Raw genomic sequence first — 114,935 nt, forward strand, 5'->3', positions numbered from 1 at the left:
AAATGTCACTGCAATTACAATCATCGCTTCATACGCTAAATGTTTCCCCATATTATCCCATTGCGTTAGTGCATCACTTCCCTTGTGGTTCACACCACTGCTGCCAAAACAGTAAGATAGGTGCAAGCTTAGTGTATGCCGGACATCAGGCTCACTAAACTAATTTCACTAAACAGCGCCTCTTGTACTAGGAGACACTCATCAGTAAAAGCAATTAGTATAGTGCCCCAATTTCAAACTGCTTTGACTTGGTCATAATCAGACTGTTTTTTAGGGATCTTACTTATTGAATGAATATCTACTAGCTCATCTTAACATAACTTAACAGAATGCACTGGCACCCATAAATTAGGTTTAAACTCATCATTGTGTTTTAAACAGCCCAGATGTCATGCTTCCTTACGATAGCCGCATCTGTCAAGTAGCAACATTGATTCTATAAATTGAGTTCCTTGCTCTTCCAATGGACCTCCACTGGATGTAGGCTCCATGACATCACTGTCCATTTCTTCCTTTTGTAAACTCTGCAGAGTCAAAGGGTCTATGTAGTCTAGGGAGTTTGAGTGTGTGTGTGTGTATGACAGAGAGAGAGAGAGAGAGAGAGAGAGAGAGAGAGAGAGAGAGAGAGAGAGAGAGCTCTGTCTATCTGTGACCAACTTTGTGTCATTATACATGTCAAGTGTGTATGTATGGCAGATGTGTATATTCATGTGTGTGGTTGACATGCAGTCATCTGATCCATTTACCAAAGCATCAAAAAGGTGCCATTTGACATTTGGCAGGAGTTGCAAAGCCCCTTACAATCCGGGAATGTGCAATTGGCAAAAGCGCAAAAGAATAAATGTGTACAAATAAGTAAAATGTGAGCATATTATGTTTACATACAAGATTAAAACACTTGTACTTGAAAACACAATGTATTTGACATCATCACTGTAAGGCAAACAAACCGTATGATGTCAGGCATGCACACACAAACACACACACAAAGGAAGAAGCAAGAATTTGGACAGAGAACAGTTACCTGTGTGTGGGCCGTAAAGCTTGTAGAAGAAGGACAGACAGAAGCTTTTAGTGGTGGCAGGCTGAGAAAATGAGAGCAGCCGGCCGGACAGTCCACGAAGAGATGGAGTCCACATCTCCACCACCATACTAGAGCCTGGAGAGAGAGATGGAGAGGGAAAGAGAGAGAGAGAGAGAGAGAGAGAGAGAGAGAGAGGGAGAGAGAGAGAGAGAGGGAGAGAGAGAGAGAGAGTGAGATAGGGAAGAAAAGATTTGATAATGACTGAATATTCACTGCCACCACTACCACCCACACCCCATTAGCAAAACTGATATCCAACAATAAATGACAAAGCTACCTGATTATTTCTATATTGTCCTGAATTAAGGTTGTACCTACTCTGAGGTTCTAAGAACACCGGATGCAAGAATTTACAAAAATGTACCAGTGCCAATTCCCTTACCAACAGAAATGGTGTGGTCCATCCCTGTTAGACGTTTCCAGTCATAGTTGTCAGTTTGATCCTGGTACCAGCTACACAGATCCACCTCGAAGTTACACCACAGGCCTGTGGAGAGAAGAGTGTCAGACACACAGTGTCACAGTGTTACTAGCCCAAAGGGTTGAGTGGCTGTTTCCATGCTGAGGGTGAGACAACATCAGGCCCAAATCAGAACCTCACCCGAGGGAGTGGAGGGGATGTTGTCGGCATGACAGCTGAGAAAGCGGACATCTTTCACTACAATATGGGAGTCGTTGCTAAGCTGTTTGGCACGAGCTGAGAACTCAAGCTAAAAAGAGAGAGAGGGAGAAATACTAAAAATACAATAGAGAGATATGATAAATTAATCAGTGAATCAACAAAGAGAAATATAGAGAGACATGTGTAGTAATGTGCAGTAATGTGCAATACTTAGAGAGAGGGGGGAGTGTTTAAAGCAATGTTCAAGGAAAAAAACAGACTCAAACATTCTGAGCCATACTGGTTGTGCAGGTCCATACCTGGAAGCGATGACTGCGAGCCCCGATGTAGACTTCCTGGATCCTCCAGTCCTCAGTGCTCCCACTGAACTCCCACAACCTGGGCTGGGGGCCCAGCACACTGTCCACTACACTCAGAAAGAGATCACCTACAGCAGGACAGAACATACGCGCGCACACACACACACACACACACACACAGACAAATCATGCAAGTCCGATGTGCACACATAAATACACACAAAAACCAACAAGCATACACACAAATAAGTCCATACAAGATGGAGCAAGGGAAATTATGAGCATGCCGAATCAGGCCATAAATAGTTTAATAATGATAAAGCCGGAAAAGGACATAATTTGTAGACCTCTCACACACACATACTTCTATGAGTGTATGAATGTGTGTGTGCGTGTGTGTGTGTGTTTCGAGTAAGGTTGCATACCAATGTGTGGGTTTTTGCCTGTGAGGCGGTAGGAGAAGGAGAGGGAGCAGGAGGGGCCGGAGGGCCCCAGAAGAGGAGTACGTGTCTGGGCTTCACTCAGCTGCTGACCAGGGGCTTCTACAACTGACAAGTACCTCTCTAAACACACACACACACACACACACACACACACACACACACACACACACACACATAAGTGCACACACGCACGCACACACAGACATAAGCACACACACGCACAAAACATCCAGCACTTTATATTTACTAGTTCCTGTATATGTTATGACCTCTGACACAGTGAACCATGACCTCCTCCTCTCTACGCTGTCTGAACTCAGTTGTTTTCAATTGTACCTCCGTGGATATTCATTCAGTGTGTCATGGCAGACACACACACACACACACACACACACACACCACACACACACACACACACACACACACACACATACACACACACACACACCATTCAATCAGGGACATGTGTCAACATCTCACCAACTCTCCTATGGTGTACCTCAGATATTGGTACTTTTTCTATTAACACCACTTCCTTAGGTGAGATCTTCTGTTTCCATGGGTTCTCCTAACAGTTATGCGGATGACACTCAACTGTACACACTCTCCCCCAGGATGACTCCACAATATCGGCTCAAATTTCTGCCCATCTATTTCAGCTTGGATGATGGATTGTCACTGTCAGCGGCACACTTAATAATTGTTGAGAAGAACTCATTCATAATGAGTGAAAAAAACGTTTTATTTTGTGTCCCAGTATTTTATTAATTACAGCTACCTGCACATGCGCAATGGCTTCGTGGTAAGAAAATGCGTTTCTCCAAAGCGTTGTTGTCACCGTGGTTCAAGGGTTCACTCAAGATGAAAGTCTCATCATACAATTTTTAATTATTATTCAGAGTTGGTACGTGTTCAGGTAGGTAGGGAGAGGGTCAATCTAGTCAAACTAATGCAATGAAAATGCTTCTAATGACTAGTCACGCAGTCGTTCCAACCAACCAACCTTGCGACCATGTTTGCGATTGATCGGTGTGACTACGCTTTTGAGAAATACCAAATCGCTGAACGATGGTTGTAACAGCCAAGATTCATTTTTAGAAATGAAAGCTCGGTTCATCTTCATTGACCCCAACTAAATATGCACAAAACTTGGGAGTTACATTTGATGACTTAATGACAACTTAATTTCTCTGACCATGCAGCAGGCCCTGGTTATGTCAAAACTACACAATTGCAATGCAATTTTAACAGGCCTGCCTGCAGGTGTAGTGAGACTGTTGCAGATGATTCAGAATGCGGTGCCACATTTGGTCTTTGATCAACCAAAGAGGACACATGTAACTCCTCTGCTGGTCACCCTTCACTGGCTCCCTGTAGCTGCCAGAATTCAATTCAAATCTCTCCCTCTGGCCTATAGGACAGCCACTGGATTGACACCTGCCAATTTACATGCTATGATTCAACTTTATTCCCCCTCTCGACCACTTCACTCCTCTGATGAGCGTTTGTTGTCTTTGCCTTCTCGCAACAGCAAGAGATCGCAGTCAAGACTCTTTGTTCGTGGTACCTCCTAATGCTGTCCGTTTAATCATTACAAAATGATTAAAAACTTGTCGTTTTTAGTTATTATCTGTTTAATTAGTTAATTTGCCTGAAGCCAACTCAATAATCATAGTTTTAGTGTTTGGCATTGTTGTTGATGATGATAAAGATGATAATAATATTAATATTATTCATTGGTACATAATATTGTGTATTGGATTATTTTTCATTTGGCTTATTTGTATTACTGCTGTTTCTTTTGTATGTTTTTATTTAATGAAATATTTTTGTAAGTTGCTTTGGACAAACGTATCTGCTGAATGTTATAACCATAGCCATATATTGCAGCTGTATCTAGAATGTGAAGACTACACAGGGGAAGTATTGCAAGAAGTTATTAGGCCCAGTTCACCTCCAGTGTCATTGGCTAGCTTCCAGCCCTGACTGCCGATGCTGGTGTCTGTCCAACCAGAGCTGCCCTGGGCATAGGAGAAGTCCCCTGTGGACCACACACACACACACACACACACACACACACACACACACACACACACACACACACACACACACACACACACACACACACACACAATCATCATCATGTAACTTGCAACAATCGTGCAAGTCTGACATGCACACATAAATACACACACAAAACAACAAGCACACACACAAATATGTCCACACAAGATGGAGCAAGGGAAAAGATCAGCATGCAGAATCAGGCCATACATAGTTTAATAATAATAAAGCCAGAAAAGGACATAATGTGTAGACCTCTCACACAGGCGTACTTCTATGGGTGTATGTGTATGAACACACACACACACACACACACACACACACACACACACACACACACACACACACACACACACACACACACACACACACACACATATGTAGAATATATACATATGTATACACAGTTTATTCAAACCAGGGTCCAAGTACAACACTACAATAAAAAATAAGCATACACAGATCAACAGACAAACACACACACACACACACACACACACACACACACACACACACACACACACACACACACACACACACACACACACACACACACACACACACACACACACAGACACACACACACACACACACACACACACACTAACCACACTGTGCTTCATCCTCCTTTCCTTGACAGTCTGGGTGAAAGTCACAGAACTGCTCAAGTTTATCTGTGCAGGGATGTGGTGGGGGTTCCGGCCAGGATGGTATAGGGGCTGTACCTGTAATAATAGCAAACACACAATTAATGATTGTGTTGTACACACACTTATCAGTTCATGACATACACATACACCTAACACTTAATATGGAGATACAGTATCAGTTATTGATTTTTTCAGTGTTCAGGGATTACAGGGGCATTTTTTTACCTACAGTAGGAGGCACTTGTAAAGGAAACAGTCACTAGTCTGAAGAGAAATGTTGTCAATAGAGTCATATTATGCATTCAACTAGGCATATAATAATGATAAAGTCCTACAGGTAGACTCACATTCTTTTTCTATAAATTAGACATATGAAGTATGCATGAAAGACATACAAAATCTACTCTATGTGCCTGAAAGCCAAATTGCACAAAATCCACTTAGTTTTCCCAATCCAGTAACAATTGGCTCATATCCATTTAGGTCTCACAGGCAAACAGAGATTTGTCCTGCCAGGGTGGCCTAAATTGGGTCAAAGCAACCTGAATTGGGCTGCCGTTTCCTTGGTTTTCCGCGTGTTTCCCCTAGTTTTTCAGCCTGCTCCAAACATTTCGGCAACATCAAATGAAGCAACTTAAAAGAACATTGTTTGCAAAAAGACCTATTGGCATTGGAAGCCTAGTTAATTTGCATTAGGAGTTTATCATCTTAAATGGTATATATGGCTAGAGTTGGAGATGCTGTTGGTTCAGACCCAGTACACCACTGAATCCGGAGTATTTTCCATGTGCTTCGTTGTTGGAATAAAGAGTGATTGCTGCATCAACCATGAGAAACATCCTTTTTGCTGGGTATTGAATCCATTTCAAACCTTGGCATCGTAGGGTACTTGCTCTACCGGTTGAGTTACAGGAGTCAACATCAAACACTTCCCAGCACTTTCTATAGGTGTGGGAGCCCTGCAGTCAGGCCAATGCACAGGCATGGAGGAGGGAGGGGTGTGAGCAGAGCACTCACCATTTGACCTGCGGCAGCCAGGCGACAGCATGATGTTGTCTATGGCGATGCCCCCATATTCCCGGTCTCGAATGGCACCTGTAAACAGGATCTAAAGGATGTGAAAAACAACAACACAAATAGGTTAGAGGGTAACAAGGGCAGCAGTATGTTCCTCAGAGAGCTTATTCGAATTAACTCTAATAATTAATTCTAATTAATCGAGTTTGGAGTTTCAACTGTTGAGAAAATCTCCTGCGGCTTTAAGCACATCAGGTGGCATTGAGTTTCTGATAATGGGTTTAAGTGTTTTAGTGTTTACGCAGAAAAAAAAAAAACATGGCTCTGTAAATGGGAAAGAAACATAGTGGATTGGACCGAGCCAAAAACAATCCCAGCTTCAGGAGCACAGGAGGGAGGGGTGTAATTTAATTGGCTGTTGAACACAAATATCAACAACCTTTCCTGAAACCAAACCCAAATCGCGGACTGCATCTTTAACAGAGCTGTGTTCCCAGCATGCTTTGCTCCCAAGTACTTACCTGAAAGGTGCTGTTGATGACTAAGTCCACTTCAGCACGGACCCACAGGTCTCCCAGCGAACCCCCGCGCTCCCATACCGGGTAGATCTTCTCCCCTGCAACGAGCACCGACAGACCCCCACAGCGCGGGCCAAACTGATGTGTGTACATCACCATCTATACACCCCCAACACACACATACACACAGACACACATACAGTAACAGATCCTGTAGAAGAAATACACACATTCAGGCGGAATACATTTTGTGTTTTGCCAGACTCATGCACTGGGCATGCACAAGACCCACACACAAAATCAGATGCACACGCAGACTCATACACACACGTACACATACACACGCACGTGCACACACAAACACACACACACACACACACAGACATACACATACATGCACACATACACACGCATGTGCACACACACACACGCACACACAGACACACACACACACACACACCACAGAAACACACACACATACGCACGCACATGCACACACACGCATTTGAACACACACACACACACACACACACATACACACACCACAGAAACACGCACACGCACACTTTTGTATCATGATTCATTATCTATTCTCATAACATATACAATATGTAAAACAACATATAAAAAAAGTCACATCTACTGACTGCCCACCTTGCAGGGGTGTGTGCTATTGGTTGGTTCAAGCAGAGGACTTTGAAACGATGACCAGTCTGATTTTAGTGTGGTCCAATCATCAGGCTTTGTCAGGTAGAGGAAATGACCTGAGGGGAGGAAAAAAGGTTGGACCCGATAGTAATGATGTCAGATATTAATAAACTATCACAGCATTGACTGAACACCACTTATAGTTTGGAATAGACCCTCCATCTATAAATTACTCATTTTCAGTTACATATCAAAGGGCCTGCGCAGAGAAGGTCAGGTCGAGAGAGAACGCATGAGGTTCTTCACACCTGAGGCCTTGTTGGTGGAGTGATCTCGCCCTGGCCCCCTCAAAGGATCCGAGAGGGAGATGTTTGCCTGACCCAGAACTTTCCATTTGAGAGGCGAGGGGGTTCTCAGGTCCCAGCCACATAGATCCGCCTCAAAGTCGCAGAACCAGTAGCCGTCTGCCCAAGGTTGAGAACCACACAGCAGTGCAAAAAGCACATTGAGGGAGAGAGAAGAGATAGGATACGAGATCTTAAAGGACATATTAGAGACATACATGCAGTGTCACAGATAATTTTATTGAATTTCATACAGAATTATGAATTTTCAAGTGAATCTATTTTTTCTGCAATTTTGTGCTGTTTTTCAGTATTACAGGGGGAGTCACTGTTTCTTCAGGATATGCTAATTCAGATTTTATGGACTGCTATGCTTACTAACTCCCTACCTAAAGGACATCCTAGGCATCTTTTTGAGACTCTGCCCCACTCACCGCACTTCGCCTCATCTGACCCGTCGCCACAGTCATCTGTTCCGTCGCACTTCTGCCGCCCCTCCACACAGCCACCCCTCGCGCACTCAAACCACCCCTGCAGACAGCCTGCACCTGCGCCTGCACCTGCGCCTGCCCCAGAGAGGGGAGACAGGGACAGAGCAGGACAGACAGATGGAATGGAAGGAGACCAAGTGATGAACAGATGAACAGACTTCTCAAAGGCAGGGTTACACATGGGTGAGATTAGAGGAAATTATTTTTGTGGTAAAGAAGAAAAAAAAAGGAAAGGTAAACTAAATTGACAGCATGCATGAATGATTGTATGAATGGATGGATGGATGGTTGATGGATGAACGAATGAATGAACGGTTCAATAGAAAGTTAAACCCCTTCTTATCTCCAGGGCTCTTACTCGGCAGAGCACAGTCCCAGAACTCCAGCTGGTCTACGGCCACATCTCCACGGAGTCCCTGGCTCCGAGCGGAGTGCAGCTGGACCTGGAAGGGGGTGTGTGTGCGGCCCAGGAACACAGTGGCCTCCCTCCACCCACGGATGCTGGTGCTCTCAGGCCTCCACACCACGGCCTGCTGGCTATCTGTCCCCAAAATAGATGCCCACAGTGGGGAACCCTCAAAGTCTGTGTGGCCTGATAGAGAGATGGAGGTAAGAGGTAGACTGATTAATCTGTCTGTCTGTCTGTCTGTCTGTCTGTCTGTCTGTCTGTCTGTCTGTCTGTCTGTCAGCAATTCAGTCAGTCAGTCAGTTGATCTGTTCGTTTTCTGTTCTTTTGCTTTTCCCCTCTTGCTCTGTAAATATAAATATACTATACTGTACACTACTATACTAGACTATATGCTAATATGTCCAGTAATCAGTATTTCTTTATACTCCAATCACCTTTCCCTGCTTTCCAAGTATCAAGTAATCCTTTTCCCTTATACTTCTCTCATAATGTAACCTGACAACTTGTCATATATCAACAGAGGATGGATGAAGGTTCTATGTGAGTAACAAGCGTCTTGCTCATTTATTGCTTTCATTCAACCTAATGAAATGAAGAGAAAAGATCTCTCAAAACCCTTGACTGTTGCTTCAGGGCTGCCTCTTCTGATTTGTTGTTGTAGACTACTAAAACTTTTTATCCAAAGCCTGAAATTAGTAATTAGTAATTAGTAATGACAACTGAAATTGTGGTGCTGTGGTGTGTGGTATCTACTTTTCGGCTAAGTATTTAGGGTAACACAGCGCAACCTTTAACAACTTTTGTCCAGCTAGCTTGTTTTGTTCTAACACCATCTCTGCTCCATCAGTGGCGGTGCTTCACCTGAGTCCCATATGAAGTAGTGGATGAGCAGACGGCACGTGGCTGAAGACTGCTGCATCGTGGGAGACTTCAGCAGGGCAGTGTGACTGCTGTCACTGTTTACAGACGTCACGCCCATAAACCAGCCTGGGAACCATATGAAAAGCATCACACTGTTCATAACCCGCGCATGCAGCCTAAAAAGACATAGTCTATGAAATAACTGCCCCAGAGAATACAGTGAAATAAATCAGCAATGTTCTTAAAAGGCAACAGCAAACATGCATGCGCACACACACACACACACACACACACACGCACACACACGCACACACACACACACACACACACACACACACACACACACACACAGTGGCATACCTGAATCAGTGCCAGTGGTGTAGTCGCAGGAGGGGCCACTGTCAGGGAGCGTGGTCCCTCTCTGCCTCCTCTCCCACCTGTGCAGCTCTTGAGTGGAGCCTTCTGTCCAGCCACAAACATCTGGGTGCTCAAAATCACACACAAACTCTGGACCACTGTAGCCTGACAAGACACACACACACACACACACACACACACACACACACACACACACACACACACACACACACACACACACACACACACACACACACACACACACACACTCAATGAACACATTTAAGATATATACACATACTGTATGCAACACATATATGCCCAGATTCAAACTCATAAGATACAAAATATGTACACACAAACAAATAAAAGCTGTAAGGCTGGAGAAAGATTGGTGAAGTTTGTGACAAATTTGTTACAAACGAGGACACAATGTCCATTGTGCATTTCTGTGGGGCCTTTCAGAGTTCCCTGATAAAGCACATCACAATGAAAAGTATTTGTAGCATTCATTACTGACCACAAAACCTGATAAAAGGTGTAGAGCACTCACATATTTAGTATTTAGTTAGTTTTGTATTAACTGAACTCCCCTATCTTTTTCAGATGCTATGTCAGCAGACGTCATCCACACACTCAATCAGAGTATGCAGTAAAGCAATCGGTCTGATTTTTGAGCAGCCCAACTCACAATTACATTTAGTGTGACCGCAACTCGTCTTGGGACAAAAATGTATCTTTTTCAGCTCAGGAACAAGGCGTGGTCTCTTACCACAGTCCAGTTCATCACTACAGTCGCTGCAGTCACAGACAAAGTCACACTTCTGTTCCGGCGGTACCTCACACGTCTGTCTCTCCAAGCCCAGAGCTACAGAGGATTGGAGAGCGGACATCAGAGCACATATACATTTGGCATATAGAAAGATGAAACTAGGTGTCTTTATGATCCTTTAAACATGAAAAACCCAGTACAGGTTGCACTTGACATATCAAAAGATATTTGACAAATTAAACAAAAAGAGTGTCTCTTGAAATCAAAATCATCAAGAAAAGAAAGAAGTCTTGTGGTTTTAATAGGTTCATCAACAGTCAAATGTCTGTCTCATAAGGGGCACAACCAATCTTGCCAGCTAAAACACACACTTTCTGTGGTATCTTTGCCTTCGGAAATGAGGACACATAAGAGGTCAAAGGTATCATTGTTCACAGATCAGGCCAGATTGGGAAATGACGTGAAGCCAAAGGTCTCTGTTTGATGCATGAGAGAAACTCATCACGTCACATATGGCTAATGATCTCACACATTTTCTCTGCTGTGTAAACAAGTTTGAGTATGGATTCCAGTGGATTCCAGTTTTCATTCAGTTATTATATGTAGATAATATGCTTTTAGGAGGATTTATTTACACTGTCACTTTGTAGGGTAGAGGACAGCCTTTTACTGTTGAAACATTTGAGATATTTGACTGTCTTGTTTATACATTGTACCAGATATGAAAACATACAACTTTTGCACAAACAGAACCAACTAATGGGTTATTCTAAAAATTATATCATAAGAGTCAGAAGTAGTCTTTTTAAGTGCAAAGCAGACTTCCCAATGGTTCTATTGATGGGAGATTAGAAATAAATGGAGTAAGCTATCTAAGGACAGAAGTTCATGGGAAAAAAAACAAACCATCATTACATCAACCAGAGAGGTAACCACCCATTCTTTCAGGCAGTATACCATTCCATTTGTGTACAGATCCCTGAATATGTTCACTTTGTCCACGTCTGGACGGGTGTGAGATCCACCTTTCACAATGAAAGCTCTTACTTATTCAACAACTTTCAAGGACAAAATGGTAACATTGTAGACACTTCGGTACATATAACTGTATCTGACAGCATATACACGTATTCAATGTACACGTTTAGAAAAACATTTTTATTTAGGCTCTTTTTGAAAACACAGCTCTGACTTACTTATCTTTACACCCAGGAGAAGAAGAAGCAGAAGCCATGTCCTACTCAAGAATCCCATGACTCCCTCCTTCACCTAAAAAACTGTTGGTTTGCAGAAGAGCTACGCCACTAGGGAAAGTCGAGCCACAGTAACGCCACATGTGCTTCATCTGAGCCACTGCCTGCGCATGGAACTCACTCCTTCCTCCTTAGAGATAACAGCTGTACTTTATTTCCACACACACACAGACACACAGAGTTGTGACTGTGGCCAGGAGTCATAAACCACAGACACACACACCGCGTGTGTAACAAGGTGGGGTAGTGTTGACCCAACAGAAATTTTACTTGGCTTGGAGATTGGCATGTGTTGCTCAAGAATATCCCATCTTCTACACCCACATGGGCCCGAAGTCTATTTTCATCAGGCCATTCCTGGCACGTACTATGTCATAAGAAGTGGGGATGGGCAGTGGTGTTGGGGGTAGAGTTCATTTTAGGAAAACATAAAGTGATGTGCGAGTTTGGATGCCAACTCTTATAAAACCAGAAAGATAACTCTGAGGTTTCCTAACTCTGCATAACTTACCTATACTGTATATCTCTGCAATTAATTATGCCTTTTTACTGTCAGATATTTGCACTGTCCTTACATATTTAAGTGCCAGACCCTTACGTTTCTGATAGCAATCTCTACAGTGCCATCTGAGCGCTATTAAGGTGAGCGCTATCAAGGTTGAGATTGCTCAGACTTTGACATGTTCCTCTGAATCAAAGCTAAAAGGCTATAGCAAGGCTGACAAAAGCAAAAATGGCTGATTAGAAGGCAAAATCTTTTCCATCACATAAAGTGTTGTCACTTGAAAGCTGTCTGATTGGCACTCTCAAAGTTCTTCAGGGTAAAAATATGACATTGTAAACCCTTAAACAACTTTTCCAGTACACTGCTGTCCAGTGTGTTTGCAAATGCCATTTTTTTTCGATCTTAAAGCAGCAATAAGGAGTTCTGTTCCAAAACTAGCAAGCTAAGTACTTAAAAGGCATGCAAAAACCTTGCAGACACCACCAACAGCCCAGCTGACACTGATAGAAGCTTGCCAACACACTAACTGGTGTCTTTTGGCAGTATAACTGGCAAGGTCATGCTGTGAAAGCTTTTCTTCCATTTTTGCAGGGTATACCAGCCCAGTACACAGAACTGCAGAGGGCATATCCTGGATGGCTAGTGGGAAAGACACAGGTATTTGTCTGTCCTTCGTATGACCATATGCTATCCAAATGAATTTGAGGATGGTACCAAAACTAGTTGCCTATAAAACCATACCTCAAAAAGTGTCAAATTGTTGCATAGTACTACTTTAAGATTTACTCAACGTTTCTCAACATTTCTTTTATGACTAAGACAGAAGAAATGTACTGGGAATAATAATATTATCCAAATGCTTAAACAATTGATTTATTTTTCAAGTTTTAACATCTGTACTTTAATACAGAACCTTGCCTTACCAATTAGTGGCCTTCAAATACACCTAGTCAACTTATGCATCAAAAAGCACTTACGAAATAAAACGAACACATGAGTGAAAAAACACATTAGTCTGTAATTTTAGCACAGTGGCATCCAGGCATGATTCATGAGGTTCAGTGACAACTTAGTATATTCTGACTGAACTTATTTGGGTGATGGACATGGTTCCATTAAATATTTTAGTCCAGAAGCTATGAACTATTTTAAGCATGAACATGTACAAAACCAGGTGATGCGCTGTATATTCCATAAGTAGATATTTCAACTTGGCCGATTTCCACTTTCTTCCACTGGATTCGCCACACTGGCAATGTCAATTATGTTATTTGTTGGAGGTCAAAGAAGAATCAGAGTCTTGAGGAATGCCGGCCATCTAGGAGTGTATCCATCAATATCCCCCATCTGCCCACGTCACCTCATAGTCTGGGTAACGGGCCTGCAGCTTCTCTGTGGAGACTGAGTGGTTTGCTTTGCCAAACCCCTGCAAATGGACAAGAGACTGCATGGGTGAAAAATAAACAACACAAACTGAGAATGTACACATGCTTCCCTGCTTCCTGCCTTATTTCTGCACAGGCAACATTTTGCATACAGCAGAAAAGTGAAAATGATCAGTGAACATTCTAACAACCACTAGCTATACTACAAACATTTGATAATTCAAACAAAAAGGCTTTATTAAATCAGTGGAGGCAAATGTGCTTCAAGAGCAGTCGTTTCGTATCTTACCATTGAGTATCCATAAACATGAATTTTCTTGGCCTGGCTATCGTGTTTGATTCGGCCTCCTCCAAGACACTCACAGTCCACACCACCTGCTTTTTCTAAATCCCCCGACACTTTGTCATATATGTCCGCTGATGAGAAACAGATTAAATGTATTGCATATATAAATGAAAACTTTTGAGGTGATTAATGGACTGACATCTTCAAGTCACGCACATGTTTATGCAACGCCAAATTCTGCACGTTTCCACAAGGCACGTTGAAACATGAATGTAACGTAATTAAAACGCCATGGCAGTCAACGTGTGTGTTTCTAGTTAATTGCGTCGACAGCCTTTGTTATTTATTGTAAGTAGTCCCAAAGTGTATTAAATTACCCTGCAAGCCACAGGCAGGGCTAAGCACGTCAGTTAATTTGGTTAACAAGAACACGGCATGCTGCCACCCGGTCTCTCGAACACTCAAGACTTCAAACTTCCATTCATTCCACCACCTCCTTACCGTGGTATTCGGCCCATGCGTAGCCTCGCACAATATCTTTACTGGAGTCGTCATCTTCTGTACTGTTTACTCGAATAAGCACGTACTTAAACACACCATTTGGGTCAATATCTGCATCGGGAATACTGGCAAGCTTTGCAGAAGCCATTTTTGCAATAGCAAAAAAAGTAGCTAATGTTTACATTTTTTTCCCGTCGGTGTCTGCAGTGTAACCTAACTTGATTGTTAGCAGACTGGTGTATGACAGCTCCATACCCAATCAGAGAGCGTTTCAAAACTGGAAATACACATTCATTTCCGGGTCGGAAGTGTGGCGTCACAGAGATGTTCTAAAATAAAAGGGCATTTGTGTGGTCACCAAAATTGTTAACTTTAATTACGCAGACAGTATCTTGGTAATTAATTTGAAAGACATCATTGTGCTCTTTTCCAGACCTATTAGACTGGTGTCAATGCCTATTTTGTAATCTGTGAAACCTGCATTAACAGTCTATGTTGGCCTATTTTTAAGTCAGTAGGAAGAATAGGTCCATTGTATTTATACCTATGCGAGGCTATTGGGACATAAAAACCCCCACTATACTTCAAAAAGTCCTTTGTTAATGACTGTGAGGTGAGGTGAATTTTACTTGAAAGACAGGCACAGCCGCCAACTTATTGTTTGAAAACAGTGTTGTTGAAAGCAGTGCACTTGCCTAAAAAAATATATAAACAGCGCATGGATGATTACAAAATTACATCTGTCCATTGCTAAGTATAGGCTACTGTAGATCAGATCAATGTTATCACATGTCACAGACTAGATATGACCACAATTTGTGTTAACAACTACAATTTGCTATCCGTGCCCGAATGTAATCCCTTTTGAAAAATGTGGCTACTTGTGTAATTAAGGTAGTTTTAAAGAACACCAACATAAATGCTCAAAATTCCATGATATTGTTTGTTTAGATGTAAGCACACACTTTATAAGAGGTTTTAAGTAGTCTATATTCAAAATGTTCTCATCAAGTTGAGTGTCACAATATCTTTCCATTGGACATAATGCAATTTTGCCAATCCTTTTTTTATTTAGCAGAGTGTTGTCTATGTCACAATGACCTGCCTTTGAGCACAATGCATTTGGTCTCCTATGATCGACTGCTAATCTAAGTAGTGGTGTAGTCAATGATGAGATTACTCACTAATAAACACATTTGTGTACATATGTAGGATGATTTGAAGATATTCAACCCCACTTTTATTAAAACACAATCCTTTGTTTTATTAGTATAGTGTGGTGTTTGTCACAATGTCTTCCTATTGAACACAATTCAATTTCACCTGTTTAGTTTAGCAATGTTTCCTTTTTTAAAACAAAATTATAAATTTGTGAGATGAGTTCGTCCTTATTTAGTCCATTTGTTATCATGGTTATGCAATTGATATATCTGGTGTTTCTAGAAAACTAAAGCTGATTGTTGACTTTTATTTAAGTACATATTTGTCTTAATGTGGCCAGAAGTTGAGCCAGGTAATATATGCTCACAAACGCTGCAATGTAACCAGCCTGAGACTTTCCCTCAGTCTTGTTTTGCGCCTTGTTCATTTCATTGCCCACTGGCAAGTAGGCTAGTAGTTTAGCAAGATTTCCCCTCAGATTAATAGAATATGGGGAAGGTGAAAATGTGACATTGCAGGCCTACCTACCTACGTATTAATGTTCACCTCAACTGTCCTCAAGAGACAGTGTAACTAGTTTTCACCAGAAGACAAATAGGCAATAATTTTTAGCTTTTCACATTTTCTTTTAGAAACAATGCCATAGGAATTTCAGTCCTCCTAAACTAGTTTCAAGCCAATCAGTATACTCGGGGGCAATCACCTAAATTGAATCTGCTGAAGGTCAGATTTTAAGTTTACGATGTCAAGACCACTTCTACGTGCCGTTTAGTGGAGAAAGCATGACATTGAATGTGGCAATGTGCTGGTGAGTTAGTACAATGTTTAAAAGAGACATCATGTCATCTAGGGTCTGCCTGGAAGTCAGTGATCTGTTCTAAATAATGTGACTGTGTCATTCTGAAATCCAAAGTGTAAGTCTCATTTAAATCCACTGAAAAAACGTGTAAAACATTATTACAGAACATGTTATAATCAGGTGAAAAAGTAAAGTAGGCATATCAGTGACCCAATCTTCCAGTATCTAATACAGGGCCCATTTAAATTCAGATTCTAAAAAGATTTTGGCTCTCAAGTTTAACTAATACTTATATGATGGATTTTGAATTCTGAAACACACAGTATCCCTCTCAAATTACTCATGTACTTTTAAGGTCTAACATTTAACAGAGAAAACTCGTACAAAACAAGTAATGGAAAACACAGATTTAATAAGCAAATTAAATAAAAGTTATCATTGGTTAAACATTGGTTTACAATGCACATAAGTTGTTTTCAAGTTGTTTGCCTGGAAAGACTGTTAAGCATGTTTGGAAATTGAAACTTAAACACTCGAAAGCAAGTATGAAGTAATAATGGAGTAGCTTGACATCCATCCATCAACCTATCACAGAATGGGTTTCAACATTGTACCCATACTCTGTAAGCCTCTAATACTCTATATACAGATTTCACTCAGTCATCAGCAAACGTCAACTGCCTCAATAAGAGCCATGGTACCTAACTAAGTCCATAACCAAGAAAAGAGAATTTAACTTGTTTGTAATTACAGCTGCCATTGGACCAATACAACACTTGAAAGAAATAAGAAAACACTCCTCTCTCAGGAGTCACGGTGCATTCCCATACAAATACTTCTGGAATGAATCAGTAACATCAGAGGTCTAGTCCCAAGGCCAGCCACCAGCCTACACCTCCTCTGCTGGGCTCTAGGGATCACCCCTGGCTCCCTTCTGCTGTCGGTAGGAGTGGTGGACCAAAAGCCCCAGGGCAGCGACAAGCAGCAGCGTGGAGAGAACGATTAAGAAGACCCAGATATTAGGGAGCAGGGCTTTCCTCAGTGAGAGGCTCTCGGCTGGCACCAGGTTGCTTAGAATTAGCATGTAGCCTAGAGCCCAGCCCACAGAGGTATCTCCTGCCTGGGAGGGGAAAAAAAGTTTTATATGTTAAAAACTCAAACAAACAAATATACAGAGGTGTAGGGGTGTAAACAATGGTGTGGTGCGGTGGGAGTATATTCTGTTCAATTTAATACTGCAAAGGAAAGTGAGTACAACCTTAATTACACACACACACAATATTAGTTACAGAAACAAATTTAGTTTCTGTAACAAATAATTTCAAACTGGCTACAAAGAAACGACAGTCATTCAGTTTATTCAAATGTCTCCAATGGCTTTCACAATGTACCCAAGGTAAAAATAAATAAATATATATATATATATATATATATATTTGAATAAAGCTCTGCCTATCACCTTTAACATACACACACACACACACCTTTTTTTGGAAGTCAATTTTTGTGAAGGACTCTTCATCGAAAGCATAGGCTTTGAGCAGGAGCTCGTTGATGAACACAGAGGCAGCACAGTAATCTTGCAGGCGTGATCCTTCTTTTTGAGCTTTCCTAAACATCTGAGATAACACAATGGCATAAAAAAATGAAGATACACCATAGTATACACTCTTAATGTCCTGACACACCAGAATAGCCATATCTAAAGTGCTGTTGTCCTCATATGCCCAAGTTTTTTTGCTAGGACTAGCAAAATACTGAAGGCAAAAACAAAACTGATCTTATATTGGTCGTGTGACTGTAGTAATCGGTAAAGTCTTGGAAACTGCTGTAAAAACAGTAATGTTGACTGATATTTTGGCAGTTAGACACACACTGGCATGTCTACTCACCTCCACACACTCTATACTACAAACACACGCGCCCCCCACTCCCCTCCACACACACACTAGAATCAGCCGTTACCTCATTGAAGCTCATCTTACAGAGAGCTCCGGTTGCTTCCTCCAGTTTAGCCGGAGTGTTCACAGCTACCCCAGTGATGTGTTCCAAGAATGCATGCACATAGAAGAAAGCTGAGAATGCCTGAGAGGGAAGGCAGACATGTTATTTATTGATATTGAAAAATCATACTGGTATTACATAAAATGAGACAAGTCTCAAATGGTCATTGTCAACATTGTCGTTCTCAAATTGATTACCCTCAAACTTCATACTTTTAGTGTCATTGGAGGCTGGTCTGCCTGCTCCGATTTGCCACACCCTATCAAACCTCACCATGAAGTTGCCACTGACGTTGGGCTGGAAGACCTGATCGAAGGAACACTTGGAAAAGGAACAGTTCTGGAAGTCGAAGATCTCAGACATGTTGCCCCGACAGAAGGCATATTCGCCGGTGCCCTTCAGTGTAACAGTTGCCTCTGGGTCGTAGGGTGTGGGTCTCAAGGAGGTTGTGCAGGGAGAGTCAAACACACTTCGCAGGGTTACGTTCACCACAAGGCCTTCTGGATAACAGGGGTGGGACACAGTAGGTCCAGAGCTCTGAGACTATGAGTAACAGAACATGGGGAATATAAGGGAGAAGAAGAGCGAAGATTCGTCATCCTTTCAGATAAAATGTCAGTGGCCATAGTAACTATCTCCAAGGTGAGGTGATACAACTAAGTCCTTGAAACATGAGGGTGAATTGGCATAGATTTAGCAGTTTAATCAAAGTCAGGTTCACGTCCCAGTAAGTGTACTCCTTAATTTGACAGAAGGTCATCTCTTTGTCATCGTCAGACAACCGGTCATCTCTCTCACCTTCAAAATTTGAGCCAGGAGCTTGAGCAGCATCTGGTCCCGGCCATAGCAGAGGAAGCTGTGGGTGTACAGCGTGTAGTTTTGCCCATAGAGCCGCAGTGCCATCTGTTCCTCTGGGTTCTCTGCATGATCCTGGTTCACAAATGTGATCTGGGTGGAGGCCCCTCCAAAATCCAGTGCCCCGACTGTTGGCTTTCCTGGTCTCAGCCAGCGGCCTATGAATCCATACTGTAGAATTGGATTGGAATTGGAGTGAAGGTACCTATAGGTTTATTCCGTTCAATTCAATTTCATCAAAACACAGTTGTAGAAAGTAATGTCTGAATTCCAAAGATAAATGTCACGCTACTAAAGTGAGTACTCCATATGTGTGACTTCATGGGCAAGTAAAGGCCCTCACACAGCCCTAAAAAGTCTGCTGTTGACCTTTTATTTAGTTTTCATCAAAACAAGAGTCAACTTCACCATTGTCCTCATTTCAGAATGACTCACAGATTGTGAAAAAGGTTATATTAGCCATAAATGCATCTAATGTGTCCTCTCTGTCTCCCAGATCATTGGATGACTAACATTGCATACTAACATAATGAGTATTAAGTGCATGGTTCCTGAATATTATCTAAAACAACTTCTGCCTTTGCTCTCATACTTTGTTTTCATTCTCTCTTTCTGACTGCTGTGACCAGATTCAGGTGATAAAATCTGATTCAGGCTAACACATGTTACTCTATCAAAAAAAGTTACTTCATATTGTCCCCATAACCCCTAAACGTTCACATAGTCCCCATAGAGAAACCCCTAAACGTTCACATAGTCCCCATAAAGAAACCCCTAAACATACTATTTGTGTTCTTGCTTCATACAGTCTCCATAGAGAAACCCTTAAATGTACTATTTGTGTTCTTGCTTCATATAGTCCCCATAGAGAAACCCTTAAACATACTATTTGTGTTCTTGCTTCATACAGTCTCCATAGAGAAACCCCTAAACGTACTATTTGTGTTCTTGCAGCACAACTGGTGGAGGAAGTTGCTAATAACACAAAGGTCATGGATCAATCTCAGAAGGGAGAATGAATAATGAACTATGCACCCCATTTTTACTGAAAGACTTTGCCACTGCTAATTCTGTTAACTTTTCCTCACAATCTCCAGAGCTCAGTATACCTTAATGAAGTTCTCCAGCAGGTAGTTCACAGTTACCCAGCCATATGCGCCCTCTTTCTGCCCGCTAATAATCGCTGCCCCCTTAAAGTTGAAGGGATAGCTCTTGATCTTCTCACCAACCTCCTTAAGAACACTTGCACACCGTTTAGGGTCGGAGATACTGCAGAAGAAAAAGAGAATGAAGGACAATATGATGAGGATGAGTAGGCTATCTGAGAGGCACAAACATTTGTGCACCTTTACCAAACCAAACAAACAAAACAAACCTTAAATAGATGAATAGCAGTGTGAGTAATGTGAAGGTACGTTCCTCAAAGATCAGGTGGTGTTGCTAGATTTGTGTATACAGTATGTGACTGTAAGTGTATGAAATACAAGTGTTTCTTTGTCTGTGTGTATGTGTTCGCGAGAAGGAGGGTGTGGTAGTGTTAGGTAGAATCCTTGGCCTATTTTCACTCATGTATTGGGCTGTTTCAGCCTGTTCTGTCAGGTTAGGGAAGCCCTGATCTCATCATAGTTCTGGGAAACAATATAAGCAAAACAAGCAAGACACACACACACACACACACATACACACACACACACACACACACTTTAAGAGCCTCATCCCAGCTGTTGCACCCAGGTAGATAGGTGTGAGCTGATGACGTGCTTTAGGGATTTCCATTGTGGCATTCTTGAGACAGTCTTCCAGACTGAGAGCAGCAGCTCCTGGTTTGCCTGCATAGCTGGAGATTCCCCCTCCTGAATTAGAACAGAACACATAAAAACTGAGAAAACATACAAGAAAAGAGTGAGCTTCTTTACAACAGCCAAAGTATTCATAGACAACTCTACAAACTTTAGTTTTGCCTGGGGAAAGTGTAGCAATTTAATATATCAGTATCCACAGAACTGCTACAGTCAGAAAGACATGCCTTGGTAAGATCCTCTTATCGGCACAAACAGACCTGTATTTCAGAAAGGCACATGCATGTCGACTTCGCCATCATGTTCACACCAGTCCTGCTGAGGTCTGTGGTTTCTAAATGAACCGTGGGACAGTTACTTTCGGTCTGCACAGGAAATGATCCTGTGTGTTTGGAGGATGTTGGTCAAGGTGTAGGTGACTGCTGCAGGCGGAAGTTAAAGGTGAACAGCCTTTGTGGAAACTCAGGCAGGACTCCAAAACTGTAAATCATGAGTCACCCAAAGAGACAAGACAGGGCAACTCATGCATGTGGTTGCATGGCATGGTTGTGTGGCAGCCTCTGAGACCTGATCATAGGGGTTTAGATCATTCTTTACCAGCACATTTATTGCTATAGTACAAATTACTTGGGCTGTGCCGTCATTGCAGTTACAACTGACATGATCACAAAGTACTTATCCAAACTGAGGCAAGAAGAAAAACAACCTCATCCTGAATGGGTTTGTGGCTGTTTTGTGGATGTAAAATATATCTATATATACAGTATATACAGTATATATCAGCACAGCATGATGCTGCACCATCATACATACAGTACCATAGCCACTGCGCGTGTGTGTCTTTTTGTTGCTTATACAGTCTTGTATAGAGACATTACTTTGTGTGTAAGGGACTGCTTAATGGTTTGGGGGTTTGGGGGGTTGGGGGAGCTACTAACCTTTCACATGATACTCGCTGTGCTGGCTGACGACGCCTGTGTCGTTCAGTTTGTCCGCTGGCCACTTGTAGATGTACATGGACGTGTGGGAGGATCCCGCATCCAACACAATCCCATACTGAGGCAGGGTGAAAGAGAAAGACAAATACAGAGAGGTGAGAGAAGGTTGACGAGGAGGGAGGGAAGGAGATTCACATGATACAACCAATGTGTGTGTGCGTGTGTGTGTGTGTGTTTGCTCTCGTCTTTCTCTATCCTGTTGTTACACTAGTTACAGGGCTCAAACAAATACTGTAAGTCAGAGGACTACGTAGAAATAAAGTGTACTGTTTTTTTTTTTTTTTTAACTGTAAATTAGAAGTACATTTCTAGCACACTATTGTATTTTTGTGCTAAATTCAAGTGCATATTACAAATGCACTTATTACAAGTACATGTCTACCTCAGCAGTACTTCGGTGTACTTAATATAAGTTAACTAATATGCACTAATACTTCAATTGATGTTTAGTGTAGTAAGTTTAAGTATACCACCCCCAAAATACACAGAAGTGTTGTATTAGTGCATTACATAATAGTGTGCTTTGAATGCTTTAAATACAAGTTCAAGTTTGATGGATTTTCATGTATTATCATATATTATGAATTATCATATATTATGTAGTATGTGTATTGTTTCATGTATTATCAATTATCAAGTTCAATTTCACTTGATTAAAAAACAAAAAAAACAGGTACATTTCTACCTCAGTAGTACTTCTGTGCACGTAAATTGATATTTGTAAATTGATATTAGTATACTATCCCAGAAATATACAGAAGTGTTTTATTAGTAACTTAATTGTGTGTTTTGAAAACAGCCTACAATTTTTGCAGATTCTCAAAACAGCCAGAGCATCCCATGATGCAACGTGGTGATTCCCATCTTTTAAAAATGTAAAAAAAATATGACGGACAACAGCAGTGGTTTTTGGCAACAGCAGCAGCAACGACTATAAATGTAAGTATCTGAAGCATGTTATATGTTATCACTGAAATGTGTACAGACATCTTTGATACATGTTTGTTATAATTGTGTGTGGTTCATTTGTAACACAGTTTAAACAAAGTACATTTGTTGACATAAGTTGAAACAACGTACATTTGAAAAAAGTACAGATTTAGTCAAAAAAGATGTACTTAAGTATATTTCAGTGTTTTTCTTCATGGTGTCTCAAAACAGTACAGTTAAGTACACTTAGTTGTATTTAAGTTTATCTTTAGTGGCACTAATGATATCATCAGTATACTAAGTACATAATTAGTATTGGAAAATACCACACTTTTAGTACATTCATCATGAGTGCATGCAAGTATACTAAGTTTACTTAAATTGTACTTCACTTTTTGTTTTACATGCGTATACAACTTGACAGACATGGTCCCATAACTCTTCAATAAGTCTCTCGTCCCAAATACCCACAGGGCAAACAGCCATGACTCTTCAACACTGTCATCAAGGCACATAGTGTTTGGCCTCAATCATATTCAATCATTCTAGATGAATGAGTCTGCAAGATCCTTCGTGCTTCATACAATTCATTCCCTGATCATGCCTATTCATTTGTAATAGAGGCATGTATAATAACATCTAATAGTAGTGGTAGTTGCAGTAGTAGAAAATGAACTTAAAGTTATTTTGGTAAGATTAGTGGTGGTCTTTTGTCTATGATCATTAACATTTTGTCTAGACAAGCTGCATCCTTATTGGCTGTAGTTGCAAATGCAACAAGTAATTTATATTTGCATGTGGCCTACAGTTAGAGAGCGTGGTTCAAAGGAACACAGCACCTACTGTACATCTAAAAAAACGTCAACATAAATGTGGCTATGCTTCTGAGTATTTTGGGGATGTTGTGTGGGTAGACATGTGGGACCGACAAGTGGATTTTGCAAGACCTACTTTGAGCAACTGGCCATCAAACCGAAAGATAAATGACAGATACATTTAGGTAATGTTAAGATTCGCCCAAGTACAAGTACAATGCTCCAGTTTGGCATGGATGAAGTTATATAAACATAAACTAATTACTAAATAGTACATACATAAATAATCAATAAAAACAGTTTCTGTATACTAATTTTGTAGTTCTTCTCATTCTTTGTCCAGTCTGATCCTTCTCTTCTGCATGTTGTTCCCCTGTTGTCTCCTCCTTTGCCTGTATGAACTGTTTGTGTCATACTGAAATAGAATTCACTACACTCATAGACACAAACGTGCTACATGCTGCTCACTAGAGAGCTTCATTCTTTCAGTTTTCTATTCACAGCATCTCAATTGCCCAACTGTTTAACTCATCTCTCTCTTTTCTCAGTAATTCTTTTGAACTCTTGCACACTTATCTTTCACATATTTGCAGTTGACTGTAGTATGCAAATAGCTCTAGGTCAGTAAGGTGTTCAATGCTAGGTGAGAGTTTCAGCGCAGGTGTGGCAACGTTTAAGGGGATTTACACACTATGCATGCTCTTCACACGCTGCAGACACACCGTGAGACCAGTTGTGATTATGGCTTAACGGTGGCTTGTTGCAGCATGCTGGCACAAACCATTGAGTTGAGAAAATGGCCTTTCCAGATCACAGGATGTTCTTCTAGTGCAAAAAAGTAAACCACATGCACACCACAAACAGTTACACCACCATGCTGTCCAAATGACTTGCATCAAGGTGCACAGTTGCACAGTCATGATTAAGAGTCACACCATAACAAAGAACATTTAAAGTACACATTTATGCACACACACATACTTTCATTCATGAGCTGAACATGTACTTGTTCTACATGTGCTTCACTTTCACTTGATATTATTGACTCAACGTCCTCATCTTTGAATGCGTCTCTTCCTCTCTCCATACACACCAATACATGCATACTGCACAAGAACAGAGAGCAATACCAAGGGAGGGGAAGTAATGCGAATCTATTAATTACTTCTGAGCTTTAAGTAGTTTATGAGAACCAATGTCTCTGAATGGGATTATGCCTGATTTTCAGTTTTCAGCATTAAGGACAGGATTATAGAAAAGCCAACATTTTTTTTTGTTTGTTTGTTTTAGTACAGACTGCTTCTTAGTGCACGCTATATAATAACTAACAAGCAGCACAATGACTTCTTAAATATTTTGGGACGACATTTCCTATCATGTGGCTTGATATAGCCTACCAGTCATGTTGAAAAAGTATCCATTGTGATTAGAAATTAATGTAAGGCATTAACATAATGAACTGTAGGAAATAAGTGGTCTCTGTCAGTCGGTCAGCTTCATTGCAATGCAGGAATACTTTGTCTAATTGCAACTACCCGCAAAACAAAAACGGGTCGCAAACGTCAACGCATTATCCACCCTCAACGGATCTGGCTGTCTCAAAAGCACCGTTAAGTCTAGCCAAATTAATAGTTAGGGATATTACATTTCCTAAATGATTTATGGAAAGGGGTCTGGTGTAGTTCCAAAATAAAACTTGTCCTTCAGATAAACATTTAGTCAGAACAGGCGACAAAACCAAAGACAAGGAGGGTTGAGTTAGGGAGGGGGTCGGGGGACCACACCAGATGGGTTACATGATATATTTTTAGCGTGCCAGTTAAGTCCACTTTCATGATATCAGCCTAAATTAATGTTGACAGATCACCGGATCTTAAACGTAAACTTTGGCTTTAACCAATAGTGCCAGCTGCACCAGTGGTGATTTGGTCAGTTTGAAATGTGAGGCTTTTAGAAGCTGAGTAACTTACCATGTCAGGTGGAGGTGCATAAATATCCCTGGACGAAATGGTGAGCAAAAGAATAGTCACAATTCCCAAGAGCAAAAGCGTCAACGGGACGAATATTTGAGAACTTCGGATTTCCATCCCCTCGAAGTGAAATGAATAGCAATCAGAGCAGTCTCTCGAGTGCTGCGTGACTTTCACTGGTAAATACACGCGACAAGTGAGATCGCATTACAGCGAGGGAACTCTGACAGTCGACTGTGACAAACATCTGCATCACACTTTACACTTTCGCGAAGTTGAGATGACGAACATACTGACGAATGTTCTGCTGATGGGACGAGTGCTTTGTATCCATTACATTTATGAATGCAATTAGGCAGTTGGCACCTACGTGAATGTAAGAAGCCAGTCCAGTTGAGAACGGAGTAGAATTGCGCTCCTGGGCTACCGTACCCGTGGTGGGAAAAATGTTCCCGTGAAAAGGAGAGGTCTGAGTGGGGCGTTTAATACGTCCCGCCGTACAAAGACACCAACCAACTTGTTATAAATCAGGTACATATGTATTTAAAGGACCTAATCACTCACATCACAAGTGTCAAAGTTGTCTAACTGACGCTGACTACTTGATATAATATGCGCGTTCAGTTTCTCATAAATGAATCCCTAAACATTTGCATGACTGTTAAGATGTGACGGTACTTAATTTGCATCTCACGTTCTAACTGTTCTCATCCAGGCTACATCAAATACCATTAAGACGTATCAATGTACTTAATAGCCCCGCTGGCAGATATGTGCAGCAATATATCTCATTTTGATAATATTAGGCTGAATGGTTTGTGTATCATGGGGTCATTAGGATAAAACTTAAAATGACAAGTTCAAGACTTGCACTCTGCAAGACCTAAAAGTGCACCTCTCCCTGTTTAGATAGTTGTTTGGGTCTATGTTGTAAAAGTACTTAATCGTCTTTTATTTAAACACATGTAGCTCAGATAGATTTATGCTTGTGATGAAATGTGTGGGCCCTGTGTTAATACAGTTTTTTACGATTGGATAAACACTAAAATCAAAAGTATTACACAATTATCTAACCTTACACTCAAGGAGCAAAACATCGGCTCAGATTTGCACCACTATATGCACAATGTCAGCTCACACATTTTGCAAAACAATACACACAGTGATTTTCAAAACACTAAACACACTTGTATACATTAGACACATATATCAAGATGTCACGTCCTTGCAATTCCAAAACACTGACTGTCAAATTACCACACCTACGAGCCATTAGTTAAACAAAGCCATCAAGTGTGTAAACACATGATTGCTTAATTGTAGACACACCAAACAGGTTTATGCACTATAGAAATTGTTAGATTATACTATTTCTACGTGTTAGTTTACAGAGAATCAAGTGAAAGACCGCCACACGGAGCAATACGTTTGAGTTGAGTTGAGTTTACTGAGTTTCAAGAGATGTACAAATACAGTCTTAGGTGAGTTCACAAAGAGCTCTGTCACCCACGACTGGAGAATGCATTCTGACATCATTGTACACAGATCCTCCTTTTAACCTTTAGTCGCCACAATGTTGCTTAAGCATGGATCCCCTGAGGAGCTGTAACTAACTAACTCCTTAACAATGGGGTCTCAGTGTGAGAAGTCCAATTCTCACAGTTCAACTATTAATCTTATCTCGTACATGTCCCGTGGTGATCTTTCTGCCCTAAAAAGTTGTAGTTTACGGCCACTGTCACTGCTGGCCCGTGCTGGCCCTGTCAATGTCACACCAGCAGCGACACCTCAGGGTAATAGGCCTCTTTCCTTAGCACGGTGAAATTAGTTATTAATCTGTTTACTGTTTTGAGCTAAATTGCTTGACATGAACTTCAACTGAACTGCTTGTTGATGACTAAACATAGGTGACATCAATAAACTTGATTTTCTCTTACAAAATGCAGCAGGTGAGTTCACCTGTCTTCAACCAAAATGGAAAAAGTCAGAAGAAGTAGAGTGAGGGTGCGAGGGGGAATCCACGGAGGAGGAGAAGGTGGAAGAGGCGGAGGCGGAGGCGGAGGCCATGCCATAGGCCCAGGTCGAGGTGGAGATAGAGGAAGACCTGAAGCAGGAGGAAAACGAGCTCAAAGAAGAACAGGACCAAATTTATCAAATTAATTTGAAAGGAGGAAGGGGGCCCATATTCACGCGAGAACAAGAGAGAGAGATCATAAACATGGTTTTGGCCAATAATGCTATCAGGCTCAGAGAAATTCAAGCCAACATTATCGGTGACCATGCCATTTTCAATAATGTCCATCAGGTCTCTCAGTCAACACTTGCAAGCATCCTGAAAAGACATCAGGTTCAAATGAAACAACTTCTATCTGTACTGTATTTTCAGTTTTTTTTTTACTGTAATTGTAACCTGTACTGGATACAGAATTGTACGTTTGTCTGATATCTGCTGAGCTTACAGTGTTATGCACACTACTGTTATGCATGAAAAGTGGGACATGTTTTGTTGTGATTCTCCATGTTGACATGTTGACTGATTTGGGTATATGGAGAGAAAGAAATTATATTTTCATCAGTCTGCAGCATTGGTCTTGTGTAGTGTTTGGTGAATGTATTGTATATTTGCAATAACTCCGTGTACTTCACTTACACTACTCTAATCACTGAGAAGTAGAATTGCTAAAAGTGTTTTAAGTTTGCAACAGCAGTGTGTAATTGGTACAAACAGAATTAAGTCATATGCAACGTGTGTGTTTCAAATGGTAATAAAATATGGTTTTGATATTGGTGTATGGAGTGTTTCATTTAGCAAAATATCTGAGGTGTTTTGCTAATTGGGTGTGTGGTTGTGCTAATTGTGTGTAGTGTTTTGAAAAACAAAACAAAACCATCAAAATCGTGCTTAAACAATCGAGAAAAACTGTAACTCCAAAACTGTTGCCATGCTGTACCTGGCCTAGCTCCTGCTCAGCAATACAGTGGCCCCCATGCACACGGATCTGGGGAGTGTTGACTAATGAACTGAACTATGTCACAGCCTAATATTGGCTTTGGGTTGCAGTATACACATACACACCTTGTTGGTAAGTTTTGCTCAGCCATAGAAGAGGGTGCCTGTGTCCCTATGGAACCAGATGACTCAGTCTAGGCCTCCCTATAGATTTGACAAGACTATATATTCAATGCTGCGGACATCTAAATGTCAGAATATCAAAATTAGATGAAGAAAGAAAGGACTGTTGCTCGTTCTGATTATCCAGCATATCTTGGAAATAAAAGCACAGCATGCTTGTATTGTAACACATTTAACTGCTTTGGCAGACTAACCAGTTTTCAGGAACAAGCTTCCCTTCTTCTGGATATCTGGACCGCACAGTTTCTTTTTGAGATGTTACTGCCTTTCAAAAGGTCCCCCACTACACAGGCTTGGAACTGAAGGAAGGGTTGCTCCTGATGATTTAGTTTTTAGGGAATTGTGCTCGTCAAGCTGCAGTAGTAGCAAAGTAGATGTGAATAATATCTTATCAATATTTTAAAGGTTTCATACAATATTAGACATAGTTCAGTTCATTAGTCAACACTTCCCAGATCTGTATGCATTGTGGCCCACTGTATTGCTGAGCAGGTGCTAGGCCAGGTACAGCGTGGCAACTTGGTCGTAATGTTTTCAGGAGTTTGTATCTGTTAATCTATGCGTGCGTGCGTGCGTGCGTGCGTGCGTGCGTGCGTGCGTGCGTACTGTGATCTGTGACTCTAGTTAGACAGAGTTGTTGTTTGAGCTAGATGGTGACCTTGTTTCCCTCCGTGCTTTAAGTGCCTCCTTGATCTCCTTGGCCCAAGGGCAAAAGGGGAATTATTGAAGATCCAGTTCCCTTTTAATGCATATGCAGCTTGAATTCAAAACAGATGCCAAAAGGACACTCTATACATCCCTATAGGACCCACAGCTCTTCAGCTCACGTGATCAAGACACAGTCCTGGAGCGGGATGGTGGTCTTGTTAAATTTGTCCGGAACTCATTCCTGAGATAATAATTGCAATCGGTTGCTGGACGGAGAGCACATGTGTATGTTGCATGTTTGCACAAACAAAGATGTAGGGAAAGAAATATACATACGATATTGCCTGCCAGCTCAACCCCATTCAAAAGCACAATCTAGATGTGAAAAGGTGCCCCAAAAAAAGGTATCAACCTTTTCTCCAACCTGTTCCATTCCATTCACTTGTAGAACTGGGCAAGTTCATATAGCTTGAAGATTGGTGCTGCCTCCTCACCTTGCCTGGTCTCTTCTATGTAAAGGACCAGCTCAGCAAACACAATGTCGGAGACTGATGCTGCATTTCCCTGACCATTATCATCAAGACCTTCTAGGTCGGTCTTTCTGACACAATTATAGAGACCTACTAGGCCCTTGATGTGATACTTTGCTTCGATAGCCACCATGTCCCCAGCACTAAGTTGCTACAGTAGTTCTGTGTCTTCAAGTATGGTTGCACAAGTGCGCACCCGTTGGTCCAATTGAAACGTTGCAGCTTCAGGTTGTCTGCAGAGGAAGCAGGTGTCTCATTTCAGAAGTACTAGGTGACTTGGACCTTGTGCGCTTGTATTCTGTCTGTTGGTCATGTCTTCCACTGCCTGTTCCCAGTTTTTGCTTTTGCGCTCTTTGCAGCTAAGTTATATTGTACTTCAGCCTGCATGTTTTATGGTATTAAGCTTTGTTCGCAATCATGGCTGCTTCAATACAGTGGCCCTCATCCAGTCTTTCAAGGGGAGTGTTGAAGGGAGCTGTCCAAATTCATTGAACTGAATCAAATGCTCTGCAAGTGAACTGTATCCACTTCCCTTGTCTGTTCGCTTGGACGGCAAAGGACATGTCAATGCCTCTGCCTTGTCTTCTTGGCATATAATAGAGAGCTTCAAGTCAGTCTTGGCTGTGCAAGAAGATGATGATCCTTGACCATCAAGATGCACAAGTTTGAAGTTCTTTGACATTTTCTACGACATTTTCTCTGCAATTCTAAAGTTCTAAATTCAAATTCTCCATCTTAAAAAAAATTGGATTTGACACTGAGATTATCCTTATCAGACTAATCTACAAACTTTTTTGAAATTCAAATTTTATACCAATCATGGCTGCCATCTTGAAACATGTATCATTCAAATTGCACTTCCCAGGAACTATGTATGGTAGATAAATTACTCTAATTAGGTCCTAAATATCATTAAATATCCATCCCTGATAAGAAAACGGTTGCCACTGGCGGCCATCTTTAAAAATGGCTTAAATGGGCGCCATATTGAAAATTCATGTTGGCTCCATATCCACATCTTTTTGGAATACCTTCGACTCAAAGCATCTGAATGTCTATATCTGGGACGTGAGGATGATGGATACTGACATCCTTCCCTTTTTTCCTGCATATTTTCAGGACTGCCTTAAAAACAGTACAAGTACAGAGCAATATACAAACATAAAAAAAAACATTAGAGAACAGATCAAATAAAAACAAAAAGGGCAGTAATAGAAATAAGCCTAATGAAAAATAAGAAACAATGTTAGGTACCAATAATTATTGTTATTATTATTAATATTATTAATAATAATAATAATAATAATAACAATAATACCAAAAATATGACTATAGAGTAGGCCTCGGGCAAATTAACTAATTAGACAGATGATAACTTTAAAAGTTTTGAAGCACTTTTTAAATGTACTGTTACTGGAACGGACAGCACTAATTAGGTAATTCCACCACCAAGGTACCACAAACAAAAACAGTTTTGATTGCAATCTCTTGCTGCTGAGAGAAGGCAAAGACAACAAACGCTCATCAGTCAGATCAGGAGTGAAGAGGTCGAGAGGGGGAATAAAGCTCAATCATACATTTAAATTGGCAGGTGCCAATCCAGTGGCTGACCTATAGGGATTAAGGGGGGGATTTAAGGAAGTGAAGGATTTAAACCTAATTCTAGCAGCTACAGGGAGCCAGTGAAAGGGTGACCAACAGAGGTGTGCCGACACATTCCGAATCATCTGCAACGTCTCACTACACATGCAGGCATGCTTGTCAAAACTGCATGTCAATAGTATTGTTTAGACATAACCAGGGCCTGCACAATAAGTTGTGACAGCAAGATGTACATAAAGAATGCAAATGGTTGCTCAGATACTGGTAATGGGCCAACCCACTAGCTCGTCTTACCCCAGCCTCCCCTGGGCCTACTTGTATTTCCGTTCATGCCGAAATGTCAGAGGGTTACAGACCATTACATCTACCTCTTCGAAAATGACATCGTCAGATTTCTTGTCTGAATAGTGGTACACATCTCCACCTTGTGGTGAATTACTCAACACCTTTACCAATAAACAACGTTATTATTCACACAAAATGAAACAAAACAGATAACAAAAATATAGCCTATCTATATCTATTATAGCCTAGAATAGACGCGATGGCTGTAGTAAAACGTATTATGAAGTCACAAATTTACATGGAACGTTTCTAGAACAAATAAGAAGCAATTTAAATGATTTCCCGCAAGAGAAACGGGTTATTTATCATCCCGAATGATACTCCTCTTCGTCCAGATTGTCCCTCAGTTTTTCACTTCAAATTTTAGGCACGTAGGGGTCGTCATTACGGGAACAGGTGCGCAAGACCATTACACATTTGTAGTTCAAAAGTAGCAGCAAGACCATGACACCCAAAGCCAAAGAGACAAGGACGGCCACCAGCAAACGTCTTCGTGAGCACAGGTGAGATGCGCTGCAACGCATTCCTTGCTCGTCAGGACCCAATCCTACATTTACTTCGGACTCCCTACATCCCCCTTGGTGCCAAATGAATGATTTCACCAAGGAACCGGCGTGGCAGATATGGCTCTTAAGAAAAGGCTCACTGGTGTCCATTCCTCAGTCTTAAGAAGGACTGTTTAATTAGCTGAGCGGTGAGACAAAAAAACACACACACACTTAATGCTTGGAACATCTTTTGGCACTGTAATACTGACTGAAATTGTTATTTATTTTAAAGTGAAATAAGCTGAAATGCGACTTACATGTCAACCAAATGTCAAAGACGGTTGCACGACAAAGAGTGGAGGCGTTTGAAGTGAGTTCAGACCTACGGTGTTTCTTAGCCAATTGTGATGTCACGCTATTCCGACGCGGTTTAACCAGGTTAGCTAGTTATAGTGTTGGGGCGTCATTTTCATGCATCTTGCATATTTTGTTGTTTAGCAGTAGTATGAAGCGCTCTAAGAATCAAACACTCACATTAGTTCTTAACCGACTCAGTTGATGTGCAAACAAACCCTACTAAATTGAAATTGTCGGTTCATGTAGGCCAATTTATGCTCATTATTTGTACGATATAGCCTATATTTTGGCTGTGAATAAATATTGTGGTGAGCTAACCCAGAAGAATCGAGGCAGACTCAGAGATCTCAGGTTTAAAGGCAAGTCCCGTTTCCCATACACGGCACAATCCTGGGAAATGCCACTTTATTAGTGTAACTCCAGTGCCCCATACACCACAAGACCCTGGGAGTGCCAAAAAACACACACCGAATAGGAAGACAGCAGGAGCCCAGGACTGTCAGTGGTGGTACGGCAGATTTTAGCCTGTCGGATGTCATTTCATAGATCTCAATACTGAGAAAAACTCTTGTAAAAAGGGGGTGCAGTCACACTGGACAAGAAGTAGATTGTCCTCCATCAGATCCTCAATACATTAGCTGTTGTTTTAGGTTCCTGATTACACACACTGCTTTGACCTCAAGATAAAAACAAAACCTCAAGATAAAAACCTTTTGACCGCAAGATAAAAACAAAACCTCAAGATAAAACCCTCAAAACCTCCACCACCCCAAAGTCCTCACACACACGGTGCAGCAGGAACCGAGCCATCCACAGGTGATCTCCCATCGCTATCCCCCTCACGTGGACCCACCTGGAACTCCCGCTGCAGGGCAAGAGGCAGTGGCTAGAAGCATTTTACACCTAGGATTGTTTTCCACCTGTAACACCCCTGAACTTGAGGCGGATCTTGGAGGACAGAAGATGGAATGTGAAAGATCTGGTTACCTATTAAACCAGCTTGGCCTGTTCCAATCTCATCTTTCAAATATGTCTCACTCTTTGCGGACAGGTGTCTGAAATTTAACGTGTCTTTTAAACTGCTTGTCAAGCTGTGGATTATGAAACATCAATGTCACACTACAACACAAAGACTGTATTTGTGACCTGATTGCTTTTCAGGTCAAACATAGAAAGGTTTGCACTGCACTGAAGTTAAGCTACACATTCACTCCCACTCCCTAACCCTGGGAGTAAGGTGAGGTGAAGCATTAAGGTGTCATAATTTTCAGACCTTGTCTCTGGTGCCAGCTTATTGAGATTCACCTCACCTTCAGTTGGACTTGGCAGTTTAAATATTGTCAGCTGAGGCCCTGTGAATGTACAAACTACATTTTGCATTTAGCATTTTCTAGTTCACACTGGGGGTGTATCTGCTGTCTTTGCAATGACTAAGTGATCTACCTGTGACGGCATGACTGTAGCTGGCATTAGTGCCGCAGACTTTTGCACCACCTTGTCTGCAGTGTCTTAGGCCACGTTTACACAGAGCCTGGATTGCCTAAATCCGGATTCATTTTTGGATCCGGTACCTTTTTTTTTATCGCGTATACACGGAGCCGGAGTGGTTGAATCTGCTGTAAAAACGTCATGGAGCATGTGCATAAAGTGACAGAAGACAGAAGTCGAGATCCAACTAGCTCAGGGGTGGCTAACCAGTCTCTCTCACACACACTCACTCAAACACACACATACACTCCAACTAACTCACTCACAGAAAAAAAAACTGTGTACATAACTGTGTCTCTATTACGATTTTAATGTCAGATATCCTCTGTTCAACGGTGTGCCGTGACAGACTGCTTTAATCCGTCATTGTCAGGGTTGAGGATAGCAACGACATCACGTACACAAAACTTCACAGCCCACCTGAGCACTGAAGGTCTGCCCCCCAGAGCCAACAGCTCCCCATGCGGGAATCGAACCCATGACCTGCTTGCTGTGAGGCGGCAGTGCAAGCACCTGAGCCACCGTGCCACAACATGAGCCTATGTTGATCAGTTCACCGTTGACTTTTTTTATTTTTATAAATATACCTGGGCCCGTAGACATATTTATGTCAATCTAAATAGTCTGAATAGCCAAGTCGCATTGCCAAAAATATTGATGTAGACCCATATTCAGCGAAGAAATTACACTGACAAGTGCTATAGGCGGAATATGTGCGCGGGGGGAGGGGGCGTGGTGGTGGCGGTTAGTGATCTACCCTGATAATTTCACATATTGAAGTGTTATAGGCAGAATATGTGCGCGGGGGGAGGGACCGTGGCGGCGACGGTTACAAACATGAAAAAGAAGGGTACGGGACTGTAAAATGTTTTGGCAATCACTGGCAGTGGGCCGCGGATTACTTTCTAGTCAGAATGGTGGTCCCTGGGACAAAACCAGTTGAAAACCCCTGACTTATAACACTGTAGTCTTGTATATTCATTTTAAAGGCCAAGTAAGTTTTGTAACAATGTTAAATTATTTGAAAAATACTTTATGAATCTTATTGTAATTTTTTTGCTCAATTTAAGTAGGTACAGGCTGAAGGATATCATGAATCCTTGTTTGTTTAAGATGAAAGATGAATTTGTTATTAACGATTAAGTTTCAAAACGGTAATTTCTTACCAGAACACAACATGAGGATTAAACCTTTATCACCGAGTCGACAAATAAAGGTACTACATGCCAAAGACGTCCCTTTCTCTAGTGAATGGTACAGGGTCAAGGATTCAAGGCATCATCAACATATATCATAGGCAACGTAAATAAATAGTCGTGATCAATTTTTTGAAAAGCCATGATAATAACATGAATCTTACCCTAGGTTTATATTCATGAAATATTCAGTTGAAATCAGGAATCAGAAATTGGTACAGCATTTTCTTAGTAATCTATCGAACATTCTTCATTCCTTTTTCTGATGGTTTCCTGGCTTATCAGTCTGATGAGCTGAGGTCACAGTTCTGACAGCTTTTCTACTCACCATTAATTGGCAATGTTAATATGTTACATACATATGATAGGTTACATACCACAAGTGCCCTAAAAAGTTGCACTAAAATAGTCAATTGCAAAAAGGTATGTGTCAGTATGAGGTGTCAAATATAACTGTCATTCCAGGCCTGAGTTCTATCAGGGTGATTGAAACAAAAAATGTCTTTGCAGGTTCACCAGCTACATAATTAAATGATGCAAATGTTTTGTATGAATGAATTTATTATATGAATGAATGACAACTCAAGATGTTTTGTAATTCGAGATAATACCCACAATTGTTACCGTAGTGTCATTTGTATGGGAAAATTACCAATTTAAATTTGCATACAATGATCTTTGGGTTTTTCTCAGCTCTATAATCAACAACAAAAATCTCCAACTATTGACCAATCTGGAGATAATTATCCCTGCCCTCTCAGTTAGTGTCCATGTACAGCAAACTCGTAGACAGGATGGTTTGCAAGAAATGTTTAACATCGCTTACAGCAGTTCTAAGGTGCTTGAGAACACAAAAAAAGGTATTAAAAAAAGGTTTGTATACCTTCTGATAAAAACAATTTAGTTATTCGAAACGCTCCTATTTTTCACTTCATGACATCAGTTAATACTGTAGATGCAGTACATCCAGAACAAACTAAAGGAATTCACTGTGACATGGAGATCTCTACATCATAAAAATTACAGTGACAAAAAAGTGAGGTAAATCGCTTTTTAATTCGGCACATATAAATAGATTTTATTTACAATTGTATTGTTACAAACCATATGTGTTCCATTAGAAGATCTGTCTTATCCAAACTACCAAGTAAATCATTTTTTTGTTTGATCTATGTGTTTTTTTTTTCTTCAATAAACAAACAATCCCTTTGCCAGGGTGTATTGCATGGCATGTGGTAGCTTTTGTGAATGCATGTAGCATCTTAACATACTGCCAGCTCCTCAGCACTGACATTCTCCTCAATAGCATGACCAAGTTAACTACTATGTACAGTGCATTCAGAATACATGTGTTTTGACAACAGGGTGAAAAGTGGAACACTGTGTATTAATTCATCACGTGCATCATCATTACATATCCACAAACCATAGAAAACTTTCTCAAAACACTCATGCATAGGCCTGTATGAGGAAAAAAATGGCCAAAAACAATAGAAATACTAACACAAATTCATAGATGTAATGACAAATCAAATGTCTGTCCTGTATGTATACAACTAATCATTGGGTCGCTCAAGGACAACACATCTGAAATGATGAAAAACATCCAAAGCTTCAAAGTAATAAATAGCAAATAAAAATAACAACTAAACCATTTCCATGGTTCAGACGGGTATCTTTCATTGGAATTTTTCATTCATGTGACATGAAGATTAAATATACTGAACTAATTGCATAAAATGTATGCACATGTATGTCTATACAGATATCTTTTTGGAGTCACGTGTGGGGATGGTATAGAAAAAGACTTCCCATTAAAGTGCTGAATTGCAAATTGCACATCTTTTTTAGGGGGGGGGGGGGGGGCTTGGGGGTAATCTGTGTGCGTCTAATCTGTGTGTTCTGACAAAGCAGGGGATTTTCTCCGTCTCAGTCTTCGGGAAACGGCCTGTTTCAACACCAAACCAAAGTGGACCGGCAAAATTATTTTAAAGAAGGCAACAGTCTCCAGAATTATCTCTCCGAAAGATGGAGACACTCTCTTGGTAGAGTTCATGCAAAAGCCAGTACAAGGGCAGATCACCCCTGGGGATGACTGCACATGCTTAGGGTTTCACATGAAGGACCAAGAGCTGGTTGGATGCTAAACCTGGCCCTTTGATGCACCCCAGAAGAAAGTGAGGCTGAGGAATACTATGCAGAAGATCACAGGCAGAGAGAGAGGGTATCATTTCAGACAGCAAAGCACACAGGGACTTAACGTATATGAGAGAGAGAGTATGTAGATGTGGCTATGAAGTATTGGAAGTCTACTATTAAACTGGCAGTAAAATAAAAAAAAGAGAAATGTATAGTGATGTATGTCGCCATGCAAACACTGTGACACATCACCAGGTCCTGCCTAACCATCCCCTTTGTTGAAATCTGCAAGCTAGCTCAGTTTGTTTTTGATGGGGGGCAAAATCAAGGTCCTAACTGGGGGACCATGCGTTCTGTGCAAGTCTGTGCGGTGCAAAAACATCCCAATAAGCTATGAAGAGTCTTTGCTAGTTTCTAACTAGCTGTTCAAAATATCAGGTATTGTCAACAAAGAATGCACACAAATTAATTTCGCACCATGGAAGTGTTTACATGCAGTCCTATCTGCTATAATTGATTGATTACATATTAAGATAGCAATTCTGTATGTGATAGAATTAAAACTCGCCTAGCTCTAAATAAATGCAAATATGTTTGAATTGTTAAAATGAAGATAGATTAATCTGAGAAACAATATTGTCTGCAAAAAATACAATAAATACTACACATAAAATAATACAGATTATACTGTCTTGGAGAAATAAGAACAATAATGGCTACAATATGGATTTGATATGTACAATGCTGTAAGTCTGATATTAATCAACTGTATATTAACATAACCTATTAGACTAATTTAATTGATTGTACATATTAAGAAAAAGTAAAAGAGGAAAAATATCTACAGACTAAATAAACTGTGATTGAAAGTGCACTGTGTTAACGATTCCAACATGTTTTTGTGTATGTGTTCATGTTTGTGTGTGTGCATGTATGTAAATATGTGTGTCTTTGATCAGGCTCTAATCTATCCGGACTTAGAGGCCTAGTGCAATGTCAAGCGTTTTTTCTGACAGCTTTAGTGTTCTGATGAGACATTCATCCCCTGCAGGGGATGTATCTTCTCTCGGCTCCACTGGAAAGTCCCGGGGGGACGTCAGACATGGGGGCTGAGGTTTCGGGTCAATGTTCAAGTCGTGATGGATCCATGAGACGACAAGGGGGAGTTGGGGGTGGGTCCTCATCTCACCCCTTTCCACTTCCTGTCGCTCTCGCTCTCGCTCTCTCTCTCGCTCTCTCTCTCTCTCTGTCGGTTCGGAGTGGAGGTCTCCTCCCTCTCCTCTCTCTCTGTCTTTCACTCTCGATCTTACACCACCGTGCTCACAGACGGGTCGGACAGGTTGAGCTGCCCAGTGATGTCTGTGGGTGGGTACTGCTGCGAACAAGGAAAATAGAGAAGGGAGGAGAAAAACAAAAGAAGATGCTGTCAGTTCACCAGCTATGCAAGGTAACCACTGGACACATAATTGAACAAACAACTTAAAGGGCCCTTCAAATCCCACCAAAGGTAGCGCCAGTTGGAAAACATCTGCTCAAATGCTGAGTCTTGAAACAAGGACTTTTTTTAGTGCATAGTTGGGCAATCATAATCCAATTAGTCGTGTAGTGATCATGATTATAAAAAGAACATGTTGCCATGCAACCTCGTGTGCAATGTGATGGATATCTGCCTTTTTAATCCTGTGGGATTCTAAAATTTCTGCCCACATTTGATGGCAATACCTGAGGGGGACAGCAGGACCACAGGCAGGAAGGGAAAAGTGAAGTCCATTGTGTAAAGCAAATTCGAGCCTTAAAGGTTTATCGACCAGTCATTATAACTGATAGATTGATGTAATCACAAGTAATCGACAGAGAGTTGCACGTAGCGTAAATGTTACTGACATATTAATTAAGTTCGATCCTAAGCTTTACAAATGGAGTCCTTCTTTCTGTTCCTGAAGCAACCTGCTCTGAAGGGCTACAGTAAATTCTCACTCGAGGATCTCTGCATTGCTGGGCCTCCCTAAAACCCAGATGCATGCAGAGAATCTGTTCACTGGGTGAGTATCTCAGAAAGTGCTTTGAGAAATTCAACTGACGCAGTGAGCCATAAAATTGGATACCAGTTATGGCAGCGACCACATGTTACAATAGTAAGGGTACTTCCTCCACAGTAAAACACATCGTTTGGAAGGTGACTCATTTCTCATCTATTGTAAATGTGGTACAACACCTGTAAGCACTTTATCACAACAGGTTTTTGTGAGGCTGACCAAAAGTGCAGAATGGTATTACCACCTTGCTACTACTGGCACTCTATATTAGTGGTGTGCGTTTCAAATGTTTCCAGCATGTTGTAAATGTTAATCAAAGTCACTGAAGTGATATTATTTCTCAACGGACTTTGATTAGTGAGTCTATGGTGAAACATATGCTGGAAGCGTTTTACCTGTAACTAAAGAAATTATCCACACTTAAATGACCTGTTAAAACAGATCTTACTTCCTTCACAAAAATCCAAAATATAATTTCTAATGAAATTAATTTCAATTCTTAGAGGGATTCTCTTTTAAGAAGCAAGAACTACTTAGAATAGCGGAGATATTTTTTTTCTATTGCATGTATTTTTTTGCAGATTGCATAATTGTTTTTGTTCTGTGTTTGAATCGGTGATGGATTCTCCATCAGGGCAAAGCATCGGCCACAGGACAAGCTTACACACTGCATTCGCTTTTTTTATCTTTTAAAAAAGGGAAACTTATGATGCAACTGCTACACTGAGCATTGTGTTCAGTGCCATTCCGATATTGCTGAGAAACTACTTCTCAGGCGCGTTCGTCAGCAATACTGGCTGGCACCAAAATGCTCGTCTCGCAGCACTGTGGAGTTGCATCATCATCCGAATGCTTTCAATACCGCTGTCAATAAAAGGGCTCATTATCACTGCGGAGGTTCGCAGTTAGCATTCCCAATCATTGCCCACAGCGCCCCCTGCCGAGAGACAGTGGATCAGCAAGAGAAGACACAACACTTCGACTACCACTACCACCATCACACATCGTTTCTACTACTGTTACTAATGACCAACCACAATCAACTACTTCTACGAACAGAGAAAAAAAAAATTGGCATGCTTTCAGAAGAGGAGAGGAGCTGTGTGGCATGTGAGTGGAGGGGGTAGGGACACTGACACTCAACAAATCCATAGATATCCATTTATATAGGAAATAAACAACATTGATATCAAAAGAAAAACGATGGGTCGAAAAAAAAGTATGGCTGCAATAGGGGTTAGTGCGTTTGTTGCTGTTGTTGTTGTTGTTGTTGTCGTTTGTCTTCTGTCTTTTGTCACCTGGTTTGGACGCCTCCTCTCACCGTAGTTTGATTTGGGTTTTGTCTCCCTCTACCTCCCTCCCACCCTGCATCCACAAATCTCCCACACTCATACAACTGACTCCTGCACATGGCTGGAGGCTCACACACCTGTGTCACATCAGGGAAGAAATAACAAAAAGATGTCTACACAGAACTTAACAACCAAAGAGAGGAATCGAAATCATGGAGTCCACACCGACACCTCTGTGTTTTCAGAACCAACGCCAGTGAGAAAAGAAAGAGAATTAATGAAATTAAAATAAAAAATACTGCTGGGTACTCAGCAACAGCTAAGCATGCTTTCCTAATGGCAACTGGTAATTAGGTTAGTTATGTAAAACCAGGCTGGGCCAGCTATGTATGGTTGCAGAAGAAACAAAGGGCTCCAAAAGTGTGGTATTTCTTTGTATAATATTATTATATAATATATTGTTATATATATATTATAATATATTTTTGTGTATAAAACAGAAATGATGCTCCATATCTTAATGTACATGATGACCATATATGCATATGCTACATTTGGAGGCCTTTTATTCTTTGGCAACAAAGAAGAAATTTGACTAAAATAAGTACTGAACAATATGGCCAAAATATAACGTATAAGTTCCATTTGGGTCCCAGCGAACCGATTTGCACCTGACACCGTGGGATCCTGAAATAATCAGTAAGATGTCAAATAAAAGAACAAGAGAAACTAACAATTATGATGTTGGATCCTCAAAATAGATTACTCCTAATTTCATCACATGCAAAATAATAAAATAAAAAATGCTATTTTGAATAGTAGAGCACTGGAAATGCTGGTCTCCTGTTAAAACAAGGAGGTTAGTTTTACCAGGTATGTTGATTTCTATCTTGGATAATGTCAGGGACGGTACGTGGAAGTCAGGCAGAATGCCACAACATCGAAGCATGCATTTCGAGACAACAAATGCACCACAAAACTAAATGCAAGATTCGAGTGACATAAACACTAGTTAATATGTACCAGGATCAAGCAGATTCAAGAGAACAAGAAACACAAAACATATCATGACAAAAATACGAAAACAAACCACAACACAAAGATCACTTCTCAGCACTGGGGCAAACAGCAGCCCAAACATCCATTGGCTGCCCCTTCCTCAAAAAAGAAATAAAGAAAAGAAAAGAAGAGAAGAAAAGAAAGGAAATATCCCTGAAAAACAGAAACTGTAGTTCATGTGTTCATCCCCTGTCCTACTCCACAAACCCTCCAGTATCCCAGAATCCCCCACCTGAATCCTGGTGGACCTGTCGAACCCTGAGTCCTAACCCTCCTGCCTGCCTGTCTAGGATCCTCTTGGGGGCGTGTCCTGACAGATGGTGTCTGAATGGCGAAACGATGGCTGACTGACAGACACGTGGCCATGGCAACAGTCGCCATGTGTGATGCGTGAGGGACAACGCCCCAGTGGAGATGGGACAGGAAGAGAAGACGAGGGATAGAGAGAAAGAGCGAGTGAAAGAAAGAGGAGAAGGATGAAGAGAAAACGGAGACAGAGGGAGATAGGTAGAGTGGTAGAGAAGAAGAGGGGAAGGTTCTGTTTTGTCTTCTCCTTACCGTATCTTTGGAGGCCCTACGTCTCTTGATGCTGGAAGCCAGGGACGTACTGATGGACCTAAAAGAGGCTTTCTCTTTGGGCTCGGGCTCTGCTCTACCACTTTGTCTATCCTAAAATAAATATATGTAGAGGAATTATTCATGTTCTAGGGCTGTGCCACAAGGCTAGTGTCAGTCCACCTACACACTTCTGACACCGCCCCCCCCCCCCCCCCCACTCGCCCAACTCCACCCACCATCAGCCCCATCACACCGCACCATCCGTCCCCATTCCCCATCCACTGCATTAATGCGTAAGAGCGCACATACAATCACTGTTGTCTCTGTCATCTCACAGAGGTGACCTGGCAGATGGGGACCATACCATGACTGAGGCCCATCTCTGGAATGACGCTTTATTGCGGACCATTCCATTGGGATGATTCCATTCAACAGATGAAAGATACTATCTGATTCTATCTGATGTATGGGACACTGGATGTCTCCAATATACTTAGAGATGGGAGGAGAGGGGCTTGTTTATCAGAGAGGTACATTTGTCAATTGATGGATGTGTGTTTGGGCTCTGAACACCCAATCACTACCAGCATCCTCATTATCAAAAGCAAACCTTGCCCTAGATCAACACAAAGACAAAATAAACAAAGATTCACTTCAACCAGTGGGAAGACCTCCTCTTAACTGTCCTAGATATTTATCTGCAACTATGGCACTTTCCACTCAACAGTAAAAAACATGCTCCGGGCGATTTGGTCTATTTCGACCCCTCTCTCCCTTCAAGCGTAACAGTGCCCCACGGCTACTCTCAGACCTCTCCTTATGACGCGCATGAAACAAACCAAGACTGAGTGTGTTTGTGTGAAATAAAGGTCATATTAAGGTATCCTTACATCCTGTGTCTCTACAGAGGAAGAGGGCTGCATTGGGGGGAAAAAAGAAAAATAAATGAATATTCATCTTATTTACTATAAGATCGTTATACTCTAAGATTCAGAAGCGAAAGCTGAAGGAACGGAAAGAAAATAGTAGTAATAAAAAGGAAAGCAGCTTGCCGCAGAAATGACAACATCAAAAGCCAAGCACTTATAATATATAAACCACATTGGAAGATATAAAAAGCATGAATGAAAAACTGCAAGACAAATAATCAGAGTAATATCAAAATGGAGAACTATATAAGCCCCCTTTATTCGTTATACCACTAGTGGGGTATAACAGAAATTCACCTCACACACTTGACACAGAGCACTAGACTGGAATTACATTTACGGTTAGCTTTTTGTAGGGTACAGGTTTGTTTAGCAGTTCATAATCAATACCTTATGTCAGTCAAGGATACAAATTTACAAAATGTGTTATTTATAGCTGATGTGTGGTCTTATTTGCTTTTTAGAACTAAGCTGATTATAACTGACATTATGGGTGACTAAATAACTATATACAGTATATAATAATATACTGTATATATAATATAATATAATAACTAAATAATAATGTATACCTGAAAGGATGTATGTGTACCTAAAAGTTGTAAATTAAACTGTATATGTAACAGCTAACAACTAGCTAACAGTGTGGTGTGAATTTCTGATGAGCACATGCAGCAAAAGGGGGGAATGAATAGAAGTGAAAATGAACATTGTGTGAACTTTGACCCCAGGCCAGCACTGGACCAGCAGGACATCCCCTTACGTCAGGTCACATGATCAGTGATCTCATCCCAATCAATCCACGTCCTGAGTGTTTTTTGGGGTGGCAAAGCACAATCTTGATGGTGGCAAATTATATTACTACAGACCACAGTAGTGGGGCAGACACACCACTCTACTGCACTCATGGGTCTGTGCGTAAATTATAACCCATGAGAGAAAGACATGTATGGTAAGTAAAAAAAGAGAGAAATAAAAGGAATATCTGTAGAAAAAAGAAATGTTCATGAAAAAAAAACTGAGTAAACTGATCTGTACGTACCTCTAACTTAGTCCTGTTACTCTGCTCGTAAACTGACTTTCACATTTGCTTTTTATTGGAAAGATGAATGTCATTGTATCTGAGAGTTCCTAATCCTGTGGGTATTTTCAGATGTCATGTACGCATCTGCTGATTTGATTAATGTGTAACCCTGACCAATGGCGAAGTGCTGCATCAGCACAGTCTCGGCTCTGCCACGCATGCTAGACCAATAGGAAGCTGCACACTGTGACACAAGTACACTGGTTGACATCCATTAGAACTCTGGGCTTTGGTTCCAATCCTCAAAATTAGCTTCCTTATTTTCTTTCCTCTTTCGTCTACCTCTGTCCTTCCTTCATCTTAGCAAAATGATGAGTCATAATGTGGGTGTGATCCATTCAGCTGGTACAGATACAGCTACTATGTAGCTCAAGTTGTTTAAAGGAAGAAGGAACCACAGGAAACTAATTAGTACACTCAGAGAATTTGGACAATCCCCTTATAAGTGTGTATCTTAGTTATGATAGCTTACTTATGCACTTAAGTGTGCATCTTAGTCATGATAGCTTAGTTATGATGTATCCCAGAGCTGGGAGCCCTTAATAGGTGCATCAGAGGAGTTACTGAGGACTTGGAAAAGCCTCTCGTATCACCAGTTAATGACAGTGTAAAAGGAAAGTTCAAAATGTCCAAACATTTCACACCTTTTCTTTTCTGTGCAAGTCACATAAGGCGTGCTGGTAAGGTGTGCTGAAGCCCTTTGGACTCTTTCAGTTCAGAAATATCATTACTTCATTGTTTAATTTCTCGTTTCTCCACTTCCACCCCTTCAGGTGGTACACTTCTGAATAACTGCAGCTCAGGACAAGACGCTAGTTATACGCGAGGGCGCTAGTGAGACAGGGGACAACAACGGCCGAGAAACACACATGCACGTTGAGACCTCTCCACAGTAAAGCAAAGCAGACATGGCCTGGGTGGTGCTTAAATGTGTAGAGGTTAGAGTCGGGTTATTCAGAAGTGTACCCAGTTCTGGAATTACCATTAGCGCTCAATTCAAGGTGCACATGTGCAAACGAGCCCACTTTTGCACAAGTGTACCGACAAATATATACACATACAAAGACACTGACGCAAGCAGTCAAAGAGATGCTGTAGACTGACTGGGGAATTCCCAGAGACACATAGAGACCATGCAAACTGCTGATCTGCTCGCTACATTGCATCCCAGCTATAGACGCATCTGCAATTTGTATCCACACTGTGTCTTCCCGTAATGGCATACGAAATAGGGATTTGTTAAACTACCTCAGAAGCATGCAATGTCACACAGGTCAGCAGTTTGTGTGCGTTCGTCCTCTCAGGTTATGAGGCCACATGCATTTGTCAGTTGGTGTGTCACTATGGTGTGTCTGTCTACACATAGATAATATACACAAAGAGAGACAGAGAGAGACAGAGAGTATGTGCTGGACTGGAGGCAGCAGACAGACAGACAGACGCCTTCCAGTGGAGACCTCTCTCGCTCGGCCCAGAGACAGCCGAGAGACTGTGATCGCCTTACCTGCCGTGGGCCCCATTGCCTGCTCAACAATGGCAGTGGGGGAGCCCCTTTTGTCAAACGTGCACAAAAGATCCAGCGTGAGGCTGCTTGACTCCTGCCCCCCCCCCCCCCCCCCCTCCCCACCCCACCCCCAACTGGTATCACAGTCTCAAAGTAAACGCAACTTGGCTTGCTTCCTCTTAGACCTCCACCCCCCTACCTCCTGCCTCCACCATCCCTGCATCCTCCATCCCCTTCTCTCTCCTGCTGCTTCAGAGAAAAGGAGTGAGAGAGGCCAAAAATAGCACCGGGATGGAGAGGAGGGGAGAGACCTCCAATTCCTCCCCCTGCTGGAGCGATTGGAGACGGGGGGCAGATAAAGCAAGGGTCGCCGGGCACATACATCAGCGGTGGCTATAACGTCTTTCTTCTCTTTTCTTTTTACATGCTTAATGAGCCAGAAGCCATGTCTGTTTTTAATGGATTTTCTGTGAAATATAGATAGGCTTTCGTAATGTTGCCAGTGTGTTTGAAATACCTCCTTTGTCTGGTTTTCTATTTTTAACTCGTCTCTGATGGCAGGCTGTCAGGCTACCTGAGGCGCAAGTGGGATGTGAGCTAAAGCTGTAACTACATGGGGCCGAGGTTTATTCACTTCGCTCCAAAGAATCTGACTGATCAAGGCAAACTGCAGTCTCTGGATTACAACTGATAGAAGCCTACACTTAATATTGCTGTCACTTCCTCTCTGTCATATATGTCAATGTCTGTGATCATGTTTGTTTGACATGTATCTCAAGGTTTTTCAGAATGATGTGTGAAGAAATAATTTGGCTAATTAGTTCTGTAAACTGACATTAAACTTGATTTAAATTTCAGGTCACCCACTTCATAACAATTAGGGTGACACCAACTGTACTCCATGTTATATGTATATGGTGCTAACTATGTTTCATTCAATGATTGTCTGTTTCGCCTCATAGTTCAAAATGAGAATAACAAAAACAAAATGAATAGCAATGAATTTGAAGAAGCAATTTTGGTTATGATGGTTTCATGAGCTATTTACTTTTAGAATAGCTTCATTAATTTCATATTGAACCCTTTGCTCTCTAGGTGATATGGCAACGGGATAGCTTAGCTTAGCTTGCTTTTTTGTTTTACATACTAAAGATGGCGTTGCAGCTCCCCCCAAAACTTGACTTCCAGAAGGTTCCTTGTCCTGTTGGGACAGACAAGAGACAGAGCTCCAGTTCTCAATTACTGCAGGATTTGGACTGGACTGGACTGGTACCTAAATAATTCCGAGGCTGCCTCAGGCTTTTGCAACTGCCACTGTTTTGGTCTGTCAGAACAGAGCAGCCATGCCCACCCTACTGTTTCCAGAACTGGTCATGCCCCAGTGGGGATTCAGAAAGCAGGGATACTCCCTGGGCGACTCTCTCCACACTGGGCTGGCCAGCGGTGGTTGAACCAAACAGCAGAACTTTGAGGATACCCGGACCTCAGGAAGGGACAGGAAGAAAAAGGAAGCGGAGAGGCCCTGCTAGAGCGGTCGCAGTCTAGAGAGCCAACTCCAAGGGGGTGAGAGGGAGAGCGCCCTACCTGCAGGTTCTTCCTCCACACATTGACGGCCGTGAAGGCCAGCTGCATCTGCTTCCTGCGGGCGTCTTTGTGGCGCTTGTAAGCGATCTCTATGAAGATGAGGAAGATCCCCGCCGCAATGCCACCAGCCACCAACATGAATACGCCTGGATGAGAGAGAAGGAGGTGACACCGTCAAAACAAGGACAAACGACACATATACACCCCGACGTGGCATGGCACACAAACACACACATACCGAGAAAAACAACTGGTAGTTTGCGCCACCCGGGCACTGGAGCGTCTTTATCGATTGCCACATTCACAATCCAAAACGGTTGTTAAGCCATGCAAGTTTGGCATATTTTCGCACTGACATGAAAATACGACTCGAAGTAGATCACGAGAAAGTTACAACATCCACGGCGACAAAAAAAAATCAACCACAGCAAAAGGGAAAAGGGGAAAAAGGAATTGGACAAAAAAAGGCTACAGTACCTTACCACTGCAGTTTTTGTCCAATCTCTTTTAGATTACTTTGTCTCGCGAGAGGAGGACCATACCTGCCATATTCTCAAAGGTGAGTGTGGCTGGTGCATTGCTCCGAGAGTCACACTCCTGGTATCTCACCCAGGTTTTATCTAGGTCTTCCATGAAGCCATTTTCATGGGAACTGTAGGGGGTGGGGGGATGAGGGGAGAAGAGTCAGAAGTTACTTTCAAGGTCCAGAAGGCATTGTGGAGTAGCCATGAGATGCTCTTTCACTCCGACCAAAGTCACTAAACACACACGACATCCACCAGATGATACACTTAGGGACACACACACACAAATGCTCAAAAAACATTCAGAGGCAGACAGAGTGGGATGGGAGAGGAGAGGGAGGAAGGGGGGGGGTGCAAAGAGAGAGAAAGAGAGAGAGAGAGAGATGATGAGTGAGAGAGAGAGAGATGAGGAAGAGGGGTGAGGGAAAAGGAAGAAAAGAAAACAACAGAGAAACAAAAAAATGGAATTCAACAGTGGGTATTTGCGGAGTGTACTTTTTTGCAGCTTCGGCTGGGACAGACCTGAGGATTGCCAGGGACACATTCTGTTTCCAAGGGCTGTCCTTGCGCATGCCTATGCCAAAGCCCGAACGGAAAAACAGCTCTCCCGTGGTCACCAGGTCGCACTTCTGCGAGGCTTCAAACTCCAGCACCGCAGAGTCCCAGATGAAAGCATGCAGCTTGCTGTGGGGCAGGGGGAGGGGGTGGGGGGTTTGGAGGGAATGGGAGGAGGAGGAGGAGGGGGAGTTACGATGCAACAGTACAGTGAGTAACAAGGAAATAGAAGAAGAAGACACACTTACGGCCTCGCGGCTTACCCCCGCTCCCACCCTGTCACCGCAGCCTTTGGGTTGGCACGCCGATGATGTTGTTGTTGTTTGTGTGTATGTGCATGTGTGTGTGTGCTACCCAATTTGGGGTCCGCCTCCACCGTCTCAATAGGTTTTTTTTTATCAATTTAATTTCAATTTCAAATGAAAGAAATCTTTTGAAAAATCCAATGTTGGACGAGGAAGGGCATATCGCCTATGTGTCGTCCCCCATTGGATTCCATCCAATTGCTGTTTCTTTTTCTGCTCTGTTATTGTCATTCAGCTGGGACTGAAAACCTTGAAAATCTGGTAATCGCCCCAGCTTTGACATTTGTACTAAATTTCGGGTTAGTATGAGTGAGACATAGGTAGGCCTCTCCTGGGCTTGAGTCGTGAGCCTGGATTGTAGGTTAGCGAGCAGTAAGTGCTGCCGCTGCACCCTGCGATCCTAGGGAGGCACAGGACCCTCGACTGACCGACTGACCGGGCCGGGCGGTGCGGCCAGACTGCCACGGTCGACCCAGCGGTGACTCACTTGTCCCGCACAGCCTGGATGGCTTCGGCGGCGCTCTCATAGTTGTGCTTCTCCATGTGGCGGTACATGGTGCTAAGCTCCACCTGCCGCCGAAAGTAGATGTCCACCGAGCTCTGTTTCACTGTGGCGTAGATGAATTTGTCCGACGGGTTCCTCAGCTGCGGTTCGGTATTGTTTTGGATGGTGTTTGTATTAACGGATCGGGGGGGAAAAACAGCAAGAAACAATTATTTAGGATTCACAACTATGGTTAGCTCTTAGCAGATGACGAATGATATGATTATGATTAAGTCCATCCTATTCTATAGATAGTATTATAAGTATAGTATATATAGAAAGTACTGATTGTAGTAGTATTATCATATTATATAGAGTATATGAAAAACATATTATACACCATTCCAATGCCTTGCATAATTAAGAAGGCATAGTCTGATCTGAGTCAGATATGTGACTGAAAGTAGGTAGATAGGTAGATGTAGCATTGACTAAAGCGCCAGGAAGCTAAGTGAAGCGATGACACTTTCATCCTCCTGCACACATCACTGATAAGGAGCTGCGCCCAGAGCACCGCATGCTGCTCACTTTTCAAGATCACATTTGCTTATTGTCCTGATTGTGCTAACGAGGAGGGCTACTGTGCTGCTGACAGTGCAGATGACTAAGTGGATAACGGGGCGACGCGGCTGGGAGTGCGCACCCTTGGGTCATTGATGCCGGTGATGCGCTCCTCAGGCCGATCCAGCACTAGGAAGGCAGCCAGGTTGGCTGTGTACGATGCCACAATGATCATGGCAAAGCCTGCCCACACCATGCCCAGGATTCGCGCGGAGAAGCTGCGGGGAGCACCTGGGCAGACAAGAGTGGCACACTGAGAAGCATGCGGATGCCCAGGCAAACCTCAGCCAACACACCTGAGCACATTAAAGGGGGGGTACCCGACTGAAAAGGACATTTAAACTGTTATCTGTGACATATGGGCTCTCTAAGCTCTTGTAAAGTGCTCTGTCTTCAAACATGTCTGTACCCTGTGACTAACACAACTATAAAAATATGTACCTTTCTGAGTAAACATGACATTTGGGGAGGTGGTATTCTCAACAGCAAAACACAGACAAGATCATTATCGGGTAAACAGTCTTTACTGCCGTGCCATTTCTGTCTGGCTACCTTCTCCAATCCCAGAATTCAGTAGTACTCCCCAGGAGAACCACATGGCTGATGATAACGTAAGGGCATCTTCTTCTTCCTCTTCACTATTTACTTTAAACCTTCCGAATGGGCTGAAGGGGGATTGGGGTTAAAAGAACACAGGTAACATCATGTGAGGACAACTCTAATAACATGACTCAAGAAAAATGATACACTAACAACTAGACAAGAGATTGTCAGACGCCAAGCATCATGACCTTTGACCCTCCAAACAGAGAGGGAGGAGGAGAACGACACAGATGAAGAGGCAGAAGTCAAAAGCGAGTGCGCGGCGCGCGAGAGAGAGGGACAGAGAGAGGGGGACGAAAGAGAATAAAAGACAGATATATGTGCAAGGTGAAGAGGAAATAAACTGAATGGCCTCACAGAATGCAGTCTACCAACCACCCTCATTTCCACGGCGACAGTGACAATGATGCATGGCCACCTCTGGTCCTGAGGCTTAGCAAAAACAAAGACATTTTTCACCCCCCCCTAAGCACACACACACACACTCTCTCACACACACACACACACACACACACACACACACACACACACACACACACACACACACACACACACACACACACATACACATGTGCACACACTTATAAACACTCACTCACTCACTCACACTCACGCACTCACAAACACACATACACAAACACATTCAGACCCATACAAGCATACACACACACACACACACAGACAGACAAACACACTCTCTCTCTCACACACACACACACACACACACATACATCCACACACATAATGTTCCCCTTGTACCTGAACCGGTCTAGTAGGTAAAGCATCACCGCCACCACATGCACCGATAGACCCACCAACAGCCACAGTGTGCTCTGAAAGGGCTGCATGAACGAGTCCAGCGTACTTCGAGGGATTTCCTGCAACACACAGAACACAAAGTCAGGCCTCCGCCCACGCATGGCGCCCCCTACTGGACACACACAGAGGATAGTTCATGGATGGAGGGCAAGTGGAAGGAGTTTAGTAAGCTGATCTGGCTGTAAAGAGCATGTTGGGACAGTGGCAAGGGCTATTCAGAATCGTGTTTATTGGCCAAGTAAGTTTACACATACAAGGAATTTGACTCCGGGTTTAGTGGCTCTCAATGTTCTTAAAAAAATATACAACACAACAGCAAAACGGTCTTAAGAAATATACACAGGGAGGAATGACTATATACAGGTGAAACCGTTTCTGTGAACTGTAAACAAATAGTGCAAAGAAGTGAAGAGTTCAAGGAGTGCAGAGATAAATATTAAATGGTAAAAAGAAACCAACTATTCAGTCTGATTTCATCACACACACACATCATCAGATACAGGTTTTTTGGCGAGGTCGAATATTGAAGCTTTCTATGGCTGAACATTGCCAAAGACTTTCAAAGGTTTTACACTACACTACAATTATACAATTATACATGCTGTTATTATTGACATGACAGTTCAAGTTTAATTATATCTTTCTTTAACAGTATTCCTTCTAAAATTCTAGATGTTTTAGTTTAATCCAATATAATACGGAAAAAATTCCATCCTTTCAGACAAACCACATTCAAATGATGGATCACTATCTCTTTTTGGCTCCTATCTCTTTAAGACATGTATAACAAAGACACACAGAGAGAAAGATGAATTAAGAGAGAATATCTGATACCTTTTTGACAAGGATGGTGAGGCCCTGGTATTTAAATGGCTTGGAGAACTCTATATACTGGGCTCGTTCATTGTTTATTGTGAGCGGAGCAACAATCATGTCCGCCAGACCACCCAGAAGCTCACCCATCATTCCATTCCACTCTTTCTTGTTGCTGTTGTTGACCTACACACAAAGACAAGTTTTATAGTCACAGACCAAACGCTACACTTGGCCTGACAGGGGTCTTTTATTCTGGGGAGCTATCAGAAAGGGAAATTAAAACCTTTCAGGTCAAAAAGACCTCCCATTAGGCTACCATGACAAGAGAAGGATTTTACTTTTTTATTATTATTATTGATGTTCTGTCATTAACGGATGACTTATTGTAGTAATTCATGTAATAAAGATGTTGGCTAAGATGTCCATGTAGGGAATGTCAAGTGCTATATACATGTATTTCCTGAGCCTTCAGCAAAACTCTTTTTAGTTCCTCTACACTCAAACAAGCACAAACGGAATGAATGCGCTTTTCACAGTACGGGCTCTAGGTATAAAGAAAAGCTGCATGCAGCCCGTCTTGCTTGTTTGGAAGATCTCAGGGATCTCGGCGGGTCGGCGTACACTTGGAGCTCACCCCCAAGCCACTCCGGGATGGATGGATGGAGCAAATCTCTTTTTCATTTCCTTTCCACACCATGGCTGGAGCATTGATCACTATTTCCCCATGGCTCTCAAGGTTTTAAAAAACGCCATGCCTATGTGCTAGGAGTGTCCTCTCTCAAAGATGGAGTTGCACTTCAATACAGCAGGCAGTTAGCAGCTACCATCAGAGGTAATTGATTTTGAGCAGCGTTTCAAAGTTGAAAGCAAACAGCTGTCATGATATTCCAGAACAATCTATACTAAAAGCTCATGGCAGATATTAGAGAGTCAAGACTACCAGTATGTTTACAAATTGTCAAATACGATTTTCCTCATCCACTCAACATCAACCATGGAAATGTATTTTCATTGCTTAACAGTCTTGTCAAAAATGTTTAAATCCTTTATACCCTGTCCTTCCTGGTGACTCACCCTCTCCTGTGTTCCAAATTTACCATCTGCTACTAGGTGCACCTCATAGGTAAAGTTCATGGTCATTGCCAGCTTAATCAGAAGGTCAACGCAGAAACCATAGCAACACTGAGGTACAATTGGGCGTCCTATAATAAAACCAGAGAAGGATAGCAGTTAACATCAGCCCTAAGGTTAAATCTGGAATGGTAAAATGATTGGATGAACACACACACACACACACACACACACACACACACACACACACACACACACACACACACACACACACACACACACAAACACACACATACACACACACACAACCACATACCCAGTCGTGCAGATAGGTTTAAGCAGGAACACACGCTTTATAAATAGAGGCAATTGTTTTTCTCAAATTCACATTCTGCCTCTGGGGGGCAAATTGAGAAATAAATCTTGTCTCTATCTTTAAGGTACAACCCACACAGTTCACACAAGCACTTACCTTTCCTTATCACACGCACACAAACACACACACACACACACACACACATACACACAACCACACATTTGTTCTACAAATACTTAACATGATTAAATAGACACACGCACACACACGCACACACATACACGCGCACACACATACACACGCACACATACCTATACAAACCTATGATGTATAGCAAACACAGCAAAGCAAATGAGCACACGGTTTGCAAGAGAGCAACCAAAATATCACTCAAACACACTCTCTCTCTCCATCGTACACACACACACACACACACACACACAACTCCCCTGATGAAAAGTCCCAGATGCACCCATGTACATACAACATGCGCACCACCACCACCACGACACACACACACACACACACACACACACACACACACTAACACACAGCACATGGCACACGCTGTTGCATGCATACATATATAAATACCTACTGCATATATATGTATGCATCTCCAGTTGGAATGGCGGGCGTAGTAAAAGCACAGTGATATCATAAACGTCCCTGTTATGTTACCTGGGATGGTCTCATTCGGCCCAGTGCAGATCACCTTTTTTATTAAGACTCCATTAGGTGTATACTCTTCGTCGCATGTTCCCTCCAGAGAGGTGGGTTTTACATACACAAAAGGCTCCTGGTGGATAGTAACTATCTGCTCGGAGAGAGAGGGAGAGACAGAGAGAGTGAGAGAGAGAGCAGAGGGACAGAGATAAAGAGGAGAAGAGGAAGAGAGAGAGAGAGGGAGAGACAGAGAGAGGAGAGGCAGAGAGAGGGAGGGAGAGAGCAGAGGGACAGAGATAAAGAGGGAGAGAGGAGAGGAAGAGAGAGAGAGAGGGGATAGGGATAGAGAAAAAGAGTGAAGGAGACTGACATCAATTGTTTGCACAGAGGCAGTTCAATTTAAATTGACCTTCAGGCATCAACTCTGCACTCTGCTGCATACACAGTACATGATGGATGCTCCTCACAGCAAGGTCTGTGTACGGCTACAGTTCAGTAAAGAATATGAAGCATCAGAAGTGCTGGCTACTGTTCTGCTTCATGCAAGCTAGGACAGGAATGTGAATTACGTTAGATGAAGTGATTAGGTATTTGTGAAATGTTGTTCCCTTGTAGCTGTATCATTATCGCCACCCAACATGACCTACAACCCCATCAGCAGCGGAAGGCTGCAAAGATGACACTACAGTCCACAGATGTCACTTAACTGTGATATATTTCTGAGATTATGCTGTAATATTGTGGTCATGTTACTTATTGTTGACACAGGATCTCATCAAACCATCAAAAGCAAAGGGTCACAGTGCATACCATTCCAAACGTACAGTGTGGTCAATCGTTTTGTGGTGTATTCAATTAAATTAAATTCAATGACACGCCAACCGGGATTGTATCTTGGATTATTCCAAATAAATGCATGAATTTTTGTAATCGTGACTAAATGGTGGTAAGAGCCCACAGTAAAATGCTATAGCTACCTTTAGTCGAGTTGACATTTGAAAACCCCTGGGTGTGTCTGTCTGTCCTCCGGGCCATATGATCTTCCTCTGCTTGTTCAACACCACCTAAAGACCCAGGAGAACCATATTAGCTTCAATTAGCAAAAAGTTAACAAACTTCTCTAATCTATGCAGGCAATTTATTCAGCATTAAATGTCAGATTTGAGAATGAACAGCTGGAACAGCTATTTGAAATGCTTTTACAATAGAGCGTATTTGCGAATCTCCTGTTACTGCTTACCTGTGTTCCATTGTAAATGCCAACTTGAATAAGTCTGCTTTTCTGGTAGTTGAGGATACTGTAGTGAGCAAACTTCCGGTCTCCATCATCATTAAACTCCACACGTCCTGTGAGGCCTTCTGGGTATTTTGATGACATCAGCACCCTGACAGAAAATAATTGCCCAATATCTGTAATCCGTTTGTGTGTGTGTGTGTGTTTGTGAGGACATAACTGACTGAGACTAATGAATATCCTTCACCTATTAGCCACAGCCATACACCTGGGTTATAAATCACTCGCAACTAGAAGTGCACACAGTCACTCTATCTATCTCTGTCTCCCTTACACACACGCGCGCGCACACACAAACACACAGATAGAGTAACAGATATTTAGTGGCACGGTGGCTCAGGTGCTTGCACTGCCGCCTCACAACAAGAAGGTCATGGGTTTCGATTCCTGCATGGGGCGCTGTTGGCTCTGGGGGGCAGGTCCTCCCCAGACCTTCAGTGCTCAGGTGGGCTATCTCCCGGGCATTTCTGTGTGGCGTTTGCATGTTCTCCCCGTGTTCACAAGGGGTTTCCTCCACTAAGAACCCCAACAGAAAATCATGCAAACAGAACACATGTCCATCCCTGACCAAAGATGGACAGTTCACTTGACTTGGTCCCCGGACGCTTACAAGCTGCCCACTGCTCCTGGGGGGTCCTGGAGGAGGGACAGTCCAGGATGGGAAAAGGCAGAAGATAAATTCACTGTGACCTCAGGCCTGCGTGTGTGTGTGTGTCCTGTGTCGCCTCCATATATTCACGTGTGTGTTCCAGTGTGTCGTGTGTGCCAATAAAACCAGACAAATTATTATTATATAGTAGTGCTGACAGTTTAACGCGTTATTAACGGCGTTAATGCAAACCCAAATTAACGCTGTTAATTTTTTTATCGCGAGATTAACGCAATTTTTTTTTTTTTTTTTTTAGATTAACATTCTTTTTGGCCTCGCAAACTGTGTAGTAGGCTAACGTTACGGTTTGAATGAATGGTGAGCGCGATACAGCGAAATGGATGATAAAAAGCTTCTGAATGGAAAGTTTACTTTTAAAAGTTGTGTTGTGCAAAAGAAGCGAGCTTCGCTGTTGTCTGAAAATGTCAACAGGCAGCTGGCTGAAAGCAAAGAAGTAGTAGGCTTACCTTTTATTGGTAACCTAACTGTTACGGTTCAATGTTTCTGAAATAAGAGGCCTGACTGCTATGTTCCCAGCAAACTTGAAAAAAGGGAATATTAAGTCATGGTTTAACTGCACTATAGGCTGAGTCCTTGTTTACCTGAAATGTGCACTTTATAATTTTATTTTGTACCGCCCTGTTTGGCAATATTGGTTTTCAATAAAATAAAACATTTGCATAAAGCAAGCCAATCAACTTTTCCATGTCGATAAGGGCATTAAAGTAAAAAATAAAATGATGGAAAAAATAAATAAACGAAGGGACATTTAGAATAGATAAAAATTTGCGATTAATCGCGATTAATTTTGAGTTAACTATGACATAAATGCGATTAATCGCGATTAAATACTTTAATCGTTTGACAGCACTATTATATAGTATACGGCCTATGAGCCATGCGGTGTACAGGGTTTAAAAATAGCTTTACTCCACCATGGATAGCCTGTGATAGACGTGTTCATGTGTGCTCATAATAAGGCTGACATTTCACCGTGCTCGTGGCCTGACCTTTTGAAGAGTGGCCCTGTCTTCCAGATGTTGGTGTTGCCCACACATCCCCGCGGGGGTTCCGTGATGTTCTCCTTCTCGAACAGCTCCTGGATGGACTGTGCTACCACAGCAACTGCATCGTTGATGTGTGCCGACTCATTCTTCCCGTTGATCAGCTGCAGGCCAATGAGACCTGCCATACGCCCACACCAGAAAACAAGCAAATTACCCACGATTCCTCTGGGCTGACCATCAGGCACCCCTTTGCAATGACATGGGGGGAAGTGTTAAGAAAAAAACTCATAGGGTCTCTTGTAAAACCATTACAGGACAAAGGGGTAGACCTCCATTTTGTGATTTGGTGAGTCTTTTTATAGGTTGTTTTTCAAATTCACACGGAATTGGAAAGACAACCAGATGAAAGCTCGCTAGACCATCAGAGAAAGGTCATGTTTGCAATCGATTTTGTCCAGAATAGCTACCACGGACCCTTGAGGTTGGATTTAATCACAGGAACAGATATATCTGGAGGGTGTACACCTCACAGTGCATCAGTGAAAGACCAACACACATTTATCTATGAAATATATCTGAAGCGATACATACTTCATATTTAAATCCAACTTCAGCTGAGTTTTTTATTGCAAATGGCCCCAGCAGTGTCTCAATATGTAAACACCAACATTTTCATATTATCAAATAAAATCTGCACAGTGAACAGTTAGATACCATAGGTGCTCAAACAAGGATGTGACTGGAGACTCGGAATGAGGGTTTTTTGAAGTGACTGGGTGCTTGGGAGAGACAGTGACCACAAAAGTGCAGACTTAACACAGACTCGTGTAGTATCCGAGGACAGAGAAAGGACAGTTATAGCTTACCACAGAACTTCAAAGAAGAGGACTGACAAAGACCCTTCATAAATTCATGAGAGCCACTCTATTAATATTTCATACACATACAGTTATGTACTCAAAGCTCACACTGACAGATCTCCCCGTGCATATGTTTTGAATTGAAATAAAACATATGCAAGGTTATTTCAACCAGCAAGGACGCTGAGTCAAAGAACGGTTCTTTGAAAACCTCACACACACAAAACACACTACATCACACAACACTCTGTCAGAGCTTCTACAGCGTCTTCAACGGTGGCTCGTTTAAAACCTTTAAACATATCCAATGTTTAAACGTTTAAACGCTTAACACATACAACAGACATCCACTCACGCCATGTGGACTAATGCTCTCTGCCATGATGTCTCTCAGTGTGATGCTGACAATGAAGTGACATCAGAAAAAGGCCCAGCATTTGTGTTTTTTTTTTTTTTTTTCTCTCCAGGCTTATTTTTCTGATGTCAGCCGTAGTCGCCGAGGACTGCTCGAGAGGGATGGCTATACGTACCGTCTGGCGCTTCGCTTAGTGCTTTACCGGACATCTCTCGCTCTCCCACCAACCAAACGTAGCCAGAGCCCGTCATGTTCAGAAAGCGAGCAGCTTTGTATACTGAGGCGGCTTCCTCTTCGCTGGAGGCAGACAGACACGTATTTCATAAGTGGAACAAGTCTGGAGTCATTTGGGAAGTGCTATTGTGATTTTATGTCTGTGTGACAGCTCTGCTACACCTATCCATTGATTCTGTCCTCACAAGACCGACACAACAAAGAATATACGTTATAGTCCTCACTAGACATGCATGTGTGTGTGTGTGTTTAAAGTCAGTGTGATGCTATGTGTTTTATAGGGGGCACCATAGAATGAGTGTGTGTGGACCTTAGAAAGAGTGATCCATTTCATAGGTGTCAGGTAAGTGTGTGAAAAGTGACGTGATTTACTGGGTCCCCATAAAGCCTCAGAGGCAGTGCAGTGTCTTATGGTCCCCACAAACCATGGTCCTCACCTGGCTGACAGGATGATGACACGTGCCTCCAGTTCTTTGGCCTCCAGCAGCAGAGCAGTTAAGTTAGTCTCCTGGCTGAATTGGAGGACTTTCTCTGCCTGTGATTGGGGCACAGAATCAGTCAAGCAGGTCTACTTACCTACCACCTCAGAACCGAGACCTCTGAACCACTTTTGCTTGGTTTGTTTGTTTTTTTTTTTTTTTTTTGGTGTTGAAAAAGGGGAGAGAGGAAAAAATGGGACAGAGTTCCAAGGGAATCAGTTCAACGGAAAACCAAAAAACAAAAACGAAAAAAAAACCTAAAAGCTTTAGAGGGGAGAGAGAAAAAAAAAATCTGCAATTTACTTCTTGTTTGCATGCAAACTGAAGGTTGTCAAGGCTCCAGAGAAGGACGTGCAAGTTAGAGGCCGGGAGTCAAAATAAGACCGATGCAATCGGAAAGGAAAACCAGGTGAAAGGGGTGCTGAGAGAGGAGGAAGTGAGGGGCATTTCCCCAAACTAAAAAAAAATCAGGAAGTGCTACAAAAAAAAAGGGGGGGGGGGGGGGGGGGGAGGCGGTAGTATCTGGGAAAATACTGGATCCTAACACTACCGGATCTCCAGAAGGCTTGCAAACTTTTTTGTTCTCTGGGGTGAGCTGGAGGACATGCATTCCTTCATCAAAGGAACAAAAAAAAATGATAATGACCAAAGCGGAGTGTAGCTTCCTTTTTTTTTTTCTTTTGAAACCGAAATCATAATCATCGTTCAAAACCAATCCATTCTTCATTGAAATCATAAGAGTTGGGAAGAAACGAGAGAGAGAGAGAAAAAAAAAAACGTGCTACCAAGATTAGGGCAGTGAGAAGGGGCAGTTGTGGGTTGGCCAGTGACTGGTTGGGGGCTGGATTCTAGTTGCTACTTTTACAAAGTTGGTGGGCGGCGTGCGATGGTGACCATGCAAATATACCTTTGGTCCTCGCTTGTTGTCATAGGACAGTTGGTCGAGGTTTTCATAGTTCCTTTTTTTATTCTGATGAGTAATGTGCACAGAGAAAATATGCAGACACAGAAGAGTATTATAAACAGTTGAAATGAAGAGCAGCAAAGCATCCAACAAAATCTCCCATTGTTCTGTGCTAAATTGGAATTCCTAACGTTGGGGCTTGCAAAAGACATCAACGACTGCCACAGGTCTGCAGATACCATTTGATATGATGCCACTTCTGAGTTATGATGCTGTTCCAGTTGAGTGAATTCGGTATCGATCACGTTAATTGTCTCTGGGGGGGGGGGGGGAGGACAGGCCTGGGATCTTTATGAAACTGCGTTTGTGTCCCCTGCAGAATGGCACTGTGCAGATAAGGTGGAAGGGAAGCGAAAAGTATCTCAAGGTGAAAGGCTCTTGAGCAGTGCGTTTGTCATTTGTGATGACAGTAATAAAATATCAAAGGGAAATTGATTAAGGAGGCCTTGGTTCAACCGTAGCTTTATCAATACGGCGCATGTTGGACGCTGGATACGCAGAGATGAATCGACAAAGTAATGGCCTGTCACAAGTCGGCAGACTGCCAAGAATGTGCGCATGGTGGTACAAGTGTGTGTCTGTATGTGTATAGGTGTATTTGTGGTTGTGTGTCTGTGTGTGTGTGTGTGTGTTTGTGTATGTGTATGCGTATGTAGTGTGCTTGTGTGTGTGTGTGTGTATATGTGTATGTGTATGTGTATGTGTATGTGTATGTGTATGTGTATGGTTATGTGTATGCATATGTAGTGTGCTTGTGTGTGTGTGTGTGTGTGTGTGTGTGTGTGTGTGTGTGTGTGTATGTGTGTATGTTTATGTGTGTGTATGTGTATGTGTATGTAGTGTGCTTGTGTGTGTGTGTGTGTGTGTGTGTGTGTGTGTGTGTGTGTTTGTGTGTGTGTGTGTATGTGTATGTGTATGTGTATGTGTATGTGTATGTGTATATGTATGTGCATGTGTATATATTGTGCTTGTGTGTGTGTGTGTGTATGTAGTGTGCTTGTGTGCGTGTGTGCGTGTGTGTGTGTGTGTGTGTATGTGTATGTGTATGTGTATATAGTGTGCTTGTGTGTGTGTGTATGTGTGTGTGTCTGTGTCTGTGTCTGTATTCAATGTGTATGTAGTGTGTGTGTGTGTGTGTGTGTGTGTGTGTGTGTGTGTGTGTGTGTGTGTGTGTGTGTGTGTGCACGTGTGTGCCTACAACACAGGCTCCAGTGCGAGTGTGCTATGATGCTAAGTGCCTCCTGCGGCACCATCTTGTCCCATCCTGAGGCAGCTGAGTTTTGACGTCATGGCCTCGGGGGAATCTCAAAGTCGCAGAGTGACCATTTTGTGGAGGGGATAAATCATATTGTCCGCTCTGCTCCCAGAGACATGAACTACTCCCTCACTCAATCACCTCCATCCCTGACATGGCAGACACTGCCGTCTGTGGCTACATTTTCTGAAAATGCCGTGCATACGGCTGTGGTGGGCTGATATGACGACTGCCAGAGGCTCTTAGATTCTGCCCTGCGCTGCATTACAAAACAGTTTATTTTTTTGGGGAGGGGGAGGGGTGCTGTCAGGAAACATGAGCGCCCTTCAGTTGTAACAACATCGGACGATAGCTAGGCCCTGTTTTCAGGGAAATCTGAAAATAGCAGATTTAATCTGAAAATTTCAGTTTCTCTCTCATTTTATGCTGCCACGTTTACAATTTAAAAAATCAACGAAACACTTCAACATCATAATCACAGATTAGTGCAATGAGAATGTAAAATATACTAATTTTGCCTGAAATTAATATTAATCTGCTTCTTTTGACCTCATTATAGATGGCTTTGCTTTGCTAATCTGACTTTCTGAATGACCTAACTTCCCGAAATTATTCTGATTAGAATAATTTAGCAGAGCTGCACTTCATTTTCCCTCAGTTCAGTTATGTATTCCAACAATTTCCTGAAGGTGCAAGCAGCTATTCAACTCGACATCTCATGTAAACACTGAAATCTATATTAAGGCTGTGCGCTGTGCTAACCCATTGGTGTCAGCCTGGATGAAGCACTTTTGGGGCTCCCTTATAATTTAAAGAGATGCAAAGAGTGCAGCCAGCAGACAGGATTGAACAGCATCCCATGAAGAGGACTAGAGTCCCAGAAGAAAAGGAGGGCTTGCACGTACAGAGCTCATACATCCCTGAATAAATCATGTCGCACAACTCTTCTGCATCCATGCAAAACGCAGTTTATGCAGATTTCAGCACTAAATGTGACTTCCACAACCTGTACAAGAACTGAATGGAAAAGGCAATCTTTCAAGCCCACGGAAGCTCAGAGCAAAGTACAGAATGTCTGTGACTGTTTCTGTTTCTGGGTAAAAGCCCCAGGGCCCACATATGGTGTTAAAATGTGTGCCTTCATTTTCTTGTGATTTGCTTGGGATAAAATAAACTGTCAGATAACTCATGCAGTTAGAGTGCACTACAAAATGAACCCCTGAACATGTAAACATCTGTGTACTCTTTCCTGGCGTCTAGTAGAAAGATGTTTTCCCTAAAAAAAACCTTTGTGGGAATATAGAAGGTCACTGTTTATATAAACATATGCAGTGTTTTCACCACTCCCTTACATAATATGTGAATCACCCATCTAATCTGGGGCTGATCTTGCTGCATCAGTGGCAGGGGTAGGAGGATAAAATCTGGGGGCAAACCTTTCTTGACTGACAGACAGTGACTCATCCGAGCAAAATGGCACAAAGCCTTACACAACACGCAGTGAACTCGGTCATAAAAACCTGATTTGGGGAGCTCTTGCATGAAGAACAAAAGTGGAGTAGAACTGGGATGTTTTCATAGTCCTGTTTCTCTTTTCAGACGTCACTGTACACCTTATCCTGGCCACATGCATACATCCTATACACTTGGCTCCTGAAATAGCATGATTTATTTTTCATTCACAGATCACTGGACAGTGAACCGATAAAAACACTATGTGACCACCCCCTTCATACAAGATATCAAATGGCAAGATGCCCCAGAAATGAAAAAAAAAAAAAAAAATGGCTCTTTTTATACTCTGATTCAGTGCAGCATCTTGCATCTAGGCAGAGAGTGCTGCTTCTGAAAGCGGCTCTTCATATTTCATGAGTTGGCCCTTCATCTATGCTTCACATCTCAACCAGGCCAGGCTCCATCTGAAAACATCTCTGGGGAGAGGAGCAACGTCTTTGAATGAAACCCAATACGTCATCCTATTAATGACATAAATAACCATCAGAGTTGGAGGAGGGCGGGGGGGCAGACTGTAATTAACGACAGCCCTCACTTGTGCGTCTTGATTAAACTTATTCTAACCAATCCTGGGGGAGCTGGGAGCTGACATGATGTCAGATAACCTCAAGTCATGACTGTCAGCTCGGCGCTGAGGCAAAACATCCCCCCCCCCCCCCCCCCAACAACACATACACACACCCTGCTCACACACATCCTGCTCACACACATACACACTCTACTCTCGACAGCTACTCCACATGAGAAACAGCAGCTGTTTGATACAGAATTTAGTTTGCTATATAAGTTGCGATTAATTGATTCACTCTATATTTTGCTATGACATGACACTGGAAATATGCGGTCCATAAACTAACTCGCCTTCAATGCCATATAGATGTGTAAGAAAGATTGAGGTGTTTTTTAAACTGTTTTGGGAGTCATTGATGGTTTGCAGAGCCCCAGGTTAAGTAACTCTTTCTTTCTGCTCCCATAGTGGAAAGACACAGGAGAATTTGACTATGGCAGAAAGCAATGTGAAATGGGTAAAAATGTACAGACTCTTGTCAGATTACGACCACATTAGACGCTGTTGATGCCTCTAGCATTAGAGGGTTAGCCAACAGTTACAAAACGATGATAGAGAGAGAGAGAATAGGAGAAGAAGAAGAAGAAGAAGAAAGATGTGGCCACACAACAGAAAAGAAAATAACTACGTAACAGAGAAGACCTTTGAGATAGTTACATCAACACACACGCGAACACAGGCGCATGCGCCCACACACACATATTCAGCCCATCGCTAGCTATGTCTCACCTTGGTCTCACGCTCCTCGAGCAGAGTCTCTAGCCTCTTCTGGGCAGCTCGGCCCTCATGGTCATCGCTGACGATCAGGATGATGTGATTCCAGTGGAACTCGCGCATCATGTCAAACCAAACGTGAGCTTGATGGGAATAGGGAGGTACAGTTCGCAAGAATGACAGATGGATGCTCTGATGAGAGAAACGGTGACAGAGAGACCGAAAGAGAGAGAGAGAGAGAGAGAGAGAGAAGGAAAAAGGTGATTAGAGACAAAAGCAGTAATTTTCTGGTAAAGTAGAGAATAGCAAGGGCTCCCAGAGAGACGTGCCCAATAGAATCGTACTCAGTAGAGGGCATTTTCTATTTCACAAACAAAGATGTCCTTGGAGAGGGCTGATTTCTACTTGAAACTCTCAAACAGACTTCTTTGAATTTCAGGTCTATCCATTCCTCTCCACTTCTGTGCTTCAATTTGCTTCTGTCCTTCAGTTATCCGCTGTCTCCTTCTTTCATCTCTCCATTATTTGGTACCTTAATAATCCCTACTTTCAATCCAACCAAGCCTTTCTAGTGAGTAATAATGTTTTTCTATTCATTTTTTGCTCTTTTGCTAATTCCCAGCCCATTACCTCCCGTTTCTCTCAAATCCCCTTTATTCTCTTTTCTTCAGCATTCCTTTTTTTCCCCCCTCTCCTCTCCCTCCCCCGCTCTCCTCTGTGACTCACCTTGTCGGAGTAGATGGACATGCGAGTGGTGAGGCCCACCACGGGGATGCGGTAGAAGCCGGCCGTGTAGGAGACGGGCGTCGGGGTGAGGTGGTCATTGGACTGTGGAGGATGACTCACCAGGATGGCGTACACCTGTGGACACCGGTTAGACAGACGTAAACACCTTCCGACAAGACCTCTGTTGAGCCACCGTGTCGGCACAGGGCCAAGGCCCCCTCAAGCTAGGACTGACGCAGACAAATGAGAAGGCTTCAGCAGCCAACTAGTCAATATTGGCCACCCGCCGAGCATAGACTGACAGAAGCGCTAGCTTTCGACGGTGCGCTGTTTTCCAAGATTTATTTTTTAGCTTTTTTGCCTTTAATCGATAGAGCAGTGAAGAGTGGGACAGGAAATGAGAGGGAGAAGAGGTGGAGAGTGGACAGGAGAAATGACATCGGGCCAGATTCGAACCCGTGTCCTCCATGGGCGTCAAGCTTGAACGTGGTCGGGGCTTCTACTTGCGCTACAGTGCCCCCCGGTATGCTGTTTTCTGTTACAATAGACCAAATCTTTGTTAATAGAGGCAAACTGACAAATAACTAGCCATCATGCCAACAAACAAGATTAAAACCACTGAAGAACATAGTTGCCAATTGCATTGGGCTTCTTCTACATTCGGTTACAGATGGTGAATATGCACCGATGGGCCAACATTTAGGAAACCAGGGCAAATCTTGACAAAGGCTCTCTGTAAACAGTAGAGACTGAAAATCGATCTCAATCATAGAACAAAGTTGAAAAACAAGCACCAAAAAATTGTGTGGGGGTGGGATACACTGGCATGGTGTGGAGCCATGATGGCATTGTAAGCAAGCCGGGCCGTATGGTTGGGCCTCAAACACAGTTCCTCATCCAGGGAGAGCTTACGGGCATCCACCATCTGCCATGAAGAAGCCATCCCAACACACACAGTACGGCAAACCCACTGCTGAGCCAAGAGATACCACCGCACGCACCACTCTTGAGTCTCAACACTGGTATCTCTCTCTCTCTCTCTCTCTCTCTCTCTCTCACACACACACACACACACACACACACACAAAATGGGAGATATGACCATGAGTAACTACTACTATCCACCACTCTAAGGCCATGGTCTGCTGACAGCTTTAAGTAATAGGTGATGTGATGGATGAATGGGGCAAGAGAGAGGGAGAGGAAGAGATAGAGAGAGAGAGAGAGAGAAAAGAGAGAGAGAATTGTTCCTCTCAGCACTTTCTAAATGAGATCACTGCTGTAAGGAACGCTTAAAATGTAGCACTTAATTTGATTTGGTAGAGGCAGGCTTCTAATGAAGGCTTCTAATGAAGGAATGCTTTGAACAGATCCTGCAAGAGGAGCTCCCTACATATATGCACTCTCATGTTTCCCTGGCTAAATAGAACCAGAGACAGTGACTCATATACATATTGAAAAATGTGTCAGCAAAGCATCTAGTCCATTAAAATTTAGTTCAGTACAAAAGTGTACGGCTCAGCCCCGCTGTCTTGTCTCATTGTGTTACACAACCTGACGACAGAATTGCTGTAAGGAATAATATCAGGTTGGGATGTTGTTGTCACCTACATAGCATTTTAGTTGCAGCCTATCTCAGCCTCTATTCCCCTAACTCACTCCAACCTCTCGACATTCCTACCACTGCAGATGCGGCCATATTGGCCTCTTTTTTTTTGGCGCCGCAATACAGTATGGCACGGGCTGTGGAGGTAGCAACTGCGGCGTAAAGCTGTAATTGCGAGTGCGTCAATCACTTCACAGTTAGCTTGCTCCTCGCGCTCCATCGAGTCAACAGCTGCTCGCAAAGGAGTATGGCTGTGTGGCATGTGGCAACCCGCCTCAAGCCTCCTGCTCCGTATGGAACTATTTTCACTGATTCTTTTCAGTCCTCTAAACTGTATCTTCATGGTCTTACTCACAATGCAATTGTTATGTCAGACATTACTTAAGCACATCATTAGTTGTGGAAATGTTCTTTCAACCCCATCTCAGTTGCTCATACTTAATTTCGGATTTGCCTTATTTGCAGGGAACTATCATTTACTGACTTGCTGTTAGTCCAGTAAAACAAAGCATTTCTCGGTTTATTGTGAGTACCTCATCATCGAAATGGTAATTTGGGACAAATGCGTCTCGTCATAGTCTTTGTAAGAGGCGTAAACTATATTGCCTTAAAAAATAGACACGGCTGTTTAACGGCCTCTCACTCACACACACTTGAAGATGTGTGTGCCTGTGTGTTTCTTTTTTTCATTGGCGCTTCTGGAATCGCACCGACCTCAACTGCCCTTCTCTCCCCCACAGCAGCATTCGAACGACACGCGTAATGAATCTCATCACACTGTCGTAGTTATTTCACCCCCAACTGATATCACCTTCTCACTGTTACACCACGCTACGTTACGCATGAGTGAGGACATTGTTTTAACGCTTTCAGGACGGTAACTAGGATACCACATTAGCCTATCACACCAACTAATTGACTATTACTTTTCAGTGTCACCATCTGTTTCGTCAAGAATGGGGAGTTGGCGTTTATAAGAACACATCAGTGAAAAAAATCTTGAATGTTACTCAAACCGACACTGGTCACATTCTCACCTGGCTTGATATGAGGTCCTCACAGACGGAAAGCGCCATTTGAATCGCATTGGGTTTGTGGGTGACAGAGATTGCAGTCAGCTTGAATTTGTCCCTGCCCCAGACCTGGTTAGCTTGCGTGACCGCATCCTTGAACACCTGCTCATACCGTTTTTGGCTGAGCACGGCTCCGATGTTCACAATCTTTGGTTCGCAGCCGCCCCGCACACAGGAGCACGAGAAGAAAACGGCTAGCAGAAACAGACGCATTGTGTGAGCGAGCAGCGCGCAGAGTGCACCCCGGTTGCTTCGCCCACTACTGTCGGTGGGTATATGGGAATAGCCTTTAGAAGGCACGGTTTATCCTACATAAACCGCAATTGCAAGCCCCCCATATGCTCGCACAAGAACGAAAAAACAAAAATAGAAAACGTGAATACAGTTACATACAATTAAGCTATTCCGTTTGCGGTGGAATGTGCATGGTCCTGCACGTCAAACCACTGCCTATGCGCAAACTGGCTGCATCTTCGCACTCTTTCAACATCCTGATAGTCTCTGTCGTTAGTTTCCTCCTGCATATCCCTTCTTTAGTTGCTCAGACAAGTTACATGCTATTTCAAGTCAGTGTCTTCGCATGGTATGCGCCTCTGGCCGGCGGTATAGCCCGCTTCTCTGTCCGCTGGCTGAATGTGTATGCTCGGCAGAGAGGTGATCACATTTACTGATGCGGTGCTCCGGGCTCAGCTGCTGTCCTTGGTGCTGACAGCTGTGCCCGCGCCAGCAAATGCGCGTAACCGTGTTCATACCACCCCTCAACTCCTCCTCCGTTTTTAACGTTGGCGTTCGCCTGGAATGCTCATTATATTCAGTAAATGAAGCATATTATTGCAAAAAGGGCGAGTATCGTCCTATTCAGATGCAAAATCAGGGAGGTCCAATGTCTTCAGCATCAAGGACTGATTTGCCAACTGGGTTGGGGAGTAGTTACATGTAACAGAGTTAGGTAAATGTAATTGTAATCTGTTATAGTTTGAGAAAACAGATGTAATGAAATTACAAAATGTTGGTAATTACAAAGGGATTGCATCAGAACATATTCTTTTCAGTAAAAAGCTATAATGCTCATATGAAGAATTTAACATTCATACATGCAGCTACTCTTGTTCTATAAAATCATAAGCATTTTAAAATCAAACTGAAGAACGCTTTACATTAAATTACATGATGCAACCAATTAGATGAACTCAGTATTTGGCACTGGCAATATGATGTAAAATGTCCTTAAACATGGACTAGACGAAACCAATGAGTGATTTATTTTCTACCCCACAGCATTGCCAAAAAACATCAACATGGACATACTGTTCCTGAGCCTTGGAAGCTAGTGTAAATCCAGTGCTTAGTTTTTCTCTCTCTCTTTCTTTCTCTCTCTCTCTCTCTCTCTGTGTGACTAAGACAGAGAGACATTTTACTTCTTTATTTATATTTATGAGCAAAACGAAGGACGAATTGTTTGATAACCGGTAGTACAGTATATAGGCCTCTACTTACTGACTCTACGTTTCTACACACACACACACACACACACATACAGGCAAAGGCTAAACACCTTCAGTCCGCTGTTGCCGCCACTGGTGCGAAGCGTCTCCACATCCTCAAGGCAGATCAATTATGCAACCACGTCATCCATATTTAAACCTTCTCAATCATGCACAAACTTGCAAGTCCTTACTCCAGTGAATGTCCTCTCTCCAGACTGACAAACGAAGTTATATAGAGTAAAAGAATAGAGCGGAAAATGCTTGAATAATTTCGCAGCGCTTCCTTTTAAAGCATTTGCTCATGCCTTGTTGAACATTCCTTGGGAAAACGGAGTTTTCATGTATTTAGATGTTGACAGTATAGGCGATATATGAATGTATCCATAGAAACGTACTTTGAGGTAACTGATGACTGAGGTAAGAGTCAAAGTTTAACATATAAATAAGTAAAGGGCAAAAAAATCAGTGGCGGTGGCAAAAAAGCAGTGGTTACCAAGGAAACAAGCATCTCTCCCGTGAGTGTGAGGTTGCTGAGAATTCCGAATCTGTGGCTACCGGCGACAAGGAATATTAATACGATAATTTGACATTCCTCTTGACGTGTGAAATGCCTCCGTTAAAGGTAGCGCATATCAGCTGCCAAAATAAACACCCATCCAGGCAGTAAAACAACCGTAGCTCAGAGTGACAGCGCCAGAGTGTGGGTTATGCCACCCACACAACCCCTCACAAACACACACACGTACACACACACACGCGAACTCTCGTCCTCTCTCACAAAACTAGTTTATTATGAAAGAACCTTTGGATCCTATGGATTCAATCTAATCCTGTTGAAACGTGTGTGGGCATTCCATGCGCAACGTGCAATCGCAAATATTGGTATTATACACATCTATGCTAATCAATATCCGATGAATATTTCATTTAGCGGGAAATAATCATAACACCCCTGCCAAGGGCTCTCATGGGCGCGCGAGTATGTGAATGTCATGAAGAACACGATGACATCGAAATGAAAGAGGATTTGGGAAATTAGGTCACAATTGATCTACAGCATGTTAAATTATAAATGAGCCCCCGCATGAAATAGGCCATATTTTCAGGACAGAGATATGGTTCACTAAAGGAAACGATGCGTTTTCATACATTATTTCCGTGATGGGTCTGCTAACATTTCTTTCTTGACGTAAGCGCTTTCTAAATTTAGTAATGTTTTGGTTTTTGGTCTTTAAATTAAACGTTTATCCAGAACCACATTTATACAACAGTGGTCACTACGTGGAATTTAGTGACTGGTTGTGATTTTCACACAGATCAGATTGCAAACCCGCAGTTAAAGTGTCACAAAGAACTGTCACAGAGGCAATTCAAACTGAGCTGGGTTGTGCTTTTGAGCTGGGAGTCTAGGTTGGGATCATCGCTGAGTCCAGGAGTGCTCTCTCACGGCTCATATAAATTGTTGTGTATAAGTGGAGCCCTGCTTGCTGTGTGAAGCACACAAAGGGCTGGCCACACTACAAGGTTCTTGTTGGCTTGATTTGTGTTCGGTTCAACTGCACCACGCCTCCCCAAACACTCCACACATCAATACATCTGGGGTTGCCGGCAATGCAGCCATTATATAACACAATCCCTGGCCAAGAAGAGACACTGTATCACAACAAAACACTTCAAGTGTAAAAATGGTGAAAACATGCAAAGAGAAGCCAAAAACAGTGAATAATGGGAGAGAGTAGTATTGAATGTTGTTGAAACATATGGGAGCGATCAGACAGTTAACACAAACAGACAGACAGACACACACACACACACCCGCACACACACACACACACACACACACACACACACACACACACACACACACACACACACACACACACACTCACAGTAGGTCAAAGATACACACTATACATATACACCCCCTAAGGGCAATGACTATTGACCTACACTACAGCCCAGCGTATCACACAACTATTGGCATGACAGAGTGAAAGAGTTAAGCCTAATAGAGGTGGTCTGAAACTGAGATCTGGACGTTATTTGTAACACTTGCCTTGCAGTCAAGCACACAAGAGCAAACTACGCACTGCACAACATATTTTGCATTATTTGCCAGTTTAGAAGCCTCCTAGTAGTAGTGTATGTCTAAAATAATATGTGTCTGATTGCGGGGGAGGGGGAGTTATTGCATGCAACATAAGTGATAAAGGCATGGATGAGAGCCTTTCCCATGGCTGCATGTGGGCTGATGTCTCTCATGTAGTGTGCGAAGTGAACATGCATTATTGATGGTCTGATCCTTACATCCCATCAGAATATCCGTCCTCACCACTAACACAGTCAGTGATTCGCATGCCATGTTACAGTCCAGCAGCAAACATCCCTGTTTATCATTAGTCACCAGAAAGAGAGATAATCACTTGAACAGCAAAAATAATTTAAAAAAAACATGCATTTATACAGTTCTCTTTTTGTGGGGTGAAATGAAGCCTGGGGTCTGAGGATGTTGGTTTCGTGCGGCCAACTCAAAGCTGGGAGAGAGAGAGGGAACTGTTCAGTGCCTAAACAAGGCCAATTGACTCAGAGGGCATCGGCTTCAAATGTTTTTTTTTTTGTTTTTTGCAGCAGCAGCACAAGAGCGCGTCATCCACACAGAAATAGCTGGATCATTTCTTAAGGTTGCTCTGGATATTTATAAAGCTGCAACAACTCCGCTTTGAACTAGGCCACAGAGAAAACTGAGCAGAAAAAATGAGCAGCAGAGATCTGAGGATCTGGAAACTGGTGCACTGAGAGGGGAATACATAAGAGTGGCACAATACCGGCAGCTGCCAAAGCTGCTCAAGTGTTTTGCTGTATGCTGCAAAATATGGTGGGCTATTTAATGGGCTCTTGACCTAACACAGCCATATCTAGATGTTTTTCATTTGATGTGACATGACAGTGTTAGACTGAAGACATGAACAAATGTAAAAGGAATGGCCGTGCAGTAATATGAATAAGACAGATGAGCAACTAGGAGTATTTAACCTCAGTCTGGCTCACTTTGGAATGGATAAAGGTTTATTTAGAGACCTTAGACATTCATCCTTATATAATAAATTCTAGTCTTTCGTTTTAATGATAATGACTGTCTCGCACCAGTCTGTCTGTGGAGTGTCCTAATTAACTCCCCAAACGCATAATTAGAACCACTTTCTGTTTTCATCTGCATTTGTCGTTGTTTTGACGTGGCATGCAGAACATGACGGAAACCGGCCTCTATCTGCCAACAAGTGTAACGAGAAGCACGAGTGTAACGACCGGGAGAAAGACCAGCAGGAGAAGGCACAGCTCGGCTGTGCCCAGTGCCAGGAGCAGTGCCATGTAGCAGCAGTGGCAGCGCCGCGAGCGGCCCAAGGCCCGCGACAGCCAGCGAGGCCGCCGGAAGCATCCGCACACCACCTCTGACTCGGCGCGGGCACGCAGGTGCCATTCTAAAGCGGTGCAGAATCTGGAGCTGGACGGCGGTGACGATGATGAGCCAAGGAAGGGGTCGGTGAGGTCCACGGCCGCCATGACGGCTCCGTGGGACATAGTCTCCTCCTGCATGCGCCGGATCTCCCAGCGGAGGAGCGGAGTCCTCTGGCGACAGAGCGGGCACTGGACTCGGCTCGGGTCGGCTGCGCGCTGCACCATCTTGGATAGGCAGTCTTCACATAACGTGTGGTCGCAGTTGAGCAAAGCTGCCCGGTGTTTGGCCGTAGACCTGTACAACTCATTGCAGACTGGACACTCATCTGTCTGGACATCGTCACCATCACAACTGCCCACCCAATTCTCTTCTCCAGACATGCCTGAGACAAGATATACGGGACTCTGATGGACCTCATCTGTCAGCTTAATTGATGACTCCACCGGTTCAGCGTCCTCTGTCGAGATGTGGCACCCAGAAAGTAGGCTAGCCGTGACTAAGCACTGCAGTGACTGGGAGCTTGCGTCTGGGTGCCCCAGTTTGACCGTCAAAAGAGGACACTCTCTGGAGCCCATTCCTTGCCACAAGCTTCTCTGATCGGAGGTGTCCTCTTTGGGCCTGCTATCCAGGTCAGGGTGACTTGCACCAGAGGACGCCTGCGATGCTTTGCAGTATGTTTGGCGCTCAGGTAGGGGTGGGTGGACAGTCTGACAGACCTCAGAGGCAGGAGACTCGGCCGCAGAGGCACCAGCCGCCCCCCGGTCTGGCTCACTGCCTCCCCGCTCACCTGTGTCAAGGTCACTCCTGTCGCTCATTTCCTGTCTCCGGTTTGAAACACTGCCGCCGCCTCCAAAAAAGAATTATCACCTCCTCAGGAGATTTCCGCTGAACCGCTGGCCCTCCCGCCGAGTAATATTCTGGACACTTTGCACAAGCGCCTGGGCAAAGTGCATGTTTTAATTAAAACGTGTCCCAAACTTAATGAAGCAGGCAAGCTGGCGGGGGTGCCTGTGCCTTTTGCTTATCAGGCGGAAGGAGGAGCCTCGCTCATTAAAAGCCTTCCCCTGGCTCAGTGCTACTCTCAGTGATAAGGTGTGATAAGCCCTTAGGCCCGCGGCTGAGAGGAGTTGGCAGCTCGCACTAACAACATTATAATCATACTGGCACTTGCTACAACAGCATACTGGCACTTGCAACAACAGCAGTTGTGGTAGTGGTTGTTAGAAACGACACAGGGATACTTGATAAAGGATTTTTATTCAGAAATGTACAGAAATAATACAGATTTCATCTAGAGTACAGAATAAATTGTGAGGCGATTGTTTTAATGATAACAACATTGGTATGTTATCTCTAGGCTTTCCGGTTACAAAAATAATCTGTATTAATAACAGGCTTTCGGAGAAATGTTACATACTGCTATGAGTGCAGCATAAATTATGTGGACTTGTGTTGAACAAGCTCTTCCCATTGCACCATCGAGCACAATTACCTACTACAGCATGCATGCTGTTAAAGAGAATCTGAGCAGTCATGCTCTGTGGGCCGGTGCGCTCTGGCTGCTTCAGTAGAGACGCATGTATATCGGGCTGCTTCAGTAGAGACGCATGTATATCGGAAATGCATTTGCCTTTGAGTTACAGAAAACATGTCATTGAAAGTCTTACAGCATTGATTTGTACAGCATCTTACAGCATCACACAGTCTTCCCATTCACAAAAACTTTTCATTCAATAAATATCAGACATACAGTCAAAAGTTACAAAAATCAAGACACAACCTCGATTACATAAACCTCATGTCAACCAAGCTGCATTCATCATATTTTTTCCCCCATCAACTATAATGTAGTGTTTCAACAGATTATTTGTAATACACATGTAGGTGTGTTTTAAACATCTCTGACCCATCCACTGTCATATTACCATATATGTGTTTACAAGTAACATTGCAACTAAGCAGCCAACATCGGATGACTGAATTTTACATAAATAACAATGGCACCCTTTTCTGGCCAAAAGATGATGGGCAAACTCCGGAAAATGTACATTTCATTAACACTTTCTGATAATGTATGGGACACAGGAATCTCTAACAAGCTCCAACGATAGTATTACATGTTCACAGCATTTTGACGAACTTCATGGCTATCTCCTATATGTAGGCTGATACCAGCAGGTTAGACTGTCCAAAGTGAAACACATTCAGCAACATCAGAAGGTCAATGCATGACATGACTGAGGTCATTTCAAAGACAGACTTACAATTGAGATGACAAAACAACATTTTCAAAAATTTCCAAACAGTAAATAGTCGTTTGAATTACTTCTAACCAGCGTACAACATCATACCAAAGTGAAAGTGCCATTTGGGGATTGCTACGGATGCTGGACAGGCTAAGGAATTTCACCCCCTTTTCTTCAACCCACTTGGTTATATTCATCGGCATGGAGCCCGTGCAATGAAGTGAATTATGTTAGCCTATTAGCCCAGCCTGCTACAAAGGCTGAGGCTGACAAACTGTGTAGGCTGAAGACAAATAACAGGCGATCTAGGTCTTAGAAGAAGCTACAAGAGATTTGGAAGCCTTAGTCGTCATAGAAATACAGAAGCATTGAAACCCAAGAGACCTTTTTGTTATGCGAATCTCTGTCATTTAACATTAATATTCCATGAACCCAAAGCAGATTTGCTTTAATTATTGATTTATTCTTGTATATGTAACATTCACTTAATCAATGTATTTCAAAAATGAATTTTGTAAGTGCTCAGTAGATTCTGGTGATCATTCTGTTAATCTTCAGACATAACCTGAGTTTGTCATCATAAGTGCAATTATTTTTCCCCATAAGACTTTAGTTTAGTAGTATCTGTTTACAAAAACAGCAATGAACAAAAACTAACATAATCTTGGATTCGCTGTCACTAGTTTATTATAATGCTTTCTAACTGTTACAGTTACATGTACTGATTGAAAGCCTTTATGTTCATATTGTCAAAGATTAATGTTGTTGTATATGAAGGATGTGGCTACTTACTGTATATCATAGGAAAGTCGGATTTGAAAAAAGAAAACACATATAAATTATTCATCTACTGTACGTGTAAGTCTAATTTATATATTCCTAAATGTATATGGATACCAGAGGCTGTCTTCTTGACCAGCAAAGTACCTCAAAATGCTTCATAGCGAAATTAAATGCAGGTGCCCACTGCAGTGCCTGATTAGCCGACCACTATCAGGTTTCAGTGTGGCTAATGCAATCCGCTATCAGCCGCCTCATAAACTCCAGATAAGTGCCATGTCCCCAGAGGCTGGACAACAAACACAACACATGACTGCTGCTCCGCAGGACACACACACTTGATGTTGTTACAGAAAGCGGGGCTCTGGACGTGCAAGGTGCAAGGTGCGGGGTGTGGGGTGCGGGGTGAGGGGTCCGGGTGGAGGGAGGGCTCGACGGTGTCATGTTTTAAGGCTTATCTGTGTCCGTTTCATGCCAGTGCCTCTCACAGACCTGGGATGAGGTGTGGCATCGCGGGACTGGAGTGACACGGAGTCCGTCGTCACGGGTCACCGAGCGCGCTGAGAGTGACAGCAACATCGTACATATACACACAGTTCAACTTGAAACAACTTCTATCTCTCTCTCACATACACTCACACTTTCTGCTGAATCAGCTTGTGAGGTCAGTGTCAGTTTTGTGCAATGAGTCCTTCAGGCTTGCGAGAAGGTTGAGGTAAATCTTGGCATTCGGATGTCTTCTGCTGGCATTAAAGCTGTTCTATATTCTCGGGCTGATTCATGACATCCGTTTCTTTGGGATGGCTTTCGAGTTTGAACACGTAGCGCAGTGCTTGGAGGGAGCCTGACCTGACGCGTCCTTGCTTTAAACAGGCCAATATGCTATCACAGTCCATTGAATCTTAGGCCTCTCAGGCACTTCGACAAGGACCGTCCTCAAAGCTTCCTCAAGCCCCCTTCCCTAAACCCCATTGCTTGGTATCAAATATGGGAGATGCTTGGTACTAGGAGTGCAACGGTGTGCAAAATGACCCCATGAATTTGGTATACCAATGCAGTATGCAAAGAAAAAGGAATGCCTTTATTCTGGTATTAATTTTCTACCATTTGATTTTTTGGTTACATTCTTGTGTATATGAATACAGGAAAATCAATCATTACATTTATTTTAGATTTGCTTATTAAAGCATACTGTCATTAGCATACCGTTAAACTCCTAGTCAGCACCCCTTCCTACCTCATCTTCTCTTAGGATAACCAGTCGTCCTCTTCTGAAGTATTTCATTTAGCTTCAGTCATTAAAAGTGTCTTTTAAAATAGTACATCCAAACAGCATCTTGATCCAGTGGGATGTAAATCCATTGGATTGCTAGATGACACACCTAAGGAAGCAGAGGGAACACAACAGTAGCTTTAGTTTGGAGACTCGTCTCAGTGGAAGAGTTTGTAATAAGGTTTAATTACTGCAGCAAATACACAAGTGTGTTGGCTTCATTACTTTTGATTCTGGTGTAATCCCCAACGCACCTATTCACAAGATCCACGGATAATTAGCCATTCGTTTTAATGGCTTTAGTGTTGGGTGAGGCAGAATAAATGTAGGTTTAGAATAGCTGTCTTAGAATAGCGATCTCTCCCACTATGTCGGGCTCTTTATGCTCCCTCCTGATGAAAGGGGATTTCACTCTCACTCTCACTCTCACACTCACTCCTTTCATTACCATTCATTTAGCCTTCTTTCAGGTGCCATTCATCTCTTTCTCTTGGGCACTAGCTCTGCCTCTGTCTGACAGTATGACAGTATATATATCTATAGACACAGAATGGGGAAGTAGAATTTCCTGTGTCATCAACAAGAAATAGAACCTTTGAGAAACAGAACTTTCGGGTCCTAGTCCTGCAGCACTTGTGGGAATGTAATTGATACTTTCCCCCACGTAGCAGATGAGGGATATCTGTTCAAAATCTCCTGTCTCCTGTAAAGTATATTTGCACAGTGTACTGTTTTCGTCATGGGTCCTGATGAATGCTAGTATTAATCTGGATGGAATAATGGACCCATAGCTAAATAGCTAATTAGCTAGATGGCTAATTAGCTAGCTAGCGAGATAGATATGTAGATAGATACCTCCAGAGTGTGTTCAAAAGTCCATTGTGTCGTGCTGGTAGCGTAGTCTGGGGCTGTTCTCGCTGTAGAACTGGCTGAACCATCGGCGGTGCTTCTGAATGGCCGAGTCCTCTTTCACCAGCATGGGTTTGGAGATGTACTTCTTATTGTTCCAGATCATCACGTCTCGCTCAAACTGCCAGACACAGCACAGTGGATGAGCTTCAAAGGATACATCCCCCATCGGCACTCCCATTCCCCTCCAGTAAATTAAAAGTTTTATTCTGCTATTGTTTTCTTCAAACAAAGGTGCTGCCTTTACTGAAAGGTATTTCAACCTGTAACCTCAACTCTCAAAAAAGCAAAACCTGTTAGCATTCATAGCTTGCAATTCAAAGGGGTTGTGTCAGGAATGGCTGTGCTGGTACTGCAAACTGTTTCTAAAGAAACATACTGCATACGTGGCCCTATGAGGCGTTTTATAATGGATGTTCTGACCTGAGGGGTTTTTGTCAACACAAGATGAGATTTCTGCCTAAGGCTTTTGGGAACTCTCAAGGCTTGACTGTGGATTCTCTAGCTTCCTCTTCAGCATCATTTTTCAGTTCTGCAGTCTGTATGTCCCTTTGAATGTATGTAGCCAGCAGTGTTTCGTTTGACACTTTATAAAGGAGGTGGTGTCAAAGGACAGGGCAGTTTGAACATGTCAGATATGAATGACCTGACCTGACCTGACCTGAGAGGTGGTTTTCTACATTTCTGTAGCCACTGTGAGCCTTTTTGTGAGTGTGTGTATGTTCAGTTTGTCAGTCAAGTGTGTGTGTGTGTGTGTGTGTGTGTGTGTGTGTGTGTTTGTGTGTGTGTGTGTGTGTTTGTGTTTCACTCTTTCTCTTTCTCTCTGTGTCTGTGTGTGTGTGTGTGTGTGCATGTGTGTGTGTGTGTGTGTCTTACCTGGATGCATTCAGCTCGTAAGATGAATTTGGGGACCAGAGGGGGGATGCTGCTCTGGTAGAAGATGGTGTGGGACACACACTGGAGAAGAGGCTCCACTGGGGTCACGCAGTGCATGATGACCCCGTGACCCAGGAAACTGTGGTCAAAGAGCAGGAACACAATGCCTGGGCCCACCTGAAAGTACAAACCCACCACACACACACACACACACACACACACACACACACACACACACACACACACACACACACACACACAAATGTGCCCACACAAGCACACACACAGAAAAAAAGACATGAAGCACACACACACAACAAGAAACAAGAGGCAACTAAATGGAAAATATGTGGTGATAAAGAGCGAGGTGCCTTTAGGCCACATTTGTTCACACGGAGATGAAAGTGGCTGAGCAAGATTGTTCTAGAAAAGGTACAAGAGAAAACGCCCAGCACTACTACTAGGCATTTTTGCATTGAGAAAATGCACTATATTGTTTATCTGCTTAGATGCTGACCAAGACAAATCTAATAAAAAGGAAAACAGAGTTATGTCGCTCAGTTGAGACATTTTGTGCACTTTTACACATTTTTTTACATTTTGACAGACATGCTTTTCTTCTTTTCACAGGCTTGAACTGGTATTTCAACATGAGGCCCTCCTGTTAATGTCCCACCCACACAAACACACAGATATCATCAGTTAACAGTTTTTATTCTATTTCTTTCTATTCTATTCTAACCAGTTTTTACAGCGATATACCTGATTATTAGGTCTGAACTACATTAGAATTTGAGCTCATTCTAAGTGCAGACATTTGGGTAAGATCCCAACATTAAAGCCTGCTCTCTCGTGAGCTTCCTCAGCTGTGAAGTCTCATATGCCAGAGAGTTGGCAGTGCCCGGAGGTCTTCAGCTGGACCCTTCCCAGAATACCAGAGGGAGACGCTGGCATCGCCATAGAGAGAGAAGCTGATGTTGGAAGGGGTCTTGGTCACTAAGTCTCAGCACAACAGTGGGAAAGCCAGCAAAAGCACAATATATGTGACAGGGCTGAAACCACCTCAGAAGATGGATGGGAATGCTGTGCTGCCGTTGGCCCGTAAACAGTTCAGTCAGGACAGGACTTAAAAGAATTGTTTATGGTTAGTACATGGCAGTAGATTTGTTCTTGGCAAGCACAGCTGCTGTAATGACAGACAAGTTAGAGACATGCTAATGTAGCACAGATGAGAAACGATGGCCAAGGAGCGCTACGCTTCCAGCAGATTCCCATGCGCCCAGCAGCACCATGAGGTGTTTATGAAGGAGGAGGATGTGTTTTCTTGCTCAGCCAAGGCTGTTGATGACCAAGGAGAAACGCTTGAATAATAAGAACAGAGGAGATACAGAACCAAGGAGTTTCTATATTCCTAGTTAAACTATGATTGCATTTTATATGACTAAAATTACAATAAGACAAGGTGAAATCAGCCTCCATAGTGCGGTATATGTGACAGCACCAACAACACTAAGCTGATGGATTTAAACATTTGGCTGCGGTGAAGCCATCAACCCGTTAGTCAGGTCAGCCGTCAGAAAAGTCTAAAAGTATTGTTGATGATTAGTAAACGTTTAATCTTAGCCATAGATCTGTAGATTTGCTTTAAGAAATATCTGCTGCTGTTGCTGCAGCAAGACACATGCTGCGGCACAGAGAACACATTCTAGAACCAAGAACACCAGCGCACTTAAATCAGCCCCCGACAGGTGAAACTAGGGAGGAGGGGGTGGAAGGGACAAAATGACCATGCCACTAGCGCTCCCATGACTCAGCTGGTAACAGGCTAAGTATGTCTGAGTCTTGTCAGTATGAGACTGGTGACTGGTTTGCCAGCACATCCTATAGGGTGAACTAATTAGCTTAGACCATATGCATCTGCCTAGTCCTCTGTCTGAACCTCCTGTATCTGATAATTTATTGTCATAACAGAGATCATTCCGGGTAAGGATATATATATACAGTATAACTATGTTGACTTTGTTGGAGTGATCAGAACTGCATTCATTTCTAAGGGATTTGTGAAATGTTCTGGTTGTGCTAACTGGATTTGGCCTGATGGTGCTGATCCCGTGTTCAGTTCAGTGTAAAGAGGAGATGGCTTTATATAGCAACGGCTGATTATTGCAGTGCTAGACCTCAGATTACATTGAAACTCCACAGGCAATATGTGCACCAAATCAGACTGAGACACATTTTCCGATGGAAAACACTAGATTTATATAATTAAGGGTAATGAGTCAGAGTTACTATTTATAAACCATGAAAAATATCTGATTTCAAGGACTAATCGCATCTCGCTGAGCAACAGCAATGAAAGAAACTGCAGTAATTCTCAGTGACCGCCAGTAACCTGTGAAATCCACTGAACAGCAGCTCACTGTCTCCCCCTGGGTGTTGAATACATTATGGCCTCACATCAACAAGGTCGAACTATTTTAACTTTAACTTTATTTTTATTAGAAAGTCACATTAGTTTAACGTATGCTCTTTCAAAGTAAAACTGCTCAGTGAAAACATGGAATCTATGCAGAAGTGACCATAGTTACCATAGTAACTGACTGCTGGAGAAGCTAATATAAGAATCGTAATTTATCAAGTGGGCAATCGAGTGGCATTTCTTTTTTTGTTCTACAGAAAAAATTAGGTGTTAAGAAAAATAACTTTCCTAGACCACATAGGTCAAACCATCAAACCCTGTGGAGTCTTTCTCATAGGTCAGCGTTCTTCAAAAATGGAGGAACATCTAAAATAGCAGCATGTGGAAGGGGGTCCTTCTTCATGAGGAGTTGGCCAAATGGAAAGCACTGAGCGATAAGCAGCTCATACATGGTCTACAGGAAGTGAAGTATGGAGCATAAATAATTCTGGTATTCTGGCAGAGTGCAGTGATGTGAAGTGTGAAGTACAACAGTAAAGTGCAGTGAAGTAGAAATAACCGTGGACACAAAATAATGGCCAGAAATATTATTCAAAAAAAAGGATGTTCATGCATCAACCAAATGTATCCATTTTCATTTGGGATTTGGTTCGGAAAGTGTGTGTGTGTATGTGTAGGCTATGTGTGTGGGTATGCATTTTGACTATTATTACAGAGGCAATGTGGATGCATATGGATGGGTATTGTTGCTTGTTGTTGTTGTTGTTGTTGTTGCTGTTGTCTTTGTCATACCTGTCTTGCCACCACATCCAGGTCGAGCAGTGGCCAGCGGCGTCCGAACACAGTGAGCGCGTGCTTCACCAGCATCTGAGAGCAGTGCTTATTGGGCTCCGTCTCGGGCTTCCACTCGACCTGAGGGAGACACAAGCCACACCGTTCCTCCAGTGCTGCACTGCGCTGGTGCTGCTCTGTTCTGGGGCTCTGCTCTGGTGCTGCTCTGCTCTGGTGCTGCTCTGCTCTGGTGCTCTGCTCTGGGGCTCTGCTCTTCTCTGGGGCTCTGCTCTGGGGCTCTGCTCTGGTCTGCTCTGGTCTGCTCTGGTCTGCTCTGGGGCTCTGCTCTGGGGCTCTGCTCTGCTCTGCTCTGCTCTGCTCTGCTCTGGTCTGCTCTGGGGCTCTGCTCTGCTCTGGTCTGCTCTGCTCCTCTGCTCTGGGGCTCTGGGGCTCTGCTCTGCTCTGGTGCTGCTCTGCTCTGGTGCTGCTCTGCTCTGGTGCTCTGCTCTGGGGCTCTGCTCTGGTGCTCTGGGGCTCTGCTCTGGTGCTCTGGGGCTCTGCTCTGGTGCTCTGGGGCTCTGCTCTGCTCTGGGGCTCTGCTCTTCTCTGGGGCTCTGCTCTGCTCTGGTGCTCTGGTCTGGTTTATAGGACCGGTTGAAGAACCTTGTTTGCCAACAACAGATTTATTGAGTGGAAATAAAGTATTTTATGAAACTAAATTTAATACAAATCTTTTGAGTTTTTTCTTTATTTCTTTATTGCCCAATAAAACAATATATCCCTTTGGCAGTGGATCATCTTATGAGGTGAAATGTCCCTCCTAAAAACTGCCTGCCACAAAACCGATGCAGCTAAAAGGAGTGTAAAAGTTACATCATGATTGGAAGAGACATTTCTAAGGTGGCCCTTGTTCTCCCTTTTATTCTATTCTTTTGAATCCACTCTCGCCTCCTCACCTTCCAGTCATGTCGCACAAACTCCCAGGTCTTGCTGTTTGTGTAGCGCAGGTCCACCCCGCTCACGATGCCAGGAGTGTGCAGGTGAGCCAGATGGGCGATGTCTGCAGCGTTCTCTGGGATCTCCTGCAGTGGACATCAATCAAGCCTCACAATGATGCTTTCATTCTCTTCTTTGAATTGTTTTGTTTAACTCGATTCTTTGATATGTCATGTTCAACTACATTTTTATGAACAAAATGAACTACACAAGAATGAATACGTCAGTTAAAAAGTTTACACCCACACCGGTCACTAGTACTACACTGCACAAACAACAGGATGCTCCTATAATTTGAGTCCCTTAAAAAATCCTGTAGCACTCTCTGTATCCATTCAACACACACACACACACACACACACACACACACACACACACACACACCTCTATGTGTGCATTGATGAAGTGCTCGGTGCGTCCACGGTAGACCCACACGCCCTGGGTGATCTCCCTCTGCTCAGGCACCCTCCAGCCGGGCTCATCTCCGTCACAGTGGAACCACACCAGGATCTGACCGTTGATCTCACAGCTGGGCCAGCAGCGCACCTTAGCAAACTCTGGCACTGAGGACAGCACAGCACACCATATCACACAGGGGCGTCCTTTACTATACAGACCTGATCATTATTAAGGGTTTAATGAGGGTTTGAAAGCGTAATGCATAATGCATAGTAACCGCATTATAATATTATGAACTTAATAATAATGCTCGAATTGGAAGCATTGAAATAAACATTATCATGATGATAATCATTGGATAGCCACTAAAATGCTAACATTGTGTGGTGCATGCGTACCACTGACATGGTATTGTCTCACACATGTATGTGTACACATTCATGTAGCACATTCGTATACACATCTGCCTAACAAGTTGTCCCTTTCTCATCGCTGCTTTCTGTTATCATTTAGCAGGAGTCGTTTTAAACAAATTAAAAAGAACGGCCCACCTTTCTCTGCATAAGGGATCCTAATACACTTCCCGTCCTCCCCCCGAAACTGCCACCCGTGGAAGGGGCACTCGATGCAATCGCCCACCACACGCCCCCCCACTGCCAGGTTGGCACCCAGGTGGGGGCAGTAGGCATCCACCACGTAAGCCTTCCCCTCGAGACCCCGGAAGACAGCAACCTGCTCTCCTGTAAGACAGAACATTGGGAGGCAACGTGAATTTCTCATTGATTTCCCTTTACTCCACATTTACCTAATAAAGCAACTAAGTAAGTAAGTGTGTATGGCCCCTTCTTATGACACATAACATACATACATTTCTGTTCCTGCGTCAAGCAATATGTGCAGTACCTCTACTCACCACTAAGTGGAAGCATTGGTACTAATTAAAGGAGTACTTGAAAGCCACTCATTTAGTAGAGAAAGTGCCCAATTCCTCGTAGTTGCACCAAAGCACTCCTGAAGAACACAATTTTGTGCCATAACAGACAGGTAGACCTCAAATTTGGAATTTAATTCAACCCTCTTATTCACCATTCTAACATGCCACACTTCAGGGCAGCAAAAGCACTTGTACAAGTATTGACATGAGATCTGAGTGCTTCTTTTTTTTTTCAAAATAAGAAAAAAAAGTCTAATATGGAATTGCATTTCCTAACTTCAGGCATTCTTCAGGTTGACACAGTGGGTTAACTGCTACACTCAAACTGAGTTCATGTCTGATGGCAAACAGAGACAATTTGTTAAGCAAATCTGTTGGGAATCAGCTTGGCAAGCCATTCCCTCACCACTTAGGTGTCTGCACTTTCAGTGTTCTGTTCCTTGTTTGTGACAGAGCATGGTCTGTGTGTTTGTGTGTATATGTATGTGTATGTGTATGTGTATGTGTATGTGTGTGTGTGTGTGTGTGTGTGTGTGTGTGTGTGTGTGTGTGTGTGGCACATCCGTGTTTTTGTATGTCCTCCCGAAGCAAAGCCGGGAGCACCAAACAAGAGGCGTGTAGGTGTGGTGTGCGCTCCGGGTGGGAGGTGGATCAAAGTTTGGTCCGCTGGCAGCGTGTGCTCGCAGGCCTCAGATTACCCTCAGATTATGGCTCAGATTAGCAGGCACTGTGGCCTGGGCTAACCGACACTTGCAGGAGGAGTAAGGAAGTAAGGCTGCCCTCTCTGCAAAACATTAACATTACCCCACTGTATATCACTGTACACTGTAAGTAGGACGCAACCGCTACTCCCTAAAATCCAATTTAATACATGACTTTTGTCACTGTTAGACCATTAAGCATTTCAGCAGTTCTGCCATTGATGCTGGTTTAATGTGACGTTTGCTCTAAATGTGCTCCAGTAAGTGGATGGGTTGGGGCCTCTGGCACACAAGGAGGATCAATAAGAATCCACTGAGGTTTGTTTATCATCTTCAGGGAGAGCAGAGTCCCTTGGGGCCATGTTTGATTTGGAGCAGGCAAATCTGGGACGGCCACTTACAGCAGGCAATGAAGCATAGGCAGAGAGAACGAGAGACGAGAGGTGGTGTGAGAGATAAACAGACATGAAAAATGAAGAGGCAGAACGGTCTGGCCATAACTGCTACAAGACATGCAGCCCCAATAAACATGATCAAATCATCAAGTCATGCAGTAGAGTGGCACCTATAAACACGATCAAATCATCAAATCATCAAATCATGCACTACAATGGCACCAAACTGCAAGAGGAGCGAGGGTGATGTCTGTGAAGTCTAATTTGATAATAAGGGCACTAAGGTGTTGCCACTAAAGCCATTCTTCTTCATGTTGAAAATTGAATGAATGAATATGTGGAACTCACTTCTGGATCATAACATTGTTGTTGTTAACATTGTTTAATCTGAATTATCACTCCCAAATTTACTGAAAAATAAATATCCGTAGCTGAGAACAGCAAGCCACTAAAATGTGGTCACCTTTTCTGCCTCTCCCTTTAACCTCTTTCATCTATGGCCTTGCTCCTCTCCTTCTGTCCTCTTCTCATCTATTATATTCTCACTCTTCCAGTCCTCTTTTATATCACACCTCTTGTTCCACCTCCTCTCCTCTTCTCTTTGTCCTACCTACACAAACTCAGGAGAACAAAGCAGCCCTTTTCCCTCTGTTAATCTCATCAAAACACCCCTGGCATATACAGTGCGTAATTAACACGATAATTATCAAGTTGTTTTTGTTGCATTGTGTTGGCAAGGCATGGCTAATTTGCACCGCCATTATAACTGCAGTGGCAGTGTGTGGGTTTTGCAGAGAGCGAGCCGTGGTCCTATTACTAACTCTGGCGAAATGTGAACGCTGTGAGGCGATGCCAGACAGTTAGTGCTTACGAAGGCGAATTGTATAGAAAGTGACTCCACTGCCTTATTGTGCAGTCGTATCTCACCGAGAGTAACCTCGGGGAAACAAAGTGTGTACAGGACACATTAATAATAATAATAATAATAATAATAATAATTATAATATTTCATAACAACAAGCCTGTAAAACTGCCCCTGTAAACTGGGCTGTACAAAATCCCCTGCCGCTGCTAAAATGACACTGTGTCTTTAAGATTACTGTTAACGTTGTACTATGCAAAGTTTGTGTTTGTGGTGCATACGGAGGACACTGCGCACAGGTAGAGGCGGGTGAGGAGGCTGTACAGGAGGAGGCAGCAGTGTCTGCACCATGTGGAGATGGCACTGGTGCAGCCCTCATCACTGCAGCCTCCAGTACAGCATAAGCTAGGGTCACAGTATCCACAGGACCCTACACGCCACAGGCCAGCCTATCAACCGCGATGCCGCTATTAAACCCAACTTTATGTACCTTACCCCAGGTCCATTACTTTACCTGGTACCCCAGGTATCCATATCCTTATCTACCGACTCCTCCCTTTGCTTGGAAGGTCTCGGGAGAAGCTCGTGGAGCGGTCAGAGTCAACCAAGCGAGACCCGTCCCGTCCCGTCGAAGGACTCCTCGCTGTGTACCCAGATACAAAATCACGCATCTGTGAGTACAGGCACACAGTGGTGAATAGAACCTTTAATTCCTCCCAGCGTGTGTAGAAGAATAGGACATCCTGAAAAAGCCATGGAATTTTAAAATCCCATTTTTTCCAGGCCTGTCGGGAAAAGTCAGGAAATTCGGTAAATTCATTGAAAGCTTTGGAAAAGTAATGAAATTTGATTTTGTTGTGCAGGTCTGATGAAACTGACACAGTTTCCACATGAAGGGTAGGTGATTTATTTCAGAAAAAAGGGCTGTCTACCTGTGTGCACTCGTGCGTGACTGGAATCTTCCACAAGGCTGAGCAGACATATTGCTATAAAGGTTAGCGAGCTAGCTGCACAAGAATGCCCCTGCGGTGCCACCTACCTGCTACACAGTCCAAAGCCATGTCAGGGATCATGTAAAGGGCAATGAAGATCTGATGTAGTCAGTCTTCAGGGCCTTCTATGAGGACAACTGCCTCCAGTCTCTACCATGCCCCCAGCTGGCCAGAGCACTCATCGACAAAATGAAAGCTTTATTAGCTAAAGGTGGCTTTGATATCAGGCAGTGGTCCAGCAACATCCCAGAGGTAGTTCCACATCTCCCCTCTGAGGCCAGATCAGAGGCATGTGAACTATGACTCTAAGGAGACAAAACGGAGCCAAGAGTCCATTCTCGATCTTTGTTGGCACTGCCTCTCCGATTTACTTGGCTATAAACACAGGCCCATGTCCAGTTCAGATCCCACAATGAGGACTGTGTATTGCATACGTGCTAGCCAGTGTGACCCCCTGGGGTTCATAATCCTAAACACCACCAGGGCTAAAAATCTTGTGTAGGCATTGTGGTGGACTGAGAGCCTGTGAGATGAGCCCATTTCGGACGAGCTACTGCCAATATGGCAGGCATTGGAATCTGAGCTGCTTGATCTGCAAATTGTACCTACTTCCCCGCGTTACACTCAATGTGTCCTGTGATGTGTTGGAGAAGGTATATAGATCTGTTGCTAACATGACGGTGGATGCAGCCGGCCAAGCCCATGTCTCCTTTGTCATGGCTCGATCATGGGTGGCACCCAAGCGCCAGTTATCAAATCCAATGCCAGGAACAGAGTACTGCACTAAATGGAGCTCAACTCACCAAAGTCCTCAACTCAGAGCTCACACCACCTATTAGACGCTTCATCATGTGGTCAGATTCCACCACCGTACTGAAGTGGATCCAGTCTAAGTCCCAGCAGTACAAGGTGTTTGTGGGAACACGTGTCGTGGAAATACAAGAGCTGGTGGGAGCTGAGAACTGGAGGTATGTTGAATCACCCGGGGTTTGAGTTTGGTCCGACTTTCATAGCCCAGTCAATGCTGCCATGGCCCTCCTTTCCTTCAGGATCCCCCTGAACACCGGCCTGTTCGCCACACCAGTGTTGTGGATGATGCTACGGAGCTCCAACAAGGCACCCTCTCTGGCACGGTGTCAAACCCTGATGTTTCGTTCCCTTACCTGGGTCTCTATGAATTGTGGGATGACCTACTACTACACGGGGTGGCCTCACCATCTATGACTGCGCCTGAACGCACTGAAACCAAAGTGGCCCTCTTGAATGAAATACAACTCGAAAGTTTCCCTGAGGAGGTTAAAGCGCTCAAGGCTGGCAAGGCTGTACATTCAAGCAGCAGTCTGAACTCACTTTCACCTGCCCTGGACGAAGCCTTTGGACTCATAAGAGTTGGTGGTCGACTTCGTAAAGCTGAAAAGCTGGAAGAGGAAACTCTTCATCCTATCCTCCTCTCACCTGATCACATGTAACACCAGTTGATCAAAGACTACGATGATTGACGCCTTCACTCCGGTCCAGAGAGGGTTTTCGCTGAGGTCAGGAGGTCATATTGGATACTGCGGGGCCATCCAAAAACACCAGAGGCAGAGTACAGAGTGTCCGAAGTGGAGCAAAAGACCTGTAGTTCCCAAACATCCCCCAACATCATCTCCTTGGAATTGTTTTTGTTGACTGCAGAATTAAGCCAGAGGGTGTACAACTAGCAAATTTGCATCCCATAATTCCCTAAACGGGCTGTACAGTTTGGCAAGAGGCCAACAGTTTTGAATGGAATGTATAAACTTTTTTCCTCCTGGGTTTGGAAACACGGAAAAAAAACACGGAAACTGTAAACTCATCTAACCTGGGTGACTGGAGGCAACTTATCATACCTATGAAATTGCACGCACGGAAATTCATGCACTAAAGTACTGTATTATGCAATATATCATCAGGCTAACTGATTATTTGGCTATTCTTTATCAAAATGGAACAGCACAAAAATTGATATGTTTAAATAATATACTGTACTGTCAGGTATTATAGTATAGAACAGACTCGTATTCAACACAATCTACATTTTATCACATACTTTGCATTGTTCTATTCACAATTTAACTTTGACCCTACCCTAACCACAACTTGTAACATAAGTCCCCTAGTAATAAAACACAACACCTGTTACCATGAATATCTCTCACTTTGTGGTGTAACAACACAAATGGACTCTCCTGTCGACTAGGATACAGGAGTTTTGGATACCAAGAAGAATAGTTTCCAAGGAACCATCACCTGATCAGCCCCTTTCCCCAAAGTAAAACAACAATCGCCATTTGTTTGAAGCTTCCACTGGTGAGGCAACAGGTTGTGCAAGGTGACCGTGTGCATCGTAGCAACTTGGCAAAGCCACAGACGGCCCCAAGGCAGAACAAAGAACAGACATGAAAGGAAGCAAGCATCCAAGATCTGATTGTTTCCAAGCCTAGTGAACGAGAAAGTTCTGCCACCACATCATCGGCAAGTTTGAAACAGCTCATGATGATTATGCACATTTTCTCCTTCCTCGCTATTTTACATGCGCAGAAGTTTTACATTTTGATGCAAATTTCTGTGTAGACTGTGTTGGAATATGAAATAGAGAATACTGTTGAATGAAGAATAAAAAAATGTAAAACACTAAAGCAGTGACTCAGCCATCAACCATTACAAATCCAGGCAAAAGGTTTTGCATCTAGCCAATCTCTCGAGCAAGGCTTAATCTGACCATGCATTTGTTCATTCAGAGCTATGTGTCTGGTTAATCACCTCGGTTTTTCTAATATCTCTGTCTGATTCACAAGGTTTCTGAAATTCTACAAATTTCCTAGAAATTATAACATCTAATGTGCCGATATTCAACTCAGGTGATCTTACACTATCCCAAGTATCATAAGCTTATTTGTGTGGTTACTGACACACAACACTTCTTCACTTTCCTTGATTAAAATGATTCCACCCAGACAACATCACATGAAAATGTGTGTATAAAATTACCAGATTTATATAATCACAGAAGTCTGGCCATTCAGTGCTATGTCTCGTTAATCTCCTGTGGTTGTACCAAGTCATCCTCAGTGTCCTGAGTCCATGGTTTCCAATACAAAAACATTACATCCCCATGACAACTATTTAACCACTGAGTCAATAAGTATTGAGACTTGTTTAATGACCTGCGTGTTTGTTATGTCTTGAATCACAGGTGTGAGTTGATCAATAATTAATTCTTTCAGGAATGCTCTTGTACAGTTTCCAAGTTTTTATTGTTCTGAAACATTTGTGTTTATCGGGGATATCCACCAGGATTAGCATTAAGAATAGAAAAATCTGTGAGAAGTTTTGGATATTGTTGGGTTTTGACTGGATTAACCGGTGATTAATTAATCAGGAAACCAGAATTTATAGGAAGTTGAGCATAAGGACGTGTGTATCAGGAAGAGAGAATACTGCTGGGGAAAGAATATCAGTATGTGTTGTAGTTCATGTTTTGCAATCTTTAGTCGTCCTTTGTTTAAAACCTCTCGACAACAGGCAGTGCCTCATTATGTGGAGTGAAGTGTTTAACGTCCCGGATAATTAGATGCGAGATAATATGTCATGGAAAAAAACTGACTGGAGTCAATCGATTTAGCAACTGACTCATACAGAATTCATATAATCACCTTTCATTGCAGTGGCTGTATTGATTCTGTGCTTTGCCACTATACAATAAAATACATGTGAAACACAGACCACACCAATGAACCCAGGGCTCAATGCTAAGCAGAGGTAGCACATGCTTCTCAGGGCAGGTCTGTGCTATGCTAAATATATAATTACGTTATATGTTGAGTAGTGCAGCACTTGCACTTTTCTGATGACATAGTAATAAGCTACTGCAGGTCGTATCATTGGAAAACTATTAATTGACAACTGTAAACTGTTTTAGCGTTGTGGCAGTTATATTCAATAAATAAGGGGAATAGTAATCATTCAGGATATATTGAGTACATTGACATCTGGAATAAAACCGATACTACCCTGAGGCTCTGCATGCATTTTGTGTGTATGAGGAAGCATCGACTGAGGCAGAAAGCCTGGGAACTTCACAGGCGATCTGGTGACAGCCCACATGTGAGACGGTGGTTCATGTTTTGCAATCTTTAAGTGTGCAAGCTCAGTCTGTGTCAAGTGTGCGTTTGAGCTGGCATCTATTCCGCAGAACCAAGAGACTGGTGAGAGAGAGGAAACTGATGTCGTTATTAACAAGACTGATTGTGTTCTGAAAAAAGAGCCTTAATCCTTTTTTCTAAGTACAGAGTAGAGTAGAGTGTGAACGCACAACAATGCAGCAAAACCTTAAAGGTTTAACAGCATTACATAACAATACAGGCACGTCCCAAGTGGACCTACAGATAGGTACTAGTGTGGGCCTGAGACGGTAACGTCACAAGGCATGTGTTGCAGTTGTAAACACTTCTTGATCTAAGAAGAGCATGCCTGATGTTAACAACTCAAGCCTCAAATTAAATTCTACATCCTTTTCTACACCTTTGTCCAGTGGCAATACAATACATAAATGCATAAAGTGTTGTTAACCGTACAATATAATGAATAGCTCTATATGTGTTGATTTTGCACTATTTATAATATCAAACAGAAAGGCCTATACGAATGACAGGGCTGTCTGAAATGAAAATGCTCACAGAGGAACATGCTTGTTTTGAAGTTTTCTTCTCATATTTCCCTTTGTTGGGAATGTCACGTCTTTTTGTCATACATTATGTTTTTTTCTATGGGTTGAAAGAGGCATGCAAATGTTTCAGATGGAGGAAAGGTCACTAACACCTCCACCTGTGTGGCAGGTGCAGTGACATAATAGTTTGAGGATAACCATGACAGAATAATAGGCCATAAACATTTTTGTAGTATTACTAGCAAGTGCATACACCACATGACTATCCAGGACTAATGGCAATATAGCAAAGATCATATATAATATTTTGTAATATAAACAAACAAAAACTTAGGTCCTGTGGCGTGAGTTTCCGCCGCTGGCTGACTGCGGTTGGTTTGCGAGTCAGCAGAACAAAAGTAGCTAGCATTCGTTATTGTGCTGACCTGGTTACAAAACTGTCTGAGACATGCTATTTTTATCCTGGATGTACTTGTACGCACTACGCGCTTCAGATGGCAGAGGCAGTCGCACAACATAGCGGGATGCAACCGTCCTAACACTGATCATATTCGACCGATGTTTTTACTGTAAGAAACACTCTCATTGACTGTCCCTATATGCTTATTTGTATCACATAGGTTACATGGGAAATGTATCTTTGTACAAAAGGAGAGACACTTACCGAGCACAGTCACGTTTTTCACATCCCCTCTCTCTAGCATGTGCGAATCCAGCACTCGGTACCATCCGTTTGGATAAACGGGCGGCAGCTCTCCTGTCTTCCGCCGCCGTCTCACATCATTAGCGGCTTGAGCACGGGTGCGCCCGTCTTCAGCGATGTAACCCACCTCGTCGGGGGATCGCAAGAGCTCCAGAGGAGCGAATAGTAGCCTGTACAACCACCCCAATGTGAGGAGTAAGACTCCTGCCAGGATGCAGGTTGCGGCTCTTGCTGGCGCGCCAGCTAGTCCGGTTCTCCGCCACAATTCTGGGTAGCCGACTCCGAGGACAGTGTCGGATGGATCCTGGACATGCATCACGAGGGCGGCCGTAATGCTGATCACGACCACCGCAGCCACTTTAACAAGCAGCGTGTTACTGGAGTTCTCCATGGCGGGATTCTATGAGTGTGCGTGTCTGTGTCTGTTCATGTGCTCTGGGCAGCCTGCGGTGTCCTCCCCTGCCGTTTAAAGAGTGTGCCACCCCGTGTTGCAGTGTCACAAGCAGCGTGCCACCTAAGATCACAGAAACTTCCATTACAGGAAACAATATTTGAAATAAATAGCAGAGATAAATACATAACATTTATTAAGTACATAAAACATTGAACATTTACCTAAAGCATTAACATAAATAAATGTAGCCTAAACTAAAATGAGTATAACATTTATATTTGTTTATTAGCCTACATTGTTACATTGTTACTTGTTACTACATTAATATACCGTATTACTACATTATAAACACTGTGTGCATGCATATCAATTTAAATGGAAGAAAAATGTGTTAAATGCTTAAACAGAGAAATGGCATTTTTAGAATCGGCGTCCCATAGATAATATTGCCTGGACAGTGTAAATTCTTCACCGGCACCTGGATTTCGGCTGAAAGTTGACGTTTAAAAACAGAAGAGCAGATTAGGGGGGGGCTCCTTTTCTTCAAAAACTTTTATGTTGTGACCTCAGAGGTCACCGTAGCACGGAGAAGCTTTAAGCCCATTAAAATGGTATGGCTTTCAATATAATGGAACTACATAAGTCTATTGTGCACCTGTGCCAGAAGCCAATGCAAACGAGCTAAAGATAGCTAATCTCCGGACTGAATTTAACTCAAGACGCACTGTGATAATGAGGGTAATCATAGCCTCCCATATAGCTCGACTGACCAAATCTCACACAACCTCAGGTAGGCTACATGGATTAACGATTAAGGCTCTTATGTAAACGAACAGCATCACTAATACATCGCATATTAACAAAGCAGAGTCTGTAGGAGTAATAAATCAAATGTTAGTCTGTAGGAAAACGATCTTACGTTTCCCAGACCAGTGACCTTCCTGATCGCGTCTTTGGCAGTCCCTCGGCTGTCGTGAGTATACGTCAGGAATGCGCAAGTGTGTGCTCGACGGCATATGATGTTAACGTGAGGAGAATGAATGGATAGGGCAGCAGCCAGCAGAGAGCAGCGTCTCTGAAGCAATGATCGCCACGCCCCCTTCAGGTGAGAGGTCGGAGGGAGGGCATGTTGCATTGCGCCACTGGCCATTGACAGAGAGCGCATCTCAGAGCACTTAGGTGACGGCATTGAGCTTTCAGGTACATTTAGATACCACCACAGCGGCCAGTTTCTGTACATTGTTTGTAACTGTGAACTTTACATACTTCATATTTATTTAGGTAGGCTATATGTATATAATATCTGTTTCAACATTTGACTTTTACATTTGTGTGAAACATTTATAGTTAGCCTATAAAATTAACTTTTTGTATATACCGGTATGTGGATTTAAGGAACACTGCCATCCACTATTTTTTCCAACAGCACTAAAACAAAGTGTTAGGAAATAACTAAAGAGTTCAGTTACTGAGAGTAGATGAACTGCCAAACACATAAATCATCATTTTATCTTTTGTACCCACTACTGTGGCCAAAGCTATGTGAACAGGGGCGGACTGGGGGGAAAAAGTGGCCCGGGAGATACTGTCAGACCGGCCCACTCAATACAATAATAATCATAATAATAATAAACTTTATTTTTATAGCACCAAGGCGCGCTGCCCAATTAATGCATCGCATGTATCGACCAGTCAGTGGCCTTCTTGGAAAAATACCCATACACTTACCATTATTTTGGATGATTACAAAGAAATGACATCATATATGTTTTTTTTTTATAACATTTGGATCCACCAATTTGCCTGGATGGACACATGGAATAAAATAATACTGCCTATTGTAACACTCCAAGGTAGGTACAGTATAGTTTGCTAGATGAATATGCTTAACTCTGGGCTAGTATCAGATGGTTATACATATATATTATATATATTATACAACTACAGAGCCTCAAGGAATGAATGTCCACACAATAAAGAAGCTGGAATCAGAGGGTAGAATTAGTATAAACTATATTGTAGAAATGAACAGAATAGAACATACGATGGGGTGTGAACATCAGTGGTATCAGTAGTGTTGCATGCTGGGTGTGTGATTGTGTGTGTGTGTGTGTAGAGGTGTTGAAGGTGCATAACAAAACAATAAGTTAAGTAACAGAACCTAAACTAACTCTGCCGGCCCGGGGGCATTAGAGTCACATGGTAATAAAAAAACAATATCAGTATACTCATGTGTTATTATTACCTCACTATCTAATCTAGATAACATATTAACATTGTTTATAATGTTAGTGTTGTGTGTAACACGGTGATTTTAGCATAACAAGCTAGCTGGTCAACTTATTTGACATACGTTATTAGAAATGATAAGATTGCCCTCTTTACAACTACCACCATAGATAGCTTGCTCATCGATTGTAAACAAGTGACTACGTCTATGTTAAATTAGATAATCTCGATATCAGTGCCAGCTTGCTGATTTTACCAGATCATAACGGTCTCAATTTTGGAAATGTATCTACCTAAAATTAGATAGGCTAGTGTAACCGGTGTAACTTCTGCGTTGTGTTTTTAATATTTGTGACTCGTGGACAGTTGCTGAGATGTATCTTTATTTCTCTGTTTAAGCACACCAACAGAAACAGTTAGGTAAATCTCCAGCTTGCTAGCTTCACTATGAATGCTCATTCCAAGCATATACCAAACAGGCAAGAGGAAGAGACATGTAATATATACATTAAGAAAAATAAGTAAAAACTTTATCACACCTGTTTAAGCACACCAACAGAAACAGTTAGGTAAATCTCCAGCTTGCTAGCTTCACTATGAATGCTAGCCCCCACATGTAACAAAAGGAAAAACATATAAACAATATGTCAGAGGGATATATCATATAAATAATTCAGATATATAATACATATAATAATAATAAGTTATAAGAAGATATATAATAACATAGATGCCTATTTTTAAAGGCAATATTTATTAGATTATCTATCCCACTGAAACTCAACCACCTACCTCATTCCAAGCATATACCAAACAGGAAAGAGGAAGGGGGGAGAGAGGAACTTAACAGGGGGAGACAGGGGGGGCTGTCGGTAGGAAAACTGTATGATCAGGGAAAGTGTATTAAAACCGGATGTCGTCACTTTAAGCCGGTCTCTGGTTGGATAAAGCTTTTCAGCAGAAATGGACAAGGACCTTTGATTTATTCTGTAGGAACCATGCCGATGCCTGACTTTTAATATTGTGTGACGTTGTTGAAGTTCAAGTTCAACATTAATAGCGATTGAATTACCCTTGTGTCGTGTAATCGCTAGCGGTAAATAAACGTTAATAACTTGAATGACTGATTAAGGATATATGTTACACATCACAAACACATGTAATCGATGGGTTTTGGGGGAAATGAGGTAATTGGTTAGCTTAAATTGCAGTATCTTAGGCGAGCTAATTGACCTGGCTAGCTATAGCGGAATTAACATTGCTAGCTTTGTGTTTGGTCATATAGCTTCGTAAAAGTTCGGTTAACAAGTCACTTGTGTGTTTAGTTGTATGACTTCGTAAAAGTTCGGTTAACAAGTCAATTGAGCATTAAGCCACCTGACTATAATCGGTCTATTCATATTAGCATGCTAACGTTAGACTTATTAGCAGCGAGGCTAGCTAGCTACTATGTGTTCCAATGGATTGTTGGTCTAAGCGTTAGCTTCAGTTAAGACCTACGTGTACCACATGAACAACTAAACGAGTCAATGTAGACATATAAAAAGTTGTGTAGATAGCTTTATTCACATAAGCCGTATAACTTCACAAAAATAATAATAATTTAAAGAAAACCGATCGTTTGCATGCCAGGCGATCAACACAACTTCTCAACTAAAAAGTAAAGGTCCTTGTCCATTTCTGCTGAAAAGCTTTATCCAACCAGAGACCGGCTTAAAGTGACGACATCCGGTTTTAATACACTTTCCCTGATCATACAGTTTTCCTACCGACAGGGGCTACCAGAGACCCCCAATACCAGTGTGCTTGTGATATCAAAATAAAAGATTAAAAAGAAACTGAAATACAGGTAACAGATTATCTTGTGCAATTATTTAAACCTGCTTTTCTAACCTGTTACACTAGCTTGTAGGGAACGTTACCTCATCTTTGAAAAGCCAGCTAACAATGGCCAGGTCAAGGACACAACTTACTTTCGTATCACTGTCAGCAGTCGGTGGTTTCCCAAATAAATCAGAGATTTTTAAATATTTTGATGCACCTTCCTCCCCTCCATCTTTTCTTTTTCTCCATTTACGTTTTGGTGCCGATGACATGCTCTCACTGTCAAAAACGACTTTGTCTGCCAGCCAGTGACGGAAGTGTTGAGTAGGCGCACGAGAACATACGTTCAATTTAAGAATCATCATCCTAAATCCTCACATCTGAGAACACTTTGGCTGTTTAAGAACCCATTTTCAGGCGTTCATGAGTCAGGCGGAGATCTTTTCTTACATTGGTCTTTCGAAGTCCGTAAGAACACATTTCAGAAGACACTTTTCGAAAAAATAGGCACCATGAGTGTGAATACAAATCGCGAACAGTAGTATAAATATCAGTCAGTAATTTCTGACGATTACAAACAGAAGAAATTATACGTGTTCTGTGAAGCACATACTAGTCAGTGCTGGCAAAAGTGAAGGGAGGGCCGGTTGGAGATGGAAGGGGGCCGGCATTTTACACCACCCCAACCCCGTCGGCCCACCGGGGATTCCCCCGGTATCCCCAATGGCCAGTCCGCCCCTGTATGTGAATGATAATGATTACGTGAAAACTGGTGTAAAAAAGTTAGAAACTATGCAGGGTCAATGGCATCCTCACCCCCTCTCCTCCTACATAGGAGACCAATGGCTTCTTACATTGCAGGCATTTATCGCTCTCTAGTGGTGTTTTGGTGTATTGCAGCTGGCTCCAAAAGGTGAGTACATTATATCCTAGTGTATGGTGAACCAGGAGCCTGGACGTGCTAACAGATTCAGAGAAACATTCTCTTCATCTCTCCAAGATGTTTAAAAATACCTTAAGGCGTGGTGTAGTCATTTGCAAGGGTGGAATGACAGGGCTACTACTTTAGAAACTGCTTTTAACAAGTAATGCTTTAGTAAACACAGCAGAAGCCACATATCCTTACAGGATATCCACTCAATCCAGGTTCTGAGATCGGCCCTAATTAGCTGCAGTGCCAGTAAGTGTCAAGTGTCAATAAGTGATTGAAGTCCTTCAAAACTCTCAGCTTGGCAAATGATATTCAAATTCAAGTCCTGCTTTTTCCAGCAACAGTGCCAATCAATACTATTGGACTGGTACGGCAACTCACAGATGGATTTCAGGAGATAGCATAAGATAGAGTTGGACCACTATTATGATCACACAATGCTACCTTAGTCAAAGAGAACAGCACGATAGAGTTAAGGTGTGGTCATGTGAGAAGAGTGGGTTAACCTATGTGACGACATCATGATGTGCAATGTCAGATTCAAACTGTAAAGCAGACTCCAGGCCACTACTGAGAGCGCAGTACCATTCGCAATCTTTCACACAGTAGGACTGAGATGTGTACAATACCAGGCAAGACAAATAATTAGTCAGGCAGAGATTCCATTTTGGTGCATAATCAATCATGTTGAGACTTTAATGGATGACTACAGAACCCAGGGAGTCACAGGGACATTGTTAGTGAGTCTTGTGTTTTGTGCAAAGAGTCTTGTGCAAAGGCAAAAAAGCACAACTACCGGTAAAAATCATAAGTGTTTTTATTGCATTGATCTGTTTCATTGTCTTCAATAGCATGTTGAACAGCGAGCTGATGTGCTTTTGAGTTGAACTTTGATGAAACTCCATTGTGTAATTATCAGAGTTGAGGATGTCTAGACCATAGAAGTGACACACTGACATGAACTCTATGTAACTCTAGGCTGGTCTACTCATAGATGGTGGGCAAACTGGCGTAAGTGTTGGTCCAGTAGTTGACAAAGCGCAGCCTCATCTTCTGCTTGACAGAGTTCCCGTCCATACTGTGGTTGATATCCACATACTGGTGGGTCTCTTTGTTAAATGCAGGCCAGGTGACAGGAACCTTAGACTCACCTTTGTTAGGGTCTCTGTTGATGAGAGAGTAGAGAGAGACAAAACATTAAATGGAATTTATTAATATTTCTCATTATCTTGATTCTTGATTACATAATTCAGTTAAAAAAACATTTGTCTTTGCCCATTACCGCCTCATTCTATGATCACAGTTTGAATGTAAATTACATATAGGGGCATTTATTGATCTGACTAAATAAATAAGCTCTCTGCTTTACCCTGTCTTAGCAAAGTTGGTCCAGTAAGCGATCATGTATCCAGAGACATCACGGTGCTTGGGCCAGTACGCCAGAGGGGTGGTGAAGGGCTTGCCAAAGACAAACTGCAAGTCCTCAGCGTGGTCAGCCCCCATCCAGCTGGGGTTCAGGGGATTTCTAGAGGGCTGAGAGAACAGGTAGGAGTAGGTACGACCGGTCCTGAGGAGAGAAAGAGTGAGAGTGAGAGAGAGAGAGAGAGAGAGAGAGAGAGAAATAAGTCAGAAAAGGAAAAAAACAAAACCCTGACTCGAGATAGGGCTTTTCACGACAAAGTGAAACCCTTTGATGCCTGGGCTTTGACTGTTTCACCCATAAACTGAGTCTCCATCAGGGAGCCTTACGTGGCAACACTGTTGTGCTGGTAGAGAGCGGCCTGGGTGGGCACCAGAAAGATGTAGTCGGTCTCCACCTCCACAACGGCCCTCTTTATTTCCTCCTTGGTAGGCTTGTCCCCCCAGGTGTGGGAGTATTCGTTGAAGGCCAGGTCAGCACCTTTTGGTCCCTTCTCTTTGGTGAGAGCAGCCACGAGGGTCTTTAAATCCTCACTAACATGAAAGAGGGAGCGAGAATGAGATGTTGAAGTAAAAGAACAATTATAGGTTGTCAGGTCTGAGCTAACAGCAGTGAGTTTAGTGAACAATCTGCATGGGTGTGTTTCATGAGTATACACAAGGTAAAACATTGTGTTAAGACAGTAGCCAGCCACTTACAGGGGTGTATGCTGAAGAGGCTGGTTGAGGGAGGGCACATCCAGACCAGCGAAGAGGTGGCCATCCATGTCGTTGGCACCAATAATGTAATCCATCTCTGCGGCGTTTACAAACAGGTTGCTAGGCTCGTCAGGCAGGAAGTCGCCATCGATGACAGGAGAGAGAACCAGGTTGTTGACAAGGGGAGCTGAGGAACAGACATCCAAATCAGAAGGTAGCAGCAATGAAGAAATTGAAAAAGGACCCCCCATGCACACACACACACAAATTATACACTCTTTGTAATTCACGATCAGTCACTGTCAGTCACTGCACAATGTCTGCACTGGAAATTCCCTTAAATGGAACATATAGTTCTCACTGTGTGGATAATCTTAGTTAATAGTAATAGACAAAAAACCTGAACCAAAACTGAAGGTTTAAATCATTAAAAAAGGGACCCACAGTCCCAACTCACCATCTGCAGACCCATGCATATTCAAAGATCCAGCAAGAGTCAGAGCAACAGGATCAGTCATCTTCAGACAAGCTGCCATCTTGTCATCAGTTGGACAGCCCACCTTTGCGGCAACCTGTGAAGGATCGGTCCCATTAAAATAGTGGCAAAGAGAGGAATGACTGAATGTCTCCTGTCAGTGGTGTGGTACCACTATAACAACATACTGTATGTGACATGAACACTCAACCTTGGGAATCAGACCAATTCCTCTTTGCAACTGCATTACATAGGCCACAAGCCTCACTGTGGCCCAAACTACAGGTATGAGTGACCGTGGTTACATGGATTCGAATAACTGCCTTAGTCGGACTGAAATCGCATTATCCGTTTCATGTAAGCACCTTAGTCGGATCGTAGTCGGACCGCACATAGTCGGACTAACACCCCTGGATAACTCGATCCGATCCAGTTGATAGTTCGACTATTGCGGCATGTAACGGTGAATTGGATAAGGAACTGGACTTTGCGTCTTTGCGCATGCTCCCTCTCTCCCTGCCAGGTCGTGACCCGGAAGACGAAAGAGGGATAAGTTGTCTCAACTGTTCATACTAATGACACGGTTTTTTATGAATATCCTGCAGACTGTCTCACAAGCTTATTCTTGTTGATTATGAACAAACATAACAGAAGAGGTCCGAAGATATGAGCACCTTTACAACCCCTCCTTAAACACGTATAAGGACGTTCCACATTTTATTTGCTTAAAACAACAGCAGTACTGTCAAATCAGCTGTCACTCGGCTATTACCTGACCAATTACTGTTGTGTTCAGTTATCTGGAGCTGAAAAAAAACACGAATAAGTACTGTTAAATCAGAAAGCAAATCAGCTGTCACTCGGCTATTACCTGACCAATACCTATCAAACTCGGTGATACTATTCACAACTAATATGTCCTTCATTCTATCAAATATGATGAAATTTGGTATTGTGCCCGCGAGGCACGCGTGAGTTTAGTTGTGTTCAGTTATCTGGCGCTGAAAAAAAACACGAATTAGTACTGTCAAATCAGAAAGCAAATCAGCTGTCACTCGGCTATTACCTGACCAATACCTATCAAACTCGGTGATACTATTCACAACTAATATGTCCTTCATTCTATCAAATATGATGACATTTGGTATTGTGGCCGCGAGGCACGCGTGACTTTAGTTGTGTTCAGTTATCTGGCGCTGAAAAAAAACACGAATTAGTACTGTCAAATCAGAAAGCAAATCAGCTGTCACTCGGCTATTACCTGACCAATACCTATCAAACTCGGTGATACTATTCACAACTAATATGTCCTTCATTCTATCAAATATGATGAAATTTGGTATTGTGGCCGCGAGGCACGCGTGAGTTTAGTTGTGTTCAGTTATTTGGCGCTGCCCTCTAAAGACAGAGACGTGACAGGTGGATCGAGATATTTTCCCGTAAATACCTTTACCTAAATACCTTTATAGACAACATCGATCATACACTCCCATTGCACTCAAACAACCACACTCAAACGAGGAGATATTGTATCAATTAGCCTATTATGTATTGTATTAATTGCACAGAGTTCCAGTGGCGCATGCAGCCGTACGCACTGTGCGTACCTTCTGCTACGCGAGAAGAAGAAAAATATATCATGAACGCATATATGTATCTGCATCGTCAACGCTGGGCATTAGTTGTCTGTACTCCGATTTTATAGTTTCCCCAAAATGGGGAAACTATAAAATCGGAGTACAGACAACTAATGCCCAGCGTTGACGATGCAGATACAGAGCTGGAAACAGCTGAATGAGTTACGCAGTGAACTTTATCAAGCCCTGGAAAGTTCGGCAAATTTCTAGCCAAACATTCATTGCGTCCTGAAGGTCTTGTATCTATCTACGAAAAGACTGACTGGACTTGCTCTCATGAATATTCACACAGATTTGGAAATCGACAGCGAAGAAGTACTAAAACAATTTGATGCAACTGGCAGAAGGGCAATGCGTTTAGGCTGAAACCCATTATTTGCGCGCGTGTGTGAATGTGCGTGCGTTTCTCTCGTCTTTTATCTTTCACCTTTGAATAATGTAACTTATAAACACATCGGCCTGGCAGAAACAAACAAACAAACAAACAAACAACCCAAGAGGCAACACGCATTTCTGGACCGATGAACAGATGCGATTCATGCTCAATCAACTGTTGTTGTTATTGGTAGTGGTGAAGAGGTCAAGCGGAAAGGGCTGTATCACCACTAGTTGTAATAAAAACAGCGCCACCTATCGTATCGGATATGACATGCTTTCGGCCAATGATTCGATTTATTCCTGCCATGTATATTGGGATAATAGCACCTACCCTCGAAAGAAAGCATAGTCCGACTAAGCAAAGATTCAAATTATACCATCATGTAAACACACTGAGTGTGTTAATGCATGTAAGAGAAGGCGTCTGACTGAAGGTAACATGTTTACCAGCTCAGCAACTTCTCTGGGGTTCCTGTTGATAGCCCAGGAGCAGAGGGCCACACCACTCTGGGAGATGCCTCTGCGGATGAGCCCCTTGTTCTTGGGAGAGATGAGCTGTGGAGAACAAAGAGGGGGGTAGCACTATAAATGTGTGCTGTAACTGGGTATGGCCAGTGGTAGCTCCTTACTAACACCACAGTGCTACTTTGAGAGAGAGAGAGCAAGAGAGAAGGAACAAGAGAGGGCAGGGAAGACTTCTACCTGGAGGTTAACACTGACGGCTCCAGCAGATTCTCCGAAGACGGTGATGTTGTCAGGATCTCCACCAAAAGCGCGGATGTTCCTGTGCACCCAGGCAATAGCAGCATGCTGATCCCACAAGCCGTAGTTACCTGTAAGCGATATTGATCACTCCTTTTAGTTCAGGTCAGTATGAATTCCACTTCAGATGTATTCATCTATAATATATAATTCTCTTCTTTTTAGTTTAATCCAATGTTTCCTAAACTTTTTACGGCATGCCCCCCTTTGACAATGAAAAAGAATTTCAGTTCAAATTCATTCTACTAGGTTCAGCTCTACCCAATTCAATTTAGCTCAGTAACAACATTAAGTGACTACAAATTCTCTTGGCTCCTAAAGAGCCTGCACTGATGCCTGTTTACCAGGGAGGCCGTCGTCTCCAGTACTGAGGAAGCCAAGAGTGCCCACACGGTAGTTTGGTGTCACAACAATGACCCTGCCTCTGTTGGCGATCTGCTCTCCATCATACAGGTAGTTGTTCAGAAAGTTAGCCCCGCTGGAACCACCGAGAAGGAAGCCACCCCCATACATGTAGACCATGACAGGGAGGTTGGTAGACACCACTGCAGGATATGAGATGCTGGTTGGTATGTTACATTAGAATACATTTTACATTGACAAGACCTACTGGAAATATCTGATATGTACTATTGTATGATATTGAATAACACAAAACATTTTACTTTTGCATGTCTAGGTCCAGGCCCCCATGGTTTCATAATCCGCCCATGGTGTAGGTGTAGGGTTTAGTGTCAAATAACGGGTTCTTTGTTGTGTGTTGTAGTGAAAATGAGTCTTTCCATGAGGTTGAGGATGGAGTAAGCTACCTTTGAGTCCCTGAGGTACCCAGACGTTGAGGTAGAGACAGTCCTCAGCACCGCGGGTGTCTGTCATGAGGAGGTTGACCTGCAGGCATCTCTTACTGAAGTTTTTGGCTTTCAGAATACCTGCGGACAGGAGAAAAAATATGTATAATGCAGCTGCACATCTATGTCTCTGAGTAATAATGCTATTGCGTTTTTAGGATATTGTCCAAAGTTGTGTCATTTTTATAGTCGTTTGCAAATAAGTATTGGCCGCATTCTCCCATGCGCTTCAATAAAAGAAAAAAGAAAAAAGCGCGCTGCTACCCACTATTGACCCTACAGGTATTCCACCCTTGACGGAGCAACCTCTAACCTCATTTCTTATGTGAACATCATGTACGCGCTTTTCATCTTCGCGCTTCTGAGGGCTGCAGTAAATCAAGCATCTCAATTTTATCATATCATCTTGCAAAAAAGTCCGGTAAATAATTCATTGAATTAAAGTAAAACTCAGCAATATGGTTTAAATACGGAAAAGAGCTCGCCAAGTGTAAAGAAAATGGCCAAGTATTCCGACCTCGTGTGGACATACTGGATCTTACCGATGCGTAGTGTATGCAGCGATTTCAATTTGACCGTAAAGCCAGTACGTCGTAGGCTGTGTGTAGCGATTATATTCATGAGTACCACGTGACGTCACTGTGTTTAAGCGCCGCCATCTTTGTGTCCGAAAGTCTAGCTGAGTGTCGGTCACAACACAGACAATAGTCGGTCACAACCCGCAGAAAGTTAAAATGCCCTGCTTATGTTGTGCTGATGGATGCGACAATAGTCGCGAAAATTACCCAAAGAAACAATTTAATTGTATACCAAAAGATTTAGATCGGCGGAATAAATGGTTGGCTGCAAATTAGAAGAGACAACTGGCAGCCAACATCTAACTTCAGATTGTGCAGTCAACACTTTTTATCTTCCTGCACCACTATCCACGGACATGTTGATTTTGTGTTCAGAGCCTGGGAATGACTGACATGTTAAGTGAAATGCAGCACGTTGATACAATCGTGAATAATTGCTGTGTCTTATCAGAGCTAAACTCTCCTGAGCAAGCTAGAGTGCTAATAGTTAGCGAGCTGTTTAGCCCTTCACTAAAGGCGTTAGCTACACCTAGCTAGCCCACATTGGCACTCTTAACCACCACTAAAATAAATCGGTTCATAATCGCTGTTTGAATTACTAAGATGTCATGTGATGACATACATATTTTTTGTCTCCAGATGCCATATCTTGGTGTCGTTCACCCATCCTGCAACTGCATATTGATGTACTTTTGAAAGCCTTAAGGCTATCTCCGGTGTATGGGGATGGATTGTGTACAAGATAAATATATATGTCGGGAAAGGACAGTTGGGGCAGACGTTTCGCAGACTTTAAGGGACAAAATAAAGTTGCCGATAATAAATATGGATCGCAGCCAATAATCAATGTTTTTTCTAAATATCGTTGTCTTTCTGCTTCATTCAGATGTGCTGTGTTCGTAGTCATGACTGTTCGCTGGCTAACTATGAAAGCTAACTAACTAACCACTAGAATTAGACAATACTACTTTTAAAAAGTCTAAATTTTAAGAACCTATCAATAGAAAACAATACCATTATTATATTTATATTATTATTATTATTATATTATTACTATATATTAATATATATGACTAACTAGCTACTATTGGGTACAAATACAATGGGAATAACGGTAGAGTTGGACACAAAGATGGCGGCAGGCTTCACGGAAGTGACGTCTTTGGTACTCATGAATTGCCTGAGTGAACAGAACTGCGTCCATAGCAACGCTCTGTTTTTCATGGCAACGGTGTGTTATACTTCGCAGCGGTCTTAACAGACCGCATTCTACACTGGAATTCAACCAATAGTCCAGTACTTTTAAGAAATGTAATGCAAGTATCTTTAGTGTTTGCCGTACACGTGTTATCACCGTTAATGTGTTACATCAATGTAAAGCTTAACTCTTTAATACTGGTACAAATTGCTATCGTAATTAGGTAGATACAACCTGAGCTAACGTTAGCTAACTGAACCTATCATTTAACATTGGGCTGTTAGCTAGCTACAGTAGCTAGGTTGTCTTTTGCCATTTGCGTTCGTAAAGTTTAATGTCCGGTGGCATTTTCATCTCTTTTTATATGCCGTTACGGTAGCTATATGCGTAACGTTAGCAGATATTTAGAAAATGGTGTGTTTATCAGTTATAACTACAGGATGGAAGGTACTGTAACTGCACCTTTTTAACTTCACAAGCAACGTCTTTTTGTCACGCAGTATCAAGATGCAGAAAAGAAAGAGGCAGGAGAATATTGACACTTTTTTCAAGAGAAATCCTGTAAGTGAAGTTGAAAGCTGAACGTTGAAAATGTTTGACATTAAACAACAGTAGCCTATTTCCATTAGATATTGTTTGCATTTACTTCATGATATTACTTTTCAATATTCACTGAGGTTTGCTAGTGCCACAGCTGTAACTGTTTGGCCCTATTCCTTTACCACTGCCCATTATTACCACTTTAGGAGAGGAAGTTGCTGGAGGCATCAGTTTCAGAGAGAGCACAGGAAGGTTCTTAATATATTTTGTTTGTATATTTGTAGTTTGTAACAAAAATAATTTCCCCCTGGGATTATTAAAGTATTTCTGATTCTTTAGCAAGTCTACTGTTGTGTATTTTCACCAGAGTTTTGACTTATTTTTCGTGTGTTCCGAGTGTGTTTTTATACTTTTCTAGTATCACTCATTTAAATGGGATGCTTTTTATATCTTGTATGTTATACATGTTGTACACCTCTGTCATTGTATCCATCGTTTCTATTGTTAATAAACAAATCACATCCACCCCCCTCACTTTTGAAAAGCTTGCAACGCCCCTGATCCACTACACTTGTGCAGACGCCTGGGTGAATAACTTTCAAGCCACAGTAATCATCCACATTGTCTGCTGATCCTCGTCAAAGTAATTAGTGTTCTGTCTGTCAAAGGGTGGCTGATATGATGGACATTTCTTAATCGGTGGGAAGGAGTTTGATTACTTGACTATTGAGAGTTTAAAAATAGGCGACGCAACATGATCTCAAGCTGGGATATTGAAACATGCAATCTGATGTAGCCTACCTTCTCCTCAACGCTGAGTTGAATGCATTTTTTATAATTGTTTATAAGTTTACTTACCCTGTTTACATCTATTATTAATAAATCAAGGCTTTTTCATGAGTATGCCTCTAAGCTGAAGTTAAGCGCTGTGGATGTAATCGAAGTGCATAGTAGAGAATATCCTTAACTGAAATGTGCTTAACTGGAGGCGCGCAAAAAAGGACTTAACTGCAAATAGGAGAACACAGCCCCCAATCAGCAGCTTAAAAATATATGTTCTTGCCTTAGGTGCACATTGCATGATAAAATATCATTATCTTTCAGAGCCCTTCATTTGTTATATTGCTGCTTTGGGAGCTATTTTTGTTTGTGTCTCACTTAAAAATAATCACCAATGACACCACTTTATGAGAACCCTCATAACCATAACCAACATAACCATATCATAAACATGCCAATGCAAATGCTGTTTACTGCCATAAACCGTCCTGATAAATTATGTCCACTTTCATCAATGCGTCATGGAATCAATAACAGTACTTTTGCATACATTCAGTCGTTGCATATTGACTGTAATGATGACTAATGACAGTTTAATCAAGAATCAAGTGTTACCACACTGACCATGCAGTTTCACTAAATCATGCTTCCCATAAGTAAATCTTAGCGACACTTATCAGATTGGTCACCCACCATCCCAGCCAGGGTGGGGTTTGGGCTTCTCGAAGCGACCCGGGGGAGCAGCGAAGGGGATTCCTCTGAAGACGTCCATGTAGCGGAAGAGTCCGGAAACACCATAGTTGTCTCCCGAGACTAGACCGCCTTCAGTCAACACGGTGCCCAACTGCAAACAAAAACACAACCAAAGTAAATCAGATCCTTAAGAACTAGATGTAAATCAACAAAAAGGAAAATGGAACAGGTGAAACATTAATGTTACACTTGTTACAATAGTAACTCTAAGGTTTCTATTGACTTTGTAATGTCTATAACACAATTATATAGTGAACATAACATGGCATCCTTTGTATACATGATCCTCTGTTTAATTGTTAAAATAATGTATCAACCAAAGTCAACCAAAGTCAATAGAGCTCACAGAAGCTGCAGAAGCAGAGCCCAGACAAAGGGCCGCGGCCAACATAATTCCCAGCATGGCCATGGTGAACTATTAGTAACACCTGTAGGACTAAGGGGCCTTTTCTCCGGCCATTTATACCCCTGAGATCCCCTCTCCCTATCGCAGTGTGATTTATCCAGCATTGCATAATCACACGCCAGTTTAATTTGTTTAACTAGCGTGTGAATTTGTATCTCTCTCCCAGAGGGTTACAAAAACACACTACATGTGGACGGGTTGTCTGAGGTCAAGTGTTATCAAGTGAATGGGCTATTTTCCAATGGAGATTTGCATTAAAATAATCCTCAATTGAGCAATAATTTCATAGCAATAAATTCACTGTTTTTCATCCTCATCATAGTCTCCTTTGCTGCTACCACTTTGATTGGTGCCTCTTTTTTGGGTATAGTCCAGCTAGAAATAAAAAATACAACAACAAGGTAGTCAGACAGAGCGTGGTAATGGCCATGTTGTGGAACTAACATGACGAATAGAATGGCGGAGGCTCAATGTGTAGATGACTATGTGAATGTCTGACTATGTGAACCCTACACAGCCACCTACTGGTCAAATAAGTATGGCAGTAATCTTACAGCATAGTTGCCTGTGACTGACATATTTGGCGATGAGTTTATAGCCCACTTTGTACTTGGGCCTTCCATTTAGCCTATATATTAGAATGGGTAGCTAGCCTAATTATTAATACAACAGACATGTGCCTTACATGAACCAATCCACAGAACGGAACACAGTCAATCATAAAACCAGATTTGATCAGGCCAGATTTGATCGATTTTAAACAAGAACTCCGATCAATACAATTCAATTTTAAAAAGTTTAACTGACCAACTATTTAAGAAAAGTGAAATCATATTAAATTGAAAATGAAAACTATGGTGCTGATGGGCATCTGTAATTTTTACTCAAAACAGGTAATTTGCTATATGAGGAGGGCCTGCCATTAAAGGTTTGGCAACCACTGCACTGGAGGATCAAGGACAGGATCAATAATATAATGATACTTATACTGATATAATAGTACACCATCAGTTATAATGGCACTTAATATGGCAAAAACTAAAAATGTAGATCCCCCCCCCCCCTACTACAGATATCACCTGGTCAAACAGAGAGACTGTGCCACTTGTGCAATAAATCGGACTATGGCCACCATAACAGATACTCACTCCATAGTGGAAATAAAAAGAAACAGGTCCAAAAGGCTATCAGGTGTGCTGGTCTAGATAAGTGGAAATATAAAGTTTCCAGGAGGAGAGATAAAAACAGAGCTGGCATGGACTGTCTGCCATGGACGGCAGCGGCATTACCGGATCCGGAGTCCCTGACGGTGTGCTTTATCATGGCAGACATGATGTCTCGGAGCTCATCGGCCGTGCGGGGCACACACCAGCCATCCCGCTCGTCACAGCCCTCCTCCTTTCCATCGTTCTGGTGGATGATACTCTGTATTCTACGAGGGAGAGAAGCAGGAGCTCATGCTGGAAGTTTGTAATGACAGGATCTGCACGAGGTGCTGAGAGGTGGAACACCAGAATGTACAAATAATCTAGTAATGTAGCGCATGGTTAAACAGGCCTTTAAATATGTATGCCAGAGACAAAGAACCCAATGAGACAACCTCAAATAATTCTGCCAAGACTTAATGGTAATGGAGATTGTTTTTATCATCCAGACAAACAGAAACAACCATCAAGACCTCATACTAATAATAATAATACCATAATTCAATAAATGTTGATTCCTTTAAAATCCCAATTCCTTATCAGAGTTGAAAACTCAAGACCCCTGATTAAACTGAACTCATCAAGTCTTCAGTTCATACTACTAATAATAACACCAAAAACTAAGCTCATTGGGTTTAGCTCTTCCAGGAAGACAGAACATACAAGAAACATAAATATCATGAAACTATAACCCCACAAAAGTGTTGTTCTTACTGCTCCACTTCCTGGTCACAGAGTTGATAGAACATCTGCCTATAGGGTGGCAGCATCCCCTCATGAAACCTGAATGCAGACTCCTGAAAATGGAAGTACAGAGTATTATCATAAGTGATGGACCATTATACCAAGAGGTCGACTATCACACAAAGACCCATCAGGACTTACGATGTTCTACTGTTGATATCTGGGCCATCATTACAGAATGGAGGAAAGGCCCACTGGGTCATCTTTAAAAAGACAGATTCTTAATGGCCTGTCAATCATGCCAAGCCTCAGGCAAAGCGAGAAACAATTACCCTATAATACTCTATTTATATCCCTTTTTTGGTGCTCTGGTCCTCGGAGCTGACTGAATTTCATACTCCTTCCAGTACTTGAATGGAATTGTGTGCATTTAGCAGAGGTTTAACTACCATGTCCTTCAATCTAAAGTCTTTGAAAGTCAGTGCACATACCACTGCAATACATTATGTTCATTATTAAACCAACTTTTTGTAATGCCAAGAGGACCAGCCAGAAGACATTGCCAGTTGAGACAGCCAAAATACTTCTGTGTGTGAGCCAATTCACATAGATCTGTTCTCTGTGAGATGTGTACCTTGAGTAAGTACCGGGGCTGTGAAGGCTTGCGTGAGATACTGGGTCTCTCCTCCGTGATCTCTTTCAGGCTGGCAGGCTAGGGACCTACAACAGAACAGATCATGGTTACATTCACCACAACAGCCACGTCATCTCAGAATACAATCTCAGTCAGTCTTTTCTGTACATCCAAGACATGGCTGCAAAACACGTGCAGTGATTTGTAAATTGTATCTTGGCCTTCACTGGCATATCACCAGCACCATATCCTTTAAGGGGACAGGCAGTACAAACACACGATGTACCATACACTCACCAGATGGTGTACCATAATACTGTGTTTGTAAATTGTAGTAGCTCAGTCAGAACTGATTAACGTTGGACTTTGGAGCTCTCACCATGCTTCATCCCACAGCGGATTCGGAAAGTCCAGTACTTCTGGATACTTTTTTGGGTCATGGCCAAACCACACCCACAAGCTTCTCCAAGGACCAGTCAACTGAACAAATGAACACATCACACAAAATTCAAGTGCGCTGATACTAATTCTTACTTAGATGCTGACACAAAACATCAGAATTCAAATGCACATGGGACATTACTGATAGTACTCTGTAATTATCATTATTTATATTACAAGACACAACCATAAACATCTTTCTCTAGAGCAAGTTCAATGGAAACCCACTATAACTCAATCTAAACCATGACTTATTTTAACCACTTTTTCACTTTCTGCATCAGACATAGGGTTGGATTTTTTTTTTTTCACTCTCATAAACAGTCAGTTACTACTGTAAGCCTGTATTGTGTGAGAGAGGGACAGGAATTGAGGTTGAACCCTTATTCTAAGCCCAGACAGAAGGGAGGCTGAGCTGAGCTGAGCTGACTGTGACAGAGGGACTGCAGCATCACACAGGGTCTGGCTCATTCACACGCTCACCATGTAATGTGTGAGAGAGAGAGAGAGAGAGAGAGAGAGAGAGAGAGAGAGAGAGACAGACAGAGGAAGAGAGAGAGAAGAACAGGTGGGGAAAAAGACAAGTGTAATAAAACATTGCACAACATCTCACAGTTTCATAGAATTCTGATCACAGGCACACAAGCTTGCAAACTTGTCTGGTTTCTGAGTGAGCGGCGAGACACTGGAGGTCTGCCATGGCTGTAAAAACAAAGATACCAAGACACCAATGCAACAGTAACCACCATCAACATTCCCTGTCTTGTTCCCATTTTTACCATAGATGAATGTCTGTGGAATTGTCAAGGACAAATGACTATTATGATTTGAGGAAGTTCGTTAACCACACACTTTTCAGCGACATTTACCTTAGACACTCCCTTTTCACCACGAACAAGTCCTGGGTAGTCCAGTTATTCTCATTCTCTCTTTATTCTCTCTTAAGAGAAGGTTATTGAATCATTCTATTTAACAAACCTGTATTGTCTTTCATATATCACTTTACATGGTTGTCTCTTATGACAGTGTTCTCCCCCCTCTAATGCCGAGCCTAGAACTGGCCTTAACCCACTAGACCCAGAGCACCTGTCTCTTAACTGTAAAGGTAATTCATTCTTTCACTCCCAGTTGAGTAGAGGGGTACTACACGCAGTAACAAAGGACAGTCTGCAGGAGTATTAAAACAAATGTTAGGCTGTAGGACATTTTTTTTTACGTTTCCCAGGCCAGTGACCTTCCTGACCTTCCTCTGACAGTCCCTCGGCTGTCATGAGTATATGACGGGGATGCGCAAGTGCGTGCACGACGGCATATGATGTTAGCGTGAGGAGAGTGAAGCGATACGGCAGCAGCCAGTATCCTTAAGAGAGCACCGTCTCTAAAGCAATGATCGTGACGCCCCCCTCAGGTGAGAAGTCAGAGGGAGGGCATGTTGCATTGCGCCACCGGTCATTGACAGAGAGCGCATCTCAGAGCACTTAGGTGACGGCTTTGAGCTTACATTTAGATACCACCATCTATTTAATTAGGTAGGTTATATGTATATGGGCCATTCTACCGAATTGGTGCAAAGTCAGGTTGGAAATATTTTGAAAATTTGTATCTTTTATTCCCAAAACTTTGTCCGTATATATATTGTACCATATCTAAAGTACACATATCTAGTAAATGAACCGTCAATTTGTATATTGTATTTTATGTGTTGGAATGTTTTGCCTCTCCCTAAAATTGTCACTACCGAAACATGGTAATAAACTATAGGAAAAACTTATTATTATTAACCTGTTCAGATTGTGTTTCCTTCCCTTCTCTGAAGAGTATTTTTACAAATATTTCTTGAAGGTTTTCACAATGAAATCAATAAAAATGAAATTTTTACCAAATTTCAAAGTTCAATTTATACAATTCATCAAAATGTGCAAAAAAGTGCAATATTTCTTTGTAAAATGCAAAATACTGATCATATTGATTCCAGAGTAGATGATTGATGAAATTGAACATACATTAAACCAATCAGTATGATAACATTTTAGTTGATAACTCAATATACTTTATTTTTTACAAAACATCCAGTGTTTCGGTAGTGACTGCACTGTTTCGGTAGTGACAGCACTGTTTCGGTAGTGACCACAGTATTTTGTTTGCAAGGTTGTATCATATTTCCTCAACCTTATTGCTTAATCTTAACTCATACCATGCTTTAGGTTGGGAATATTAAAAACACAAATGTTTTGTGCTTTTGCTGTCTTTTCCTCCATGATTTTCTGACCTTCTTTTGATCCCTGTTGGATAAATCACTGATACATTTCAACTTTCCTTCTTCCTTTTGTTTCTTATTTCTTTCTTTTTCCTTCCTTTAAATATTCTTGGTGTTTCACTGGGTCATTCCTCACTCTTTGTCGGTATTCTCTCAACCTTACAAAAATGTAAAAAGTGTTATTTTTGATAACTGAAATTTAGATGTCAGGGTTGGGGACAGCTACTTCCCAATAGAAAGTACCCTATAAATGATGATTTTGTATATATTTAGCTTATCCCTATCTCATTTAATGTCTTGGGTTTAAATAGACCATAACATGTTCTTAGTAAATATCTATGTCTGAATACTTAAATGTTTTGTAAATAGTTTTTCTTGTTGTGGGACCACACTTTGCACCAATTCGGTAGAATGGCCCATATGATATATGTTCCAACCTTTGACATATATGTGAAACATTTATAATGACCATATGACATTAACTTTTTTTGTATATGTGAATTTAAGGAACCCTGCCATCCACTATTTTCTTTTCCAAATGCACTGAAACAACTTGGTAGGAAATAACTAAAGATTTCAGATGAACTGCCAAAAACATAAATCTTCTTTTTGTCTTTTGTATCCACTACTGTGGCAGAAGCTATGTGAATGATAATGATGACATGAAAACTAGTGCCAAAAAGTTAGAAACAGCAGGGTCAATGGCATCCACACCCCCTCTCCTCATACAGAGGAGCCAAATGGCTTCTTACATTGCAGGCATTTATCGCTCTCTAGTGGTGTTTTGGTGTATTGCAGCTGGCTCCAAAAGGTAAGTACATTACATCCCAGTGTATGGTGAACCAGGAGTCTGGACGTGCTAACAGATCCAGAGAAACATTCTCTTCATCTCTACAAGATGTTTAAAAATACCTTAAAGTGTGGTGTAGTCATTTGCAAGGGTGGAATGATAGGGCTGCTACTTTAAAAACTGCTTTTGACAACGACTGCTTTAGTTAACACAGCAGAAGCCACATATCCTTACAGGATATCCACTCAATCCTACAGGCCACTGACAGACACAGGAACCCTTTGTGCTTGAA

At 42.5% G+C, this 114,935-nt stretch overlaps 6 protein-coding genes and 1 long non-coding RNA gene across 19 annotated transcripts in view; all 7 read right to left on the bottom strand.

The window, feature by feature from the left end:
- mamdc4 (MAM domain containing 4) overlaps positions 1–12,778 on the bottom strand; it is an 18,606-nt gene extending 5,828 nt beyond the window's left edge. The window contains exons 1-17 of the mRNA XM_012830113.3: positions 11,776–12,778; positions 10,580–10,675; positions 9,811–9,972; positions 9,451–9,576; positions 8,539–8,772; positions 8,124–8,255; positions 7,654–7,809; positions 7,352–7,461; positions 6,701–6,856; positions 6,180–6,270; positions 5,121–5,237; positions 4,403–4,489; positions 2,431–2,568; positions 2,006–2,133; positions 1,686–1,794; positions 1,467–1,571; positions 1,025–1,159 (exon numbers count right to left, since the gene is read on the bottom strand). Of these exons, the coding sequence (XP_012685567.2) occupies positions 1,025–1,159; positions 1,467–1,571; positions 1,686–1,794; positions 2,006–2,133; positions 2,431–2,568; positions 4,403–4,489; positions 5,121–5,237; positions 6,180–6,270; positions 6,701–6,856; positions 7,352–7,461; positions 7,654–7,809; positions 8,124–8,255; positions 8,539–8,772; positions 9,451–9,576; positions 9,811–9,972; positions 10,580–10,675; positions 11,776–11,833 (2,140 nt within the window). The 5' untranslated portion in view covers positions 11,834–12,778. The remainder of the gene's footprint in view (positions 1–1,024; positions 1,160–1,466; positions 1,572–1,685; positions 1,795–2,005; positions 2,134–2,430; positions 2,569–4,402; positions 4,490–5,120; positions 5,238–6,179; positions 6,271–6,700; positions 6,857–7,351; positions 7,462–7,653; positions 7,810–8,123; positions 8,256–8,538; positions 8,773–9,450; positions 9,577–9,810; positions 9,973–10,579; positions 10,676–11,775) is intronic.
- A 416-nt stretch (positions 12,779–13,194) lies between these two features.
- Positions 13,195–14,746, bottom strand: phpt1 (phosphohistidine phosphatase 1). The gene is made up of 3 exons (XM_012830090.3): positions 14,510–14,746; positions 14,012–14,139; positions 13,195–13,763 (listed from the first exon to the last, which is right to left on the bottom strand). Exons 1-3 carry the CDS (start codon positions 14,655–14,657, stop codon positions 13,671–13,673), a joined length of 369 nt encoding a protein of 122 aa, XP_012685544.1. The 5' UTR covers positions 14,658–14,746; the 3' UTR covers positions 13,195–13,670.
- Positions 14,747–16,861: 2,115 nt separating this feature from the next.
- LOC105902498 (ectonucleoside triphosphate diphosphohydrolase 2) lies at positions 16,862–26,390 on the bottom strand. The gene is made up of 9 exons (XM_012830085.3): positions 25,841–26,390; positions 22,066–22,183; positions 21,031–21,181; positions 20,438–20,597; positions 19,272–19,499; positions 18,747–19,016; positions 18,435–18,554; positions 17,954–18,088; positions 16,862–17,589 (listed from the first exon to the last, which is right to left on the bottom strand). The coding sequence occupies exons 1-9, from the start codon at positions 25,955–25,957 to the stop codon at positions 17,380–17,382; spliced, it is 1,509 nt and encodes a 502-aa protein (XP_012685539.2). The 5' UTR covers positions 25,958–26,390; the 3' UTR covers positions 16,862–17,379.
- A 10,274-nt stretch (positions 26,391–36,664) lies between these two features.
- Positions 36,665–68,645, bottom strand: grin1a (glutamate receptor, ionotropic, N-methyl D-aspartate 1a). Of its 12 annotated transcripts, none has more exons than XM_031577443.2 (23): positions 67,856–68,645; positions 65,213–65,347; positions 64,502–64,678; positions 60,378–60,440; positions 59,429–59,526; positions 58,933–59,054; positions 57,546–57,720; positions 55,833–55,977; positions 55,570–55,656; positions 54,608–54,743; positions 53,614–53,741; positions 52,558–52,722; positions 51,664–51,782; positions 50,854–50,966; positions 50,384–50,532; positions 49,684–49,841; positions 48,859–49,020; positions 48,355–48,464; positions 47,813–47,958; positions 47,376–47,429; positions 43,602–43,628; positions 42,712–42,822; positions 36,665–39,141 (listed from the first exon to the last, which is right to left on the bottom strand). In XM_031577443.2, exons 1-23 carry the CDS (start codon positions 68,102–68,104, stop codon positions 39,073–39,075), a joined length of 2,898 nt encoding a protein of 965 aa, XP_031433303.1. In that variant the 5' UTR covers positions 68,105–68,645; the 3' UTR covers positions 36,665–39,072. The 12 variants fall into 12 exon arrangements, with proteins under 12 accessions (XP_031433303.1, XP_031433301.1, XP_031433302.1 ...); XM_031577441.2 differs by having other exon boundaries at positions 54,596–54,743; positions 67,856–68,642; XM_031577442.2 differs by having other exon boundaries at positions 36,665–39,138; positions 54,596–54,743; positions 67,856–68,641.
- Positions 68,646–74,073: 5,428 nt separating this feature from the next.
- Positions 74,074–94,259, bottom strand: zgc:92275 (cholesterol 7-desaturase nvd). Of its 2 annotated transcripts, none has more exons than XM_012830117.3 (9): positions 94,095–94,259; positions 92,743–93,295; positions 84,056–84,244; positions 83,490–83,668; positions 83,066–83,191; positions 82,131–82,250; positions 78,920–79,096; positions 77,990–78,164; positions 74,074–77,243 (listed from the first exon to the last, which is right to left on the bottom strand). In XM_012830117.3, the coding sequence occupies exons 2-8, from the start codon at positions 93,170–93,172 to the stop codon at positions 78,003–78,005; spliced, it is 1,383 nt and encodes a 460-aa protein (XP_012685571.1). In that variant the 5' UTR covers positions 93,173–93,295; positions 94,095–94,259; the 3' UTR covers positions 74,074–77,243; positions 77,990–78,002. The 2 variants fall into 2 exon arrangements, with proteins under 2 accessions (XP_012685571.1, XP_031433874.1); XM_031578014.2 differs by lacking the exon at positions 94,095–94,259 and adding an exon at positions 93,654–94,075.
- A 1,684-nt stretch (positions 94,260–95,943) lies between these two features.
- Positions 95,944–96,229, bottom strand: LOC116222909. The gene is made up of 2 exons (XR_004164830.1): positions 96,197–96,229; positions 95,944–96,007 (listed from the first exon to the last, which is right to left on the bottom strand). It is a non-coding gene; the product is annotated as an uncharacterized LOC116222909 (long non-coding RNA).
- Positions 96,230–98,958: 2,729 nt separating this feature from the next.
- On the bottom strand, positions 98,959–108,635 carry LOC105902486 (bile salt-activated lipase-like). Its single transcript, XM_031578290.1, has 11 exons — positions 108,573–108,635; positions 108,167–108,317; positions 104,339–104,458; positions 103,874–104,074; positions 103,470–103,600; positions 103,215–103,322; positions 100,735–100,849; positions 100,278–100,464; positions 99,909–100,112; positions 99,529–99,726; positions 98,959–99,324 (listed from the first exon to the last, which is right to left on the bottom strand). The coding sequence occupies exons 1-11, from the start codon at positions 108,633–108,635 to the stop codon at positions 99,144–99,146; spliced, it is 1,659 nt and encodes a 552-aa protein (XP_031434150.1). The 3' UTR covers positions 98,959–99,143.
- Positions 108,636–114,935: the final 6,300 nt, after the last annotated feature.

Source organism: Clupea harengus, chromosome 12 (genome assembly GCF_900700415.2).
Source record: "Clupea harengus chromosome 12, Ch_v2.0.2, whole genome shotgun sequence".
NCBI lineage: Eukaryota > Metazoa > Chordata > Actinopteri > Clupeiformes > Clupeidae > Clupea > Clupea harengus.

Bases quoted from the DNA above. Each gene is read 5' to 3' on its own strand.
- phpt1 (XM_012830090.3), bottom strand. From the start codon at position 14,657: ATGGCTTCTGCAAAGCTTGCCAGTATTCCCGATGCAGATATTGACCCA. The intron at 14,140-14,509 runs GTAAGGAGGTGG...GTTTCTCATCAG, and splicing joins CGCATGGGCCGAATACCACG to CGGACATATATGACAAAGTG. The intron at 13,764-14,011 runs GTAAGATACGAA...GTCCATTTGCAG, and splicing joins ATGTTTATGGATACTCAATG to GGGTTTGGCAAAGCAAACCA.
- LOC105902498 (XM_012830085.3), bottom strand. From the start codon at position 25,957: ATGGAAATCCGAAGTTCTCAAATATTCGTCCCGTTGACGCTTTTGCTC. The intron at 20,598-21,030 runs GTGTGTGTGTGT...TTTCTTCTGCAG, and splicing joins GCTGGGATGAGGCTCTTAAA to TATCTCCGACCCTAAACGGT. The intron at 18,555-18,746 runs GTGAGGTTTGAT...CTTCCCTCTCAG, and splicing joins ACGTCAGTGGCAACTTCATG to GCATTCTCAGCTTTCTTCTA.
- grin1a (XM_031577441.2), bottom strand. From the start codon at position 68,104: ATGCGTCTGTTTCTGCTAGCCGTTTTCTTCTCGTGCTCCTGTGTGCGG. The intron at 59,055-59,428 runs GTGAGGACCATG...GTCTGCCTCCAG, and splicing joins GTCATCATCCTGTCAGCCAG to CGAAGAGGAAGCCGCCTCAG. The intron at 47,959-48,354 runs GTATGGTCCTCC...TCTCTCATCCAG, and splicing joins CACCTTTGAGAATATGGCAG to GCGTATTCATGTTGGTGGCT.
- zgc:92275 (XM_012830117.3), bottom strand. From the start codon at position 93,172: ATGGAGAACTCCAGTAACACGCTGCTTGTTAAAGTGGCTGCGGTGGTC. The intron at 84,245-92,742 runs GTAAGTGTCTCT...TCTGTCTTACAG, and splicing joins GAAAAACGTGACTGTGCTCG to GAGAGCAGGTTGCTGTCTTC. The intron at 79,097-82,130 runs GTATGACAAAGA...TTGTACTTTCAG, and splicing joins TGGATGTGGTGGCAAGACAG to GTGGGCCCAGGCATTGTGTT.
- LOC105902486 (XM_031578290.1), bottom strand. From the start codon at position 108,635: ATGGCCATGCTGGGAATTATGTTGGCCGCGGCCCTTTGTCTGGGCTCT. The intron at 100,850-103,214 runs GTAAACATGTTA...GATCCTTCACAG, and splicing joins CCAGAGAAGTTGCTGAGCTG to GTTGCCGCAAAGGTGGGCTG. The intron at 100,465-100,734 runs GTGAGTTGGGAC...TCTGTTCCTCAG, and splicing joins TATGCATGGGTCTGCAGATG to CTCCCCTTGTCAACAACCTG.